We start from the raw sequence: 114,093 nt of genomic DNA on the forward strand, positions 1-114,093 counted from the left end.
GAAGCATTTTAGTACTAAATATATTTTCCAATCTGCTTTTTGACTGCAAATAGCAGTCAACAAAATGAGTTTTTTTCATAAACAAGCTGCTTAAGGGTAAAATAACAAAACATTTAAAACTCATCCAGTGGAACCCATCATGTAAGATGAACTCTCCCAGCTGACAGCAGCTCACATAAGAAGAGTCAGGTCTAAAGAAAAAATCAACTTGCATATTTAGTTGCATCCTTTCAGGTACCTGGGAACTTCCTGCTCTTCTTTCAGCTCCTTCCCCAGTCCATCTCTGCAGTTTAAACATCCTGTCTCTTGACCAGTGACAACACAGTAAGTGGTCTTGCACATCACCCTTACTGCAACACTAGCCAAGCACTCAAAAGTACAAGTTGTTCAGGAGGCTTTCAACCCCCTTAACTGAGGCTGTGTTCACTGAGCCTCCATTCTCCAGGTCCAGCAGGTCCCTCCCGTACCCAGGACTCATCATTCAGTCCCACAGGTCCCCTGGCCCTCCCCCTTTCCCTAGTACATCGCCCCCTGCTTCGACATTACCCAGCATGTATGGTATTTCCTCTTTGCCTTTGGCTTTACATGGCAAGGACAAAACCGGAAGAGCAGAAGCAAAGTCACAAGTTCCCCTCCTGCAGTCCATGTTCCTGCTTTTCACTATCCAGTGTCCAACACCCTCTGCAGAACCCCCTTCAAGATGAGTTTAATCTTCAGCAGTAAGTTGGACCAAACCTGAACGAGTTACTCAATTCACTCTAGGCTGCAATGCCCGACGCCTATTTCCCTGCTGAAGCACAGCCCACTCAGACCTTCAGCAAACACCCAACCACTCCAGTGCCAAAACTCACAGCAGGGAAGGATAGTTGCAAAGCAGAGACTCTCACAGCAGGCAGGCAAAGGGCTGCTGCCCACACGTTACTAAATAACCTGGAGGTTTTCCAATGACTGTTACCCCAACACTACACAAAACTCTGCAGGCAAACAAAGAGATTAAAACCCAGAAGGTTTTTTTCAGCTGGTATTTTTATTAGAACTCTCTACATAAAGCACCTTTGCCTGCCTTAAACTTACAGTACTTCTCTGAACACTGTTCTTCCGTAATCGCACAAGATGCTTCGAACTACTCCGCATTTCTCGATTTGGACACTGCCACCTTAACAGCTTGCACAATAGCATCTTTATCAATGCCAAACATCTTCAGGAGCTCAGCTGACTTCCCACTGCGTGGTACATGAGATACAGCCAAGCGATTGACTGTGATCCCAGGCTCACCCACCACTACAGCACACACTGCTTCTCCAATGCCACCTGTGGAAAAAAGAAGTTAAATAAGACATGTATTGGCATGTTACCACAGGCAACTTGCAGGTTGTGTGTATATCTGATCCAAAGGTCCATGCAAGCTAAATCCTCAATTCACAAGCTTATGAGAAACATCAATCACAATGTATGTCTGAGTTGCCCATTTGTGAAATGAAGACAATTCCCTGTTTCCAAGGCATTCTGAGGACAAGCAGCCTGCCATTTCTGAAGTACTTGCAAATTGGCAGTGAGAAACATGTACCTCCAGAGGGCACAGAGCTGTCAGGAAGCCCTCACCACTTCAGCATCAGCTACAGAGGGCCAGGTTTAAAATATATTTAGACTGAGGAGTATTTACAATGTGCTGACAGGCTGAACTCCCACCAATCTCTATGGCATTTAAGAGCTCCATCTTTTCAGAATGTCTGTACATGCTGCTAGGCACCTCTCTGAGTTATGCAACACATTCACAGCCTTTGCTCAGAGCTCAGTTCACACCAAATCACTATCAGGGATTTACAGACTGAATCATAATCATACAAAGGATGTAACGGGGAACTGTGTGGCAACAGGAGAGACACTGGAAGCAGGAGTATGAGGAAAGAAGAAAGCACAGGACTAGTGTCAAGAGCATGCGCTCTTGAGACCTGGTAGGAGCGATACCTTGGTCCTACACTTCAGTTAGGGTCTATCAGGCGTTTCACAGCTCCAGACATAGTGTGATTTAAACCAGTCAAAGGGCCTCCAGCTAGAGGCACCTCCATGGATGTGGCTGGTAAGATCAACGTGATGTGGGCCTGCAACACACTCAGGCTTGTGAGTGTGTACACCTGACCTTCCTTGGCTGCATCACACAGAGAGGCATGCCACAATAATTTGCATGTTCCTCACCTCCGACTGTGATGATTTTGATATCCTGCAAATCTACAGTAAAATATTCGTCCAGAGTTTTAAGATAAGCTAGAAGACAATGAGGCTCAGTGATGCTACTATCATCCATACTCTGGAATGAAAGTACTGTGTAACCAGCACTTATGGCAACACCAGCTCACTTCACATACCTGGCAAGAGTGATGCTCGCCTTAAATTAGGATAATATTCTCATAATTATATCTACTAATTTCTATTAGTAGATATCACAGATACCTACTAATGCCATAGTTCACAGCTGCCCCTCTGCTAATTTCTCCATCTCCCCCGAGAAGATCAAGTCTGACATGATTCACAGCTACTCCTTTCACACAGTCTCATCTTCAAGGGACATGTTTGCACAGGCAAGCCCTTGAAAACCTGTGTCAGCAAGACATGTCAGAGAGCAAGCGGCAGCAGATTAACCAAATTAACTCCACTTGGCAGCTGGTCACAAGTGGTGCTCCCCAGGGCTCAGTACTGGGGCCAGTTCTGTTTAATAACTTTATCAATGATCTGGATGAGGGGATCAAGGGCACCCTCAGTAGGTTTGCAGATGACACTGAGCTGGGTGGGAGTGTTGATCTGCTGGAGGGTAGGAAGGATCTGCAGAGGGGTCTGGGCAGCCTGGGTCAATGGAGGACAATTCTATGAGGTTCACTGGAATTTATCCCAGAGTAACTGGAAACTGCCAAATCATCTGATTTCAAGCAACCTGGAATTGCCCTTTTGGATACAGGGAAAACTTAAAAAAACCTGCACAGCTATGGTCTCTCTCATAACTTAAACTCTGACAACTACAGCTGGTGTAAAAGCTATCTGAGAACATTCCATGCAGAATCACTGCCCCACAGCAGGAACTTACAATTTCAGTGAACACAAATGACTCAAGACTTCACTTGGACCAAGCACAAGGAAGGGCACACAAGCTGATCAGAAAGGAGCCCTGATTAACCAATTATATCTGAGGAAACTTTCAATCCTCAGTGCTCAGTGTCATCTTATAATCTTTAAGAGTAATAAGAAAGAATAAAACCTCTCTTTTGCTTTAACCTAATGACAGCAACAGGTCCCAAACTTCTCTCTCAGGTTAGAAGCTGTGAGATTCCAATCCCTGGGGAATAACTGTATGGACTGTGACCTCCTGAACCCAGCATACCTTCATGGTAATGGTCCTCAACAGTGATGATTCTGCCCTTGGTCGCTCTTGCACTTTCCAGTATTGTCTTCTTATCCAGGGGCTTTATAGTGAAGGGATCAATCACACGGATAAAAATCTTCTCTGCAGAAATAGAACAAAATGAATTGCAACATGAATTTGGAGAATGCAAGACAAAGACAATGCAAGCGGTTCAGGCAGCCCCTGCAATCTTTCAGGGCCATTATGAAACCTGCTTACATGAACAGGTACCCCAGGTATCTGTACCAATGGCTTGTCTACCACTGAACCCAGGCAACCCCAATTTTTGTGTATTATTTCTTCATGCATCTGGTGAGATAGTAGCATCTGTCCATGCCGCAGGCAGGACTCATGAGGTAGAAAAGTCTTGGATAAGTGACTCCAGGTAACCAGGAGTGGCTGTCAGCAGCACAGTAATCTAACTGGCTGTGCCACAGATAAGAGCAGAATCCATTCACCAGGAAATCCTTCTTATTCAAACTGTCAATCACAATTTTTTTCCCAGACCTTCATTCCACCTTTAACTTCATTGTCAATCCAAGCAGAATTTCTCCCTGCTGCTTCAGTCCGTATGCATTCCAAATCTTTCATTGCAGCTGCCCACCTATCAGGTATGCCTGTTAGAACTGCCCCAGCCCTGATCATGGCACCCTTAATGTCCCCATCAAACCCAGAATTTGTCCTGTCATCACAAGGCAGGCCCAGATTGCTCATTAAAGCTATGTACAAATGGTGATTGTTTATAAAGAATGGCAAGTTACATGAGGTTTTTTCTGGTCTTGGCTGGCTGAACACTGAGTCAACTCTTATACATAAAGAAGCCTTATATTATGCTGACAATTTTGCGATTGAAGACTCTGTAGTGGCCAATATATTTAAGTTACTAGACTCTGTGCTAAGAGGTTTTCTCTCCATCGTTGGTTATTCACACTTTGAGATCAGCAAAGCATCAAAGTGTGGTAAATGCGAAAAATAACAATAGTTCTAAAAATACAACTTTCACAATATCCTAAGCCTGATGGGTTCGGTTGTACAAAGTATCTGTTCACTTTAGATACAGCATACAGAACTACCCATAAGCCACAGGCAGCATTAATTGTATTATCTCTTACTATTGGTAATCTCCTCCTGGGCACAGGCTACTGACTCACAGATGGATTTTTGATGGTTTCTTTCTCTTCTTATTTTATTGAAGTATGTTTATGTTTGCTGTGAGATGTCAGTGCATTTGAGCACTATCACAGAATTATTGCCAGCCACACCAGTTAAGTCAATACATTCATTCAAAAACCCAAGTTAGCAGTGATTCATATACACACAAAGGCACTGTATATCAACAGCACTGTGTAAGAGCTCACACACCAGCTGTGGCTCAGCTGAGAAGCTGCATTTTGTTAACTGGCCCCAGCCCAATTGCATTCTACTGTGCTGGTACCTTACCCTGCCCAGACAACATGCTAGGGAAGGATCACCCCTGCTTCTCACACACTTCCTGTGAAACTGCCTGCAGAGATTCTCTGCCAGACAGAATAGCAATTCTAAGAAGACTTTGATCTGATCCATTTGGTAATTTTCATAGCTACTAACACTGGTAAGATAACTAAACCCACTCAACTAGGCAAGATTGGCAGATATACACCATGCTGCACTGTATCACTGTGGCAGGTGACTAGCTGTCTATAATATTTTAATTACTGTTTACCAATACAAAGGGTGAGAAGTTATGGTACTGATTTCTTTGCTGTATTATATGATAAAAAAGGAAAATGAAACTCGAACCAAAGAACAACCCCCCTGATCCGCTCACCTTTTCTCAGCTGTTCTGCTGCAGCCAGAGCCTCATGCAGAGTGACTCCTGCTCCAATCACAGTCACCTGGTCATCCTTACTCTTCAGAACGACCTGCAAGAAAATATTTCCATGTATTTTTAACAGTAAATCTCCCTGATATTTCTAACATTTCTGGAGATTTTATTAAAAAGATCAAATCTTTGGCATTGGAATGCTTTAGAAGGAAAAGGGCTTTTACAAGAGCAACTTTGCATATTTTTTCTGATTCTGTTCATCTGGACAATATTTACCTTTGCCTGCCCAATATGGAAGTCCTCATTGTTGTTGTAAATGACAGGATTTTCAGGACGACTGGTTCTTATGAAACAAATGCCCTGTTTCCGAAGTAAACATGTTATAAGTTACAAAACCAGAAACATGTTGACATTCTAGTTTGTAAACCCTGTAAAAAAAAAAAAATAGCAAAACAACTTTTTCTGTTTGTCTTGTTTCCACCCTTCCACATTAGCTCTGGTTCTACTGAGTAACTCCCTCCCCACTTCCCATTAGTCCTTTTTCAACAGCTGGTTGTTTCAGACATTACAATACAGTTAGAATAATCTGTTAGAGTATGCACATAACTTACAATTTTCTTTCTGATTCCAAGATCTTTATTTCTCTTTTGCTCTCTTGTGGAAATGGAAAATTCTACTCAAGTTAATTAGAATCTTAGAACTTTGCCATACGTGTGCAAATTTTACTCTAGTGACTAAAGCAAAGAAGAAATGCTCAGCTGAAAGTAAGGAAAAATGCTTTCCATCAGTCAGATGCTCTTCCAAAAGAAGTAACCAACCTGTGCTTAGATCTAATCTCTCCCTCACATGACCTTACAATGTTCTCCTCCCTTCTTCTTTTTTTCCCCGCAAACCACTCCTCACATTTGTTACACACCAAATTCTCACACTCCTTCACTTCAAAGCTGTACTATCAAGAATAAACATTTTCTGATTATTTGCTCCTTTCTTAAGGTAAACTCCTACTGCAGCCGAAGTATCAAAGATCAAGGAGATAACCTGACCCATGCTAATTATGACATTTGACCACTACTCTGCCAAATTAGCTGACGTTTAGGAGAGATTAGAAACTGTGCCACAGCCACACGGGCAATCTTAGTCTTCTTCAGCCAATGTCCTATTTAACTGCAATCCATCATTGGCAACAGAAGAGCAGAAGATGACCAGAGAGACTATCAACCAGTATAAGCACCAGCTCTCAATAGCTCCAAAAATGTAGACTCGCTAAGCTAATAGATAACCTTACTCTGTACTGGCACATGATCAAAATCCTCAAAATCAGTTTATCTTTCTATATCCAGCTTCAATTTAGACCCCAGAGACACCATACTAGGAGTGTATTTTCTATAAACTTGCTAAAGACCATCAAGAGTTACACTTGTGCTTATTTCGAAGACAATTTAGACCCGAACTGCAATTGCTGTGTAATCATTTACATCTCCCCAAATCTGGCCCACAGCATTCCAGAATGTTCATTCTGCACTAGCCTGGACAGAATGTCTGCAGCCTTTCCATGCAAAGAAAACATCCCACTGCCACGCTGGAGCCTTTGAAAGAATTTATGTGGGTAGAAACATGCAAGAAACATGCCAGAAACAACAAAAATAGTGAAAAGAAAAAAAAGTAAAGTTCTCTGGCTCAGAAAGGCTACGATGCAAACCTTGGTGTTGGCAGCTATTTCCACTGCTTTTTCAGTAGCTACAGCATCACTAGGGTAAAACACAGTGGCATTTGGAACAGCTCGGAACATGCACAGATCCTCCAATCCCATCTGAGATGGCCCATCCTCACCTAAAAGAATTAAACCAGGGTTACAAAAGAGTAAGTGCATTTTTTACAATCACTCAATATAGCAGTGAGGTTCAATGTAAACCAGAAAAAAAACCCAAAAAGTATAAAATCAGGCACACACAGGACATGCAAGTGTACCTGCTTGAGAAAAGAATCATCTTCTCCTTAACCTCGGAACCATCTAAACAGTAAATAAAGATAGAAAGAGACTAGAAAGAAAGAGAACTCAGGTTAAAAAGAAAAAATGGGAAATAAAGCGTAACAATAAACCAACACAAACGGAAGATAACCAAAGTAGGAAGGTACAGATATAGAGAGTCACAAAATATCTGAGCATCTTCAGATTTTATATTTTATTATATTATTATAAATATATTTTATTCAGATACATACTACATGTATGTAGTGACGCTGCACAAGCAAAAATTTGTATTTGACAGTAGTGTTCCTCCAGATTTAAAATGCTGGAAACGTGGAAGAAGAATTGCATGTGTCCCATCAGAAATGGAGAGTCCACTTGGTACAACTACTCACAAGCTCTTTGCCTCAAGACTAAATGAAGGGTATGTATTTTCCAATACCATAAAAAGTCTTTCAAAGAGTAATACGGCATCCATATTGCTAATTCAACAACTCAAGCACCTTCCGCTGCAGATCTATAAAATAGACTTGTTAGCCAGAACATGTGCTGGATGCCATGATTTTCATAGTTAAAGAAACAACCACCACAACACCTCCCCCCAGTGACCTTACATAACGGTGCTTTGGGAATGGCACTGTTCCAAACTAACCATGCAAAGAGCTCTGAATGCAGGCATGTCACAGCCTGCAGAGCAGAAGCAGGGCAATAAGCCTTCCCACATGCACCCAACTCCACTACCTGTTACTCAAGAAGGACGAGTTCACAAGGAAGGAGGAGAGTATTTTCATGAGAGCAGCACAAAACTCTGAAGAACTTTAAAGATGTTAAACAAATTAATCATTGAATTCTGCACTATACATTACTAATAAAGTAAGCACAAAGCAGGAAAAGCATGTCTCGGCTTTCAGTCACAACGTGAAAAAAAGCCCTCAACATCAGTTCCTAACTCTGTGTGCACTCCGACTGAGTGAGTGGGATCTCAGTGGGCATTTTCCTTTCCTAAAATGCACCCACACAGTCTATTCATAGAAAGTGGAGTTAAGAACAAAATTAACAGGTACCTCAATCAGGATCTTCCTCAAGATAAAGACAGCACTCATGCTTGTCCTACTTTTTCTAAAACAGTGCCAATATCAGCATTCACAGTTCATACTAGTAATTTACAGACTAGCACTATGCTGAGTTTGGCCCCAAGTGCATCTTTACAAAAATCCTGATTTATGTGGTTTTAAAGTAATGCAGAGAATAATTTTCAATTACATCTGCAAAGCCTACATTTATAGCTGAATAAAAAATGTGAGTGCTTAATATGAACAGTGTAAAACGTCTGGAATATAAAACTTACTGCCTAAACAACTGATACTTCATTTTTGACACATTTACACTATGATTTCTTTCCTATATGTTCAGTTTGGAAAATACCAACTTTACATTATTCTCTTACGACCCTGAAAACATCTTTAATGTTGTGGTCTGTCAGCAACTACTGCTTTAGGAGTGACCTTAGTACAAGTTCAGAAGGTCACTGTGATACTTATTTCTCACAGATTTAATGGGGCCAAATTTCAATGCAGCAGAAGCCCAGGTCTGTCGGGAACTGCATTCATAAAACCTCAATTTTCACCACAGATCCCATCAGGATTCCGAGTTCCATGCAGACCCAAAGTTCTAATAGGAAGCACATTTTATTCATACCCTTCCATTTAAAATTGAATTTTCTAACTGCTAAAAGATTTCTCTAAATTCCTTTCTTTTGCAACTTGTTTGAAAAACTTCGGGTGTTCAAATCGTTTTTTGAAAATCACAGTTGAGGCCTGGACCAGATCTGTAACTCAAACAACTTCATAAACCTGTGCTTCATAATCACGGCTCCCAGCAGAACTTTTCAAGTGCTGAAAATTGAAACTTGGAAGTGCAGTTCTAGGAGACAATCCAGGTAACCTGAAGGAGTTCTGTCTTCTAATACAAGAAAAGACCAAAGCTAATTGGCTTTTGCAGCAAGACCCTTTGCTGCTCACTAAAAGACTTAAACCGTATTAAACTAGACTATGATGAGATGGGAGAACTGATTTTAAAAAGAGGCTTGTAATAGAATCCCTCCCTTAATGACAAACACAAGCCATAATCTGATATACTCTACTTACAGTCTCCACTACTAAAGCATGCTCCGTACCACTGCAAGTTAAGCTTGAGGTTCTGGATGAGACTACACACTTTTATGAAGTACCTTTAAATCTTTACCAGTATCACAGGTCAAATTAGCATGCAAAGAGCCTTAATTTACTACCCCTGTTAGCTCTCCCTCTCTTTCTTTTCCCCTACAAATGCCCAGAGGGTTTTCCAGCATCAATGTCTACTGTCATCTTCCTTCTTGGTATACAAGTCTGCTCCTGTTTTCTTGGGTGATAACTAAGCTTTTCATTTAAAAGCCCAAAAATCCCTTCCTCCCTCAAATCAGAATCAAACCCCAATATGATGTAACACTTCCCAAATAGTTATGATGGGAACCAAAGACCAGAGAAGGTACTGCTAGCAAAAATTCTCAGCCTGTTGCTTCAAGAAGTGCTGTCTACATGGCAGCAAGTCTTGCAGAGAGGAGCCAGGGGCTCCTGTGGTAACCGAAGCCAACAGGGAAACATCAGAGAAATACCTCAAAGGAATTAAGATGGTCTAAGAAGGTGACATGGCTGACAGCCCAGCTGAAATGCTGCTAAACCAATGCATCCAGCATGGGCAACAAACAGGAGTTGAAAGCCACCGTGTCTATCAATGGACAACAGAAGAGCTATGGATATCATCCATGTGGACTTCTGCAGACTAGATATAAAGAAGAAATGTTTTACAATGAGCGTGGTGAGGCAGAGGCTGCCCAGAGGCTGTGGATTCCCCATCTCTGCAGGCATTCAAGGTCAGGTTGGACAGGGCTCTGAGCAACTTGACCTAGGTGAAGATGTTCCTGCTCACTGTAGGGGGGTTGAACTAGATGACCTTTAAAGTTCCCTTCCACCCCAAACTACTCTATGATCCTGTAATTCAATTTCCTGAATTATCTAACAGTTTTGCAGTGCCCATTTCATTAGTATTTTGAGGTTTTGGGTTTTTTTTAGTCAACACACCAAGTGTTGACTAAAGTAGTCAGAAATACTGAGAGAAGCTGAATCAATTATTTAAAATTGGTTATCATCAAAGGCATAATAAACCAAAGATATTTCTCCCTTGTAAAGTGCTTTGGAGACTGGTGGACAAGAGTGTCTGTGCAAGGATAACTTTCATTAGTTTCTCATTTTAGGGACTGGGAAACAAAGGTACAGTAAGCACATTACTATTCTCATCACTGAGGACATCAGCTGTAAAGATAGAAAAGAACCTAAGCTCCTCATTTTCGATCCAGTTCCTTTATATCACTCTATACTTGTGGAACAGAAAAGCTTGCAGGGAAAATTCCTATTTTTATCAGGCCAAACAGATAAAAGAGGGGAAAAAAAGCATATGAGCTGATAAAGGCTTGAAATCCTTCTCATCCTTTCTTAATACAACATGTCTGATAAAAGTAAATTGTGAACATGACTTCTTTCTATAAATGGTGCCACTGTTATACCATCACAGCTATATTACTGATTGTCTCCACAAGGCATTATCAGTTTGACTGCTTGACACTAAATGGATGGGAACTGCTGATAAATAAACCAAGAGTGCCCCTTACCAATAGAAACGCCGCAGTGTGACCCACAGAGGTTGATGTTACTCTCAGAAATGGCTGCCATGCGGATCTGGTCAAATGCCCGTGTGAAGAAAGTAGCAAAGGTGCTGGCAAAAGCAACAGTTCTGTCACGAGTGGCACAACCAACCGCAATGCTCACCTGAAAAGAGGCAGATTGTACAAGAAGAGTGAATTCATTTATCACTTGTTTCCAAGAGATCAGCTGTGGGACTTCCTACTGAAAACTTCAGCAAGAAGTTGCCAGTGCAGATTAAAAATCTCTGTTCAGCCCTGCTCCTAACTGTTCACTTTTCCAAGAAGGAAAGGAGGCAATTCTCACAGTATCTATCCTCCAGCATCTCCTATGCTCCCTGCCTCAAATGCTGTTATTGTTAATGCTTACTAGCGCTTCTTTTCGTTATCTGCTCCAAGCAGCCATTAAGAGAGTTTTAAGACTTATCCGCTTCTATCTTTTCCTGGATCAAAGGCTTACACTTTCAATACAAAGGACATAGAGAAACTATCTCCATCAGACATCATTACTAAGTGGGAATGGATTTACCCTGTGTTATTTGGACTGGTATTTACTAAAAGGGCCCTTCTTCAGCAAGACGGAAATCAGAACAAGGCCCTTAAATTGTTTATTGCTACAATTACCCCATACATTTATTTTTACATAGAAACTAGTCTGCTCTTTATAGCAAATTTTTCCTAAGCTGCTGTAGATCCAAAATGTCCAACTTGAGCTCATGAAACTGCTCTAGTATAACGTTTGCAAGAGACAGTCCATGGTTCTTTGGTTACAAATCATTAAAGGCAACAGCAAGTTTCTGCCTGAATTTGTGTCTTGAATTGCGTTTGCTTCGGTGAACCCTACAGATGGCAACCAAAGACTCAACCAGATGACTTATCAAATTATTTCAGGTTTTTTTTTTGACAAAAGACATCAGGATAAATTTATTAACTGTTTCTCTGTCCTCACCTTTATACCTCAGTCTAGCCTGGAACTCACTGCCATGTTGTAACATTCCTTTTCTTGCAAAATAAAAAGACCCAAGCTCTAAAAAGCCTTTTCAGTTAAATCCCTACAAATCACACTTTGGAAATTATTACTGTTTACATATTGTCATCTCCTTGTGTTGTGCTGAAACAGACAATATGACCATAAAAATAAAAGGAGGAGTGACTTTGGAAAGAACAATCGATCAGAACCACTCCTGTTGTATTACATTTGTCAGCTTTTGCCATAGCCTAGTTTTTCCCTAAAAAGTGAGCAAGCTAAATTAAATATCCATGAATACACATATGAAGAGCAAATATTAAAATACCACTCTGAAAACTCAGACTGAATGACCTCAGATCCTGCTGTGTAATACCAGTAATTCATAAACCCAAGAAATCCATTACCATGTTCTGTTCAGCAATGTAGCATTCAATGTAGCGACTGGGATGTTCTTTCTTAAAAAGCTCTGAGAAGGTGGAGTTCTTTGTGTCTCCATCCAAAGCAATCACTCGATCATTAGCATGGCCCAGTTTTGCAAGCGCAACACCGTAAGCTTTGCGGGTAGCCCACTAGGAAAAGAAAAATAGAGCAGTACTGTTATAACTTTGTTTCTAGCAGCTTTTTTTTCCAGGAGTGCATGCACATACAATTAAAACCAATCAGGACAGGCATCAGTGCTGAAATCAGCAACTCCCTACCAATCTAGCTAGGAGATTTCGAAAACCTTGGTTTCCAATCATGGAAACTCACTTAACCTCATAGAGTTTCTTCAATTTTAAATAAGCATAACATAGTTTGGATAACTGATAATGATCACAAAATGAAGAAGAGTGATTTGAGTATTTATATTTTAATAGATAATACCCAGTGAGATGACTGTCTGTGTGTCAGACCACAGAAGTAGGTGTTTACCAGGATATTCAAAATAGGAGAGAAGAGGTAGGTAGTTGAAAATGGGACAAGGGATAACACTTAAAAGCCTTCTGCCACCCATTAAGATATCTAACAAACAGTGAAAAAGGAAAAGAGTACCTTTTCTCCCACTTTGTAAGTTGGTGGAGATGGCATCTTAATGTTTCTAATATTTATTACAGGTGCATCTTCTTCTGGGAGGGCTGGAGAAAGCTTTTTCTTATTTTGGATTTTGTCATCTATTTCCTGAATGACTTGTTCAGCCATGTTTTTTGGGAGGGGCTTCCCATGCCAGCTTTCCTTATCTTCAACACCTGTGCATTTAAAAGTACATTACAGATAAGGAAAATGTAAAAACTACTTAAGTTTTCTGCTACAGATTTTACCCAGCTAGAAGTGGGTAACAGTCTAGTACAGTCTCTCAAGAAAGAACTGCTTTATTATTCCCACTGTAAACAATTACAATGGTATTCAATTGCATTAAGACAGACATGTTCAAATACATAAGAGAAATAGTAAAATTACATATATTCTGAACTAGTGATGGAATTCCAGCATCATCTTCTGAAATTGTTTTTAACTTGGCACCTAAGAGACCTGGTCCATTAGCGTGGCAAGCAGTAAACCAGTGTTAACAGTTAACACAAAATTTCAACAGTGAGGTCTAATTAAACTCAGCTAAGTTTCAAGCAACAGTTTTAACCCAGCTGTCTTAATTTAAACAAGACCTGACATTGTACAGGTTTATTTTAATAGCTTTTGATAACTTTTATCTTTGTGCATCCAGCACTAACAGCAAAATTACCTCTTTGGCTGATATGCTGCTTTTCACTGGGTAAATTGCTAAGAATAATGAATTCTCCTTGCTTAGTCAATGAGAAGAAATGAAGATATTTACTCCTGTTAATATTTATCTGGTCAGAAAGGCAAATTCATGAAGTGCTGCTAAAAGCTGTAGCTGAACAGAATCATGGCAACTCTTGACATGCTGAATATGCATTTACTCCATTCTATGGATACAGTGCTCATTAGCCAGCACAGATCTCACTTCCAAGAACCCAAATCCTTTTCTTAGCACTAATGCTGCTGAGAAGTATAAGAGTTTGAAAGAATTGCTGCATGCTGTTGCTCAAATGTGTAGGTACACATTTGTCTCCTAGAAAATGACACTTAGGCAAGTTTCACACTACATGAAAACTACAAAAGCATTTTAGAGGCAACATAAACTCCAAAAGTCAAACAGCTGTTAACCTGTGAAATAATTTCTGATTTCTATACTACTCCTGTATCTCGATGAATTACACATCAGATCATATGAAATAACTTGCAGTATGAGGTAGCTTATGCACCATGTCTCATACAGTTTTGTCAGAACTGTAAATGTAGCATCCCTCCTCATTTCCTATGCATTTACACTGCCTGGCTGGTAACAAGCAGACCCCGTTATCTACAGCACCAGGAGGAGGGAGCTTCCATGACAAAGTTACTCCCTTCTCAGAGTAGTCTCTGTGAGTCTAGGGATCAAGAGCAATTCAAGAAGGTTGCCCTCTTGTGCTAGGGCAATTTTCAAGACATACAATCCAATCTTCTCCCATGCCCTCAGCTGTCTTCCAGACTAGAAAAGACTTCTTAAATAGAACATCAACCTTTTTCTAATGCATGAAACATTAAACTTCTATATTTAATGACTGCACCTTTATTGCAGCACTATGTACATATTATTATACATACGCATATGCAAAGCAATAGATGTTTTATTACCTGATATGCCTCTGCCTTTAAAAGTCTTTGCAATGATAGCTGTTGGCTGATGTTTGGCCTGGCCAAAGGCTTTGCAAAGTTCCTCCACACTGTGCCCATCAACAATGATTGCATGCCAGCTAAGAACACAAACAGATCAACTGTTTCTAAAGGGTTTTAGCATGTGACACTCTCTGGTAGTTAGCAATAACAATAACAAATACTAACATCATTCCAATGCCCTGTCTTTTAAAGACCCAAACTATGCCAGAAACATGAAATAGCATTCATTTGAGATCATAAAATACCATAGTCCCTCTTTTATAACACAAAATAAGTCGCAGAGAGACTAGCAAAATTCACAGCTTACAGATCACTAAGTTATCCTACATTTCTTCAGACATGATGGCCATTTTTAAACACAAGAGCAAATCAGACATCTAGAAATCAATTAAAAAACTGACAGTGAAAGTTGAGTAATTGTTTCCATGACCTTCTTTCTGCTATGACAGTACCTTTGGTCACGTAAAGTTACAAAATCTGGTTTTAATATGATAAAAGTCCTCTAAAAAAAAAATTATCTGAGTAAGCAATCCTTTACTTCTTCCTCTAAACAAAAAATTCTGTCAATTCTCCTGCTGTAGAATTTTGTAATAATAGTAGTAAGCATGGCCACTATCAGGCATTACGAAAGACCATCCTTCTTGGTGATGATATACTTGAGAGCTGAAAGCTCACGTGAAAAATTTCTGCAAAGCAAATGAAGCACATGGCTTCAAATGGGAGATGACACCGAACTTCTTCTAATCACGTACCCAAAGGCTTCACAGCGTTTCTGGTAAATCTCAACATGATGCTGCAGAGGAGCAGGGTCACTTTGTCCAAGACGGTTAACATCAAATATAGCAACCAGATTATCGAGCTTGTAAAGCCCAGCAAAGGCCATTGCCTCCCAAACAGAGCCTTCAGACAACTCTCCATCTCCAAGCAGACAATACACTCGATAGCTAGAAGACAAAATTAAAGTAAAAAACCAAACCCAAACCCAACACCCCAAAACAAGGTTTCACATGTAAGCACAGTTAAATCAACAGCAAAACCCCTCTAACAATTCAGAGAGAACTTGCTGCTTTTTCTATTGCAAACTCAATGCCCATTGCTCAGTGCATTCACCTCAGATAATTTTACATAGCTACTTAGCGTAAATACTTTTGAGCTGTTACATATGAAAAAAATAAGATGAGAAATACTACACCCTTTTTTAAAATTTTCTCTCAAAATGAAAAATCAAATATTAAGCTTTCTATTGCAAGGCCTGAATGAACAGGCCCATTACACACTGTCACTGTGACTCAGCAAGATTGCCAACAATGCAAGAAAGATTACTGTCTGCTGCTTCTTTCCTCCCATATACTCTCTGAAAGGACAACTAAGAATTTAGTTTCAGGAAATCTATAAATTGCAGATGAACTCAGCTATGAATTAAAGCATGTTGCATAACCAGATTCAGGATTCTGGAAAAAGAGAACCAACATGGTATGACTTTGTAGATGATTTCTCCAAACACTGAAGACCTTTATTTAGGTAAACACAGGCAGCAGCAGTACTGCCTGATTGTTATGGAACTCAGGCAATGTACGTTTTTTATTGCCACCTTCTTTTCTTGTATGATAAAACTTTATAAGTGAACTTACAGTAAATCAGCTGTCAAATACAGGATTTTTAAACAAAATAACCAAGATTCCTGTTAGCAATTTTTTTTAACTAGACATTAAGCTATAATAGACTTTTGATGTGAATCCCACCTGCCTTCAGCTAAATCTGAACTCCTTCCACATAAGCTGCCCCCCAGTACTGCATGCAAGACCACCTTTTTCTTCTGTCATGTAAGCACTGCTTAGATTTTTTCCACACGTAGCATCTGCTAAAATCAATTAAAATCAGCAAGTCATCTTTCACAGAAATGATTTCAAGCCAGTGAAGTGTAGAACACACTAACTGGGCAGCCGGTGCTCGAATGTTCTAGAACTGTCACATAAAATATATCAACATCAGGCTATTTTCCTCCTCATACAGATTTGCCTTTAGACATCTACTTTTCTTGTGCACAAAACAAATAGCAGAAGCAGTCATTTTTGTATTTGTGGAGCTGAATGCCTTTATAATAACATTTTGAAGCCCTACTTTATGATTCAGTGCTGCTATTACTGACCATAACAGTTCCTTATCTAGGTATATGTTCTCCATTATTAGTCATCTGACTTGGAACAGATGCATCTCCAGCCTGCATCTTCCTTCTAAGGGGACACATACCAGTCTCAAAATGGCTAACGGAAGGTAGAGGCTGCTCCACATCTTACTGTCTTCTCTGTTAGGGAACATCACCTTGCAATACTGCCAGGGTACAAAAAGGGACATACATGTGCACTAATTCTTGCTAACCTTTAAATACTTGGTAGTTTCACTGGCAATGGCTTCGTAATCTAGGCTAGTAATCCGTAATTATAAACCTCAATTTGAGATCAGATTTGGGAATGGAGAATAAAGGTTTGGGTCTTATTTTTTCCTGATTAAGAACATGGTTTCTTTTCACAAAATATGCCGATTGACTGCCTCCAATCACGAAATACATGATGATGGAATTACCTGGCTCTGTCAAAGAATTTGCCAGTGTATGCCATTCCACATGCTGCACCAAGACCCTGACCGAGGGATCCAGTGGCTACATCAGTGAATGTTTGTCTCTGAGAATGAAAAGACAACAATAATCGTACAGTGAAGAAATAGAGAAATTTCTAGTGCTAGAAGATGGTTCACTATACATCAAAATTCAGCTTCTCAGGCAAAACAATACTGTATAAGTGCCTCCAAATCTTGCCATTCCCCTTCTTTCCCTGCAGTAAATGTACCTTGATTATCAGTATCACAAGCTGACTAGGCTTTCTGAGAGGGAAGGCTACCAATGGCGCAGGAATTTTTCAGCTACGTTTTGGATGGCAGGTGTTACGAATTGATGGTTTTGTATATAAAAAAAATAAAATTAAAAAAAAAATCAATTGAAACCTTTGGTTGGGAATGGAAAGACCAATGAGGTGACCAAATAACTCAAAGCTTCTTAAAGGACAAGAAAAGCCATGCAGGAACTTGTTTGAAATGGAAAATACTGACTGTCGGGGAACTTTACTAGAACAGTAAAGGTCATTTCTACATGCTCATTCAAACACAGACACTCAGTTGTGAAGCCACAAATATTACCATCCTTCTTATAAGTCTTTATCTTTCCAGCAACCAAGAACTGCTGCAAGATATATGTGCTACTTGTTTTACAAAATCCACCATCTTATATCAAAGGTTATAAGCACTCACTGGCACTGGGTGTCCTTCTAAGACAGAATCAATTTTCCTCAAGTTCAATAATTCTGCTTCTTGTAGAAAGCCAGCCTCTGCCCAAACAGAATATAAAATTGGTGCTGCATGACCCTGGAAAAAAACATAAACTTTAAGCAAAGCACAATTTTCACAATATCCTAGTATCAAGGCAAAATTCTGCAAAGCTGACAAACCATAGAATCAGGTTCTTACATCAACTAGGAAAGCACTGAGTTATAAAACATTTTCTTTTTTACAATGCAACGTTCGTACTGATGCTTGTTTTCAAGTCCCCCATGCCCTTGCTTAGAGCACCCCAGACAGCTGACTACAGTTAAGACAGAAAGAATGCAGCACTCTAAAGGGCTATTTAGGATGACCTCAAGAAAATCAACATGGAAGGCTAAGAAGGCCTCTAGCAGCCATGGATTTCCAGTTCCAAGAAGTAGTTTTGGTATCCACGTAAAACCCTTTGATTCAATCTCCTTAGGTACCATTTTCAAAAACAGAGCCCTCCCTGTACACTAAACTAATGTAAACAGATGGATGAGCAAGCATTAGCCCATTAAATCTTCTTCAATACATATGTATTCAAGGTAATATGCAGTGAGTGACAACAGGAAAAATTTTAAGCTTTAAACACTTGGATCCTTGTGGCCAGGTCTGACTGAACAACTGCAAAGTAGTAGTTATCTTCTGCTCATGGAGTTGTTAGAAGTCAGAAACACCTGCAGAGGTTTGAAGCTGTTTATCAACTCTGGGAAGAAACCCCTATTCATTAGAGACAGGTAAGGCGAACATGAAGAAGTGACTGTCATTGCTTAACCACCTCAGCATTAGCTGTTTGCTTCTTAATCTAATTACTTATTTCAGATATACACTATCAGCTATGCAACACTATTGTAAGCCACCACGTGAGAAACTTGACTCAAAGATGGAACCTGCTTCACTGGAGTACTAATCTGCCATTTTTCACATCATTATGTTTTCTGAAGGTCCTTCAACTGCCTTTATGTCATATGATCGAAACATCCTTGTGATTTGCAAGGGCACAATGCAAAAAGGATAGAAACGCTAATGGCTAGTCCAGGTTGTAGTTTTATCTGTTTTCTGAACCACACTGGCTTCAGAAATAGTACTGACTTTAATATCATACTGGCACAGTAGGAATGCCAACTACTCACTAACCTACCGTAACTATTTCATGTGATGCTCCCTGAAAAGTTGACAGTAATCAGTGCACATTGTGACGTGACTGCAGGCACATCAGTAGAGCACAAAAGCTAACTGCAACTTACTCATTAGAAAACTGGTTAAGCCTAAATATAGCAGATGTTAATATTTCTTGATAGATTTCATAGAGAATATAATAACATTTATTATTTAATACTAGAACAGCTGAAGTCAGTGAAGTTAAGACTTATCAAGACACGTTATACAGACACTTCCTAAATATTTTTGAGTTATGCTTCAACTTAATCAGCTTTCACTTGTCTTTCTGAAGTAAACAAATTCCAAGCTCTCAAATATTTCCAATAGACTTCTGAGTAGATGCAAGCATAAGTAAGCATTTAGTCAAGGAAGACAACCTGATTTAATTTAGATAGACAGCTAGCAGACAGCAACAGTATAGCGTAACAGTTGTTTTACCTTTGAAAGAATAAACCGGTCGTTGCTGGCATTTCTGGGATCTTGTACTTTGTACTTCATGGTATGGAAAAACAGCACAGACATAATCTCTGCTGCACTGCAACATGATGTAGGGTGGCTACAAGTCAAGACAGACCCAAGATTACAACGTCTCATTATTGTTTGTTCAGGATTGTATCTTTAAAATATCACTTTACCAAGTCCTCCACTCCTCAGCATTAATACACAGTTGAGTGTTTTTGATAACCCATCCCATCTACCATTACCCTAATGACAATTAGTTGTACTTTGAGACAAAGGGAGCCCTCTTATCTAGTTGAAGTAGGTATTAAAAGACATGGTGACAGTTCAAGGGCATATCTTTTGGAGCAATCTGTTCTTCATGCCAAGGAACACCACACCTGTGAAGCACAGGAAGCAGTATGACCCTGTGCTTGAAATCATTACTGATTTATCTGACAGCAGAAATTCACACTGGTGCAGAGGAAACAAAGACAGCTTCCCACGGTATTTTAGCCATTCACTGAGTACAGGAATTAAAAATGTGCCATCATGACTTATTCAGGCCCCATTGCACAGGCAGGGACTGGTAACGCAAGATTATATTTTGAGGAAAGCTCTGGAATGTTTAGAACTGTAGCACATAGTGTACCATTTTCTTTTACCATGTTAAAGCAGACAGAACTAGAATGCTGATTTCTAAAGAGAACATTAAACAATACAATTCTTGTACTTCATCTTCTACTGAAACTGGACGCAAAAATTTGCTGTCTCCAGTAAAAACCCAGAAAGAAGCACACTGAAAAATATTAATCTGCTTAATCTTTGGCTAAGAGAGGAACCAACATTTTCTACATTTACATCTATATCAGGCTGAAATGCTGAACTAGTTGGTTTGTCAAACATTTGTAAGTCTCTCCCATTGAACTATATGGGATAACTTTTGCAACAATAACTTGGTTTAGAAATACATAAGGCTCATTTCAGAAGAAAGCATTCCATATAGTAACAACAAGTAAATGCAAACTTACATGAAAAGAGCTATTTCCAAGTGCCAAATATTCAGTTATTCTGAGACAAGGTAGATATTTAATTTGAAGTATAGTAGAGGGCATACATTTGATTTTATTTATCTACTTTACTGTGATTTCAAATAACGATGACTGTAGTTCTTACACACCTTGAAGGCACAGCACTACTTGACCACCTAAGTGGATCAGCCTTGGCTTTTCAATTGTGATAAAACTTACAAGGAGTTAGAAGTCTCTTTAAAAACCTCTATTGAGTGCAGAAAGTAGCATTTTTCAGATTTTAGTGGTGTAAACAGGATCATTCTTGAGATCAGTGATTGCGGCTGAGGTACAGGACAGTGAATGATGAACAGTAGAAAGGTTATGGCTGCAGAAATCTGCACCAGCCTTGAAAATAACTTGCAGTCGCATCTCAGTTTCTCTTCTACCAACATTTATTTTTCATTTTTAACATGATACTCTTAAAATATTTGACCCTTCTTGTAAAACAGCACAAGCTTATTACGAAAGTGTCACATTTCTTTTCCCGCATGTCCATATACCATGCATGTTAGGATTAGACAACACTTTCAGTAGAACTCTAATATTCTCTTCTTGTAGTAATGAACCTTCCACCCACCCCCAACAGTGCTGTAATTAAGAGAGTAAAAACATGCAAAACACTAGCATAATTTGAATTACAGTTAGTGTCCATCCTTTAGTAAGTACTCACACACAGAGAACCAAAAGAATTAGCTTTAAACCATGGTTCAAACGTATTAGTAAATATATATGTATTTGAGTTAATCAATAAGCCTTACATGCTTGTTTAAAGCTTTCATTCCTTTAATTTTATTAACTTTATACTTAACCATACTTCTATGAACTCCTGGTCTTGGTAAAAAAAGTTTTAAACAACCTAAAATGATAGCATGTGGAAATAAAAAAAAAAAAGTAGAAAAATGTATTAAATTACCTGAAAATAATAAAATAATAATAATTAACCTTGTTAAAACTACAGGTTAAATGACTTTCTACTAACAAAAAACAGCAAAAATTTCACTACATATTGGATAATAGAAATCATTTTACAAATAACTACACCATTTTCTTTAAATACAGCCATATGAACTACATCTACTGGTCTTCTCTTAGCTCATACTCTTCTAGTAAGTTCCGTTAAGAAAACTTGATGTTAAGCCTAGCAAAGTGTATATGGATTACTTTGTACAAGGGGAGAAAAAGACACAGCAAGTCATTGCCACTACCGTCACACAATCTCCCACATTTTGTTCCCAACTGGTGAATAATCCAGAACTCTGCAGCAGTGGCCCCATCGACACGCTTCTCTGCCAGATAGCTTCTACTGAAGAAATGCCTCAACTTTGAAATACAGCCCTTTAGTAGAAAACCGAAATAAAGTACTCTGGAACACTAAAATCCTCGATCTGCACAAAGCAAGGGTAAAATAATTACTCCAGCATAGTTTTGTGGGTTTTTTTTATTACTCTACATCAATTCATATTAGCTCCATCTACACATTTCAACTAAAGAGAAGAGTGGTGGAATGTTAAAACTGCTGAAAGACAAAGAAAAAAAAAATTAAAATTAAAAAAAAAATCAAAAAAAGAAAATGACCTGCAATAAATGATCTTACCACGTGTTGTGAAACTTAACTGCCTCTTAAGAAACCCTTGCAACTTCCACTTTTGAGAATTTTGCCATCTAATTCTAGGAGGCCAGGAACCGTTTCATGCATCAGAAATGTATCATTAGCTACCAAAAAGCCTCTACCAATTTTGATTAAAATGTCTGCACTTCTTATCTAAAAGAAAGACTTCTTCCACACCCAAAAGCAAGTAAGTTCAATCTTTACAACTTAATCAAACATTTCCCCACCTAGGGCTTTTTAAGCACAACTTTTTTTTCCAGGTCACTGAATTTTTCCACTGCGCCTGGTAAAGTACTCAAAGTGCTATGTTTGAGCATCTTCAGGATCAGACTGCCTGGTCTTTTTGCTCTTGTACAGACAAAGGCCACAACTTAACAAAAGTAGAACAAGTGAAAACTGCAACAACTGGTGTGTCAGATCTACCAGGGAACCACCTGTGTTGCAACATATGTCAGAGTTTATGAAAATTACTTCCTTGAGAGTAGCAGGCAGGTCCCGTTTTGTTTGAAGTGCTTTTATTGCAAGTATTTCCTTCAGTTTTACAAACTGCACCTTCAACAAACACAAATTTCTTTAACAGAGTCAACGCAAGCATGACAATTCTTATTAACTGTAAGCTTCTACTTAAATTTAGCTTGCATTCAAACATTTTTCTACACTGCTAGTGTATATCAGCAACTTAAACAAATCTTACTGTCTCATTCAGGTTTTGGACAGCACATTCATAATGTGGAGAAGCTGTTTTAGAAATGTACATGATTTATGTAACCACAACTGACTCCGAATGTCTTTTTCTTACAGGCACATTACTACACCATCATCTCAGTAACCAAATATTACCAGTTAAGAAAATACATGGCTTGTCAACAGAATCTGCCCTGCAGAACCCATCTTTCATAATCTGGTTGTGTAATAATTTCAGACTCTACAGAACTTTAGTGCTAGAATAAGCCTGAGCGATTAAGGAAATGCCTTTGCGCAAGAAGTACTCAGTATTGTAGCATACATGAAACAGGAATAAAAATCTTGAGTAAAACTACTTTTACTGTTTCTTCATCAGTATGGGGAGAATGGTTTTACTATTGAATTTCATGGACCACAAAAGAGAAGGCTGTAGCAAGATCCTTATTCTTTAATAGCACAGCTGACAAAACAGAAATAATTTTATCTGTAGATAAAGCAAGTGATACTATACAAGCTCTGGGATTTGCCTAAAATACACTCTAGAAGATCAACACTGAAGCTGAAGCTCTACAAAGTAGATTTAGCACAATTTTTCTTACCTACAGTTTCACACAGGCTTGCGTAACATTGCCTGTACATTGTAGCATTGAAACAAATCAAGCATTAAAAGAGCAATTGTTGGGTATCCTGCACTTCCCTTTCCAGACTGGAACAAACAAGCCACGGCTTTGTAAAAACCTGCTCCTGTGCCTGGCTGAGAGTTTCTCCGTGTCCCCACTGCATTTTACAGGAAGAACCAGAGGAGCGTTTCCATTTGCTGCATGCAAAAGGAATGAGTAAAGTTCAGTTTCTGTAAGCCTTGAGAAAGGGCCACGTGGGTAGCTCACGCCACACAGGGTGGGCACTGTAAGGCAATTCAAAGGAGCAGCTTTAAAATACCATACACCACCTTCTCCACACAAACCTCAGCATCAGAAGGGTTCCAGGATTTCTTCCATTTTTTTTTGTTTAACGCTACAGCCAGTTTCAAAGAGGTCCAAAGGAGGAAATTGTAACAAGATGGGATATATTAAAAAAAGATGAAAAAAAGGCAGTACTCCACGTGGAAGCACTCAAATACGTTATTCAAGCAGAAAAAATGGCTTTGATTTTACATGAGTAAAAGCGGATTGTTTGCAGAATTTTTTTTCCATAGGTAAAGCACGATCAAAGGAAGGATAAGTCTGGAATCTGCACACATCAGAGCCTCCGCTAAATCCTGTCCAGAGGCCTGAATAAACTGCCCATTGGAGACCGAGGGCATTTCACAGATAATCCCACTTGGGCTCACTTGAAATTCTGTGCGGAATTAGTTCCAATTGACGGGCACGGAATGAAAAAGAAACCGTTTGTGCCTCGGGCACAAATTCTTTGGTTTCCAGCCCTGCACCAACTCCCCATTCCCGTCCCCTCTCCGCAATCACAACACCCGCCGGCCCCGAGCCGGGCGGCCTTTACCCGCGGGAGCACCGCACATCCCCGCGCTGCTGACCCACAGTCGCCATTTCCCACTGTAGCACCTCCACATCACCCCCGACATGCCGGGGACAGTGTGGGTGTTATGGGGTAGAGGTTCTAGCGGGATTCGGCCGTGACCACCGCAGCATCACCCCCCGCCGTCGGGGTCCCTTTCCCCGCGCAGCGCACGTCCCATCCTGCGGCCGCGCCAGTCCTCCCGGCAGCCGCGGGTAACGGTGTCCTGCAAAACGGCTATAGAATAGGGACCGGGATCTCTGCTCTCGGAGCCAACAGCGTGACCCTAGGCAGCGGGTAACGGGCTAAGGGAAGGCGGCGCAGCCCCTCCCGCCGCCGCTCCGCCTCGATGCATGCCCCGGGATGAGGGAGCGCGGCTCGCCGGACTGGCGGGAGCCGCGGGGCCTGTCTGCGGCCAATGCTGCGGGGCAGCCGGTCCGCCTCACTCACCCAGAGCCGGCCGCAGTGGTGGCCTTGATGGAGCTGATGCGGAGCCGGTTGGCCGTGTCCTTCAGGGCCTGCAGGGTCTGCTGGTCGGGCTTGTGGTAATCCTCCATGAGGTCGAAGCAGCAGGGCGGCAGCGGCGACGGGGCTGGGCAGGCAGGGCGGCAGCAGGCAGCGCGGCTCGCCGGGCCGTGCGCGGGGCGGGCACAGGCAGCGTGCGAGAGGGCGCGGCTCCGTGCCCCACCTCCCGCCTGCGCCAGGGCGCCCCCTGCCGGTGGCAGGAGGCGCTCGGGGAGCCCGCCCTTGGCCACGCGCAGGCGCCATTTCCCCGCCTCGCGCGGCGGTCCCTCAGAGCCCCGCACTGGAAAGTGGGGCGGGCCGTTCACCGTCCGGAGCGCTGCTGGATGCCGTTGTTGCGTTGGGATTCCAGCTCCAGCCTGCTCCTGTCTGTAAAAGAACTGACTGCATCCAACGCCTCTGAACGGTAACTTTGCTCCTCTGCGATCAGTAGGAGAAGCAGTTTGCTTCAGCAAAGCTTGCTTTGTCTTTTTGCATTGTAGCCTGCCTAAGCACAATCCTGTAGGCCAAGGGAAGGTATGTGGGTTCCTGGAACTGTGAAACAAAGAGGAACAAGGAACTTTTGCGGTCGGGAGTTGGGGTTCGTCTTCGTCTCAATCCTATGAATATGTAAAAGGGTTGACTATAAGGAACTTTGTACCCGTAAGTGAGTATGCGGGGTGTGAACGCATGCCCCCAGCGTTGTAATAAACTTTAGCTCCACTGACTTTGTCCCCAGTTAAATGTATCTAGATGTAAGCGCATTTCTCACACTCTGCACAGGAGGAACAGTAACTAAATTACCCTGTGTGGCTGCTTTCCCTCCAAAAAATAAATTCCTATTTCTAAAATATATATGTTTAAAAATCTGACAAAACCACTTTTGCATAAAAGATGGACTTCACCAGCCATCAATCACAAAATGCATTTTTTTTCTAGCAATTCTGAACACAGTGACATTACAGCTTACAAACCTAACCAGCAAGTTGAATATTTCAAACTTGTTCCAGAAAGCTCAAGCAGCAGTACTGACAATCTGAAAAAAAATAATAATAAAATGCTTAGACAACAAAAAAATACTAAATACCTCACATTTTGCTCATACCTTCACTACACTCCCCATGTATTTCAGTGTTATGTCCATTGGTAGTTTGTCCAGAAGGTTGTATTGTGTAATTTAAAAGTATTAATATACTTTAAAATCTTTTAAATGTAAGCTGTTACATCTAGTAAATTAGGGCGATCATCTAATTTCAGAAAACACTAGTGGTGTGTGCCATTTACATTAGAAAACCTACACTTCTGTCTGTAAGGCTCCTCAGAGTTTGGATTTCAGACAGAAAGGAAGCCACCTGTATTTACAGAGCATCCATCCATGCGCACCTCACAAACTGCAACTAACAAGTTGCATGTGAAACACTTAGCAAGGCAAGGTAACACTTTTTCCATAAACCAGTTTACTGGAACAAATAAAAGCAGGCACCATTCCCTTAGCTAAACTGTTCCCTTAAACTGCTCCATCATCTGTCTTTTAAAAAATTCTTTCAATAAAAAAAACTCAGAAGAAAAACTAGACTGGAAATAGGCTGTATGCCAGCGAGAAGGGGAACAAGTCAAAGAACGGGAATTGACAGTAGCAGTGCAGTTAATTTCAGAGCACTGTATAAAGGCTAGTTGCTGCAACTGCCATTTCCTATTCTCCTATTTATATTTTACTTTAAAATAATTAGGTATGCCAACTACTTCCTTTATCTTTTGCAGAACCAGTTACCCCAATCTTTTCATTTCAGTGATACACTTTTAAGGGATACAGACAATAAAATTGGGATATGGAAGAGCCTGATGAGAATCACATAAGCCTTGGTTTAAATTTAGGGACTCTGCAGACATGGCCTATAATACCAAGAGCTTCCAACAACAGAGCAATGCCCCTTGGAAATTAAATAATACTCAACTAGAAATTAGCTAGTAGGTGTAGGAAACCATAGCAAAGAGATCCTAGCTGAGAAAACATATGATAGAATGACACACATGACAGAAGGAATTAACAGCCTTCTTAGTAGCAGTGTCCCTACAATATTCCTGTTGAAATCCACTTCAGTTCAACAGCACATGGTCTTCTTTTGTCCTCCCAGGGAGATGGTACCCAAAAGAATATGTTCAGCAAGGGACTATGAAGAATCTCAAGAGTTACAAGTAGAATCTACAAGAGAATCTATAAAACCTACCTTAACTACTGGAGAAGTAAAAGTAAGCTTTAGTTCCCATTAAAAGATCCTCAACTGAACCTTATATGCTCTATGCTATAGACCTGCAGATTTCTTGCTAGGGATCTGTCTGTGCCATAGCTTCAAATATGCCTGAAATAATTCTAATCTTGTAGAGTGAGCATTACTGATCTCTTCAAGGAAGTTACATAACTTTCCCTCTTCTCCTTGTCCTTACTTGCATCCTTTCCACTACCATTTGGTCTTTCTCAAGGCAACACTACATTTGATTCCATCTGCAGCCATATGGTCAGAAGGTAAGTGTAAAGTAGCTTGATGTCCTGGAATAAATCTCCTGATCATCCCTGCTTACTGTGGTTTGCCTTGCCCTGCTGAGCAGTTTTGGAGCTTGTGAACTGGATTCCTTTTAAATAAATACGAAACAGAAGATTCAGTCTGAGAAAGCAGCTAATATGCCCCAGCCATTAATTCAGTCCAAGAGGACTGACAAGAATGAGCCTGGGGCAGAATTCAAACACACAAATATAGTGCATATGTTGAGTTCAACAGTCTTATGTGCTCTGTAGACCTGCTATACTGGAATCTCCTATCTGCTGATGTAGGTGAAGCTACAGAACTATGTTACTAGCACAGCAGCATTTCTTAGCTTGAGCTCTGCTCCATACTCACTGGTTAAGAGCAGTTGTTAAACTACTAGGTGTGCTAGGGAAGTGAATGGCAAGTTTTCTGTCAGCCCTGCTGTTTAAACACTGTTCTTTAGACAGATGCTGACATATGGCTTAACCACCATCCCAGTGACATGAATAACCATGTCAGTTGAGCAAGGCTAGGCAGGATAACCTGGTCTGTCTGTGGGTTAGAAGAACTGCATGAAGTAAGGTCTTCAAACGAGGCTAAGCATAAGTGAAATAATGGCTATTGTGTTGATTGCAGATACATAAAGAATGTATGGCTTACACCCTTCCAGTTTCAGCTACAGGCAGTAAGTTTCCCTAAACTTCCAAAACACATTTCCATCAGAAAAAAAAAAAAAGTTTAATTAGAGATATAGGTACTTCATCTTTCTGGATGGCTTGTAGTATAAATACAAACAGTAGAGAAACATAATGGAAGCAGGTATCATGAGAATAACCAAGTAATTTCTACACCGTATTTTTGCTTCTTGTAGATGAATTTACTCCATGTTTCCTCTACATATATAAGCATTGCCAGGCTGTTACTGTTTCTCTCTGCATATATCATTTGTAGTGGCAAAGTGAGGAAAGAGTCAACTAAAATACAGTTTAGTCACACCCTGCTCCTTAGTCAGTGTCCTTTGTTTTTCCTCACAGTTCTTTTAAATATAAACCAAATAGATCATAGCCTCAGTTTTGGCTTTATTTGTCCAGACTGATTTAATTCTCTGTCTGAAGAGTAAGGCCTGTGATGAAGTCTCTGTGATTAAAGTGAAGATGTGCTCTTGAATCTCCATTGTAAGGATGGCTTCCTAACCGTCTCCCAGATGTAATGTAGCAATAACAATCATATCAGTTGCCTTCACGGGCTGGACATATGGTGCTTTCTTTTTTCCCTTCTGTAAGAAAATAAGGGGGATGATCTGGATAAGACCAGTATTACTGTGGCTCACAACTTACTTTGTTTCCTCCATTGTTATCTGGATGGTAGAAAGATTTTAAGATAGATTTAGCTTAGATAATGTCATTGGGAGATTACTGCCTGCAACTCGCCTTCCCTTCCCTGAATCCACATGCTGCATCACCGAGTGCTTATGTACTGTATTGTGTTATTAAAACAGCAGCTCAAGCATACACAGGATGAAATTCCACCTTGTGTCAGTGCCTCCGCTTTGATCTACTGAATTGGCATGTTACTTCTGCAACTTTGACCAAGTGTGATGAACTGTAAAGCAACAGCTAAAGTCATGGTATACACTGGGTACAAGAGTCAACATTTCTTCTACATTCTTGGCACTTGCCTCTGAAACCACATAAGAAATTATTAGAACAAGGATGCAAATGTAAGGACAGGTCTTGCTTCAGGCTATATAATCACATCTCATTAGCTTCACTACTGATTACTAGACTGGACAGCTTCTTAAATACATACACAGGACAATGGGATTTTTCCATCCCCTCTTGCACACATTTCACAGCCAGAGCATTATGTGCAGCAGAAGCACAGAAGCCGAGTTATGGCTGTCATTTGCCAAGACACTGCAAAAATGCATTGCTGATGTAAGTACAGGCACCCGTTTACCCAAGCAGGAGCTGCATGTGCTCTGCACTGCTGAAATTTCAGGCTCTTTTTCATAGTCCCCAGTTTTACCTTAAAAACTGTTCTCAAAAGGAATTCCAAAATCAAACTCCAGTAAGAACACTGAATGGTTAGGTAGCTCACCACCTACAGAATCCAAACAGTGAGTAAAGAAAATGAGTGGAGGCATGGGAGGAGACCAGTGGGCTGTATGATTGCACTTTAAGCACTGTATGGATTCTACACTGAATGGCAATTTGCCAATCAGCTGGCATGGATTTGAGTTCTGAACATCTCCTATAGTGTACATTGTTTCATTTCATATGCAGGGTACCTTAAAAAAATGACAAGTTATATGGTGGAATTCCAGTTATTATAGTCTCATTTATGGGAATACAACAAATTCTCAGAACAAATCTGGTGCTGCAGCTTTTCCAGAGATTGACTCCATAGTGTCACACCTGGCTCAAAATAAATTCTGTTTGTCAGTGACAGCAAATGGTTTTAGTTAAGCACAAGTGCACACCCAAGTAAACACTCTATGAAAAGAATATTCAGCAGGCTGTGAAATAATGATCAGCTCTGCAGTTCCCACTGGAGCATGAAAACCACTTTAAACATCCTTTACTTTCCATAGAACAGCAGTTGTTTCTGCTACACAGGCTACTAACAGCTATAACCAGCAACCTGGAAAATGTAAGGTTCTTATGCAGCACCTGACCCAGAAATATCCAGACACAGAAATCAGTTCACCTTTGAAGTCTATGAGAGCAAGATATAAGTTACATAAATCCAGACTATATTCATAGTTCAACTCAACTATAACCTTCTCCTCAGATACAGCTGACAAAGTAATCTGCAAAAGGCAAAATGTTTATGGAAAGCTTCATAATGAACAGACTATTTTTGAGCTACAGGCAGCCAAACATTCGATAAAAATAATTTTAAAATCATGGTAATTTTTATATTGCCTCTAAATAAAATGTTATTTTGGAAAAAGACTGGAAACCAAACCAAAATATGCAAAGTTTCCAAAATATGATGGCAATTTTAGGATACATGAATAATGTTCAAATTAAACCAAATAGGCCAAATGATGAAACAAGTTTTATACAAAGAGACTTCTTTTATCTAACACATAGCTTAGCGAAAACCCAAATCATTGCATGTTTTACAGTTAAAAGGACTGTGTAATATTACCAACACTGGGACTGGCACTGGTAATTGCTCCACTCTTTGCTGATATTTAGGAAAGTATATTTCTGCTAAAACTGCAACAAGATTATAATGATCTTTAAGGTCCCTTCCAACCCAAACCAGTCTATGAATATTTAAACTGAATTTGTAATGCTAGTACAGCAATATTTGAGGGTATTCGGATTAGTTTAACTAATTGCTAACATTACTGTTATTTAAAAAAGTTTTGTAAATTTACAAACTGAACTTTCGCTTGCTGCAATTTCTTCATATTATCTGTTAACATAAATATGAAATATTTATATAGTAGAAATTTGAGGCATTTGCCTGTGTCTCTGCTTGACCTGCTGAATGCAGTGTTCCACAGTCTCTTCATCATGTTTGTATTCTCTATTTGATTTTTAATAATCCACCTTCCAGGACACTTACTCTTCAAACAAGCTGGGGAGTTTAATATTAGTCACTTTAGACTCTGTTCAAATGAGTATCAGTATTCAAATAACTGAATTTGGTAAAAGAATAAAGTTGGAATCAATTACTTATGCTGAGAAATCTCTCAAATAGCAATGCTTTCATAGGTTGTGTACATTTAGAAAGAATGTAGGAGAGACAGCTATGACCCAATAAAGCAGAATTTGTGCTGTAATATGTATGGAAAGAAAGGAATGGAAAGAAATTTTCTTCAGCTTGTCCTCTGCAACACAACAGGCTTTGACTGTTTTTTGCCCTTTGAAAGAATAGCTGCATTAGAAGCCCTTCAGGAAGGGAACTGTTCAAGAGTGGATGAGATGGATTTATGCCAAAGCATTCCCTAATGATGCAGACCATTATGCATCACCAGCACATCCCTCCACATGTGCAAAATCACAGTGACTTCAGTTACGCATGGAGCACATTGTTCCGCTGGTCTTCAGTAATAACATTATTCAGCTGCTAATAAATTTAGAGTAAAAGAACCAACCAATGAAAAAAAACCAAACCAACAAACCCCTCAAATTTCTATGTAACATAGCATCAAAAATTCCAAGAAATAATGACATGTATTGCATGGGAACAGGTACAGGTTTAGTAGTAACATCAGGCTGTCTCTTACCTGAAATGCAGCTACAGACAACTACATCATGGGCCCAGGCTCAGCCACTAAATAGTATGCAACCTATATTACTTGCACATGTACCTCTTACATTAGCAGTTTTCTTCAGACATTCTCTCTCATATCCAGAGGATTTATATTTATTTTCAACCCCTTGTTAAAAGTACTGCATGTGTTTCTAACAAAGCCTCTGGGTTTTCTTTAAGGGCTCCTGTTGTGTCAGGATTTTCCTATTCAAGCATTGGAAAGTTGAGATCTGTCATCGCAATAGGTGCCCTGGGCCTTCTGTCTCAAAGATTACGCTAGGAGAAGGGCTTGCTGTAAACCACAGCAGATTCTGCACACATCCAAATCCTGTAAGCTTTACTTCCACCCTTGTAACTCAATTCTTGTGATAAGACAGCAGAAGCTTCCTTTGTATCTATTTTGTTACATGCGAGAACTCTGCCCTGAGAGCAGAAACTAATTTATTTGATACTTACAAAGTAAACTAGAGAAGGCATTTAGTATTATCCATAAATCTCAAGTCTACACAAGAAAGTCAGATGGATAACCTGCTAAGCCTTTACCATCCCTCTTACTAACCACAACAAGCCAAGCAGGATGCGCAAGTCATATGCTCTCTAAATTAAAACCAAATAGAGCTTTGCATACAGGAGACAGGCTGAGAGATCTTTGCTCTGTAGATACTGTTAGAGCTTCTTGACTTATTTATGAGGAGAAAAGAAACACAACTTGTGCATTTACATCACATACCTGCATGCTTTCAAGTAAGGCCTAAGGGCAAAGGCTTTCATTTCAGCCAGCATATAAAAAAACTCCTTATTGTTCTGTGGCTATATTTCCCAAGGTTTACTTTGTAAAATGGAGCTTCTTGAATTTTAAAGAATGGATTATGGTAGAAGTATTTTTAATAGTCTATTTAAAATGAAAGATAAAGGGCAACTAGGTAGGAGCAGCCTTGCTCTGTGTAGCATATTTTCAGCTGTAATATGAAGCCATGAAGTAAAGACAAAAATTAAGTACCACTATGAATCAGCCAACCCCATTATGCTGTTTCACAGCTGGAGGATAAAAAGCCCCACAGCAGACCTGGCAAAGTATGTATTGCTACCTTAAGAATTAGAGCAAGGAAATAATACATAACCAGGCTGGTTTTGAACACACCCTGAAATACTCTTAGGTTCTTTCAGGCAAGCCACATTTCAGCTTTGTGAATACCAGAAGACAACATACAGTAGTACAGGTACAAAAAACTAACTTGAATTTGTCCATGCTTCAGGAAATACCTTCAGAGGCCACACTTGTCTGTAATATTCCTTTTCACATTTACTTACACTATTTTGCTGCTCCTTCCCTTGTTCACTTCTAAGGAATCTTCTATTTATTGGTGCTTTCTCATTTGCAAGTGCTCCCTCAAAAAATGCAGCAACTGATAAAAATACTCTCTCTTCACTGCCCTCTTTTTCCCAATGCTTTTTGAACCTAATTAGCAGTCACACATGAAGAAGGATTCTAAGAGGAAGTGAAAAATTATTGCCTAAATGATGAGGATGAGCTTCACAGCTAAAACAACATACCTCAAATTACAGTTCTATCACCAACATTTAACTCTCCTAAATTAGCATGTCTGTTCAAAAGTAAATCCCTCAGTCTTAAAATCTGGATAAAAGAAGCTGATTCACACTTCCACTATTGGGCACTGAAAATAACTTGCAAAATTGTTTAATATATATTATAATTTCAAACCTTTTGAATTTCAGGATAGGTTACTAAACTTAGAGAAATTTACCTGAGCTATACTAGATTGTATTTAATGATTTGACTGTATCCTATTCATAAATGAAGTTTTATGAATGACAGGTTTCTTATCCTCTATCCTAATGTTACCCCCCCCAGTATCTTGTATACAGAGAAGTACAGTTGAATCCTTACCAGATACATGAATCCACTGTCTTTCATTGATTTGGCCCACGAATATGAGCTACAATGTTGTTTAAAAGCAAGTTATGTTATTTCTTTCTCCAAGCCTGCAAATAAAATTCAAGCTTTAGTGGATGAGTTTTAGGAAGCCTAATGCTTACTCCTTGATTCTATCTAGTACTATATCACCATAATAGCAGGAATTAATTTTTATGTTCTCATGCACTCTCAGAAAACGTGACTGTAGCACAGACAATAGTGAGAAAAGGCCAGAAAGATTTTGGTCTGCATAAATTTTTTTTTGTTTTTTTTTTTACAGTCCCTATATGTATCTGTAAGTAAGTCAGAAGTATTATTTCCACACTGAAGGGGAGCATTTCAGAGGATTAACAGTAACCAGCAATACCTGGGTCCAGGGAAGAAAAAAAGGTTAATGACATCAACAACAACAAAAACACTTCAAGTATTTTCCAAATACATCTGAATTTGCATCTAGACTGTAGGCCTTAGGTTTTTCCACATTTTCTCAATTACCTTACAGTAAATCCATGACTTCTGTACCCATTTTGCATAGTAGTCTTCTATTAAAAGAATCTGCTTTTTTATACACTACAATATTAACCAGAGCAGCAAATATCATTCTTCAGTGGCCTGTCCTAACACATGGAATGCCTGGCAATCTCCAGCTCTTCTGGGTAGTTAGAAAGGGAGTAAGAACCTACCTAAGATTAACAGACTTTGGTATAAGGTTTTGCTTAATTTCAAGATCTATTCCAACAGAACTTCACTGTGGTTTTCCTCCTCAGCAGCTTCCCTATTTTACTTTGTGAAATTTGGATCAATCAGTTGCATGATACAAGCCAGATGTTGTAAGAGGACAACTGCAGTTACCAAGTTTATGATCAAAGACCAACATTCATTGAGTATCATATACCACATCTAGATGGGTAAAAAGGAGAATATCATTAAAAAAAAAATAAAAATCAAAGTGCCAAGGAAAGGCCAGTTGCAGCTCTACTTACAACAGTGAACTTGCAGATATCTTTCTGGACATAAAGGAAATTGGTCTGTCTATCAAATTCAAAATGCAAGCCTAGTTACAGCAATACAGTGGACGGTCAGAAGCTGTTACAAATGTCCATTTCTCAACTGCCCTTCAAGCAGGCATGCTACATTTTCTTTAGAGAACAAATACAATTTCATTCTGCAGCCAGTATGAAGTAAGGAGTTCAAGTTTCTTTGGAAAATATTAACACTAAATAAGATCTGAACTTACCCTTCTAGCAGGCTACTAGAGGTCTAGAAATAAAAGGCAGCATTAGAAGATTTTAGGAGGTGCTGAAACATTTGTTTTGAAGTTTTATTACAAAAATATATTTGCAAACATACAAAATTTTGGATGAAAAAATGCTCGTTTTTAAACATTTATGCAATAACTTAATGACTGCAAACATACATAGGTGCTATAAAATCCATACCAAAAATGTTAATGATGCAGTATCCACATTTATTGACTGAAAATCATTCTTGTTCCAGTTTTCAGAAATCTTTCCTGAAGCCCCCCTTCTCCATGATCTTCAGATTGAAGGAACATGCAAATGGGTACAACTGGTGCATCCACAAAAAGTGATAAAACTCAGAAATTTATACTAAAAGCACATAATGTACATAAATCCCACAACTAACCACATGCCCATACACTGAATAGATTAAATACACCACCAAATCAGAGATACTGCAATTTTTCCAACTTGAAGATATTGCATCTTAACATTTTTGTAACGTTGCCAGACAAAACTGAGGTGATACATATTGCACACATTCCTCCTGTTAAGATACGCTGTTCAAAGCGACCCAAATACCTGCCAAAAAGGTGGCTGATTTGTTTAGAACAGATGCAAAAAAAAAAAAGTCCCAAATTAAGTTTGTTTTTAACAACATTTCGGAAATTATATCAGTGATTACACATGACATAATAGGTTTCAAAAACATACCAAAAGGAAGCAATTAGAAATGCAAGCAAAAAAGATATATCCAGCAGTATTTAAATATTGAGTACTTATACACAGAATTAAACATTTTATATGAAGTCAAGATGAATCACTTAAATATCTTTATCTCTATTCAAACATTCTGCAAATCCTGTTTAATTTGGAAAGACAAACTGCTTCTAAAGTAATGGCTATTAGGCACCTTTCATACAAACTTTGCATTATTAAATAACAGCAGATAAAGTCTAACTACAAAACTGAGAATTTTGATTTTTCCTGAACAATTCAGCAGCTGTAGGTTTTAGAAACTTGTCTTTTATTAGGTTTGAGCCTTTTTATATTTTTGTTTCCTAGTGACAACGCTAGAGACAAAACACAAGCTTAGGTAATGCAATGACTTTAGGGAGTATAGTCTAAACTAATAATCTTTTAATTCTCAGAACTAATAGGTAAAATCCCATTAAGACAGCACTTTCACCCAACCCAAACAAAAATACACCCCCAAAAAAACCAACTTGAAAATGCTCACAGTTATTTCCTGTGATGACCCATGGTAACAACTTGCTACACACTGTTATCCCTATGTGAGGATAACATGAATTAAGCACTTTCAACAAGCTGCAATTTTAGATTTATGCAAAAAGTTAAAAAAATCAGGGAAAAAAGTTAAATAACAGTCCACATTTTAAAAAATATATTCAAATTTTACAGGGTAGCTGAGCTTCTGTTTTACAATGCAACTTTTAAAGAGGTTTATCTGTTAAACCCACTGCCCTGGCACTTGCCATCAGTCTCTGCAATGTACTGGATGGCACCGTGGCTGGTTATGGTGCCTGCTGGCTACACAATGAGAGGATAGAACAAACGTGTGCAAGTGTTTCAGACAAACAGGTTTGCTTGCTGTAAAAATGCTTAAGAGACTTATGATTTCAACTGTTTCTTTTCTAATTAATTTTAAAAACTGAAGGGAAGGGAAGTAAACCAGTAACGTATTGCTAACAGTAGACTACAAGGTAAAGTAAGGATCTGCCAACTGCTTGTGGGGGTTGGTGGACAGCTGGAAACAAATTAAGGGTATTCAAAGTGGAGTCAAATTTCTGTAACAGCACTGCTACTCCACACAGTATTACTTCTGTCAACTGTACTTGACTGAAGAACTCAAAATACAACTCCTTCCTATCATCTCTATATATCTTTGGATACGATTGCATTTAGCAAACAGTACAGATATGCACTATCAGCTTCCAGTATGTCTATTCTTACAAGCTGTTATCAAATCTTCCTCTGAAGAAACTGGAAGCTGTCCATAAGAAGTGAGAATTATGGACTTCATCTTTGCCTAAACCCAGAGAAAAAGCAACTCTTTATTTGGTTTAGGCTATCCATTTTTGTTTAGAGGAACTGCTCATTGGTGTGTCCCTTTTAGCAAAACTTTTCCTAAAAAGCCCAACAAAACGAATTAATTTAGGTCTCATTCGAGTCTCACTGTTTATGTGCATACCCAGTATTATACCTCTAGAATTTATGCAGGAAGCTCCTATCTTCCTTACCAAGGCAGAGTTTATATTGCTGAATTGAAATGCTACCATTAAAACCAATATAATTCTTGATGAATGTGCATGACATTAGCATATTTCCCTGAATCTTGCACATTTTCTTAATATATTTTAACTGGAAACACTGAACTCAGAGGCTGAGATTAGCTTTTCAGAAGGCAGGTATTGCTAAACAAAATATATTTTCCACTAAAAAGCTATGAAAAAAACCTAAAATAGATCAAATACATAAAATTGTAAATATTTGTTGAATCTAAAGCATACAGATATGTGAACAAGTCACAATTAAAGCTCAATTACAAGCTTCCAATGAAATGACCATGCACCTTGACTATGTCAACATTAACTAATCCATGGGATATATACACACGTACATGTTGTAAGGAGCCAAACAATCTTTTTCTTGATATTGCAATAGTGCTTGAGGGAGAAGAAAGAAGCAGTGCATTATAACTCACTACATATTAAGTTTTTACTCAATAAACCAAAACCTTTCTACTGGAAAAAGCATTCTTTAAAACTACTATTGCTGAAGTCTTATTAATTACCTTTGCATGCCTTCAAGAAATAAAGAGAGGCCATGAGTAAACCACCAGAGCAGCAAAAGAAACTATCAGAAATTTTCTGACTTCAAGTGGGAAAGTACCCAGTTAAGTTCGTATGTTAGCGAATAGGGAATTACTAAATCACATACCTGTAGAAGTAACATTTTAATTAGAGAAACTTCAGACTATGAAGTGTACACTAACAATCTGGGGAGAAGGCAACAGAAGAAAAGCATGCATTTGTTCCCCATCTGCAGTTTCAATACTGCAGTTCCAACACAACTGAGGAATGAAAGCCAACTATGACATGGTCCATCCTTAAGCTAAAAGGGAAACATAGTATTTCAATTGTATCAAACACTGCAAAAGGGGAAGAGGGTTTTCCAGTGGTTCTCTCTTAACTATAAATGTGAAACAAGAGAACTTCACCACCCAACAGAACTGCTCCGTTGCTTAAAAAAAAAATAATAAAAATTATGATACAATCACTGAGGATTTTGCATATTTCAAATTTTGCCTTTTTAAAGAAAGTGGCCTCATTCAGTTGGATATCTGTTTAATGTCAGCAATGCCGAAGCAAATAAGATTAATGGAATATTTAAAAGATAAATATGTGCATTAGGTAGAGACTGTCAGTGTATTCAGCAAATCACATTTTTAAACTTTTAATTAAAGATTCAGCTCCAAAGGCCTGCCTTCCATATCCATTCCTTCCCTATACCTGCCAACTTCATCTCAAGGCATTTTGCTCTGTTTTCCCTCAGTCCTTCAAACTGCAACTAGGTTCCCATAACTGAATTTTGTTCCAATGTTGTGCAGTGTACTGTACTATCTGCTGGTTTAAATAGCACTGAGTCTGTAATCCTTGGACAGTGAACACAGCTAGGAATGAAAGCCAGAGCAAACATTTGCATATTCACTTAATGCTAATGAGAGCTCAAATGCAACTTAAGTCCCCTCCCCAGTTAAGAAAACAAAGTTGAAAAAAAAAAAAAGGAAAAGGTTTGCTGGTGACGATCACAGTGAAAACCTCCATATCACTTCTGAGAACATTATTTTCATAAGTATTTAAGGAATAGTCTTTCCTAAGAGGTTCAAATTCAAGACACTGAAAAGTAAATATTCTCTTACAAAAATATTAGTTTTATACTTGAGGCATATTAGTTTCTAAAACTGATATATTTTAAGTAGATTTAGCTTCAATTATAGCTTAATGTTGTCCGTATTCTTGGTTAGGACTTGCAAGTAGACTTCATGTATAGTGCTCAGAAAACGGGAATCATTCTGCAGGAGAAAAAACATTAGAAACATTAGTTAAAAGGTGAAAAGAAAGTTTAAATTAATGCCATTTAAGTAGTGCATTAGGATTCTTCGTAGTGATGAGAGATAAGGGAACTAGCTGCATATTTGTACAAAAGGCAGTGCTCTTTCGACAACATAAAGACTTTGAACCATGAAGGTGGTAAGACAGCTAAAGAGTTCACCAAGCACACTGGATGCTCACCCAAGCAAACCAGTGGTCACTAGGTCAGCCTTGGCCATGTAATTTCACCTCCCTCCTGAGTCCAAGCGTTAGTCTTAGACACAGGGAATTCCATCCTGTGTACAGGCTCCCCGATAAAGTCTGCCTGAGTGTCAGAAGTGATGTTATTTCTGTCATCAGACCAGCATGACTGGGAAGTGAATTAGATTAAGCTATAGACAATATGTAACAATATTTCAAATGACAGATTTTAAAAACTAGTATCTAAGCAGTTAACTTGAAGATGTAATACTCTTTTCAGAAGATCTGCACAGCAAAACTGGTATCCTGCCTGGAGCACTGTGCAAGCACTCCCATACTGCAGGGTACATGTATTCTGGTCTTCATTCAGCTATCTCTATATATAGAGAAGACTGGAGACATATATTCCAATTATCTCTCTGAAGTTGCTAGTGATGTTCTTCAGACTACTGGGTGAGAATCAGTGTGCTACGTCTCTAACAAGAGTATTTCCAGCAGCTGAGCTCAGCTCCAAGACTTAGAAGGAAGCTAGCTGAAGTCTTTAAAGAGTTAAAAAACAAACAGCCATACACACCAATATACAAAAAGGTTATGAATAACTTAATGACTGGGAAGATACTGTTATTTTTAGACTTGGGTTTTGGGTGTAAGCTCTAACATCAGTGTGGAGGGGGCAAGAGAATTCCCAGTTAACAAAGTTAAAAGTTAAATCCGGAGTTAAAGTTTATCATTCATGGCAACTTCACCATAACATCACAGGTCAGAATGATCTCAATACATGGCTACTCACATTACAGATCTAATTCAGCTGAACTTCTGAGTCCCTAGAAACAGAACTAGACCTCTGCAATTTCCATTTCAAGGACACATACTTCAGGTAAAAAATCAGGAACAGATCTAGGGAGCTGGAAGCAGGAAAGTCTTCCTTGGGAAAGCAAGGAACACTTACAAAGACAACAAAACCAACCCAACTCCATACTAGGGCTTCTGCCAGCACAACTTTTTCCTCACTTGTGCAGCCCTTTCCTATTAAGTCTTCCATCTTACCACCAAAATGAGCAAGCTGTGCTATACTATGTGCACAGTGTGGAGTAATATACCCCTTTCAACAGTAAGGAAGAACTGTGATGTTTCAGGGCAAAATGAGTTATTTGGGGTACAGAATTTCTCAGGACTGGCTACTGCACTTAGAACCCCGTCCCTCAGAAACTGAGCTCTATAAAGACCGGACCTTTATTAGATGTATCAATGCTTCTTGAAGCTGAGACCTGCTGAGAACAGTGGGAGGTATAGGCTGAATGTCTGTTGTTCCAAGTGTTAAAGGTGAAGAAGAACTGGCTTTATTCTCCACTTCTGTAGGTTTTGTAGCTGATTGCTGAAAAACACTAGGAGACAAGAGGATTGAAGGCGTTACTGTAGTTGTAGCTGTAACAAACTGTGGAGGTGCAACCTGCAAAAGAACAGAAAATTAATAAGCACTGTGTCCAGTATGAATGAATGCAGTTATAAAGGGCAGAGAGACAAGCATACAGGTAACAAATTGTAGGCAATAATTTTTAGTCAGATACTACTGCATAGCTGCTTTTCATGAATAACTACCTATGAAGATCGCTATCACTAGTAATTCTTATTTTAAAAGCTGAAGAAGGTAACAAGTCTATAATATTCTTGTCTACAGACTCCTTCCTCCTCATGTGGTTACTACCTCCCAGGAATTTTGAAACATGAACACACTGAATAAAAGATGAGCTTTTCATCTTGGTAATAAAAGGAGCCTTTGGTTGTTTTGCAGGTTATTATTTCCTTAGGAGTTTATAGAAAGTCCAGTCCCGCTTCCCATATGTCCATAAACTTACAAATTGAAGTAAAGTGTCTCAAAGATACTTAAATGAAGTCATTTGGAGTACACCAAAACCTTCTCATTCTAAGTACCTTTTCCCATGTGGGGAGGGGGAACACAAATATTCTGAGGACCATCTTCCTTCCTCATTCTTCCACAGGTTTGTGTACATTTCATTACAGATATCCACACAATGCCCTTACCACATCTCCTTTTAAGCATAAATTGCAAATGCATGAGAAATACTACATCTGCATAAAGTGGACATGAATAAACAGTACCTTTGAGCAACTCTCACATTTCCTAATAACTGCAATTATTATTCATTCAAAAGAAATCAAGACTGAATGTGATACATAGATATTTAATACAGAAAAGAGCTTCCCTTACATAATCAAAAAGCTTTTGAATTAAAAAGTGCAAAGCCATCTAAAGTTAATGTGTATATAACAGCAACAACAGCAGAACTACCAAATTGATTTTGTTATAGTCAAAACTGTGAAGACTTACAGCATGAAATTTCAGCTGAAGACAACGTGTTTATACCCACAAATGCACTTTACCATACAACATACACATTTCTTGAAATTCTGAAATTCACATAAAATGCTTTTATTTAGGTAATTATTTACTGTGTCACAAACAGACTGTATAGCTTGTCTTAGAGCAGGCCGGTAGCTACAACAGCATTTTTACTTTAAGCAGGACTATTTTTACTGCCTTCAGAATCAGATCTGGGCATGCCACTAGAACTGGTTTTATGTAGTGCAAGTTGGACAACAATGAAGCAATTTAACAGACTTGAAAAAGGAGGGGGTTGATAAAGACAAAGCAGAATTAAGTTACAGACGGTATACTGAAAAGAATACATAACTAAAAGGTGATTAAAACCAATTTTTGAAGACCTGACTATTACCAGTTATTTTTGAACTGTTATTCAAAGCCAGTTCTAATAATGCTACGCCTGTATTTGGATCACTAAAACTAGCTATTAGAAAATTTTGCACTTAGAAATTGGTTTTGTTTTTTTTTTTTTTCCCCTTTGTATCTTCTCCATAAAATACAAGCTTTCTCAGGAAAACTGAAAGACACAGCAAGGCAGGGATTGCATGTTATGCCTCTGGGGTGCTAAAGATAGGGCTAAGGCTAATAAACCCTATTGAATTAGTACTGCTTGCTTATAAGATAATAAAACCAGTTCAGACTGAGCAAGCTAACCTTACCTGAGCCTTGCAAACTCAATGCAAGACTCAGATCAAAAATGTATTGTAATTTCTACGTTAGCACCAACAATAAGAAGCTTTCGTACAATAAAAAGTGTACTCGTTCACAGAAGGCTACAGAAACTCCCACCTGCTTCAGGAAGGCAGCTTGATGCTTCATAACAGCACTTCAAAAATGATCAGAGGCTAATGACTACTTAAGATACCAACTGCTTACCACAGTTTCACACCTCCCCCCCCCTTTTTTTTTAATTTAAGAAAACCAACAAACAATTAGCAGAAGTATTTATTCACTTACTTGACTTGCTTTAGACAAAGTCTTCGGCTGTGGAAATATTTCTGATTCTTTGCTTTGTTGTACAGGCTAAAATGAAAAGAAAGCATAATCAACAGGTTAACATCCACAGCTCAATTTCCAGGGGTGGTTCTCTACTTTTATGAAAGCATAAAAATGCATATTTCAGACAGTAGATGTAATCTGTTCCATTTTGTAGAACTGATATAATTAATGAAAAGTTGGAAAAAAGTGAAAATATTTGAATGTATATTTTATACTTTCAGTATTACGGCAAACCTGTAAAGCCGTAACAAAATGCTTCTGAAGAAACACCACTACAGTTAAAAAAAATAATCGAAGCATTAAGACACTGAAACTAGGAACAAAACAGGTCCTAAAAAAAGTGAAGAGTTGAGTACCCTGTAACCAGTTTGGTAAATTGCCAGGAAGGTTAAGTTCAGTATATTTTTTCTATGAGTTTAATCCCACTACAAAAATTCAGATTCTGCTTTCTGCTAGATTTTTGCTAAAAGTATTCATAGCTTTGCAAACAGCATTCAGGTATTTCGTTAGTCAGATTCAAATATTAGAGTATCAGAAAATACAATAAAAGTCATGTAGATCAGATACTTTTAATTTCTATGGCATTCTTCAAAGGACTTGTTATAGCCATATGGAATACCTCTTGGCAACACAGAACTGGAAAAACCCCTTTGCAACAGAGAGTTCTTAGCTTACTTGAACTACAATGAAAAACACTCAGGGAATTGATAGGCCTTAATGACAAAAATAAAGTTAGCTTCTTGAAGTGTCAGCAAGCACAAGATCAATTTCTTAAAGTCTGTGCTGGGTTCAGCAGTAGGAGTCATTTTTTTCCTTCTTGGTAGCTGGTGCAGTGCTGTGTTTTGACTTTCGGCCTGGGAACAGAGCTGATAACACAGACATTTTGGTTTGGCTAAGGACTTTGTGAGCCTCATGCTCTGCCAGGGATGGGGAGAAGCCGAGAGGAAACAAAGACAGGGCACCTGACCCAAACTGACCAAAGAGGTATTCCATACCACAGCACGTCATGCCTAGGAGGTAACTGGAGAGTTACCCGTAAGGGCTGGGACGGTGGGGTTGGAGGAGGTATCGGTCGATGCTCAGTTGGGCTGGGGGGGGGCAAGTTATTGGTCGGCTGGTGCTGAGGTGTTGTATTGTCTTCCCTTGTTATTTCCTTTATCATTATTATCACTGGTGGTAGCAGCAGTGATTTGTGTTATACCTTAGTTACTAAACTGTTCTTATGTCAACCCGTGGGAGTTGCATTCTTTTCTGTTCTCCTCTCCGTCCCTCCAGGAATAGGGGGAAGGAAAGAAGGGGGGGAGTGAGTGAACAAGCTGTCTGGCTGGGTTCTTAAGAGTTAAAGATTAATAAGAGTCTTGCTAGTTTGAGAGGATATTTGGACTATGGTGAATTTTGTCTAATGAAAATATGTGCACACAGTGGACACGGTGGAAGAAAACAAGGGTTAGCATACGAAGCACTCATTTCAAGGCTTTCCAGCAGATGTTGAATAAATCACAGTCAAGGGCAGTTATGGATAAAAGCAGCCAGTTCTTCCAATTGCTCAAAGATGTTACAACCTTCCACTAAATCTGTACCAAGGTTTAGTACTACACTAAAGAAAAATACTGCTCAGAACATACAGTTCTTCAATACTAGATCAAGACAGCTGCTCAGTTTGTACTTCTGCAATTTGTATTCCCTCCACAAAATCAATCAGTTCAGCTATCTCAAAAAGGTGATCTCTAGTAAAATAATCCTGGCACCTACCAGTAACAGCCATCTTGAAAAATGTCAGGAACAGCGGTAGATTAGAAATAAGGTAATTAGAAAGCACAATAAACACACACATTTCTTATACATTAGGACAGTGATAACTCCCCCTTTTCTGAGGGCAGAAAATCATTTTAAATACAGGGTATTCTATAATAACACTTAGGACAAGTTACAGGCTGAAGAACTGAGCTTTTAATTGGCTTTCTGTTATGAGGAAGTCATCACCATATTAATACCAGCAGCTGACCCAGACATGGCTACCAAAGATGTTGTTAAAACCAAAGCAAAACTGGATAATGATAAACCCAAGGAAATTCATGCCAATATAGCTGTAAGTAGTTTTGTTTGATGTATTTTATTCTTGCATTATCACTGTACCCAAGATGCAAGAAGACATGATCAAACACTGGCTTAGACTCTATGAACATCTATAAAATAAAACAATAATGCAACAAAGCATTATAGAAAGTTACTTCCTTTGGGAAAAAAAAATTGTCCTTACTACTGAGGTAGCCAATCATACAGCACAGCAACGCTAACTAATAGGAAGTAATTTATAAAACAAAGCCACAGGCATTAACCTTACAAACTAGCAGTGAAGTTTTCACTTGGTCTCTCAAAGCAAGTTTACTGCTTTGGCTGATATTAAGGCAAAGACAATAGATTCTCCTCCAAGAAATAAAGTTTAAGAGGTCCTTTGTAAGTGATATTAGTATAAAGTAAACCAGGGTTATCAATTAAGACAAATCAGTTTATGACCTATTTTACTAAATAACCAACAGTATTTCAAAACAGGCCACAAGTATCCCAGCAGAAGGGGGTAAAAATTGGAGGAGTACTGAACACCCAAAGCAAAATAACCAGAAACAGGAAATTGTTCATTTGTACCTTCAAAAAAGGTACAGGGGCAGACATCCACAGCATCAACTCTCCTAACATTTATCAGTCTGTAACTTTCTGTCCCTTCTCTGATTATCAGTTCTTAACAGTATTTTTCTGGCACAAGTACAGATGAATTCTTTAGGGCTTATTCATCCCCTAACAGCACCAGCTTGAAAAGCCTCCTTCTCTATAGGCAGGTCTGTCATTGATAGCAGATGCTTATGATCTAAAAACTAATGGAACTGGATTTCCAAGTTAGCAATTCAATCAATATCCCACAATGGAAGTCCTTAATTATTTTTAAAAGGTTAATATATAACAGCACATTTTCCAGGGGAAAAAAAAACCAACACATAGCCTAAGAACAGTCTAAAGCTTTATGGATACAAAAGCCCACAGAATACCTGAAGGGGAGAGGTTATCTTGCTGTTCAAGGTTGATGGCTTACTGTGAGATTCTTTGAAGCTTTCTGGTGTTGCAAGCTGGCTAACTGAGGCAGAGATGTTTGGTGTTAAGGAAGTCTTAGCGAGAGACTGCTGCTGCATTTGGTCATGCTGTGGTGTCAACCTGAGTTTCTGGAGAAGATCAACACTTGTATGGGATGTATTTGAGGCAGTTCCTGTATTTGCTGACGTCAAGGGTGCTGTAAGCTGACTTTGGCCAGCCATTAGGTTTTGTGGAACATGGTTCACTTCAGATGGCAGCTGAGTCACTAGTGGAGAGATCTGCTTGGCAGCTTGCTGCATAACTTGCATTATATTGTTGTTTTGTTTGAGGCCAGGAAGCATCTGAGCAGAGGCAGCTTCCACTGTTGAGGCTGAATTAAGAATAGGGCTTAAACGAACTGAATAGCTTGAAACATTTTTTATATCAGGCTGGGAAACTGAAGCTGGAGGTATTAGCATAGGTGTTAAACATTCTTGCTGATTCAAAGGATTGGCACTGGTTTTAACGCTTGGACTTTCAGATTTCCCTAATGATTGCTGTATTGCTGTCGACTGGTCAAAAGAAAAAGGCAAGAACAAACTGTGCTGCTCTCTGGCAGAGGCATCAGTCTGCAACTTCTCGATTCTCTCTGGATTGGGATACAGAGCTACAGGCTGTTCCTTTGATACAGAGGTTCCAAACAGTTCCTCCAAAGTCAGATGCTTTTGCCTTGGCTAGAAAGAGAAAAAAGAAGTTTTCAGTTTAGGAACATACATAACACTGTGCATCTCACACTGTTACAATTTCAATAAAACTATGAAAGACAACTAGGTCAAATGCATTTAAAATACAGTTTGGATATCAAGTGTGCTCTATTTACATGGATTTTGAAATCCATTTCATTTACAAGGAACATCCTGCCTATGTAAGGTTTTTCTCTTACAGCCCTCCATGGATGCACTGTGCACTAGAAGTATAAAGAAGGGGAAAGGCCATAGATTCTGTCATTAAGATGGCACCCACCATCATCTATCAGCCCTAACTACACAGGCCCTTGGGGGCAGTTGGGGTGAAGAACATAAGTGTTGAACAAAATCCACATGAAATTTATAGAGCTGGAAATAACTAAATGGCCTAAAAGATGGCAAAGGAACAGAGAAACCTGAAAGCACACAGCTCATCTAGCAATACATGCCTAGACAGTTCTCACCATTTTCATTAACATGGCAACAGATGTGGCACTAGGTAAAAGAATGTGTATTAACCTGAACACATGCATATGTATCTCCTTGAAAAGTGTGTATATATACATATTGTTACATCTAACAGTCCTTCAGTATCTCCCAAAAATATACATCTAGCCTACACCGACATAGTTAAAAAAAAATATCTAATTTTAAGGATATTATCTTCTTAATATTTTGCTGAGAATATTTTAAAATGTGTTTCACTAAAGAGAAAAAGAACATCTATTAACACCCTTCATCTCAAAATTTCCCTTTATTTTTCCCTTTTCTTCTTTTAAAAGGTTGCACAGGACCAGAAGTTATATAAAACAGCTGGACTAAAATACAACATTCTGTTCAGTAGACTGAATGGCCTGCAGCACAATTCCAGGGCATTCTGATGGTATGTCTAAATAAAGATGCTGTTTTACAATGACAACTACTGCACCATGACATTGCTATGCTAGCTCTAATTTTACTAGATAAGAGCAGTGAAGGTATGGCAGTACAGGTTGCATGCAAGTAGCTTAACAAAAAAACCCTTGAGCTTGAAATCACATTGACTTCTGCCCAGGTTAATAATCTATACTGTCATTGCTGTTACTCATTTTTACCTAGCCTAAAGTCAGGGCAACTTCATTTTGCAGCTGAGACATTCTGTAGTTTATAATCCTTGATAATGATGTTAGGATTCTTCCTAGAATGTTGCTCTTTTTTCCACTGATCTTACTGTTCTGGAGACCTCTCCTTCAACTGTAAAGATTCCATTAAGAGAAAAATCACTATTCCATCTCATTTCATACTCAGCTTTTCACTTCAGTATGATAAATCTATCTTTCTAAAAATCTAAAATCTAAAACTACCTTTCCTTTATTACCAGTAATTACAGGAATCAAGTAATAAACAGAAATGTCTACCATGCTCTGATCCAAGTCAGACCAGCCCCTCATGTGGATACAGTCTCAAACATGAAGTTAATTTCCAGCCTGAAGTATAAAATACTTCTTTTGCCTGCCCCATCTTTAGCTGAGGTGTACTTTGAGTGTATTATCAGCTCAGTGTGTTATGAAGACCCTTTCAGCTAGGGCTGCAAAAAGGCAACACAATCAGTTTATTTGATAGGAGCAGAGTGCTAGTCAGAGGGCTTCTCCAGAAATCATTTCAGATACATTGAAACACAAATTAACAGTCAGAGCTGGCACTTCATGATGTTCTGTTTCAGTTTTGCTGATTGCTGGCACAAAAATGTCTCATGATACAACCAGTTTTCATTTTGAACTGCCAAGTTCAAACTTGAGATTATCACAGAAGAGACACTAATTTTTTATTTCCAGATCTGTGATATCTTTAGCATGAGATTAAGTTAGTCATTCAACATGCCAAGTGGGACATTTTGAGTGCAGGAGTTTGAGAATCTCGCAGTACTTATCTACAAATACTATTATTTAATTTCACTGGTCACTTGTTTCAATTAGATGAAAAACTGTATGTTTACAGTAGTCCTGTAACAGTTGTTACTGTTTTTCCAGTAGTCCTCCAGTTGTTCATGTTATTAAATATGTGATTAAGATCAAACACATTTGCGATATATTTGAACCCAGCTAACTAGCTTAAAGAATTTATCAGTTATGTTACCAATTAAATTTTACCAATATCTCTGCAGCTATTATTTTAATTAGGTCAACAGAACTAAAAATATTCCATTTTACCTGTTCTATAAATTTACTATTTCCCTTTTAACTACTTGAGAGCAATTTCTCTTTCCAGTTTTTCCTTTACTAGTTGTTTGATTTCTGTTCTGCAACTTCATGTGCTGTCAGGTGGGGCACTTCAGCTGATTGCTTTCTGTCTACATGGAGTGACCCAAAAGAAAGCATCTTCTAAATCAAAGACTCAGGTGACCCTGCTGCAGGTCTCCAGAGCAGGCATGCAGTAAGCTGAGCTGGCTGCCAGGGGCTCAGTCTCTCACTTACACTGATCCAAGAGCAGAGGTGCTGCTGTGGGGGTAGAGGGGACTGTGACAGCAAATAACCCCCAGCAAACTCCCCACCCCTTAGTTTCATCTGTTAACTGTTACCACATCATTCCCTAAAACAGATTCCTGCTGCCCACACCCTCACCGTAAACTGTGCTAGAAATTATTACTACCACAAAGTAAGTATTTCGTTTACAATACTAAATGTGAGGTTGCACATATTTTCATAGGGCATTTTTCAGACACAGTGGTTTATTACATCAGAAACAACAGTAAACTATGGCAGGCCTTGCAGCTTACTGAAGAGGAGTATTTCCTGAGAACCACTACTGACCTACCTGTGCCCACTGGGTGTCACTGTAGGCAGGGCCAGGATACTTGCATGTTACAGAAAATTTGGTTATTGCATAAGGTTTTTTTTCCTACATTTATCTCTAAGAAGTCGTGTATGAAGCTACAGCTTCCTTGGTCAGAAATGCTTCCTAGAAAATGGAGCCAGATACTGAACTTGAGTGTCATCACTGACACTCCAGCAAGTTTCCCAAGGTTGATAAACAACATTTACCTGAAGCAGAGTTTTTTTTCACTAGCATTTTTACTGTGGTTTAAACTTTAATTACAGTAGTAACACCAAGCTTTAGAATTTGTAGATATCTGGATACATGCTAATTCAACATGTTTTCTCTAACACTTATCTGAAACAAATCTCAACACCGTATTACTACAATTTGAGCAACATATCTCCCCAACAACACTCAGTTTTTTTATTTCTTTTTTTTAAACAGTATTTCCCTTCCTGCAGAGGAAGGAATATACTGTCAGAAAGTTCTTAATATTGGAAAAAAACAACATTATTTCCCTGCCACTAACAAAACAACAAACTCCAAAGCAAAACAACACACACTTTTTCCACAATCTAAGCGCGAAGGAATCAGCCAAGCCAACTGATCCCACTACCAAACTCATACAAGCAAAGGTTCAATGCAAGCTACAGAAGTCTGGGAGAAGACAGATAAACACACTTTCAGTTACACCAATGAGAATTTGGTGCTGCCATGACTGAAGCTATTTCTTGGTTAACAATTCGCTGTTGATTCAAGTTAACAGGACTGCAGCTTTGAAAGCAGCTCTGAAGGCAACAGAGACAAATCTTATGTCTCAGATGTGAGAAAACAGGGCTTAAGTTCACATGTAAAAGATTGCAATTGATGCCACGTTCAGTTCAATAACGTGGCAGAGAATTTTTTCTTGTCTCCTGGCTCTGCAAGTGATCCTGCACATTACCATGGACTGACGTCTTCCAGCATCCAAGTTAGCCCATATAAACTCAGATATTCACAGTAATGTGGACAGAACCTTATATTTTTAAATGCTAACTCAAAAAGACAGAATTCAGGATACTAACAGCCTCCAAACACATTAGTTTATTTTTTATAAATTAAAAAAAAATATATATATATATTAAAAAAGCACCTTTTTTATGGCTGGATGGCACTTACCTGCTCTTGCACTTGTTTTGATGTTTTCTGTTCTGAAGGCTCTGTGCTTTCTGGCTTTGGAGGATTTGCATTTTGTTGCATTCCAGAACTTGATACAATACTTAAATCATTATTCTGATTCTGTGGGTTAAAAAAAAAAGGGGGGGGGGAATTAACACAAATACATAGAATCACAGAATAGTTAGGGTTTGAAAGGACCTTAAAATCATTAAGTTCCAACCCCCCTCTGCCATGGGCAGGGACACCTCACACTAAACCATGTTACCCAAGGTTCTGTCGAACCTGGCCTTGAACACCACCAGGGACGGAGCATTCACAACTTCCTTGGGCAACCCATTCCAGTGCCTCACCACCCTCACAGTAAAAAACTTCCTCCTTATATCCAACCTGAACTTTCCCTGTTAAAGTTTTAACCCGTTACCCCTTGTCCTGTCACTACAGTCCCTAATGAAGAGTCCCTCCCCAACATCCTTATAGGCCCCCTTCAGATACTGGAAGGCTGCTATGAGGTTTCCACGCAGCCTTCTCTTCTCCAGGCTGAACAGCCCCAACTTTCTCAGCCTATCTTCATGACTTTAAGTCCACATTTACCCACTACTGCAATCCTGTTCACATGACACTTTGAAATACAGAAATCAGTACTCTGTACATAGTCTGTAAGACACTGCAGAATTCATGAATTTTAGGAAACAAAGATTATAGAAAGCCATCCACCATTTAGTATGTTGTCATAAAGCTTTTACTTTATATTATAAATGAAAAAAAATGACAACTGGTGTCATACTTCCTTGGCCAAGAAGGAAAATGATATACAAAAGGCAGGCTTTTCTACATCCTGTATCTGCAGTAGCTGCTAATGAGGAAGTTTGCTACACTTCGTTAATTCGAGAACCCCAACTAGAAACAGCTTAACAAAAAAAATCCTTTCAGAAATCATCCTGAGTGGTTGGGAAAAGAGCCTGTCACCAACTTAATTCCACAGGCTGTAATTAACCATGCACATGCATTTTCAGAAAGTGCTAATTTGGTTTTCTGTGAACAAGGTGAAGCCAGACAGGAGCTACATTGTAACAAACTATGTTTACAGATCAAGTTGACTTTAATCTTTAATAAATATACACATAAACAAGCACAAAAATTGTACTACAGTTTCAGTCACCAGTGAAAACACCCAAACTGTAGAACTGTCAAGCTTTCAATAGGTAAATTACAGCTTACGCACCTGATACAGCTGAACATTAGCATAAGACACCATGATTGCTCTGGTTGCTTACAGCAACAAAATATGAACTAAACTTTTACCAACAAGTTAAAAACCAAACTGGACTTTATTACTCTTTTGTTTTCAGTTTCTAATTGAAAACAATAAATACAAAATTCAAGACTATGTGCTGTGATTCAGGGACAGGGATGAGAAGCAACTTCATCTTTCTGGCTTTTAGTCACTGACCTGAAGGTCAAAGCCTTTTGTGCCTGAACTGCCAGATGGCTTGTGGTCACACACACACAAAAACAAAAAACCTCCCAAGAAACAAGCATAGTTTTCTTTTCACTAGAGGAGGCGCTGCAGTATGTTTCTGTGCTCATTCTGAAACACATTCACAAAACACTGCACTATAAAAAGCATCCATTCACCTCTTTAAAAAAAAAAAAAAAAAGTAAATCTCAGAATTCATTCATTTTCACATATGGACTTGATGTAGTGAGTACTTGAAGGATTAAGCTGTTTTGGAACCCTAGATTAAATCACTCAGACCTTCATAAATCTCTTTCACTCTCTGTGCCCCTTTCTCATGCCGACAGTCTGCCAATCACATGTGGGCTGCACACAAGGATTACTGTATGATCCATCTGGAATGTACCAGGCAGATAAATACTTTCTACTCCTAAATACAAATTCATGCATAATTACTGACTGCTGTAAAATAGTAATAAAAAAATCAAGACAGGAAAGGTCTCTCAAAGCCATCTTCAAAGCAAGTTGGTTACTTAAGTTAACACTGACATACTCTGGCTACAAGGAATTCCAAAATTACCGTGCCAGAAGTTTGTTGCTAAAGTTGAGGTGATCAACAGAACATTCCTCCAAAGAAGTTTATTTGAAATATGACCAACATCATGCAATTCTGTTTATCTGGCAACTTCTACATAACTACAGTCATAGGCCATGGGATTACGTTGGAACAGATTCAGTTTACACAAAAAGAAAATTAAGTAATTATTCTAGTTTCACTAATGTTCTAAAGCATCAAGAAACAAACACACCCACCAACAAATGAAGACCAAGACACAAACCCCCCAGTTATACAGCAGCTCTGCTGTAGTCCATGCCCTGCAGATTTCCCTACTGTATTACACCACAAAATCTGTATACCATTGCCTGTTTATCTGTATTTGTGTAGTGAGATTCAGACATGCTATATTTCTAGCAAAAGCTTTTCAGTGCTCTCACATGGAAAAGACCTCAGATCTGGGAGAGGAGAAGCAGGAATAGCTCAAGTCCTTTTTAAGAGCCATCTGTTGGAAACGTGTTATCCAATACTACAAGGACAAAGAGGGAGGAAGGCTTCACCACAGCCTAAGAGGGCACTACCAAAACAAGGAGTTCCTGTGGTGTGGAAAAGCCTCCAACTATTTCAAACCTATCACAGTTGATACAACACAAAGATGAGTCATTCAGGTTTTGATGTTTCCTCGTGCCCTTACAAAAGCTGCTCCTTCCACAATGCTGGCCTTTGTACAAAGACAATATCTCCCTGAACAGCACTGACGCTCAGAGAATCAAAACCATTTGGTTTTGTTTTTTGTTTGTTTTTTATTTTGTATTTAAAGCATTTAAAACACACATCGATTTTCAGAAGCTACTATCTAGCTCAGGTCACACACATTGTATGGTTTGTCACATTTACCTGCCCTCAACCTACATCAGAAAGTGACAAATTAAAATTGGTTCATGCAAAGCTTAATCCACACATTTCTTCTTTTCTCCTTTGACAATCTAGAATCCTACAAAGACTCAAACCTCAAGTACTCAAAGGAACTCTGCTGCACAAGAGACTTCTGTAAGGAATCAAGCACTACACTCATGTGCCAACTCTTGCCCACCAGAACAGACACCAAACCCCACACCACAGTTCTGCAACGTCATACTCATACATTATTTTGCTATTGCACATTCTTGTATTATTATACTCAGGGAAAGGCATGTTCAGAATCCTTGTTTCCTTTTTTCCTCCCTCATATTGCCTGGATGTATGAATTTGGTCCTCAAGACTACGCACAGTAGCTCTTTCTTAAGAGAACTAATACTCTCCATTACGTAAATCTGTGAGTTTAGCACTAGCTAAAGATACCAGACTCATCCTTCTGAAGTCAATTAATTCATTAAAATAGCAGACACAGAGGAGAGAAGCAGTCAACTGGGGAACAGAAGGACAGCAGAACAGTACTATTATACCTCATGTACAGCTATTAAAAATATGCTTACCAGAGTCTACAAATACACTGAATGAATGAATCTCTGATTTCCAATACTAGAAGATGTCTTTTGAGACTAAAAAGAGAGACACACTGTTGGCTACAATTGTTTTTTCTATTCCCAGAAAAAAAATTTGGATCACATGATGGACATTCAACCTATCTTGCCTGAAATCAGAGACTCTTTCCTAGGATAGTGTACTTGAAGGAGGGAACAAGACATCCATCTTAAAAGAAGGCTACTGAAACAAGAGCAGAGAATACCTGCTCCCTAAACAAAACACAGCTGATAATGTTAAAAACTAGTTTCCAGATAGGCTTAATAATTCATACAAGTCCCACGCTGTTTTAAAACATGAATTTTTCCCCATACCATCCCTTCTCTCTAAGTCATTCTACATCAGTGCTTGTGTCACAGGCAGGGGACAGTTCACAAAGTTTCTGGGCTTCTGTTATATTATTCAACTTGCCAAAACATTTTAGGGTGCAGCTCAACGAATACTCTCCATTATGGCATGAATCACAGCGGATCTCCTCCAGTGACATTCAGTATGCAGGAAAAAATGAAAACCCATGTTGTCATCTTGAAATTCCTTATTTTAAATGTTTCTTATAGTGGCTGACAAAAGCAGAGGCGGTCAGTGGTACTGAACATCTGCAGTGTCACAGATACCTAATCTTTCGTTTTCTTTGACAACAAACTCACAAAACAAGACAGTAGATGAGTACTGACATGAAGCAGTCCACACAGCTGTTTTCAAGAAGCATTTTGTTCTGTCTGCATCTCCAGGTATCCATTTTTAAAACTGTATTTCTCCTCCACCCCCAAAAAAGGGGGCAATTCAGGGGTCATTAAATTAGAGATAAGGTGCATTACTTTGCAATCTTGCATAAGAGTGTGTTTCATAGGACAAGAGAGATTTATTCTCTATCATTTCGCTCTCACGAAATCACAGGGAACACTACTACAGTGCACTGCATATGATGTCCTAAACCTCTTATTCAGAAGCAGAAGTAGTGGTTTTAGTTGTTTGTAAGGTTAGGGGAAAAGAAAGAAAAGCGGGGGAATAAGACATTTCCTTACTCGTTCATATTCATCCTTGGCTTTACTAAGCATTTCCAGGATGTCAATGGGCTTGTTTTCATTGCAGCCATTGGTTCTGGTAGGACTTTTTCTGTCCTGGGAAACTTGTTGTGATCTCTGAGCTTCTTGTTGTACCACTCTGTAGCAGCAAAGAAGAAACATAATTTCAGAATTTTATCTTGAACTAACATCTTGCAAAAAGCAGTAAAGAAAAATGCACTTCCAGCTTATTAACACATTTTGTTCTGCCTGAATAAAAGTCTAACACATAGATGTCCAAAGTTACGCAGGTTTTCATTTGCTACAGCGTTTATACAAGTCATCAAATGGTCTGTACGATTTATCTCCAATGCAGACAGTATGGGTCTGTCTCTCACGAGAGTTTGCCTACAGTAAATACTACTGTGAAACTGTCATGTTTAGACATTTTCACAATAAAATATGTGGACATCCAAGCATACAATATACAAAGAGCACATGTATTATACCACAGACTTACTTCTCAACATGATTTTTTCCATATTTAGCCAAGTCAAGCCATGTTATTCAACAAAATCAATTACAACACAGTTCTGATTCAGGACAAGGCCTACCATTATACAACACCACAAAGACAGTGGTAAAGAAGAGAGCTGGCTCACACCAGATGTCTCTGGAGCCAGCCAGCAATGAGGCTTAAACCAAGTTAACCCTTACTACCACACTTAAGGCTCCGGGAAGAACAACAAACCATTTTCTTCTTTAACTGTTGTCATTCAAATCACCTGCAGGTCTACAACACATCCTTTCCTCTGGCCTTTGGTGCCTACAGTTCATTCACGATTTCTACTCCACCCCTACCTGCCTCAAGTATCAAACCCCTTCAATTTAAAAGATGGTTAAGACATGCAAGAAGATGTATACCTGGTACATTTCCCTAATAAAAGTAAAGGCAGCATATACTTCTACTCCTAATCCATTCGCAATTCACAAGATATACACAGTTGTGCAATGCACTAAAGCTTATCCTCTTGAAATAAACACACACCAGCCTGTAATCCCTTCTTTTTTTAAGCCTGCATTAATGAAATATGTTAAGAAAAAACAAGCACTGTAAACAGGGCAGAGCTCTGGAGCTGGCGTGGCACTTCAGACTTCTCAAGCTGTGGAACTAATGGCTGATGGGGGAGCCAAAAGGTGCCATCATAACAATCACAGAAAGTGCCAATCATTCCAGCCTCCAGTTTCTTTGGGTCAGTTCAGATTCAGGACAAACTGTAGATTTGGGAGACTGAGATTAGATATTTATATGTACCTCTATGTTGCCATTTCTGGGGAAAAAAAAAAAGTTTTGGAAGTTTCTTTTCAGTTTTCTAGCAACCAAACCTCTTCACATCACTACAGTTCAGCTGTGTTTATTTGAAGAAGGGCTGGATTCGGCTTCTAATAATTCAACCCATCTTCAAAATTACTTTGAAAATTTTAAATCATACCAGGTGCTTATTTAACCAGCTTCTCATTATTAGCACAGCTTTTTCTGTCTGTAAGCAAGCATTCACCTGCAAATGGTTACTCAGAATAGGCAGGCCAATCTACACTGTCTTGACAATTTCTACGAACTGCAGTATGTGCTCGTTTGGATGAAGCAGCTCAACACTACAAATGTTTCTATGGTGACACCCTGAGAGAACATTTTGTTCCAGCACCCCACGCCATCATACAGCCCTGACTTAGGACCTGTCTAAACTCAACTCCAAAACTAGGTGTGAGAAAGAGCAAGGTAAGAGAATACCAGAATACTTTACTGAGGTTTTAAGTGTTGGCATAACTGTATGAGGAAAATAAGTACCCCAGTTAAAAGTAAAATTCTTTTTTTAAGAACAGATTATCCTCTCATGCAGATAAAGTGTCTAATAGCTCTTCATCTTCTGTCTTGTGCAGGTTACAGTCAGATGGTGGTGATGGGGTAAATGTGTAACACTAAACCCCCAAAACTCCCTGCAATACTGTCCCACTTTTAGCTTGCTGCCTGTATCTCAGAAGCCAGTTTGGGTCTGACTCTTGAAACACAGTAAAACAAGCCTGTAAACTAACCTATAAACCCCACTATGAATTTACACATCAGAATGCAATAGTTTCACAAAGATCTGAAAACCCTAGTTTCTGTCCTACTGCATCCAGAATGCTCATCCCTCAATCACCTTGACCCAACTTAATTCCTTTTGAAGTCAGGAGTTTAATGACTCCCATTATAGTTTTTAATTTCAGAAAATTCTAGATTTTTTTTTTTTTTAAGAAAAAAGTTCTGTAAATCGAAAACCTTTGCTGGGGAAAAAGTCAACTAATGCAAATCTGTACACTGAGCATGCTCTCTACACAATCCAGGATTACATCTTTTTTAAGCAAGGCCTGCTGTTTCCTTCCATTATATCGGGCAGTGGAAGAGGCACGCATTCCTCCAGGGATACAGTCACTGCTGTAACCATTTGTGTAAGAATATATGAAGTTACAGCATTGAAAATATACCTGGCACAACCTCACTGAAGAGAGTGGGGTAGGCAGAGCAGGAGAAAGAGAGAGAATGTGAGAACGGAAGTCTGTGATTGCAAAGCCTACGAACATTAACTTACTTTTCTTTTGAAAGATAAGCCACCAAAATATAAACGGATGGTCTGCAATCTTGTTAACTCAGTCTGGCACAATAAGGACAAGTTAAGCTGCAGGAAAAAGGGTACAAATCTCCTCGAAGCCTTATATGGTTGTGTTTTTGAAGCTCAGAGGTACAATAAAGGCAGTACTCTTTCCTATTAGTAATAAAACCCCCACCTAAACAACAGGGCGAAAAACCATTTTTCCACCTAAGACAAAATTATGGAACAAAATTAATGCTCTTGGAAGACAATGTAAATATTTATTTCAAAACATACTGAATTAAGCCTGATGCAGCCTGCTACCATGTGCTGAAATGAAGCTTTTCTTCTCTAAGATTCCATTTTATTCTATTAAGAGTATATTTTAAGTTTTCTGAAACACATCTTTCATCCCAGGATGAAATAATTCCTGCAATTTCAGCCTCCCTCGCACAGAGAAGCAACAAAAGCATCAGCATTTTTACCTTTCTTCTGACTGCCTCTACACATCTTGGGGGAGGAAAAGCTTGATGTTTGTGGAAACTGATGTCAGCAAAATTGTATCAATCCACTTTTCAGCAAGTTTCTAACAGCAGCCTCAAAAGTGCAGCTTTTCCATCCTACAGTAGTGTGCAACTAGAATGTCTTCATTTCATTTTCTCCAATATGAACCATTAAATACTCAGAAGCTATAACATGTATGGTACCAAATGAAGTGTGATTTCATTCTACAGCGCTCTTTCAACAAATATAAGGAAATAGACTTACTCTAAATACCTTTCCAAGTACAGAAATAGCCTCTACCAAAACTTTTGTTACCCCCGAATCAATACACAACTTTAAAGGAAAAAAGAAATAGAATTATTGAGACATTTGGTGATCCAATAATGATGACAACTTTATGAAAAAAGTGCTCAGATAATGAAAGACTTATTACTAGCACTTACACTAGCTAAAGTCACTTAATATCTCTTTTGACCAAGTTAATAGCAGCAAAGACTAAAAATCATACTAAAGTGAGGTCCTAGCCAGCTCAATAAAATTTAACAGTCTATATTTGGTCAATATCCAATGTACGCTTTTGATTTCTCTAGATCCACTTGCATAAGTTTGAAGTGACAAAGCTCAATGCATGTTCCCCAAAGTCTGCTTGATACATTAGCTCCAATTTCAGTTTCAAAGATACTTGTAATCCACAGTCATTCTAACACCTAGCATAAAAAGTTCTAACATTTGAAAAATGCATTTCAGCTTTTTAACCATCCAAGGTAATTTGTAATCTCAAACTTTCTAGGGGGCTGAGATGCTACAGTCACAACAGCATACGAATATCTACACCATCAACGGGAGTGAAGCAGTAACACTACTTTTGGCACTTCTGCCTCTCTGTGTCAATAAAGCTGCAACACAGGTATCAGGAACCCAAGGAAACGCAGGTTACAGTAGCTTGCAAAGGAGATGACAAAAAGGCTTAGATTATTCCCAGACTGACTTTAAATGACCCTGCTGGGTTACAGTTATTTTCAGAATATTAGAGAATCCAGCAAAAAGGTGAGATGTGCTTTATGGACTGCTGTGCCATGGCTAGACTGATCTGTTACCTGCTACACTTCTAAAGATTCCTGAAGCGTCTCGAGCCCATGATTCATGCTATAGGGACTAGGTTTAATAGCAAATGAACTCAAGTTTTGCCATATGACACTTCCATCTGCACTGTAGTTGTACACGACATAATAAGAACATGGTAGAGTTCAAAGAGTTCAGCTTTTTCTCCCACTTCAAACATTAATAGTTGTCTTAAAAGACGCATTAAAAGAAAAAAGGCATGGCTATCTGATGCTCTGCTTATACAAAAGGAGAGACAACAGACATTTTCTTTGTTTTGGTAACAATTTCCAAAAGTCAGTTTCACACAATTGTTTTCAATTAACCCTTAAAATCAATCCCAGTATTTGGAAAAGCCAAATAAGAGCAAGAAGTTAAACGCAGCTGGGAGGGGAGGAGGAAGAAGTGGGAAACAGGAACTGTATAGGCTTATAAGGATAAAAGAAAAAAAGAATTTAGAAAAAGAATTTTATATCAAATATCAAAATCCATAATTTATGTTGCCTTACATGGCTTCTGTGAGGAAAAAACAACCCAAAGCAAAAATCCCAGAACAAGAAATTCTGCTTAAGTATATGGAAACTAGTCAAAGCGTTGGCCTGCTTTCAAGTTTTGTCTGTCTTCAGGATGTCTCAACTTGCAAGACACAACACGCTGATTAAGTCATGCAATAGAAAAAAAAGTTCAGGAAAGTGAAAAGGAAAGTTCAGGAAAAATTATGAAGAAAAGCACAGGAGAGAACAAGGAATGACAAGATATCCTACGTAGTACATTTGCAGTTTTGCATCTTTTTCCTAGTGTAACTACTTTATCAAACAATTCAAGCTCCTTCCTTTTGTAAGGACACTGAAGATTTGTTGAAGTTAATTCTCATCCATTTGTATTAGTAAAACATCTTGGCTTAATCTGCAAGGCAGCTCCTCTGAACGAGCAGAAAGGTGCAAGAACAGCCTTCAGTCACAGCATTTCAAAGACTTTATCATCATCATCATCAACTCAACCAGTTCCACCCTCCTTTGACCTCTGCTGTCCTCCAGGCTTAAGCCCTCCAGCTGTGCAACCATCTACAGTAAAGATACGCTACCTACACTGCTGCGGCAACAACAGCTTCAAGCTAACAAACCCAAGTTACTGCAAACACAGTCTTTTAAAGTTTCTTTAAATTGAGACCATTTCAGAAATTTTCCTGCTGCACGACATCTCTAGGAGCCCCTGAAACTACAAAATAAGAGCAAGTGACACAGCAGCTTCACAAACCAACTTTATCTCCAGAGGTGAAGGACAGTGAAAAAAAAATTAAAATCAAACAATCCAGAAATTAGCAGCAGGAAAACTATTATTTCATAGTTTTCCTTATTCTCCCAACATTGCTTTAACTCTGTAAGAGTCCACCTACTTCTCCCACTATTCTCCAACCCTTCACTTGTGTCAGAAATAGTAACTAACCCTTAAAATCAAAACACCCCACAAATTAAACAAAAACAAGCCCATCACCAAATAAACCACAAAACTAAAAAAACACTGCCCATCATTTGATTACACTTTCTGCAGAGTGATCTTTTGCCAGCATCCCCATCCAAAATAAAATAGTGTTCACACTTCCTTTCATTGGAGAATGCAAACTAAGGCTTAAACTGATTTTTTTTACCCCTGAACTAAAACTTCTAAGGCTGTAGATTTTAATCAGAAACCCAGTATTTTGATTACTAAAAACCCTGTTACCACCATACTAGTTCAGGAATGAGAAAAAAAACCCAAACATGTTCACTAGGTTCACTTTTTTCTGTATTGCATAAAAGAATTACAGAATAAGACCACAGTACTTACTTAGCCATGAGTTTTGCTATTCGATGACAGTCATTCTTGTTGTAAAACCAGATACTGTAAATTGACACTTGAAGATAAAAAAAAAAGTACAAATGTAAGACAGAGGTTTAAGAAAAAAAATAATTAATAAAATCAGTAGGAAATCCCTTAGATCTGCAACATATGAATTACCATCAGTTTCCACTCAATATTCTGTGTGACTGACCAGTATTTATAAAGTAATCAGAAGTAGCACATGTGCAAACACAAATCCAGTTCAGCCAGTTTAAATGCAAGAACTACAAAATGTTGATACTGTTTGTAACTAAAAGTGACAGAAAAATTAAGTTTGAACTATCAGATGTCTTCTGTGACCTTCTGTTCGGAATTACTGACTTCACCATTTAAACTAGGCTAAAGAATATCCTTTCTAATTTTTAAGCACTCATTTTTAAACTTATCAATTTTTGAAGGTCAACAAAAATGTTAAAGTTGGAATTACAGTACGATAGTTTAGACAGAGGCTTTCTGGTAGTTTCCCTCTCCAAATTATTTTTGTAAAAGAAGTACTTGTATAGTCAAAAATCTCAATCAAAATCATTTCAGGCCATGGCAAAGGCAGCAATAATTTATCAGACTTTTTTCCTAGACATTCCAGTTATCCTAGGCTTACCGTGTTGGACCAAAACCCTCAAACAGTCATGCCCATACTTAATTTCTATAGCAACATCCTAAGACAAACTGAAGTTCTACTTCACTTTTTTATTAACAGCTATACTCATCTGGGTGTTTGTTTCAGGTTACAGCTTAAGCAACGGACAACAAAGCTTTTCAAGTCACAGACAGAAATCAATACAGCACAATTTAAGGAACTTTCTCTTACAAAAGATGAAACAATTAAAAAAGCATTAAAAACATGTAGCCAATGCTTATGAAATATTTATTAATATTTACAGTTCAATACAACTGAATTGTCTACTGGCTAGAAACATGAAAATGTTTCTAATTTGAGCTACTTCTGTAGTCATGTAGCATACTACAGCACTGAAGAAAAGCTCTTTCCCTTCCCTGACTTCATTATCAGACAAACTGCCAAGAGAAGAAAGCTTCTTCAAAAGCATACTTGCTGAAGAAATGAAGATAAGGAACCTATAGTGATATCTTCATAGGACAAATGATAAAAGTCACACTCGATTCTGCCAGAAGCAGGCCTACACAAGACCAGAAGTAGATTAAAATCTCAGTTTGGTATACAGACTATCAGGCTTTTTTCCACTTTGTATTACTGGCAAGCAATCAGAGGGAGTCATGGCAAAACATTAAGAGTACTACAAAGATGTACAGCAGATTATGAACAAGTAAACTTGAGCATTAACTTAGATACGGTCCAACAGGCTGTAATGTTTACCTTCCTCTTTTTAAAAGAGGAATTATCAATTCAGCTCCCTTGCCCTAGAAGTATGTGTCTCCCAACTCCATTACTGTATCTGACATACTTTGTGCATGCATGCAATTTTAGCTATGAACATCCTTATTTAAAGGAGAGCTGGTACTTACCAATTTTTATGTATATATGTGGTCTTTCTACTACACCCAGCAAATCTTCAGCTGAATAAGTCTAATAGCATATCTTTCTACTGCAGCTCTTCTAAGAGTTTCATCCAACAAAGCCAATAAATTATGTGACTCATTTTTTTTTTTTAGTTCAACATTTTTTATCGAGTTTTTCTACACTGAATGCTGGGCAGCATCTTTAGTAGTCAAGTAGAAGCAGTTTGTAATCATCATCATCAATATCTTTCAGTTGGATTCACATACATTTAAACACACATGAAGTAATGAGTAATCCATACCACAGACAAATCAGACTTTATAAAATGAAGTCATCGGTTACCTTCATCTACACTCTTCTCTGATGTATGCAATTTTTATTAGAAACGCTAACCCTCAAATATTTATCTGAACAAAACACTTAACTTCTCTCCAAGCTTGACCAGGTCAATCATTAAAACTTGTTTGAAACTGCTATGGGAAAACAGAGATTTTGAGAAAACAAAAGCATTATGGAAGTCCTCCTGCTCAAACCTAACAGCTGGGTGACACCAAAAGGAAGGTCTTGGTCTCTTCAGCACCAAGCTCCCATTGCTCCCACAGGCAGTCAGCTTACTGTACCAATATTAACCAGACATCAGATCTGAATTAAGAGTCGGGATAGCAAAAAGCAACAGTGAGGCGGGGGCCTCACTTTTTGGGAATATAAAATGAATTTGCATCCCAAAGCTGTACTTTCACCTCAGTTTGCATTTTAACTAAGCAGAAAAAAGCGGCGTCACCATCCCACAAATTTGCCATTAACTCATCCTATACCAGTTCACCCCTCTCCCTCATGTCAACTGGATACATTTTAGTCCAGAGTAGTTCCTTGATACTATTTGTGCCTCTAGTTCACAAACATGCCAGGTAGCACAAGAGAGAGAATAGAAACAAGAAGCTGGGGGCAGCACAGTAAGACAAAACTGTTAAAAAAGTTCATGGAACTGTAGTCAGAGAATACCAGGCCACACGTTGGGACTAATCAGCACTGCTAGTTTCAGCAATTCCAGACACTACCACTCTTTTGCCTTAGGCAGTTCAGCCATTTGTGCAGACAGGGCTTCATCTCGTTCAAAAAGATGATGTTTAAAAGTTACCTTAACTAGCTGGAAGAGTTGGCAGAAGAGATAGAAGTTTTATTTTACAGTTCCAATTTAGATGTTGCTAGTCAATGAAAAGTAACAACTGGAAGGGGAGGAAAAATAACAGCCTTTCAAGCTGTCGCTAGAAAGAAAGGACTCAATTTGAAACCCATCCTACAGGAAATCATCTATAAAGAAAAGCATGTGTACACATGATTCACATACGATATATGCATCATTTTACACTTCAAACAGAGTTTAAGACAAAAGCATATAAAGCAATCTCTCTCAAAGCTCATGGTTCTTCTAACAGCAAGGTTAGCTGAAATGTCACCTCTCCTCAGTCAATCTGCTCTAGTATCTTCTTCACTGAGAGTCTTCATTCACTATTCAGATTTTCCTCAATTTAAATATTAGCCTGCCAAATAGATTTATAAATCACTGGAATTAATAATAAAACAGCCCCTCCCTTATTGTTTTGAATATCTAAGGGCTGTGTTCACAGCACAGTCCCACAAGCAGTTGTACTGGAGTAATTCAGCAGGTGGCAAGCAAGACCAGGAACCCTTTAACAAATGCCACCTGATGAAGTACAGTGTGAAAAAGAGTGATTACTACTTTGCTACACCAAACCAAAGTGGAAATCCCCTTCCAGTTAGAGTGCCATCCTTCAGATCAAACAAAGTATTTTTAGAACTTAACAGCTTTCAATGGTTCCTACCCCTCCAGCTTTCATTGCTGCTTCTGCTGCAGAGGTATCAAGAATAGGCTCCCTTCTTATCTCAGCCTGAACCGCTGGGTTAATACATTCGCTGGAGTGCCATTCAGCTTCAGCAAGCACAGAGATATGCTATACTTAATGCATTGCTAGCTGGGAACAGAGATGATAACGAGAGACCTTCCTTACCAGGAAAGACGCCCTGGTTTGAAACCACTCAGGAGCTTTTTCAAATAATTTTAATTGACATTATGGAACTCTTCTTGCTTTTGATATTCTGAATATAACTTTGGGTAATTAATACTAATACAACAAGCCCAGGAGACAACACTTTATAATCTAGTTTACAGCTTAAACATACAAACCTTTCCAAAACCCATTATTTTTGGTTTACTAACTCTTACCCTTGGACAGGAATAAGAAGTGAGAGAAAACAAAAAAAAAAACCCACACCAAACAAGGGACATTTATTTTAATACCCAAGTTCTACACTTGGCATCTGTCTTTTCAGCACCATGGAAATCAATCTGCCTGACCCTGCATGTGAACTACCTTGGACTGAAAAGCCTTTTCAGCAAGACCAACACTACCGATACAGCGGAAAAGTTGTAAGTGAGAAAGACTTAGCTGAATACTTCTTGCAGACTTTAAGAGGTAAGTTGACCATTGCTTAAAACTTCAACTAATTTTCCGCTATTATTAATCACACTATCAACTGTCATCTCAAAACTCTCACATTACAGGTCTGAACTTTCAGACTGGTCTATTATTACTGGCAGAACTGTATATATTTTTTTCTTTAATCAGAGTTTAGTGGACTTCATAGAACACAGACAAAAGCGAATAAGCCTAGGTTCATTTAAAAAAATGGCCAGTAAGATTTAATGCTTCATGAATAAATATTCTAAAGAATGTTCATGTGTCCAGAGGGAAAGTTATACAAGGACCACAGGGATCCAGCAACACACATTCCAGATTAGGGAATAATAAACAGCACATTAAGTATGAAGTATAATCTAAAGAAAATATAAAATCTACCTTTTAAGATGAACTCTAAGTCAGAAAAAAAACGTTACATTAAGCAAAACAATTTCTTTTTACTTTGGCAATTTATTTGTTAACATTTAGAGATACTTGCTTTCTTCAGTTCTTTCTAACAATTTTCCTATTTACCACTGTAACTGGTATAATGTCTCAGAGCTTCTCAGTCACACCCCAGACCATGTGCTTTAAGATCTGATGTAATGAATACTGAGTAAATGGCCTAAGTTTTCAGGCAGCATTATATGCAACTTTTAAAGTAGATACAGCCTTTCTCAAAGACTTGGGGTTAGGTATTCTTTTGGGGCTTGAACCATATTATGTAGCCAGAATGATTTTTGAGGAAAAAAATAAAATTAAAAAAATCTGGATTTAAGGAATATTTCCCCATTAATGGTTAAAATACTGAAAAGGTGGGAAAAACACCTCTATGTATCCAACATCTACCGAGAACAATGAGTAACAAATAGACCCAAATGTCTTCCATTCCACTGAGTGAACACAACAAAGACTTAAGAAAGCCATTGTATCACTTGGTCTATTCTCCTTCCAGAACACCCATGAGACTCCTTCATATCCCACTTTGCAAAAACAGAGGGATAAAGGATCTCATGTCTACAGCTTAACGAAAGTTTGTTCCGATATGCAAACCAAAGATTCTACTGCATATTAAAAATAAGTATTTGAACAAATAAAACTATAAAAGAATTATAAATCCTACAAAAATATTATGATCTGGCATGAAAGGCTATTCATTCTTATAGCCCCCTGCCATGCAAAAATAATGTTTATATACTGCTTGCAAAGTTCCTCACATACCTTGTCAGAAGCTCTGCACAGACTGGAGTATGTTACATGATATACTCAGAACAGATCTCATGCTATTCAAGACAGAAATGCCAGAGGTCCAATCTGGTAAATATAACATATAATAATATATATATATATATATATATATATATAAAAGATATACAAGATAATATATATGGTAAATATAACAGATAAATATAACCTCACCCTTACTATCTTAAGCCAAGACAGAATCCCAGAGCAAAGTTTTTATAAAACAGTAGTATCATATTAGGTTATAAAGATTGTTAACATGGAACCTTCCCTGTGTATGTGGTGGCATAATTTTGCTTTGATCATCTTCCACTAATTCTACCATGCTTTCTGGAAGTGTAAACCCAGATTTGCCACTGATCCTGTTACAACCTAAATATTTGACTCTGCCAAAGAGAAATATTAATAAACACTATTTTAGGTTTTTAATCAGATAGTCTGAACCATTCCCCATCTGTAAGCTAAGGAAACAGAATCATAGAATGACAGAATAGTTAGGGTTGGAAAGGACCTTAAGATCATCAAGTTCCAACCCCCCTGCCATAGGCAAGGACACCTCACACTAAACCATATCACCCAAGGCTTCGTCCAACCTGGTCTTGAGCACTGCCAGGGATGGAACATTCACAACCTCCCTGGGCAACCCATTCCAGTGCCTCACCACCCTAACAGGAAAGAATTTCCTTCTTATATCCAATCTAAACTTCCCTTGTTTAAGTTTTAACCTGTTACCCCTTGTCCTGTCACTACGGTCCCTAATGAAGGGAGGGACTGTAGCATCCCTATGGGCCCCCCGAGCCCCCTTCAGATACTGGAAGGCTGCTATGAGGTCTCCCCACAGCCTTCTCTTCTCTAGGCTGAACAGCCCCAACTTTCTCAGCCTGTCTTCATACAGGAGGTGCTCCAGTCCCCTGATCATCCTCGTGGCCCTCCTCTGGACTTGTTCCAACAGTTCCATGTCCTTTTTATGTTGAGGACACCAGAACTGCACACAATACTCCAGGTGAGGTCTCACAAGAGCAGAGTAGAGGGGAAGGATCACCTCCTTCAACCTGCTGGTCATGCTCCTTTTGATGCAGCCCAGGATACGGTTGGCTTTCTGGGCTGCAAGCGCACACTGAAGCCGGCTCATGTTCATTTTCTCATCAACCAACACCCCCAAGTCCTTCTCCGCAGGGCTGCTCTGAATCTCTTCTCTGCCCAACCTGTAGCTGTGCCTGGCATTGCTCTGACCCAGGTGTAGGACCCTGCACTTGGCATGGTTAAACTTCATGAGGTTGGCATCAGCCCACCTCACAAGCGTGTCAAGGTCCCTCTGGATGGCATTCCTTCCCTCCAGGGTATCAACCGAACCACACAGCTTGGTGTCATCGGCAAACTTGCTGAGGGCGCACTCAATCCCACTGTCCATGTCAGCGACAAAGATGTTGAACAAGACCGGTCCCAACACCGATCCTTGAAGGACACCACTTGTTACTGGTCTCCAGCCGTTCATTGAGCCATTGAGAACTCTTTGTGTGCGGCCATCCAGCCAGTTCCTTATTCACCGAGTGGTCCATCCATCAAATTGATGTCTCTCCAATTTAGAGACAAGGATGTTGTGTGGGACAGTGTTGAACACTTTGCACAAGTCCAGGTAGATGACATCAACTGCTCTACCCCTGTCCATCAGTTCTGTAGCCCCATCATAGAAGGCCACCAAATTGGTCAGGCAGGATTTCCCCTTAGTGAAGCCATGCTGGCTGTCACCGAGCACCTTGTTGTTTTTCATGTGCCTTAGCATGCCTTCCAGGAGAATCTGCTCCGAGATTTTGCCAGGCACAGAGGTGAGACTGACTGGTCTGTAATTCCCCGGGTCATCCATTTTCCCCTTCTTGAAAATGGGGGTTATATTTCCCTTTTTCCAGTCATTGGGAACTTCACCTGACTGCCACGATTTTTCAATCATTTACTTCCCTAATCATCCAGGCTTCTCAAATTCCTGAGAAGTTTTGACTTTTTCCTCTCAATGACATGTACAGAAGCAGGACTGACAAGATTATCAAACAGAGGAGACCACCTACCTTATGCTGTTCTTTGTCACCATAACAGAATCCATACTACTACTTACAGACCCTAGAGGCTTTCCAAGGGGCACACAGGAAAGGATTAACATTTGACTGTTCTTTTCGCTACACTCAAGCATCGCCAAAGCAGTGTTTCTGTCTAATTCAAGGGCATATTGTGACAGGAAGAAGACATGGTGTTGAAAAGTACTGTATTGAAACAGCATACAGGGATGTTCTGCGAGTAACTGAGTAAGAGGAAAGTGTCGTGAGAGAGCAACAAATTAGTCTGAAGAACTCTGCCTAGAAAAGACAACATGAAATGGTACCTTTGTATCAGGAGGACCCTCTAATCTGTGGGGTGCCTTTTATTTATCTAGTTAACCTACTGTGAATTTCATATACACACATACTTCCTCTTCCCTTCTCTAAGGGCTACATAATTTATATTTTGAGCTCTTTGGAGTAGCAGGACTTTTCATATGAACCTACTTGGAACACAGTGCACTAGGACTCTGAAGCTTGACTGATGTTCCCAACACACTATTAGATTCCAAAAGGCAGCAAGAAGACACTGACTACTATTTTACCACTCATTTGTACAACAACTATCCCAACACCTAAACTTGCTGGAGTCTAGACTCCAGGAAATTCTGTATAGACATCTATCTCCCAAGTCCAAAACCTAGTGGGGAAAAAGAAATCTTCAACTAAGAGCTGAGCAATTGTCTCAACTTCTTGAAGCAACAACCAACTAATATTTATTTTTTAACTTGCAAAAGAGAAAGCCCTTAGAACATCAACAGACATCTCACTGGAACCTGCCCCATCACGTTACCCTTGAAACAGACATTGCCGTAATCAGAAATGGTCTAGGTTATAAAACAGAACATGAAGCTTATATGGATTAAAGAAAGTTATACTCACAGTTAGCATTTCTGTACAGAAGAAAAGGTTCATGGAGCTGAAACTCCAAATCTTTATTTACTGGTTCAACCAGGTTGTGCATGTTCAGTCGATTCACTATCGTAAAGCCATGATAAGGAGAAGCTGACCTATTGTTTCAATTAAGACAAAGCCAAAGATTAATACCTTCATCAATGTATACTATTTTCTGAAGCAGTTATGAATTAATTTTCAAATCCCTACTTCTTTATTAGGTGAAGCTTTAGTAGTCCTGAAGCTCAGTTTTTCATCTATGTCATTTCTTGGCATGCTGACTCATTCCAATTTAAAATTATGCTTACCTCAAAATAGGATTAGGATTAACATTACAGTTCTACACTGCTAAACTGCTGAATCACAGATATGCCTCAAAAAAAATCTATTAAAAAAAAACCAAACCACTAGGGCAGGTCCAGGATTAAAATGCAAGTGTGTTCGATACTTCACATGAGATAGTTTTGAGGCATTTTAGAATTGCTTAGTGAAACACTTTTTATTATCTACATTTTTGCTAGACACCAGGTGGTAAAACAAAACATTAAGAAAGCACTGTAAGTTCAAGTCAGTTTTAGAGCCGTTTTCTCTTGCCACATGAATGTCTTGTCAACACACACAATTGTGCCTGCAAGCATTGATATAATCAAGAGCAGCACGGTGAAGAGACGGTAAAACCCAGACATAATTAGCCAGTAAATATTAAGATTTCTGTAACAATACAGCCACCTTTACCGAATGGCCAGCAGCGAAATCTATGGATGGAGCAACCAATTCTTACCATCACGAGTCAGTCTTTTAATGTGCATAACAGAACTTGTTTAAAATAATCAGTCACAGGGAAACGTTTTGCCCTTTTTGTCTGTTTGTTTTGTTTTAGTTTGGTTGGCTTTCTTACACTACACATTTTCCCGCTTGGAGCTAAAGTAAAGTAGACAGGAACTGGTTGCTTGTATCCCTTCACAGTGCCATTATAGAATACTGCAATGACCTAGCCTGTGGCAGTCTGTGTCAGGTCTGCATTATTTATGTGTCTCACATTCAACAGTAAGATTTCTTTGTTAGATTTTTTTATTTGCCCGTAATCTAAAGCTTAAATCAGTGGTTGGTTTTATGTGCTGGTTCTCCCCTTGTACCCATTTTCTCTATCCTATATAACTGGAAGTTTCTTCCCTGGTTTTGATGAGGAAATCAAGGAATCACCCCCAACCTATACACTAGCAGATCTCCAGCCTTTAGACAACTTTGTTCATTTACAAAAGTTTCTTTCACATTCTGACAGCAAGTTAGGACAGATTATTTAAAATGCCATCTGTATTGCTTTCACAATCAATTTTATGGATTTTAGGAGACAAAAAAAGACTCAACATTTAACTCAATACATTAACAACTGCTCCTGCATTAACAAAATGAACTAGGTTTTTGTGTGGCTACGTATGCAGTGTTCATCAAGTTTTATGATGTTTCAGCAGCATTTTTAAGTGCTCTTGTCAATTATTCACTTATATGCAGAGTTTATTCTTTTTCAAGTGAGTATACAGACATTAACAGCTAGACAAATGAGTAATTGTGAGTTTACTGGATGCAGTAAATCCACGATGAATGCCACACATGAAGCCACCTGGGGTTTATTTTCTTATGGAAGAGAGCCACCCCACCCTCTCCCAAAAAATCCCAATCGACCAACAACAAAGCATCTTTACCTTTTGTACACAAACAAGGTCCCTTCTATGTTGGTTTTCTCCTAAAAAAATACAGCAATTGTATTTAAGGCATATGCTTGTTCACACAGTTACATAAAACTTTTGTATAGCATTTTAACTACCAAGATTTACAATATCATTCTATTTCCATAAGGTTTGACATCGTAAGACTGAAAATACGATCTCTTACTTTTGGAGACTACTTGTTTTTAATTAGTAAGGTAGGAAATTAAATCAATTTTCCAGAAGATTTTGCTCATGCTTTCAACCTGATGGTGGGATATACAGTAGTTTACAGCCCTCCTTATGCTGAGCCTCATGGGTCACAGCTGAACACCTTTCTCGCAACTACTTATTTTAAATATGGACCACAGTCCATTCGTCTAAAAATATTAGACAGGTAGTCTTCCACAACAGCAATGACAGCAGAGCCAACAACAAAACAACTATGGACTATAGCTCTTTCATATTTCTGTTTTCACGGCAACCTTTGCCATGTGCTTGTGACCTGCAAACACCAAAAGCTGTGTGCAGCCCCAGTGCTGCACATGGCAATGTGAAGTTCCACATATTTTCATTTTTATAGTTTTATGATAAAACTGGTACCCAAGCAAAAACTGCATTTTAATGCTATGACAAACACTAACACCTCTCAAATCTAACTCCTAAATTAGGGGTCTGTTCAACACACATAAGCAACAACAACACATTACAATTAAAAGACAACAAAAAGTAAACGCAGCAACGGCATCCAAGAGCAGAAAGAACCCTCCAGCCTCGCTGCTGTTTCAGTCACAGCTACCTAGAGGCGATGAACGACGTGCAGGCACCGGCTCTCTCTCCGCGGGACAGGCGCCCTTAGGGGCCGACACCCAGGCGGGGAACAGGCACCCAAATCCCAAACCTCCCTCTGGTCGCGAGCAGGCCCCGGTCTGGGCGGCTGCTGGAGCGACAGCACAGGCGACCGGAACCCCGGCCACGGCAGCGAATGCCCTGCCTGGGGCTGCGCCGCCACCACCCGGTCCGACCCGGGCGTTGAAAGAGCCGGGCTCACTTCTCCGGACTTACCCACTCGTTGGCCTTCGGGCTGAAGCTGTAGAGCGCTACCTGCCCGGTCACGTCAGCGATGCTGGTGATGTAGGGGTCGTGCTGCTGCAGGGCCGCCAGACTCATCTCCTGCTCCACTCTGCTTACCGACTCCATCTTAGCTCCCAGCAACCACTCGCGGCGCAGGCCAAGAAGCAGCCACGTGGCGTCAGCGGTGCACCCGTCCCCGCCGCCGGCCGGAACGCCGAGCCCTGTACCTGTCGTTCCGCCGGCGCACCAGCCCTCCCCAGGGTTTCGCCGCTGCCGGCTGCCGGCTGCCGGTCCTCCCAGTTCGCAGGAGGGGAGCTTTTCCAGCCCCCTCGGGACCCGGAGTCGTTTCATCGGGTCCGTGGGTTTCGTCTTCCCCAGCTCTCAGCTCCCTTGGCCGTGGGGCTTGGGCAGCGGCTGTGCCCGAGGCAGCCCCGGGCCTGCTGCTTCTCGGGGTTCAGCCAGATGCGTGGCAGCCAGGCTGTGGTGTGTTCCTGCCTGGACCGGGCCTCCACCAGCTGCGGGTTTGGCCAGGCTCCTCCATGGCAGCTGGCACAGCTGAGCGATGGCCTCCACGCTCCCATGCCACCAGGCGCTCACACACCATTGCCATACCTTGCCAAACGAGAGCTGCACTCCCTCCCTGCCGCTTCCTCACAACTTAAGCTGGCTGTAGCTCCATCAAAAGATAGTTGCTCAGGCACAGCTCATGCAGTACTGCGAGGAAAGGACTTCATGTCCTTTGTCGAAGAAAGGATCCTATCAGCCACCTTATCCAGCTCTGTTCCTGGTACTTGGCCCTTTGAGCATGGTTTATGAGATTTCCAGTTAAAATCTCAGTTGTCTCTCTACATCTGGACATGCTACAAAGGGAAATAGCTTATTTGTTTCAACTGAACTGATTAAGATCTGTGTATTATTTATACTGTGAGAAGTACTTAGTTATATACTGACATTAGTAACAGAAGGGCTTTTGAGTTTACTCCAGGCTAGCATAGGAAGTGCAATGAGCTGGGTCACAGGCCTGAGGAATTATCTTTCAGTACTGTGGATGTGTTGCTGTTTGTTCACGTGTTCATCAATATCTGGTATCTGAGTAGTTTACAGGCTACATGAGATATGGAATTTTCAATGTTTTTAAAGGCATAGTATATTTTAGTATATAAATATGGTATATATTTGTAATATATACTTTTATACTAACAATTTTCTCAGGTATAGTAAACATCAACTGTTCTATGCAGTACATGTTTAAGTTTCCTGGAACAAGAACAAGGTAACATGCAGTGCACTGTGCTTTGTTGCCCCATTTTTATTTTATTTTTTAATTTTTTTAATTATCATTAGTGGATTTTAGGAGCAGGAAAATGTAGAGCACTTATTAGGGCTAAGACATGAATGACTTCCAAGACAGACCCTTGAGGTTCAAGTACCTCTGTGGCATTCTGTGTAATCTGACAGAAAAAAAAACAGGATTGTAAATTTCTAAACAAAACCCAGTTTGTGGCAAGATTCTGACCCTTCTGAGAATGTGAAGAATTTCCACTAAGCTGTGTGGACAGGTCATGTTCTTCTCCACTGCAGGTAGACATACTTCTTATTTTAATACATCTTTACAATATAATTCTCTCCCACAATGGCAGACATATAATTCACAAGCTATAAGTAAGAATCCAGCAGCAGCTGTGTGGTTCCATAAAAAGTCTTCATGACAAGCAGTGGAAATAGCGAATTCCAATATAAAGTTAAGCTTTTTGGAGAGAACATTAATTTGTCTGTTCCAATGTCAGAAAGTTCTGCTAGAAAATAAAAAGGCATTTCTCAAAAAAAGAAGAAAATATATAATCTGGACACAAAACCCCTGTGTGCCTCATCCCAGTTACTCACCTCAAATTCCAAGACCTCCCATCAGTAAAAAATATAAGTAAATATAAAAATCATACAGAATGTCTTAGAGCTTCATTGATCTTCCATCCCCTTCTAAGGGTTTTACCGCAGGAGGGCCCCACAAAATTTGAGGTTTCATTAGTTCTGTTAGTAAACTACATAAAATTGTTTCCATCAAGGACAATGACAGTTATAAATGATGTAAAAAATATTTAGATGTAAAATGTCTGGTTGTTATTCAGTAACACTCTGTATTAGGAAAAGATAGTATGAGGAATTTAAAGTTTGAAAACAATATTCATAAAAAGACAATATTCTAAGGGCTCAAATGCAACAGAATGAAAATGAGAAAAAATTTTCTAACAGCTGGTTTTAAACAGCATCTTAAATATGTGCAGCAAACCCTCCTTTCTGCGCGATTACTGTAAAGCAAAGGTCCCTTTCAAAGTAGAAAACTTATTGGCAAAGGACAACCTGCTGCTGTGAATTGTTCTCAAGTGTGAAAACTCCTTGGCTTCATCTTCAATTAAAAGTGAAACATGAGGAGCATTGATAAAGAAAGAGAAGCGGGGGTTTCTGGTTATGGATTGTTTTCCTCGTCTGCTAATTCCAGTTCTGCATTTTAGTGAATTTATTCTCCTTGCCCTTCTTCACTGTTGTTGCCTTGGAATAAAATATTTTATATCAGAAATGAGTCATATGGCCTGCCATCTGCTTCCTCAACCTTGAAGTACACCAAAGTATACAGTGTACTTAAACTCAAGCTGTGACCTCAGTGTAAACTGAAATCTTGTATCCATTTAGCCTTGTTCTGTGATTAGTATATATTGCAAATCTCTTTGTTCTCTCTTGAAGCTACTCAGCAGTTACTGCTGGGGAAATGTTCATCTGTCAGTCTCTGTTCCTGATTCTTGCACTGAACCGGGCACAGGTGGGATGATGCCCTTTTGATGCTTTTTCTATGAGTACAGGGACAGATTCCATTTGTGTTTCAACAAGTGACGAGAACATTCTGTTTTGTATTTCAGTTAGTCAGCTAGGGTTTTATAGGACAGGATATGATGATTTATTACCCCAAGTGCTATCATCTACTTGATATATGTTAATATTAAGGTAGATGAAATAATAAAGACCCTCTTTTATGCCTTCAGTTGCTTGTGACAGCATGGCTCAGTCTATCTAGTGATGCTGTTTGCAGTTATGTTATTCAAACAATAGTTTGACTATTTCTGTGAATATTTCTGGCCTCTGTTTTTTTACACAGCACATTCCTTATGTATTCCCAAAGCTCATTTGGTCTGCAGTCACTCCTTTCAGACTTCATATAGAAAGTCTATTTCAGTCTTCAGTCCCTTTGTTTTTCCCTTGCTGGCTGAATATCATCAGGAAAGAATATATTGCTGCTGTTAATATGGTGGAGAAGTGCAGTAAGCATTCCCAGTCAGTGCGTTTTCTGTTATTTCTTAAAGTTGAATTAAGGTCCAGTGGAGGCCAGCAAATCTGAGTGACTCACAGAACTCATATTCTCTGCTATTTTCCACTTGAAATAGTTGTCAGAAGTTTCTGATTTCATGAGATATATTTTGCAGGTGACACACTTTTTATTGGTTTGCTTTTAAATGTCTTTCCTTGAATTGTAATAACAAGCAATTCTTGGGCTATTGGTTAGTAATTGCATTGTTACCTATACCTGAAATTTCAGTGGTAATGACTGTAATTCTGCAGACTGTTTATTTGGGCTTAGTCCTAGCTAGGGCAAATTGTTCTGATGATAATAACTTCCTTAATCAATAACTTAATGAACTTTTATTTTGCATTTTAATTTGCTGAACAAGCCTCCAAATCTTTAGCCTTTTTTACAAGATGAATTTCTCTCTGTTTTAAAGTGGTTAAAACAACAAGAGGGGATGCTAGAATTTTGCAGGGTTTGCCATTTTGTTTGAAAACTCATTTTTATTTCACAGGAGACATTACTTGAGCATTTTTATTTGCTTATTATGCATTACAGTGTTTACTTCAGTTGTATTCTTTGCTTTACTGTGAATGCACATTTGATCTTTGCATTGTGAGGCCAAACAAAAAAAACAACCCACAAAAAAAAGACAGTATAAACATTTGATATGTGAAAGTTTTTTGCAAAAATCATTCTTTCACACTTAACAGGCAAAGGACAAAATAAAATCAGGTTAATGTCCAGCAAAAATAATTAGTCCAGATCCTAACAATCTTGATCAGTAAGAATTGTTAAGCAATATAACAACTTACTGAAGGATGTTCTGCGGTTTCCTTCAGTGTTGGTTTTTAGGATAAGATGATACAATACCTATCAGGGATGATCTTTACATACTTGTTCTTACCTCTATGCAGAGCCTTTTAGTTAAGGTAATTACTCCATTTTGCTATTGTGTCATTTCTCTCCCACCTTTCTCAGGAGACCAGTACCCCTTCATTTCTGCCAAGTCAATTACTTAAGTCAGAATTATTGACTAAACCAACCATGTGTTCCTACAGTTCTTCATACCGAAGGTGACAGCTTCTGGCCTTGATTTTGTCAACAGGGTTGACTACATCTGCAAATACAGTCCGGAGGGATAGGATGGTGTGTAAAGTGACTCCTGGTTTTCAAGGGTCATCACATTGAAGTGACAAGGTATAGGTGAATAGTTCTGGGACTGCTGGCTTACCCAGCTGTAGGTATGGGATTTTTTTTCCTATTTCTGTGCTGTACTTAAAATAGAGATAATACATAAGTACTTTGTGGAGTACCTGAGTTTCTCAGATGTTGAAGTACTTAAATCTGGATTTAACTAGAAATTACTTTGGTCTCATTTTGTCATGTAATAGCTGCAGTCATGATTCTGTGACAGGAAAACAGGAATGGATGACTTTCTTTAAAAAAAAAGTTGAACAAAGAAAAAGCATTAAATTACACTTGCAAATCAATAAAACCAAGAGAATGAAAATGCTCAATTCAATTTATACAGAAAAGCTGCTCCCACAACAAGTGCAAGAGGTTGAAATAGGTCACAGAAAGCCCTCCTTACATTGCTCAATAACATTAGAAGGATTAATCATTTATGGATTATCTCCTAGAAACAATGATCTGGCGCAGACAGGTAATCCAATCTCCTCTATCTTTCTAACCTGGTTTGCCATTTCACAGGGGATTGTGGAAGGGTGGCAGTTTTTTCTAGGAAGACATTGCCTGCCAGCTTGAAACATGTAAATTGCTGGAATTTGCATCAAAATATGACAGCTCTTCTCTGACGAAGGTAGGTAGTAAAATTAGGTAAAACTAACTTTTTTTTTCACTAGAGCACACAGGTTTGGCTCAGAAATTATATCATGTTCACCCTTAGTTATAATCTGTCACTGAACAGAGTAAAGAAAGTTTATCACTTATGTAAGTCAGAACTAGGGAGAAAACTTTATTCTTGGGACTGCATTTTGCATAAATATCCAGTAATGTGTTCTTCCTGACTAAATTTGTCCAAAAATTTAAATACAACTTATTTTTGAATACAAACCTTTCAACGGTCACAGCCTCTGTAACTACATTAGACATTGCTGTATAGTGGGACTTCTATTGAGTTATATATTTAATGTATTATATAGGGCTTTGAGCATACATCTTTAGCTAATTTTGTTATATTTTATCCAACAATAGATCCAAGGCCTGCTGCTGAATATATTAGAACTGTACTATTTCCATTACTGAAAATGAACTTTTTTTTCAAATCTCCGTTGTTGTAAATTGGGAATTGGACAAAACGTTGCAGTAGCAAAGGTTCATCATCAGGATTCTCTATTGCTTATTTCATTTTACAAGTAGTTTCCATTTTATCAGAATAATAACATTACGAAAAACAATATGCAATTACTATCACAAGGCAGAGCAGCCTGTTCTCCTAAATTGTCTTGTACAGATTACAGATTGAACAGTTAAAAAAAAAAAGGCAATTAGATTATCAAGGTTCTGCTCTATACAGAATTAAGAAATACATCAGGAATAATTGTGCATCCTAGTAGATATCCTGAGCCTTGAGAAAACTACTTTACTAGAACTATGTCAGCTTTTAACTTGGTCAATTTTTTATTATTGAGTTATCTACCTTACATAATCTGTGTCTGTTTTATGGCATTATTCTGTGCTTATGTTTTTGTTTTCGTGTAAGCATCCTTTTGTGTCCTTTAAGGTTCCTGAGCCTCTTCCGATACCTCTAGGTATCTAGCCCTTTAAATATTGAGACTGTCCCATACATTTTAAAATGTAGGTTTATATGCTTCTTTATCTCTGAAATCTTGCTGTAAAACACAAGTCAGATTTCCTTTTAAATATTTTTATCTGATCCTCCTGCAGAATATGCACATATCAGAGCAATCAACTTTAAAATAGGTTAGATAAATTTTTTATGACCAAATGTGTATTTTTCGATCATTTTTTCTTGATGTGGTACAGTACTAATAAAGAAGATGCAACACAGTTCTGAGATTAAATAGCTTCTAGAGCTTTTCAGACATGACTGGGAACAAATGTAATATAAAACACCCAGATGATTTTGATTGCTTTTGATGCTTCTTAGGTTGCCCAGTGTCAGAAGAATGGGAATCAGAATGGGAATGAGAAGCTTGCATTCATTTCATAGGTTATTACACAACTTCAGCTCTCTGTACCTTCATCTTCCCAGACATAAAATGAGTACAATGTATTTATTCATCATTATAAATTTAATTGAAATACTTTCTTGAAGAGTAATAGGAACAGTAGGCATGATCCAGGGAGGAGCTGATGGATTGCTGATGTATCTATCACAAGACCTTGGTAGAAGTTGCTGGCAGTAGCTGCACTAACTGCTGTCATCCTAATGCTGCAGGTCTGACAAAGGAGCAGGTTCGAGAGCTCTGCTTCATGCTCTGGCAGGGTCAGTTCCTTAGGCCTCTCCCTGCCACCTGAAGCCTTCTCTGGATGCTCACCTGCCTACTGGTATTGGGCTGCATACTGAGAGGCACACACATGCAGCCAGAGACCTGAGGCACTGTGGTTGTTATTTCTTAGTGTAAACTCCTGTACCTCTTGCTCTTTACTTTGTCAGCTTTCTCCAGGATGTATCATGTTGTATGCTAAATTCTGCCCCTAACAGTTGCAGTCAAAAATCCATGACATGTTTCTGCTTTGTACTGAAACTCATAGGCAGACCCACCCAGTTCGGGATGGAATTGTCTTCCTCCAGAGCATAAGGAAGGCAGGCTAAGTGGAAAGAGTCACCATACTTGGCAAAAAGTGAATCTCAATTATATCATGACTAAGTAAATAAACTGGATGAGATCCTAGCCTCTTACTTGGCTTCTTTTCACCAATTAAGTTCTGGCCGATGGAGAATTCCTTTGCTGTAGTCACTCAAAAGAGAGCCATAAAGCTGTCTGCTGAAGATCCTCTTGGGGAGCCCTGTGGCTAAGATGTGTGAGGAATGGCATATGATGGGTGTTTTAAGGGGAAGACATTAACAAGCAGTTAAAAATTATGGAAATTTGCAACCAAACTAGCACAAAGCCTAGTGTAAGAAACTGCTGTTGTTCAGGCAGGCCTTAAGGGCTGCGATGGAAGTGGAATTGCAACCTTTAATTTTGGGACCTCATATCCTTTGACTCTGGTGTTAGAAAATAATTGATCTGATAGCAATGAATCATTTAATCAATAACATATTGTTTAACTAATTTCAAATGGGTTGTGTGCAGTTATGTGCATAAAGCAAAATGGCAGTCAACTAGTAAAACATTTTTTACAAAATTCTGTGTACAAATTTACTGAATTTTTATTTTGAACATGAATGTAACTTTAGAGAATAATCTGCAAATTAGATTGCTTGTTTTGAAAGGAAAAAAAGCTATCTAGTATGTTGTGTGTTGAAACCATCCGCTGCATTCATACAGTAACGTTTCCCCAGTGATATTTCACAATAAAATTACTTTGCCTGTGGAATTAGTGTACTGAAATGATGAACCCATAGAGCTTGTATAGGGGTGATATATTTTGTCAGGTAAGGATTGAAGAGCTGGTGAGCATCTTCCCAGTAGATGGTAATGATCTCAAGTATTATTTAACACCTCTATCGTACCAGTTTACGTGACAGGTTTTAACAGATTCTTTCAAAACCCTCATGATCAATACAATAACTGTTTCTCATTTTCAAAATTATCACCAGTTCTAAAAATCTATATAAGTTATTTGATTTTCAAAACAGTTAAATTATTAAACTTTGAGAGCTGCAGTGTAAGCAATGCATGTATACAAAACCAGCTGGAGGACCACATCTCCTCTTGCTTTTTCCTTCTGGTGTGATGCCTTCCAGAGCTGGCCAGGTCAGCTGACCTTTGCAGTGCTGTAGGTCTAAACAGAGTGCCTGTAGGTCTAAACAGGTCAAGCTGGCCACATTTGTCTTTCCCCTACCCCTGTATGCATGTGTGCACCAGCGCTGGTCAGACAGACACGGGTTGTTTTTAGGAGACTTGACACTTCCATGACAAAACTGACCTGCCAATCAAGAAAACTGAGTTCCTGAAGTGATGAACTATCCTACAGGGCAGGAATCACCAGAGTCCCCTACTTACCCTAACAGAAAAAAAATCAAAACCAGTTGCCAAAAATAGAACAAGAAATTGCCTCTGCAAAATTTTTTCACTCTGAGATAAAGCTGGCATCTTTTTTTGCCTTAAAGAAAATTCTCATTCGCTCAGTTTTCTTGACAAACTTGTCACCTGAGTAACTGATGAGTGGTGATGTCTAGGAGGTGAGCTGAATACGGAGGGAGAGCTGTTGGTGTACCTGCAGTGTGTGGAAGGGGTGTGTGAGACCAGCCAAGGGGGAAGGCAGGCTGCTCCTCCTGCTCTTTGCTTTAGCTGTCAGTAGTGAGAGTATCCACACAGGAGTAGCAGGGGAGTGCAGGCTGAAGGACTTAGCGGGCGAAGACAGCCATGTCTTTGCAATGTGTTTATATATTTGTGTGGGAAGGAGCCTGTTTGACTTTGGTAATATCATGTGTGTATATTTTTTTAAGATTCTCCCATTAAGGTCTGCTTTTTTCTTTTATTTAGACAAAAATTCCAGCTATTGGGGACCTGGCCGAGTAGGCTGTGTAAACTTCTGATATTTAGCAATATTTAGGACTTTGGGACCACCATGTGATTCATGAGCTTGTTTGACATGAGAGCCAGGCAATGCTGCTGGCTTACAAACAGACATGGGGAATGCTTAAGTAAAGGATCAGTAATGTGTTATTCTTGCTCCTTTAGAAAATCCCCAAATTAATACTCTGTAATATCAGGGGTTTACATTTATTCAACTTCAGATATGCCTTTTATAGGCCCTAACCTACTTCATGGTGCTTATTTAATGGTCACACTTCTACAAAGTGTTCTCAGTGGCTTAGTGGCACCATGCCAACTGCTGAGAAGTTTGAAGGGTAGTAACTGTTTTTAAATAATGAGAGACTTACTAAGTAAAATCCAGTGCAAGTGAAAGCTGGTAACTGAAACACTGACTTTAGGAGGTCGGCATGGCTGCCAGTATAAGGACACTTTGTCAAACACTTTGAGACAGAAAAAAATAATTGTACAATAATTAAGGTATTGGTACAAATGTATTTTGTTTGTTACCATCATGTCAGCAGAGCGCAGAGGGGCTTATTAAACTTACTCTAATCCCCATTAGTTCTTTATGACTTTGACAAAGAATCAGAGAGGAAGCTAAAGAAATTGTCTATGTCGTTGTTTGTTTTTCATTTGCATCTCTAGGCAGAATTTAATGATTAATGTTTGCAAAAATACATTCCAGTATACAGGCTATTTGCAAACCATTCATTGAGATTATTATTTAAAATATCTCTTTATTGTCATTATAAGCAACATTGTAATAGTTCTTAAAAAGGTCCCAAAGCCAGTCAAACATTCTCTGGAAGGTATGCTAATGAGGCATATAATGTGATATCAAGATGAAGTTATTCTTTTAAATTATGCATAAAATGTTTATTTTCTATACTTTTGTTACTTTTTTCTCATTAGAAATAATCTAATACTAGAAAATTTTAGAAATACAGAAATGTAGAAAGTACTAGAAAATTGTAAAATTATCAAAAGAGAGTAGCTTGCTTATTTGTATGTAGCCATAGAAGTACAGTAGCAGCAGGGCTTGTGTGTATCCTTCTATTATAATCAGCAGAATGGTAATAGAGGAAAAAGGTAACTAAAATGTAGGCCTGTAGCAAGATCTTCTGGTAGTTCATAGATTTTTGAAGCTTCTACAGTTTCCTTGGGGCTCAGTTTTTTCTCATGTTTCATCTGGAACTGCTTTTTTTTTTTTTTTTTTTTTTTGCACTTCCACTGAACTTATCAAAGACAGAAATTACAAATATCCATAACTTATTTTACCAATGGGAAACTTTGCAAACAGATGTCTGGCTATTACGAACTTCAGTCATCTATGTCATCAGGCGAGCTGTTATGAGCCTTAGTCTGGATCTAAATGACCCACACTGGGCTCAGTGGTGGGCTGTTAAGGGCTGGTGGCTGGGCTGACCCTTTCAGCAAGTCCAGTCATGATGACTGTGGTCACCCCTGTGAATGTCCACTGGTGCTAACATCTGTGCTATTTAAGGGCACATCTAAATTTGTTCTCTGATTAGTCAGTGGCTGAGGTGTGTGGCTATTTGAAAATGCTCATTTTGTGACCTTTGGCTTGCATCCAGGACCTATTTCAGTCCTAACCTTTGGCTTGTATCTTGGTTTCCAATTCAGGCTCTTGACCTTTCGTATTTAGCCTGACTGCTGGTCTTTGGGTGCCAGGTCACTTCTCATCCTAGGCTTGGATTCTGGTTTGGATATTAGCTCTAAGTGCTTATTGCAGCTTGGCGCTTACATCTTATTTGTGCTTTTGAAATTTTCCCCTTAGGGCACTGATCATACTTCTTACATTTTTTTTTAGCCTTTATTTAAATGAGTCAAAACTCCTGTGATCAGAACAACTCTGTTCTGAGTGCATCCTTTCTCTCATGGGTCATTAAACTGAGGATGCAGAGATATTTGGACACTCCTTCAGGAACCCTTGATTCCTGCTCGACATAGGTAGTCACTTGGTTGCCTTTGTGCTTGCACTTCTCTGTAGGGTGGCTCCTGGCCTCCATGCAAGTGAGTGGGTGCCCATCAGCTGAGCCTCAGCCCATTTGGCCGCAGGAAGCCAGCTTTATGGCTAGACATTCCAAAAAATCAAAATGAGTGCAACCCTGATAAATCCCAGCATCCTGTTTGCTACAAATCTGTTGCTGAGACACCAGCTTATAAATTGTTTTATTTGATCAAATGTGTCAGAATGAAAAACTCTCCATAAATTAAAATGAAATCAGTTAATTTTCATCTAAGACATTTTATATGAAATTACAACAAACAAATATTCAAGGAAAATAAAAATAGTCCCCAACATCCCTATAGTATTTTCAGTAAAAGCACCACAAAATTCTGCTGGTTTTGAAGGTCAGATGGCAAGCTTCATGTTCACAGCCATGACTACATGCTCATGTGAGTTTGTTTCCCTTGCTTTACAGGGACTGTTTGCATGAATAACTACTCCTGCAGAGTGAATAAAGGCATTTGCAATCTGGTCCCAGCTGGAAACTTATTTCTGAAGCCAGTTCACTCCCTTCATAAAGCATAGATTCTTTATTTTATCTTGTTTTGTATTTAGTTCAAATGATTTGAGATCTTTGGTTTGATTGCTGCTCCATTCCAAATCACTTCCTAATGGAACAGATGTACATTTCAGAGCTCTTAATTCTTTCTGAACATTTATTTTGAATAGAGATATTCTTTTTGTCTGGGAGGAGAAAAGTAATTGCTGCCTGCCTGGGTATCAGTTAATTAGCAGTCTCCTCACCAGTGGATGCTTGGCTAAATTCACTCCTTTGCTGAGTAATTTATTAAATAACTACAAGACTATTCAGGCAGCCCCAGTAGTATTTTATAACAAAGCTCTAATTGGTATATTTAATAGCAAAAAAGGATGTAAAGAAATACAGGGCATATATTCTCAATTGGAGATCTTGGATCACAGAGCTCAGTGAGTTAGATCCTGTTTTTCCTCAAGCAAGGGTGTGGCATAATTTTGTGGGAGTTATTGACTCTATTTTATTTCTTCCGCAGTTAATGCAATCTTGGCCTTCTTGGGAAAGCAGCATTGCATTACAAACAGAAATCACTGTCCTAGCCTTAGGAAGGCTGCTTAGATAGGGAGAATCAGCCCCACTAAGTGCTGATGCTTGTGCAGTGACTTGGGAAATCTATGGAGGAAATGCATGATAAACCTTTTGCTTCGCTCCCCTGTCACATCTCTGGTGCGGCTGTCCATTAACATGCCACTGGCTCAGCAGGAGTGCTGGGGTCTGCCGAGATCACTTGGTAGCTGTCAAGCAGATAAGACAAGCTTTCTGGGGAATGTACGAAGATAATTACAGGAAGGTAAAGTTAAATCACATACATGTGCTGCACCAAGTGTTGTGAGCAAAGGAGGCTTTATTCTGCGGTATGGAGACCAGATGGGCTCGGTGACTGTTCTTTCAGTTTCTGAGGGAGAATTCAGTACATATGGTCTGGAATCAACACTTCATTTTGTCAGTTCAAGTCACACCACCACACTCCTTTCCCCCTCTCTCCCCTCCCAGTTGTTGTTGTTTTAAAAACAGATAATCTACTTGTGAGTGTGAGCAGGTATGTGTTAAGGCACTGTTTTGAAATTGCCAGGTCTTTATCCCTTTTGCTGAACCCCTGCTGGCATCCAAAAACCCAAGTTCTTCTCTTCTCTTTCCCACAGGGTAGAGACAGCTGTTATTTTGAAAAGAGAGGCTATGTACCATAGTCATTCTTCTCTGCAATTTCAAAAAAAGCACAAGCTTTCTGTTGCTCTAATGCCTTAGCAGATAATTTGCTGTTTATATGTATATAATACACTACTGTACAAACTGTGACAATGGAAGGTCAGTAGATTCAATGGTTAGGTCTAACCCTGTTCTTTTAGGAACAATCCTTGCAGCATATGTAAGGTATCTTAGTACACGAAATGTACACACAAGTATTTCCTGTGTATATTTACTTAATGAATAATACGGATGGTAAGTTTTAATGCTGGGTTGTGCTAACTGGGCAGGAATACACTCCAGTTATTCCAGTTATTCAGTTATTCCTTTCCAATACATGGTTCCTACGAAACTGACACATGACTGTGAAAACATTCTACACAACATTGCAGTTCATCTATTGCAGCCTGTCTGCAGGGAGAACAGTGATTAACTCCATATTTTAGTATACTGAATAATTTAATGTGCTGCAGAAGATTAATTTGAAGAAAGCCCTTATTGTGAAGTAGTAGGTAAACAAGCAGATATAATGAAATTGGTTACCTGGCTTGATAACTCCAGTTTAAATGCATATGGCTATTTCATGGTATGGTCATATAGAAGAATTAGTCTATTTGATACAATAATTTACATTTTAGTTTTACCTTGAACTTTTCTGACACATTTTGAATTTATGTACAATCATAAAGCTTTGTATTTAATGACATGTGTATGGTACCAAGAAATGAACTAGCATTTTAGATGTTTGTATATAATAGCCAGAGATCTATATGAGAAGTTTTGATGTCTGTTAGTTTTTCTTTCAGTAAACATCTCCCCATTCTCGAGAATTGTTTGTGGTAGGGCAGTTTTACTGTTGTTTCATCTCACAATTTTAGGATATTAAAGCAGTAAATAGCACAGAAAATATTTTTTTTTTCTTTTTTATAACCTAGACAACTAACTCACACTGTAGCCAAAATGTGTTGAAGAACAGAGCTGAAACATTGCACCATCCTCTTGTTACAAATCAGAAGTCACGGGCACGTACAACACAGACCAGATCATCTTTGGGCTTTGGCAGGCTTGACTTTGAGTCAGCTCAGAACATATTGCATATGAATAGCAAAACAGAAGTAGTCTTATAGGTTAAGGAGAAGCAGAACCTCATAATCTTCTAAGTAATTTTTAAATTATTATTATTTAAAGGAGTAGTTAATTTTCAAGGCAGAAGGGGTTAGTAATGATCTTTGGAAACAATGGTGATTCCTTTGTTATTTGTAAAGAAATCTCCTTACTGAAATGTTATTAAAGCCTATTAGAATGCTTTTAGCTAAATGATTAAGTGATATTAGATAAAGAATCATAATGAATTCAGAAAACTTTCAGATAGTAGTGCCAGTTTGCTCTTTATGAACATCCAAGGACTGTCATCAGTGGTTACTATTGCAGCACTTGCATCTCACTGACAGCTGGAGCCGCTGTCTTTTTTCTTTTTGCTAAACTAGCTGAAGTTTTATTTCCTGTTTTATTGACACTGTCTTGATGCGCACTTCCAAGCATTTCAGCAGCATATATGAAATCGTTACTTTGAGAAGAACAATTTCCTTGTATTCCTTATGTTGCGTAAAATTTGCACCTTGCATTGTGGACTCTGTAACTCAGTTTTATTTCTGATACCTTAGAAAGCACACCTAAAAGTTCTGATATAAAAAAAGTCATCAAAGCTGTCACTGACCACTGCACCCAAGCTTTGATTTTTCGTTTGTATTTCCCATTATTCATTAGTAATGAACATGCTGACTGATCTCACTCACACTTTATGATGCACAGGAGTCTTTTTTATTTCTTTCTCCAGTGTATCACAGTATCACAGTATGCTGGAGATTGGAAGGGACCTCAAAAGATCATCTAGTCCAATCCCCCTGCCGGAGCAGGAACACCTAGATAATGTTACACAGGAATGTGTCCAGGCGGGTTTTGAATGTCTCCAGGGAAGGAGACTCCACAACCTCCCTGGGCAGCCTGTTCCAGTGTTCCGTCACCCTCACTGAGAAGAAGTTTCTTCTCAAGTTTACTTGGAACGTCTTGTGATCCAGTTTGTACCCATTACCCCTTGTCCTATCATTGTTTGCCACTGAGTAGAGCCTGGCTCCGTCCTCATGACACTCCCCCTTTATATATTTATAGACACTTATAAGGTCACCCCTCAGTCTCCTCTTCTCTAAACTATAGAGACCCAGCTCCCTCAGTCTTTCCTCATAAGGGAGATGCTCCACTCCCCTAATCATCTTTGTTGCCCTTCGCTGGACTCTCTCCAGCAGCTCCCTGTCCTTCTTGAACTGAGGGGCCCAGAACTGGACACAATATTCCAGATGGGGTCTCACCAGGGCAGAGTAGAGGGGAAGGAGGACCTCTCTCGACCTACTAGCCACCCCCCTTCTAATACACCCCAGGATGCCATTGGCCTTCTTGGCCACAAGGGCACAGTGTTGGCTCATGGTCATCCTGTCGTCCACTAGGACCCCCAGGTCCCTCTCCCCTACACTGCTCTCTAACAGGTCGTTTCCCAACCTATACTGGAACCTGGGGTTGTTCCTGCCCAGATGCAGGACTCTACACTTTCCCTTGTTATATTTCATCAAGTTACTCCCTGCCCAACTCTCCAGCCTGTCCAGGTCTCGCTGGATGGCAGCACAGCCTTCTGGCGTGTCAGCCACTCCTCCCAGCTTAGTGTCATCAGCAAACTTGCTGATAGTACACTCAATTCCCTCATCTAAATCATTGATGAATATATTAAATAATACCGGTCCCAGTACTGACCCTTGAGGCACTCCACTAGTTACAGGCCTCCAACTAGACTCAGCCCCATAGACTACAACTCTCTGGCTTCTCTCCTTCAGCCAGTTCGCAGTCCACCTCACTACCTGATCATCCAGTCCACACTTCCTCAATTTAGCCATGAGGATGCTGTGGGAGACTGTGTCAAATGCTTTGCTGAAGTCAAGGTAGACCACATCCACCGCTCTGCCATCATCCATCCACCGCGTTATTTCCTCATAAAAGGCTAAGAGATTGGTCAAGCATGATTTCCCCTTGGTGAAGCCATGTTGACTGCCCCTCATAACCCTCTTATCCTTGATATGCCTTAAGATGGCACCAAGGATAAGGTGCTCCATCACTTTCCCAGGGATGGAGGTGAGGCTGACCGGTCTATAGTTACCCGGGTCCTCCTTCTTGCCCTTTTTGAAGACTGGAGTGACATTTGCTTTCCTCCAGTCCTCAGGCACCTCTCCCGTTTCCCAAGACTTGGTAAAGATGATGGAGAGTGGTCTAGCAATGACTTCCGCCAGTTCCCTCAGCACCCCCGGGTGCATCCCATCTGGACCCATGGATTCATGGATGTCCAGATTGCTCAACTGATCTCTAACCCATTCCCCATCAACTAAGGCAAACCGCTCTGTCGACCTGACTTCATCTAAGGTCTCAGGGGTACAGGGCTCTTCAGGACTGCCTGCAGCAGAGTAGACAGAGACAAAGAAGGCATTCAGTAACTCTGCCATCTCTGTATCTTCTGTCACCAGGGCACCCATCCCGTTCATCAGTGGGCCTACATTGCCTCTGGTGTTAGTTTTGTCTGCCATGTATTTGAAAAAGCTCTTTTTGCTGTCCTTGACCCTTCTCACCAGGTTTAATTCTAAGGAGGCCTTAGTCCTCCTAGCTGCCTTCCTACATCCTCTAGCAGCAGCCTTATATTCCTCCCAAGTGGCCAGCCCCTCCTTCCATGACCTGTAAACTCTCCTCTTCCACTTGAGCATACCCAGCAATTCCCTATTTAGCCACGCAGGTCTCCTGGCCCTCTTCCTTGACTTCCTACGTGTCGGGATGCTCCGATCTTGAGCACGGAAAAAGCAGTCCTTGAATGTCAACCAACTATCTTGGGCCCCTTTACCTTCAAGCAGCCTTGCCCATGGGATTTCCCCTAGCAATTGCTTGAAAAGGCCAAAGTTTGCCCTGCTAAAGTCCAGGGTTGCAATTCTACTTGCTATTCTACTAGTCCTACCACACAAGATCCTGAACTCCACCATCTCGTGGTCACTGCAACCAAGGCAGCCCTCAACCCTTACTGCTTCGACCAGACCCTCCTTGTTAGTGAGGATGAGATCCAGCAGCGCTCCTCTCCTGGTTGGCTCATCCACCATTTGCAGGAGGAAGTTATCATCCATACACTGGAGGAACCTCCTGGACTGCGGCTGGGTTGCCGAGTGGTCCTTCCAGCAAACATCAGAGAAGTTAAAACTGGTTATCTTCATAGTCCTGCCTCATATCATCTTTATTTTCAACAAGATCTTTCTACATGGCAGGGGATCAAGGGTGCCTTTAAACTAGCCTGTTTCCCCAGCTAGGACATCAGCTTTAAGATGGTTTTGGTTTAGCATGTGCTAGAGGGTTCGATGTCAGATGTTTTACAGCTGCACTCAGAATCACAATTGAAAATCTGGGGTTCGGAGGATAGCACAGACATAGGTACTAAATAATTTGACGCACATTTCTGACTGGCTGGTAGGTCATTTAGGGCTTTGAAACTGACTGTGTAAAAACAGGTGATGTGGAAGTTCTGTTTGGAATAACAGCAACTTTTATGTGTCTTTAGCAGTTCACGAGGAAGAAGCTTGTAAACCAACAAGTATTTGTTCATATCTTTTCAGTAGTGACAGTGTAATTCCTTTTTCTGTTAATATAAAATATTGACTTAACAAAATTCTCACTGCATTAGCTTTCAAGCACCTTTAAACTTCCTAGTCTCTGAATGTGATAAAGGCATTAAATTAGCAGTAGCTACTTCTAGTCTCTTTTTTTCCTCCCTCCCTGATACAGCTGACAGACACAAGTTGTATGATTTATAAAACATGTGCAAGTGCAGACACATTGCTAAAAGTCAGGGCAGCTTCAGGTAGTTCTTTTTAATTTTGCAGTTTCTTTGAAAGCTAGTAACAATAAAAATTTCCAAAAAACGTAGAAAATGCAGAAAAAAATAATTATTACCATTGGAAAATCCCTAATTAAAAAGATCTTCTAGAAATATGAAAGAAGTACTTGATATGGAAAAAAGTTCAAAGCATTTTAAAATAAAATTGAATATTCTATTTCAACATTTCCATTTTTCATTTGGATCTTTCTTCATGTTCAAATTATCAGATATTTAAATATTACTGGAAAAATATTTCAACAGGGTCTGGTTGATATTTCCAAATTTAAGGACAGTGCAGTCCACCCTTTACTGAACCTTTTGGGGTTTCAATATTTTGTATCCACTTAGGATGAAAATACAATTTCTTACTCTAACTAAAGGGGGTTTGCCACAGAGCTGCTAAAGTAAGATCTGTGTCCTTATTACACAGAGCAGTGCTTTTCCTCTTGCAGCCTTGACTATCAAAGCGTGAAAGGTGTCAGGTCAGAAGAAATGTGTATCAGTGACAGATCGTTTAAAATTAAAGGAACTATAGAAAAAAAAATAAATTTCCACAACAACAACAAGAACAACAAAACCCACCAAAACCAAAAAACCAAGAATGTTTCTTACGGATAAATTAAAAAAATGTTAATTGACCTTCAGAGGCATTAGTAACTTCAGAAAATGATGGCTTTTCTGGGCTTTTTGTTGGTGGAAAGCATTTGGCTTCCAAATACATAGCACAGAACTGTTTTTACAGTTCCAAGGGATTATTTAAAGAAAAAAAGACATTGTATCAAGATTCTTAGTCTCACTGAAGTCTGTGAGCATTGGATTAGGTCCTTAGATCTGGTTATGTAAACATTTCTGTAACGTTTTTAGACAGTAATGTTTGGACTATTACTATAGACCACTGCAGAGCTTTTCTGAGTGTTATGTTTTAATACCGACACTTGAAGAGCTTATAATTTATTTTCCACCTGATAATTCCTCTTCTCGTGTTAACATATACACTGGTATTTAAGAGCATCACTCTTTCCTTTCTGTGCTCATTGAAATATGTGAAACAGCTGCCTGAGGTCTGAAAAAATGTAAGACTGTGTCTGCGCTTTAGTGATCCTTCACTCATAGGAGAGGTCATCTTTTGCATTTTGTATTGAAGCTATTGCCTATTTACTTGTGGGTAAGAACAGGTTATTTGCTCCTCATGCCTAGTGAGTGGATAAATATAGCCCCCACCTGAATGCTGCCTTGAAGACTTTCAACCCATTTTCTCTTTTTCTTACTCTCTCTAAGCTTTATCCTTGTATAAAGAGTCAGTGCAGTCTAAGGTCCTTGCCCAAGAAACTTAACCCCACTTAAAAACCTTGCTTTAGGTGCTGTCTGGGGCTTCAGTGACACAGAAGGGTTGTGCCAGACTTTGCAGGGGAGGCCTGGAAGCAGAGGACTGTGAAGCACTATGTTTTGATGCAGGGAGCTGTATGGTCAGATACAAGATGAAGACAATACTCTTCATTCTAGTGTCCTGTTACAAGGAAATGAGGACCACCATTTCAAAAGACCAGACTCTTCTCCTGTTAATTCTGCATACTTATAACCTAATATTTCCAAAAATGTGTATCATCTCTATTAACAGGGTAGTGTTAAACAAAGGGAGCAGGTTTATCTGAAAAGGGTGAATAATACATGCCTTGTATCAGAACCGCACAACAATCAAAGCTCTCATATGATAATATAATATAAAAAAATATAAAAAATACATTTTTTTCCATGTTCAGTAGTTGCACTGCTTTAAGAATGATGCACCAGACTTTCTCCAACACTCAAACATAGATTATGAAGGATGCACAGCTGCCCTTCTTCAAGAATTGCTGAAAGTACATCACAGTCCAAACCTGCACTCACTTAACGAAGTCAAAGTAGTTGCTACCCTAACAAAATCAATGGGATTAGGTGACCTATATAATTTTTATCTTACGGTCTTTGTTAGAACTAATTCTGAACATTGCAACTAAGTACCTTCTTTTTTGACTTACTGGAATTCTTTAAATTCTCATAAAAATTTACTGAGATAATAATAGCAATCATGTGTTGCACAGATAATACAGTTCATCTCTAAGTGCTTTTTAAAGGTAAGAAGCATTTTCACTGATGCTGAAACAAAATTAAATGGCTTGTGAAAAGTCCCACAGCATATACTGACAGAGATGGGGGGTGAATAAACCATGCAATGCACCAATAATGACATCTTTGTTCTTACTCTTTTCTATGGAAGTAATCAAACCTGCTAAAAACTTAAAAAAATTATAAAAAGTAATAACTAATACTGTAATTCTATACGCACTTTAACATAGCATTAGCTAGCTCTGTTACTGCAAGAAGTGGTCCTAAACTTCTCCAACTTTGTCTGTGAGCTGATCCATAGGAACAGAGATTCTCACAGGTTGGAAGATACTTTGGGAAGTCACCCAGTCCAGCCCCCTGCTCAAAGCAGGCATCAGTACTGATCTCAGATGAGAATTTTCAGGGCTTTGTCCAGTTAAAACTGACACACCACCACATCTTAGTTTTAATCTAACTCAGTTCTTTGCTCTGGGTCATTCTGCGTCTGTATGGGTACCTGTATTTAGGCTGAGTCAGGAGCAGATGGGCTGAAACAGAGGGGGCAAGTTATATTGTTTCTTTCAGTGGCAGTACTAATTTATGCTGCCCTACAATATAAAGCTTACTGTTGGAGTACAAGAGATATTTTGATTCTGTGCTCAGTCCTGCTTTCTTCTTGTATCTGGACATTTGTTGGAGCAACAGCCTCAACTGTGCAAGGAAGAAGAAGAGTACTCTACACTGCTTGAGAGAAATTTCTTATGTTAGTGGCACTTTTCACTCCCCACACCAGTCGAAGCAGACGTATTTTCATACATTCCCTATGTGAAGTCTGGTATTAGCTGTTCAGATGTAATATTTGTATGTGCTCTGCCTCTTCTTCCTCACTTATTTATTTCCATTGTACTGCAGCATAAATTAACTTAAATTACCGTATTAGTACTTAGTCTTCAGGATCTTCAGGCCATTCACAGTAGTTTCATAACAACATATCTCACTGAGCAGTCAGTGCAATTCCCTCTCTATCACGTCATCATAATGAGAGAAGAGATAGTTCTGCTAGCTTAACTTCTTGCATCATACTTTGGAAGATAGTGTTTATTCCTGACATTTGAAGGTATCTTAGGATACTGTCCTTGAAGCCTGTGTTTTCCTTTTCACTGCATTCTTATTGTGTCTGTTTGTGCTTTAAGTTTTATGCTCTGCCAAATTTTAGCCTGGACTGACAGCAGAGAAATGAGCATTATAATGAAAGTGCTGACAAACCCTTAGCTGTAATGACGTGAATGGTGCAGCTATCATTTCAGTTTCCTGTGTTCTTTACTTTAAATCTTTAATGCTATTTTCTCCTTTTATCCTGTGTTGAGCAGTGGGATTACTCAAGTGGTTTATGGCTTAGTTGTGCAGATAAGTGAGTTGTTCAGTGGGGTGGAAGGATTCCTCTCTGGGGGCCACCTTGTTCATTTCAGAGGTGTGGAAAAGTTTAAGGTTTAAGGAGGAAGACTACTCTTAGCAAAATGCTCAATATTGCATTGCCATTCAAGCACTGCCATCAACTTTGCCCACTGTGACCACTCACTCTAATGACACCTTATTTTATGTACCTCTGTCTGAGGTAAGGTCAGTGTCCTCTAAGGTGGAAGAAATAGGGCATTTTGCATTGTAAGGAGAAAAGAGCAAAGCCTAAGTGTGAGAAAATTAGCTTGCAGTAAGGAAGTGTTAGTTGATGATGTTGGCATTAATATTTTAGGCTGTAAGTCATTTGAAGCAGGATGTCTGCATTCTTATGTGTATGGATGCTGTCCAAAACATTTTTGACATTACCACAGCACAAATAATGCATGGACTAGATACGAACCTGTACTGAAGTGCCCACTCGCTGTCTGCATGTGCCTGATGTTGCAAAGTAAGAGTAAGGACTCTGTGGAGTTTCCCATTGATTTCAGTGAAAGCAGAAACAAATTTTCAAGAGGCCTTTTGGATTAAATCTCTAGCTTTTCTAAAACAGCAGAAGTCCTTTCATCTGGAGTATGCTCTGCCATTTTATACTAGACAAGGATGTGGCTCTGAGAATTGCCTCTGTCTGACAATACGAGCCTAATTCCAGTAGGATTCAGTAACTGTGTGGGTGGGTGTGTGGCTCTTGCTGCACCATGTGACCAGGTAATGCTGAAGAAGAGAGGAACTATAATCCCTTTAGCTCCACCATGTATCTTCCCATGGTGAGTGAGATTAACACTGTATTAATTTAAACAAAATAAATACAGTATGCATGTATTAAAAAAGATAAAACAAGATGTATGTGCAGAGGGATGTTAACAGCCTATAGATATCAACTGACATGAAGCTCATGAAGATCAGCCCCATTTCCCCACTGGGGAAATTAAATTCTCATCTTTGGACATGGAGAAGATTTGACTGGGCAAGGCCGTGAGGACCCTACTCTAGGTTGATCCTGGTCTGAGCAGGGAGGGGATTGGACCAGGTGACCTTCAGAGATCCTTTCCAGATGATATTGTTCTATGAATCTGCTCTATTAAAACCAAGATTAGTTGTGAAATCATTGTCCTTTTTGTTGTGAATCTGACTAAACTTCTGAACCAGTGGGCACTTAGACCTGCCTAGAGGGAGATTAATAGCTCTAGCAGGATCAGTGAAGGAAGACCCTTCAAGTGTGCTATACCAGCAACAGATTATCTCATTGCTGTCAGAAAAGTTAGGCTACAGATTTGTTTTCCTGTGCTCCCCTGTTACGATGAGATCTGTATTTCTTTCATTCTTTATTATGATCTTTGAATCAAAATGTTTATGCCTCAAGAATTCACCTGCTTTGTCTGAAATCACCCCACTTTTCCTTTGCTTTACTGTGTGGAAATTATGTTGATTCATAGGGAAGAGATTACTGTGCACTGTATCTTCCTTTGCTCTCATTTTCTTTTCTGCTTTTGACATATGTTATGACAGCATTATATTGCAGGCCTTGCACCCACTTCTTAGGTCCTCTGGGGTATGGTTTGGATTGTTCCTGGAATCCTGTTACACAGCAGATGCGGCTGCCCCAGGGAACATTGCTGCAAGCTGCTTTCCATAAGAAGCAACAGAAACTCTTCAGATTGCTGTCTGTGTCTTTAACTGCCTTCAGTCTTTCAAGATTTCACTACCTAAAGGTGGCACACAGGCACACTGTCTATACAACTGGGTGTAACATTTGGTTTCTTGGGCTGACAGCTACCATCAGTTATTCATTAATAGTTTTTTGAGGGACAACGCTAATAGGAGTAAGAACAGCAGCAGTGGGGGTGGTATCATGATTCTCTGAGTCAGGTTTGAGTAAAGAAAGTAAAAAATCAACAGAAGAAGCTTCTGAGAATCAGAATTGCAAAGTAGGTGATAACAGCCTTCTCTGGCTTATGTCTGACTTCAGCTAACACAGTTTTCTGTATTTCTGGGATCTTCACTGACAATATTCTGCTGGACATAAACCATATGAGCATAAGAAAGTTTATGGGAAAAGATCCAGGTAACCTGCTTGCTTTATTTTGCTTTACCATCATTGTACTTCAAAGCAGAACACAGAAGATGAAGGAAAGTCAGAACTTCTGGGTTTTATTCTTACCCCAGAACTTTAATTACAACAATCACTGTTTCATGACTCTTTGCCTCATCTTACCTCCATGTAAAATGTGGATTTTTTTATTCACATCAAAAGGGAGGTTTAGAAGCTTAATCCATTCATCTTTTGAAAGTATTTTGAAATACTTAGAAGAAGACCTGTGAGTCTAAAGGTTTGCTGTTCAGGAGCATGCTGTGCTGGGTGACAATGGTAACAAAATCCAGACATGGTTTTTTTTTGTGAATGCTTTTCTGGACTCCTTGCAACATGACATAAAGAGCTCATAAAGAAACCTTGGCAGAAAATGCAGTTATACAGCACCTCCAGAACAGATACATAGTTGTCTCAGTAACTCCAGAGTTGGAAATATAGGCACAGGAGACAGTTACACATAGTCTCTTGAATGTGCAAAGTTCTGCAATGATCAGTAAAACTTGAGTGTTAAGCATTATTCTGGTTTCATTATGGTTGCTCCTTGAGACACAGATATGAGCTGAAATGTAATAAATACTGGGTTTTTTTGAGAGTCTGACAGAATTTCCAAAACCACCAGCATAACTCGAAGTGTAATAAATTCTAGACTTTCTGTTCTTTGTAACACTTTTCCAAATAGCTGATGGGAAGTTCAGTGTGTCTAGTTGTTGTGATTTAAATGCTGAATCCAGGACACAAGTCAAGAGGTAAGATTTAGAAAACTGAATATATATGTTCTGCCCAAGAAGCCACACAATTTTCCATTCCTGAATACAGAGGCAGTAGTTGACACAAGACATTCTGGTATATATGGCAACATCTAACCCCATGTTGGTTTACTGTATATGTGACTTAGCCAGCCAGCCATGGAAAGAAGTGCCCTGCAGAGATGGCAAGGTACACAGGTGTGCTGTCAGGCACCTCTGCCCAGGGACCAAGGATGCTAAGAGAAAACTAGATTTTCATTTTCAGAGGGACCGTGACAGAGAACTGTGGGAGACAACCGACAGTTCATCTGCCTCTCTGTCTTGGGGCTCACTCACCAACTTTCAAGGGCTGCTAAAACTTGCCCTAACCAGTTGAGCTCGGTTCCCTTTTCCGCACTTAAATGTATGTATTACATCACCAGCAAGTCTGCATTCTATTCTGAGAATTACTTTCCTGCAGATTTCCTATGGAGAGCTAACATGTATCTTGTGGGGAGAAAAAAGTGTCAATGTCTGACACATTACATTTTCTTCTATTTTTGCCCTTCATTCGTGTACAGCAAGAGGCTAAAAATTGTCAAGGATATTTGTTGGTTGTCACTCTTATTTGGGCATGAATACACATACACCCCTACGCAGAGTCATGGATACTTTTAATTTTAAAATGGTAAGAAAAGGGTTTATATCCTTGTTTATCCTCTAGGCACTGTGCTCTCACTTCTCTTTTGATGCTGATGGGAAAGAGGCTTATTAATGAGCTGTTTCAATAGACTTGCTAAAAGGTTTTCTTCATAATAAAGGAAAAAAAAGCCCAAATCTCTTTGAAATTCCATCATTGACTGAAATTACATCACTGGTTTAGTCTTTATTTTCCAAATGACTAAGCATCTCGTTTTTATACAGAATAAAAATTCTTGTCAAGAAAAATTGGTCACAGTTCAGATGTTTTCTAACAAGACATCAGCTGCATTATTACTATGTTTTTCCTCTCTAAGCTGAGCATCAGCTTATATGAGAAAGAAGTGATATGCTGAGCTCCACATTCTTCCTCCTTCTCTGATCTGCATATCGTGCTCCATTGCTGTGGTACATTAATTCTCTTGTGACCCAGCCATTCATAAATTAGCTCTCTCATCAGTACAGAGAGTACAGAATTGCAAATTTGAATGAGGGAAGGATCTTGCAGGTCAGCCCACTCCATTTCCTCACTGGTATGAGATAATTCTATGACACCTGGAGTCTACATATGCCTCTCTGCTAATGAAAATCCATTTGTGTGGACTAGAAGCAAAAGAGAGAAGCGAGAAAGATGTGCCTATGAAAGAGCGGGGAAAGCCAGTGGCACTGAGTTTTCAGATTACTCTTGTGGCATAGGTGGAATCTGGGACAACCACCACTGAGAGTCTTACTCCCTGAAGAGTCTGAGACTCTCCTGTCTTACCAGTGAAGAGCTGGTATCCTTCTATTTAAAAGTATTTCTTCCAAGGAAGAACCCACCTGTCCTTTCCCCACATTTTTCAGTGCAGAAGGACAGAAAAAGAATTTCTATTATTCAGAACATTTAATTTCAACAAATATATATTTGATAGGTGAGAAAAAATCTTTATACATGTTCTGTATAGGTTTAAGTAAAATACAGTCATTTATATCAAATGTTACCCCAAATGTTCTAAATACATTTGTATGGCAAATTTGAATTCAGGATCTTTTTCTGATTTATGAGAATCAGTCTCATGCAAATTCTATTTGCTTTGGTTTTAAACACAACCTTGCTTACGCTTTTTTTTATGTGCAAAGCCTTGCAACCTTGTGACAGCTGGAGTATTTGCAGACATAAACCCTTCCCAGACAATGTACTCAGATGAAGGCAATCTCATAATTTTATAGAGGTAAATCTTCACACAACTATTTGTCTTCTGAAATATAATCCCTCTAGTTTTGGTGCTTAGAAGGTCATTTGATAAATTATGTGTTGACCTTGTCTGCTCTTACAACTCAGAACCACTGTTGTACTGCACAATGTAAGCAGCGAGCAAAAGTGTTTGGAATGCTGTGCTGTGCTCACAAAAATGGTATGTAATTTTTGGCTCAAATTTAAAGGAATAAACCCACATAATTTTCCTAATGCTGCCATACTTTAATATAAAAGGCTTAATGCTTTATGTTTGAGAAAATGTAAAAGCTTAAACTCTGGTTATATCTTTTGCACCCATTTTGTAGTATACTGACCTAAAACCTCACAGAACGTGATGGTTCAGCTTTCAAATCACTGTTATGCTCCTGGGCCGTAAGAGTGAAAACGTATTTTGACAATGCCATTCAAGCTATACACCTTGCAATTTACAAATGCCTGTTGACAATTATCTGTGGAGCTGTGCTTTATTACTGTGTACTAACAGGTGACATAAAAATATCTTCTGTGAGTAGCCAGTGGCAAAAAAGGTTATTCTATATATTTATTTCTTATATGCAGTGGATCTTGCAGTGCTGTTGTTTATACTGATGGGTTGTGGTCACACCTGGCGACATTGCAGTGCTGGAAAAAGTTTAGTTTTGAAGATCTCAAAGATCTCTTCCAACTTAAATGATTCTATGATTCTATGATTTTCTTGACTATGAACAATAGCGTTATTTAGGCAATGATTTTGTTAGCTGAGCTCACAAACATCCTGGGAGAATTTTGAGAATTCCTCTAAGGCAGTTGAGAAAAGTTTCATTCTTATGACTGCTGCACAGCTTTGCACATTGTATTTCCATTTCAGACTAATGTGCAGGGTGAGCCTGAAGTCAAATGTCCACTGGGCTTTTAAGCTTAGTTCTTAATCCAGTTCAGAATGGGAAAAAATGTAAATGGCCAAATCTGCAACTGGCTTCACTGGTGTCAAAGCTAATCATAAGTTTCTGCATGAACTCCTACTCAAGATGAAACCTGGTAGGGACTGTACTAAGCAAGAACATTTCGTTTCTTCAATAAAGCCTTCTCTTTATGGGCATGGAGCAATGTTCAGATAACTAAATGGAAGAAATCATTTTCTTGTGATAACTAAGCATCAAAATCACACAAACACACTGAGAAGCCAATTGTACCTGCTGTTGTGAATGTAATTTGAAGGATTTAGCAGAGGCACATTGAATAGAGAGAAGTGAAAGGAAAATAGGGAAATGGTTATTTAATTTTTTTAAACCATTTTATTGCTAACAACGGTTCGTTCATCTATGTTGATTCAGCTGGGAGACATTTTCCTGTTGAGATTTGGCTACACAATAATATAGATCATTATCTTCCTCCTCGTCCTTTACACTCAGTAGCATCAAACGCATGTAAACTGAATGAGAAACTTGTATAGTGTGAGAAAGTGTAGAAAAAGAGAAGGGGAAACACACAGAGAAGCATCTATTTTAAAAATACTCTAGAACTGTTGGATACTCACAATTGATACTAATTAAGTTGATGGAGAATTTAAACCCTGCAATTTTGAGTTAATTCCCATATTTAAAGAACTGCTGTCAATGGGAAACAACTGATGACATATCCAGATGGCAGAGACTGCTTGGTGGGACATTCCCATGTTTGAAAAAAGTGAAAATGCAGCCACAACAATTCAGAAATTGAAGGTGTCGTGCACTGATCAGCCCCATTTTGGCCTCTACTTCATTAACCCTTTCGCACTCATCAACTCCCTAACATAAATGAAACTACTTCCTCATGAAAGGGGTGTTTATTGTGTGTAAAACTGCCAGAAAGAGATCTTAAGGAACTAAAGGAATACTTAGTAAAATTTTATTCTTCCTGTACATATTTAACTGCTTTCTGTCTGAGTGTATTTCTGAGGCTTTATTACTTCATTTTTTCAGTACTAAATAACATTTATGAAGAAATGATGGAAAGTTCAATAGTTGCTTCTTTTTTCCATCTTTTTTTTCAATGAATTTGTGCGGCAAAAAGCTTTTTCTAAATGATGTCTTCAGGAAAATGTCTTTTATTTTCTCTGCAAATGTATATTGCTGTGACCGCTAAAATGTGAGTTTGGAAATGAAAGTAGGCAGTAGCAGAGAAGGTACCATTACAGCTGTTTTGGGAACTGGAAAAAGATGTCATCACAAAGCAACAATTCACTGCTTTTTGGAAATTGAATCACTATATTCGTCTGGCTGTTGTACTTTCAGAAGTAAAGGGAATTAAAGGAATGCCATAGTTATTTATGAAGAAACTTTTTCTAGTCAGCTTTGCACTCAATGTGTGGTCATAATTTTGGTAAAAATATGTTTGAATACTATTTTAAGGAAATATAATATGTTTAATATATAGTGTGTGATCTTTTAAAAATCAATTTAACTGAGCTCACCATGATTGTGCACAGATGTATTAGCTTGTATCTTCATCACTTGGAGTTAAGTGGCCACTTTGAGCACAACAGTAGAGTGTCCCAGCCCACCATCATATGATATCTTTCCTTCTCTTTCAATGCATTTTATAATTACAAATCCTTCTGCCTCTGAATTGCTGGTGCACGCAGTCTCCAGCAAAGCTATTAGTTATACCTTTAGCTGCAGGCACCTGCAAAAATCCCATTCATGTTCTGACTTTCAGAGCTGGGAACAAATTCATTCTGAGATACCTGCCCCAAATGAAGTAGGCAATCATTGCAGGAAATTTAGAAGAACTTTAAAGAAAATGCTTTTTTTTAAAAAGGAGACAAAGAGTGAACAAAGTACAGTGCACTATAGAGACTCTGTAAACAAATCCTGCAGGGCTAAAGTATGAAACTTGCAAACCCAACAATGCGAAGCAGGATTTTGTAGCAGGCTGCCAACCTGTTGGAAAGGAAAGCTTACCCAGCTAAAGAATCAGACAGAAAGCTCTGCATAAGGTCTATGCCTTATAGGTGGAAACCTCTCCAACAATGGTAATTCAACATGGGAGAAACACCATCTCACAGCAAGGCTCTTCTTACCTTATCACAAATGTAACATTACTTTAAGCTAACAGGCCATGCAGATACGTGTATTTTGTCATTTACATTATTTATTTTATTATTATTTGTTATGTTTGTTTATGCTTACACTGCTGATTCTTTTGAATCTTTCCTCTGATGCTTTGTAGCTATTCAACTTCCTCCTCGCTCAGACCTGTGCTTCCTGTAGTTTCTCACACTATCTCCCATATACATGTTTAAATTACTTTGAATAGTTTCTTATGCTGTCTTATATGCTTGGCCTTCTTGATAGGTAATTTGTTATACCAAAGTTTCACAGACTGAGACAAATACTTGATTACTTGGTTGAAATGAAATGATTAAATGTAAAAGCGGAAAATTTTATTGCATCTTTTCTAGTAGGAGCTCTGGTCAAGAGTTGACTTTCTTTTTCCTCTGGAGACTTTTGACTATTTTCCATAAGATATTACAAAATCCAGGATTTGTACTTTCTAGAAGATAAATTTATCTGCTTATAATGAAACATAAGGTTTCTGTTGAGATACCTGTGCATTCATATAATGCAAAGTCTGTATGTCTATCAGGCTTACTGCATTTCCAATACTGATCTATCTATCTATCTATATATATATATATAAAATTCCTGCTTGAATGAATGACATTACTGAATTTAGTTTTTGAAACTCAAAACATAAATCAAAGGAATTAATATTCAGTTTAAATAAGAAAATTTCAGTGTCTGTTATAAAAATGCCACAATCCCACCTACCAACTAATATTTTTTACCATTTTCAGTAATAGCTTTTAAATGTGGGGAGAAATATGAATGATTCATTTGTGCTTTGGAAAGATGTTGGAAGTATGATCTTCGCTTAACAGTGATTCTACATGACTGTACGTAAAGTATAGAACTGTAGATTTTAAAACCATAAGAGACTGTTGTGACTGTCTATTTTGATCTATGTAATTTTATGCATGAATCACTGTATCATGTCCAACAGCTATGAGTGAAAGAGAACCAAGCTTTGAGAAAAATATCCAATTCTTATTTGAAGATTTTCAGTGATGCAAAGTCCTTTGTGGGCTCACATAAGGTACAGAAGACAATTTTTAATGCATTGTATGCCACACTGATATTATCATCCTGTTGCAGTAATCAAAGCACAGGTCAAACACCATGGAGAAATCTAAATATAATATATTAATGAAATTGCTCTATCAAAACATCTTAGTCTCAAAAGAAAAAAAAGTGGCAAGGCGTTCCGAAAGATTTCTCTTCCATTGCCCTATTCCAAGCTGCATGAATTATGTTACCTTCCTTTAATTTTTTGTTACTTAACCTTTCCAGTGCTGGCTTTTGAATTATTTTGCCCAAGACCTCTTTCAGGCTGACAGAGATATAATTACCTTGGTCCTTCCATTTACTCTGTTCAAATTGGCATGGTTTAGCTCTTTTTTTCTCTCAAGCTGAATTTTAGTATTGGATTCTCCTTCCAAGGTAGGAAATTGTCCTTGGAAATTTTAAAAATGATAACTGACACTGAATTGTTCACCTCATGAAACCACAAGCTTATGTCATTGACATATAAAGCTGCTTTCTAAATAATGAAGTTTTATATCTAAAATCCCCACAACCCTGTAGCAGTGGAAGACAACTTAAAATATGATTTTTTTTTTTTTTAAGAATTAACATTGTTAGAATAAATATTTGAATATTTATCCTTTTGAAGTGTTTAATTCAGTAGTCAACACAGGATGACTTTGTAGTGCTGGAGTTTCTTCACACAGAAGCGCAGGTTGGGACTGTAGGTTGTATTACTACTTGAAGATTTATAATAGTTTATTTAGAGGTCAACTGATGACAAGTTAAAACAGAGAAGGACTGTCTTGCCAGTTATTAAGTAATTTGCAAGAACAAATTAATCTTCAGGAGAACTTGAAGCCGTCATAGGTGGATTATGAATTGAGAATGGTTCTTGAAGAGAGCATTCTGGTTTACCAAAGTACTGTACTACATTTTTAAATACAAAAGAAGTAAAAGACACTTGAGGGCTTTTCTGGCAGAGCAACATTTATTCTTTCTTCGTTGCAGACACGCAAACAAAATCAAAAGTTAGTTTTAGTAGTGCTTAAAGCATCAAGGATAGTGAGTAAAGACTTTATATTACTAAAGCTCTGTAAAAGAAAAATGAAAAATGTTTACAAAACTTTTAAAAATTAATATGCCAGTCTTAAATTTCTCTGTAGACTTCGAAGATTTACTACTTTAATACTTTGCATCCCATGCAAAATTGTAGATGATGATTAAAACTAAGCTCTAATATTTCTCCTGGCTGCAGCTTCATTGCCAAACTATGGTGATTTGAAGGCTGGGTTTCCATTAAAAAGTATCACACTGTTCAATACAATGTACTTTCCTGAAGATTTGTTGGTTTATGTTTACAGATTTGTTTCTATATATGTCTATATATGCTTCTATATATGGTACTTCAGTGTCCATTTTAATGTCTTAAATTATTGTAAGTTACTTCAATAGTATCACGTATTTTTTGTTTATTATAGAGGTATTTAAATTTTTCCCATTGCTTTTCAATGAAAACCTATTCAAAATTAAAACGTGCCTTTTCCATATCTTTACATAATAAATTTTGCCATGGTTTATTTTATCTACAACTAGTTTTAGTAGTGACTCCATTAATAGATTTGATAGTAAACCATAGAATCAATGTGTATTTTATAGTGTGTAGAATCTACTATGGCAAATCTATGTAACAGGTTCTTTGATATAATAGGACTGTTAAAAGTACAGATCTGAATTTTGCCTGCATGACATTGCATTGTCACCAGTTTACTGATTGCTCACTGATCTAACATCAGTGAATTTTCTTCCATTTAATCTTCATTACATTGCTGGAATAGTTTATGCAGCAGAAATTTCTGTCCTAACACTATTGAAATTACCATCAGAGCACTCTCTGGTTTCAGTAATTCCATGATTTTATCCTAAGTGCATAACCTTTCCTGATGCTGGTAAAATCAATATAAAGCAATGAAGGCTACTGTTTCGGGGTGCCCACAAATCATCAGGTTGATTGTAATTAAAATTCATTCTGAATTGTTTGATACAGACAATTAATGTTGTGCTTCCATGGGATCCAAGCCTACTGAAATCTTATTCTTTGGGTTCATAAGCACATGCATAAACCTTTGTGTTGGCTGTCATTGCAAGGGTGAAGTTTGGCCTGATGGAATAGATGTCTTCAGTGGCATTTTGCCTGCTTGCTCCAGCAAGACACTTGGCTCCAAATTCTGCGTTGCCTGTGATTGCTCTGTAAAGCAATTAGCTAACTAGCCTTGTTCTTAAAGCTATGCTGACATCAGCAGTGAAGGTGGTAGCCAAAGAGTTTTGGCATGGATCTGTTTAATGTAATGTCATCAAATAAAGCATCTATAGTAGTTTCAGTACAGCCTGAAACACAGGATAGTTTGACTATTAGGGAATGGTCAGTAAGTAGGTAAGAAGTATACCCACAAACATTTAAATTAAGCAGTATTGAATGACATAAAGGTGGAAAAAACCCACAAGTTTGTTTGAATGTGCATTTACAAAGACAGGTATCTACAGAGAACAAGAAGTGCAAGTGGCATAGTAGTGAGTTTGTTTAGTGTGCAAAATAGGGGCAGAAGTATTCTGAATATGATTAAGGGAATAGTTGGATAAAATGTATTTGCAACCTGTTTTGGCAGTTCTTGGGCTACATGCATCACTTCAGTAACCTCTTCACAGCAGAAAATATGTTACTCAAAGAAAGTAAACAGTGTAATTGCATACTCGGGTCTAGAGAAGCCAAGTAAGCACTACCTTCTCTCTTTTTCAGTGGTTGACTAAATTAGTTACTTGATTCAAAAAGGTTTAATTAAACTAACTTTAATTCACAGCAAAGTATTATGCTCTTTAATTTTGTCTGATAATATATTTTGAACCTAAGAGGGTCAGTGAGTTCCTTCCTTCATGCTGCTAAATCTAAGGCCAGTGATCTGATACAGTATGGGCCTGCTGACCTTTTATACAGAGAGCTGGTAGAATATAAGGTAAATACCCTGGTGTGAAGGGCTTTCAGCTTTGGGATTATTTTACAGTGCTGAAATAGGACTCATGACTGACCCTGAAATACCCGTTCTTTCAGATCTGCCAGCAGATTTTAATAGAATCAGTCTGAAGGTTTCCCTGACCTTGTGAATATGGGTGCTACTGTTCTCCAATGGTTCTGCCTAAGTAGAGGGCCAGTGGCTTCTGTGAAACAAAGATACAAGCTAGGGGGAGATTGCAGACCATTGTCTCAAACTGATCTCACTTCACTGGTTTCCCAGCTCTTTCAGATCTGGTTTCTGAAGGTTGGAGTAACATTCACTCATTTTTGTGTTTATGTCAAGCTCTTTCTGCAAAATCAGTGTGAAAGGGTTGCTGTTGACTGAAATTTTCTGTTAAGTATATTTGTCACAAATAGTCTGGCCTCAGAGCTTCTATATGCTATTGGTTATTCTAGACAGTTTGAAGACTAGTTCTTATTTTATTGCTTTAAAATCTTATTTTTGCAGTATCCTTCTCTGGAAGTTGTGCTCTCTTTTCTGGTGTTTCACTTTATTGCATGAATATTGAATAGAAGTGTGCATTTACATTTCTAGCTTTATCTTGTTTTGTTAAGTCCCCTCATGCGCAGGTTCTGTTAACAGCTCGGTAGCTAATCTCTTGTTGATCTTCACAGCACTTAAATATTGTGAGATCCTATATTGTTTTTCTTTCTTTTCTGAGCAATCTTCTCACTTTGTCAGTTGTGGCAGCCTTAACATTACTGCTGTTGAGTTTGTTTTTTTTTCTGCAGCCTTTCAGTTTCAGTTCATAATTCTCTTAATCTTCTTCAGATTTCATGTTCTTATGTATGTCATATACCCTCTATTTTTCCTCAAGAGCTCTTCTGACATTCTTAGTCATCTACATCAGTCTTATCCTTCTTTTATGCCTAGAATAGCTGATCTTCCTCATGCTCTCACAATCCCTTGACCTCCCTCCCTTGCCCCAACTCCTGTTTTGTTCATTATTTAGCACTGGCTGTGGCTGGATTAAAAGAAATACCAGATCTCATGGAAGTCAATGATATTGAAGTGTCTGCCTATTTAGGGGAAGCATTGATGTTTAGCTTCAGTGGTTCTGAGTCAGCCTTTGCCCCGGGCCTCTGCTTCATTGCTGGCTCATTTGAGCAGTGGAGAAGGTGGTGCTTGGTGATGCAACAGATTTTGCTTGCCAAAAGGTAAATCTGTATGTAAGCAGAATGATTAGGCAGAGGTAAAAAATAAACTTCACTGCTGCATTTGTCAACTAATGTGCTGAATTCCTAGGAAGCCATAAAAAAAAAAGTCCTTCTATAGAGTACATCAGCTAATGCGCTATGCATACATGGCATTTGGCTTTACAGTGGGCACCTGTGCATCAGAGGCAAGATCCAATTCATTTTCTACACACATGCTCCAACCCCAAACTTTCATATTTGAAAGCAATTTAAGTAATGTTTCTGATGAACTTCTAATATTGAAATATTGTATCTGAAAACAGAATTAGAATTGAAGGATGGACAAAAAGAATATTTCACATGGGTTTACAGTGAAGACTGACAAAAATACAGTCTGCTGAAGAAGCATTCCTGCTTTTTTTTTATATATAGCTTGATTCCCCATGTTTTCTAAGTAGTTTAACAGCTTATTATTCTGAAAAAGAGGTTCATAATAACCCTTTTTTGAAGTCCTTATTACATTTGCTCTCTCCATAGTTCTGAAGCTGTACCTCCCAGGCAACTCAGCACCATGCCTCATTGCAGTCTACGAGAAACATTTTAATTCCTCATTATAATAAGCTACTCCTTAACTCGAATGAGTGTTCATGTGTGGGCATACGTATGTTGTGTGTACCTCAGTACCTGTCTGCAGGGCTTTTCCAGGTGAGATCTACTGTTCAAAAATAAGGGCAGCAGGGAAAGTCAGCTTTAGCCTTCTTTTCTTGTTTCAGATACTAAAGAAAAGATAAGACCTGCAGTCTCCCTTTTTTTCTTCCTCTTCTTGTCAAAACTGCCTGAAATATTTGAGCTCTTTTTTCTCCTTTCCACTCTGAAAGAAAACATTCAACTACAATTTGTTCTTCAATTAGAATTGTTCTGTGGAGACGTGGCACTGAAGGAAACAGGTACTTTGCAGATGTCTCTACATTCTGGCAATCCAGGATTACATCTAGGGGCCAGTCTAATATCTGACATACATTAATTTACCTTAGAGACTTTTCAAATATACGACTTGCTGCAAGATGCTAAGAAACCGTATTGTTAGGTAGGGATCTCCTTGGCAAAGGTCACAGTCATTTGTATTTCCACTGAGAACACTATGTACTGAGAGCTAAAGCAGTTCTGAGGTTCCTCTGAGGCATCAAAATAAGAATAGTGATGGTCGAGACAAAGCCTTTGCTAGGATATTTTAAATAATTGTTTGTCTCTTTCAGCTTTGTTTAAACCTTGATTGTTTTATCAAAGCCGTGTTGTGATTTATGAGCAGCCGTGTAACATGCCAGGTACAGCTGCAACATGCCCATGCTGAGTGACTCTAGACTTGTATGTGTAGAGCACTCAAATGTGTTTTGTATTGCCAGTTACATATATTAGCTATATTAGCTCTCAAGGGGCATACTAAAAATCATTTCTTTTTCCTTAAGTGTTGTTTTACAGACAGCATAGTACACACAAAGTAGGTCAAAATGTGCCACAGCTAAGCAGAGCCCTTAAACCTAAATCAACTTATTCTAAGTTGAATTTCTAAGTGAAATTCACTGTTTGGTATGTTTACAATTTTCTATACTCAGCATGAGACAAGAGGAAGCAATCTGTATCTTTGGAACAGTAAAATCTGTCCATAAATAAGCTCAATCACTGGCCTTTGTACAGAACAAAACAAAAAAAAACCCATATACTAAATCAGCTAGAAGCTGAAAATAAATGTTGAGATTGTATGCTATGTTGTTGTCTGTGTGTTTGGGTTTTTTTAAACTGTGTATTTATATGGAACAGCAAACACAGATTATGTGTAGTAATTTTTATGGCTTCAGCATCTGTCCCTTTGCTTTTATTCACATATTTTCATAGCCATAGTCTCTAGTTTCTTATTTGATGATGCAAAACCTTTCAGTTGGAGAAATGGATAAAAATCTTGCAGAGCCTAATGAGAGTCATTTTCAGGAATAATCCTTTTATTTGACAGGGAATAAAGACCCCAGGCAGGAAAGAAAAAAAAAAAAAAGAAAGCAACAGCATGCATATTAAATGACTGAAGACATTAGTGTCCAGTGTTTTCATAGCTAGGTTTCTGCATCAAGAAATGCTTGGAGAATTGCTCTACAATAGCAAACTGGAAAAGCCCTGAGACATAATCCACCTGAGCCTAAATTTATCTTGCATGCATACTAGAGCTTTATTGTGTTTGAAATTGTAGAGCACCTTTACACGATAGGTCAGTCAGCTATCTCAAGCAGACATCCATAATGGGAGATGTCCCCTTCATCAGGAAGTGGAACCCTACTTTGAGATGCCAGTTCCATGGTCATTGAAAGGAGCTTTACATGTAAATCCAAAGCTGTAAGTGAACTGCATCAAGAAGCCAACTATATGAGACAGATGATGATAAAATAGAGATTTGGCTGCACTCACTGATTTTCAATTAGTTTCAAGGTCATGCAGAAGAAAGCAAGAGTGTGACAGAATTTGTTAGCTGTTTTAGAAGCATTAATATCATGCACAACTGGAGTATTTCCATTATATTAAACACATCATAGCATATCCTCATTAGACATGCTTGAGTAGTGGTGTTTTGGGTGGAAAAAAACAGTCCCCAAACCCTCTAAGTAGCAAAGTGTACCCCACAAACACCTTTTGATAACTGCACCTGCTAGCTGACAGACATGGAGAGTCCACTGTGTCCTAAAGGAACTTTGTTATTTGCATCTACTTTATTACTGATTGAAAGCTCCTCTGTTGCCTTGTCTACTACTGACATGATCCCTCAGCACTTTTCTATAGGGATTTGTTTCTGTAGTCTATTAAGCTGGGCTGTGTCTTGTCAAGAGCTACACAGTGAAGTCTTATGGTACGAAAGGATATTTACTTTGCTTCCTTATTTATGCTTTTGTCCCTTCAAACTCTTTGAACTCCAGTGAAAGCACAGTTGTCAGAGGTTTGACCTAACATGGTTCCATGTCTTGCTGAATGCCACCATAAATCCAGAAAGAAAAATATCTGATAGGGTAGCACTTATATCCTACAGCATTCAGAGAGAGAGTGAAAGGAATTTTTTAACAGTATGCAAGTCATAGATGTGTTTAGGTACCCATAAAAACAAACACTGAACATATGAATGAGATGTTAATGTTAAAGTCAAAGATGGGTTCTTTACATGACAGTCTCTGTTCTACCTACTGAGGCGCTTTAAAATGACTGTCATATCATCTAATGTTGAGATTATACTACACTTTCCAAAATACTTAATAACCATAATCCTCTACTTCTGTCAGTAATGCAGCTCTTTGAATCTATTCATAAGAATGTAAAATTTTAAAGAAAAAAGACCTTATAAACTTGCTCCAGGGCTGCAAACCTAGACTTGTGTTTTTCTTCAGCAGCATTTTATACTTTTTTGCCCATTTTCTAATGCAGTTACTGTGACTCCTCCCTCATGCTATAGGCCTGTGATTTTCTTATTACCTTTGGTTCCTGTTCCAGTGTGGGGTGCCAACACCAGCCAAGAGACACAACTACATTTTCCCCAGTAGGTATCTATTAGATAGCAAGCTTTCTTTTTACAGTGGTTGGTAGCTTCTGCTTGCTCTAAAACTTGTTTGGGCTTACTGCTAGCCCTACTCATTGTGAAACAGGTACAGGCAAATCCTGCATGCCTTTGCTACAGTAGAAATTTGCCTTCCAACAAAATAAGTTTGGAATACATTTTGTGTCATATCCACTGCTGAATACATTAATTAATTAATCGGATGAAAGGATAAATATAAATACTTGCTGTCAGTTTCTTGCTGTAAATGTAGGTTGTCTCATGCACTCTGTAGTGCATATTCCTGTAAAAGGAAGAATGTGAAACTGTGTCATGATACAGCCCCAGAATGAAGTAGAACATTTCTTGACCTTGGTGTGCTCAGCTGTGCAGCTGTAGTGTTCTCCAGGAGCTGCTTTTGACAAGGAATGTCTCCTCAAGTAATTTTAAAAATCTATTTGGGAAAGATTCTGCAGAGAAATTTGCCAAATTCATGCTTAGATGCTCACACAGTTTGCCCAGAGGAGTTGTGGCTACCCCGTCCGTGGCAGTGTTCAGGGCTGGGTTGGATGGGGCTTAAAGCAACTTGGTCTAATGGAAGGTGTCCCTGCCTGTGGCAGGGGGCTGGAACTGGATGATCTTTAAGGTCCTTTCCAACTCAAAACATTCTATGATTCTATGTTTCCTGTATCTGTCAAGAAATGAACAGTTTTTTGAATCCCAGGTATTGTGTTGTGTTTAGTAACTGGAGTAGAGACAGGTAAACCTGAGAATTTTATTTCAGTCTGTGCTCTGCTCTGTTAAACCCTATGAATTTTTACTTATTCCCTAGTCTCTGTGTCAGTTTCTTAATATTTAATACAGAGATAATGAATTTTACTTGTTCTGGCGAAAATGCTTCCAGACAGCACAGCAAAAAGTTGGTTTAAAAGCGCAAATTAAGTTTACATTTGTAAGGCTATATTTGGGCTTTCAGAGGAGAAATCAAAGGACTTCCTAGGCAGAGCAAGGACTCTTGCCCAGAAGCGTGTTTTCATTTGGGCTGGGCCCCACTCTGGAGCAGCTCTTGGGCAGCGCCTTCGGTAGCTCCCATGGGGTGTGTCAGGAGAAGCTCTGTGGGCTGGAATTCCCACTTGACGCTATTGGACCCGGCCACCCCCTCTCCTGTTGCCTCTCACAGTGCCTGCCAAAGGCTGGTGCTGCTGCTTGGCTGCTGTCTCCTGCAGCCGCCGTAGGAGAGCCCCCGCACAAACGTGTTTGCTTCTGTCTCAAATCCGTGCAGTTTTTAGTAGTATTCCAGCCTCCGGTGCGGGGTTTTGAAACTCCATCACAAGCCACTGTCAGAATATCCTGGAGAAGCTGGAGTGTGGCTTGTATTTATAAAAGTTATTTGTTTGCATGAGGCACATGTGCTGATACTGTGAGTCATCCGTGCATTTTACTGTGACATTTTCAAGCACAATTACGTGTAGTGGATTTTTTTTGGTAGCTAGCTATGGTGCCCATCTGTGAAATCATCATTCTACTGAGCACTAAAAATAGAGACGAAACTCTTCAGAGAAAATTTTGAATCTACTTAAATGACAGTTTGAAATGTGTTCCTGCAGTCAACGGTTTAAATATTTTCTATCTTAAAAATGGATAGTTTAAATTTAAGGTGCTGTAGTCCTGCTGTCACCACTTCACCTTGCTAGCACAGTGATACAGTTGGAAAGAATTTCTGGCTAAGAACCTAGTCTGGTGCCCACCAAAGCCAATTCACTTGAGCCTCAAATGACTAGGACTGGCGTAGGGCATGTGAGAGTTCTGGAAGATGGATAACACACAGGGTGGAAAGTATTTATTAATAACGGGGGATCACTGGAGAAAAGTGTGAAGACAATCCATGACTGTAGATCTGAGGTAAACAGGGAGGAGATGACAAATAAGACCACTAGGAAAAGAAACTTTGAGATAAAGAGCAACGGAATATCCAGTAACTTCTAAGTGGCTGTATTTTCAGCCTAATAATCAAAGGAAGTTAGGGAAAAGATATGGTAAACACTGAAAATAGTGAAGAACTACAGCTAGGAGAGGGAACTGCTGGAAGACTATAAATTGGGTTGCTGAGTAATAGCATCCTAATTGAAGCCACAGAAAGCCAAGGAATCTAATTAGTCAGGAAAACACATTACATTCTTAGTAATTTGTTTTGAAAAAATCCAACTGGATTTTACATTTAACAGATTTTTAGCATGTTTGTGGCAGATGATACTGTTTCTACTGTTCACATTTGCATATATAGATAATGAAAAATATAGTGTCAGAGACGTATACAAGAAAGCGTTTAATTCAAAATCATGCTTGCAGTTGTCCCTTACTATATGGGTACCATTCTATAGAGTCCTGCTTACAGGATGGAAAAAATAAATCAGGACTTGAGTTGATAAGCATTACTAGAACAGTCAGCCATTTCTTTAACCCACGGGCAATCTGAGACATGCTTGAAGCTGTAGCTCAATCAAACAAATATAAGAGCATTGTCTGTGCACACTGATATCTTCCCTCCTTCTTTTCCTCCTTCTCCCTTCCTCCCTCCCTCCCTGTTTCTGTACAAGTTTTCACAATGAGATTTTTTCCCAGAATATACAGCTAGATCTCCAGCTAGACTGAAGTAGTGTTACTCACTTCATTTACATTTAGCTTTCAAAAATTTGTATTTTTGGTGAGCTTATATGCGAAAGATTACATGGCAAGACCTCAGTGAAGAAGGTTTCTTGTATCTTGAATGTTTTTGTCAAACACTAAATAGAAGAAAAGAAAAAAAATAAAAACAATTATGCAAAAGGATAAAAGCTCATTCTTGCAGAAGGCAAATGCAAATTCATTGCTATATCCTTTTGAAAGTTTTTTTAACCTATTAAATTTCAAGCATGGATAAGGTCAATAACATGAACAATTAAGCCTCCCTCTCATCATCTTTATTCTATAGTGGATTAATGTATTTTAAAATCCATTTGTGCACAATTTTATCTAGTTTTGAGATCCCAGTTAACGGGCTTTCAGAAGTATGTACTTTTTATAGTTGTCCATATAAACTACATTCATAATAATAACAAAGTGCTGTTTTCAGTTCTTTAGGGAGTCACCCTCACTTGTACTGAAATTCGAAAGATGATATTTACTGATCTGACATAAACAATATACAGACATATTTAAATTTCATCATGGTTTTTTTTTTAGATAAAAATTCAAACATCTTCAGACTCAAACTGTAGCGCTACCGTACTTCAGATAAGAAGAATGAAAATAGAAGTCTTTAGACAAAAAGAAGAGAATGCACCTGAAAATACATGCAAAATTAAAGGAAAATGCATAATATGGATGAGAATGAATCCTGCAAGTCCTTGCTTGCAATTTAGTCATCTTTCATTAAAATATTCCTCCCATGTATAATGATAGTAATAGTTTAGTGTATATTAGCATACTAATAACTTCAGCTGTACTATTAGAATTAATAGTGGATTAACCTGCATGAGTGAGAATCCCTGCCTTGTTAAGGACTAGGCTAGTTGTGTTGCTTCCCATTTTTTATAAAATTGCGTATGTGTTACGCAAGTTCCTCCCACATGCACTGCAATCGGATTTATTCCTTCTTCATGCAGTGAACTGCTGCACAATACTTCTGTGTACCGTTCCACATGCTCACAGTGGCTGTAGTTTTGGTTAAGTAGGTTTTTCCTTTTACACAATGCTCCTAAATTCTTACTGGGCTTTTGCTCCTATCATGTCCATAAGAGGCTGCTTCTATGGCTGCCTCTTTCCCTTACAGAGAATAAATCCCTGAAAACCAGTAAATATTATTGAGGGGTAAATTATGTTTAGTTGCAAATATGCAATAAATGTATGAGAATCATTGAATCGTAGAATCACAGACTGGTTTGGGTTGAAAAGGATGTTCCAACCAACTGCCATCGGCAGGGACACCTTCCACTAGACCAGATTGCTCAAAGTCCCGTCCAACCTGGCTTTCAACACTGACAGGGATGGGGCAGCCGCAGCTTCTCTGGGCAACCCATTCCAGTGTCTCAGTATGAATTTAGTGAATTTTTCTGTGAAATCTCACCATTCTCATAGTGAAGAACTTCTCAATATCTAATCTAAATCTCCCCTCTTTCAGTTTAAAGACATTCCCCTTTGTCCTGTCCC

The 114,093-nt window shown here is 38.8% G+C and overlaps 2 protein-coding genes and 1 long non-coding RNA gene across 6 annotated transcripts; 1 reads left to right on the forward strand and 2 right to left on the reverse strand.

Moving 5' to 3' along the window:
- Positions 1 to 1,008: 1,008 nt before the first annotated feature.
- TKT (transketolase) lies at positions 1,009 to 25,034 on the reverse strand. Its single transcript, XM_062610663.1, has 14 exons — positions 24,873 to 25,034; positions 19,545 to 19,662; positions 17,892 to 18,005; positions 17,172 to 17,269; positions 15,341 to 15,532; positions 14,547 to 14,665; positions 12,906 to 13,099; positions 12,278 to 12,442; positions 10,874 to 11,030; positions 6,898 to 7,028; positions 5,475 to 5,558; positions 5,202 to 5,295; positions 3,374 to 3,496; positions 1,009 to 1,311 (listed from the first exon to the last, which is right to left on the reverse strand). The coding sequence occupies exons 1-14, from the start codon at positions 24,977 to 24,979 to the stop codon at positions 1,124 to 1,126; spliced, it is 1,884 nt and encodes a 627-aa protein (XP_062466647.1). The 5' UTR covers positions 24,980 to 25,034; the 3' UTR covers positions 1,009 to 1,123.
- Positions 25,035 to 25,306: 272 nt separating this feature from the next.
- On the forward strand, positions 25,307 to 53,617 carry LOC134159591 (uncharacterized). Its single transcript, XR_009963192.1, has 4 exons — positions 25,307 to 25,350; positions 47,211 to 47,311; positions 49,006 to 49,062; positions 53,385 to 53,617. It is a non-coding gene; the product is annotated as an uncharacterized LOC134159591 (long non-coding RNA).
- DCP1A (decapping mRNA 1A) lies at positions 35,554 to 72,216 on the reverse strand. Of its 4 annotated transcripts, none has more exons than XR_009963188.1 (10): positions 71,996 to 72,216; positions 70,928 to 70,968; positions 69,213 to 69,340; positions 60,985 to 61,051; positions 54,944 to 55,082; positions 50,383 to 50,502; positions 45,661 to 46,416; positions 42,575 to 42,640; positions 40,445 to 40,598; positions 35,554 to 38,993 (listed from the first exon to the last, which is right to left on the reverse strand). XR_009963188.1 is itself a non-coding variant. In XM_062610670.1 (10 exons), exons 1-10 carry the CDS (start codon positions 72,128 to 72,130, stop codon positions 38,913 to 38,915), a joined length of 1,752 nt encoding a protein of 583 aa, XP_062466654.1. In that variant the 5' UTR covers positions 72,131 to 72,214; the 3' UTR covers positions 35,554 to 38,912. The 4 variants fall into 4 exon arrangements, 3 of the variants coding, with proteins under 3 accessions (XP_062466654.1, XP_062466656.1, XP_062466655.1); XM_062610670.1 differs by having other exon boundaries at positions 40,445 to 40,663; positions 71,996 to 72,214; XM_062610672.1 differs by lacking the exon at positions 70,928 to 70,968 and having other exon boundaries at positions 40,445 to 40,663; positions 71,996 to 72,110.
- Between the last annotated feature and the right edge of the window lie 41,877 nt (positions 72,217 to 114,093).

The sequence above is a fragment of the Pezoporus occidentalis genome, unplaced genomic scaffold (genome assembly GCF_034315485.1).
Source record: "Pezoporus occidentalis ecotype Australia unplaced genomic scaffold, CSIRO_AGI_Poc_V1 ctg149, whole genome shotgun sequence".
Lineage (NCBI taxonomy): Eukaryota > Metazoa > Chordata > Aves > Psittaciformes > Psittacidae > Pezoporus > Pezoporus occidentalis.

Bases quoted from the DNA above. Each gene is read 5' to 3' on its own strand.
- TKT (XM_062610663.1), bottom strand. From the start codon at position 24,979: ATGGAGGATTACCACAAGCCCGACCAGCAGACCCTGCAGGCCCTGAAG. The intron at 15,533-17,171 runs GTAATTCCATCA...TTTGTCTTCTAG, and splicing joins AAATTCTTTGACAGAGCCAG to CTATCGAGTGTATTGTCTGC. The intron at 3,497-5,201 runs GTGAGCGGATCA...CTATTTCTGCAG, and splicing joins AGCAGAACAGCTGAGAAAAG to AGAAGATTTTTATCCGTGTG.
- DCP1A (XM_062610670.1), bottom strand. From the start codon at position 72,130: ATGGAGTCGGTAAGCAGAGTGGAGCAGGAGATGAGTCTGGCGGCCCTG. The intron at 55,083-60,984 runs GTAAGTACTGTG...TTGCTGCTACAG, and splicing joins ATAGCAAAACTCATGGCTAA to AGTGGTACAACAAGAAGCTC. The intron at 38,994-40,444 runs GTCCGGTCTTTA...TTTCTCCTGCAG, and splicing joins CATTGATACATCTAATAAAG to AATGATTCCCGTTTTCTGAG.